The following is a 121,896-nucleotide window of genomic DNA, read 5'->3' as shown; positions in this document are numbered from 1 at the left end:
GTATAAAATACTACACGGTCTAGCTCCGTCCTATCTTGTCGATTGCATTGTACCATATGTCCCGGCAAGAAATCTGCGTTCAAAGAACTCCGGCTTATTAGTGATTCCCAGAGCCCAAAAAAAGTCTGCGGGCTATAGAGCGTTTTCTATTCGGGCTCCAGTACTATGGAATGCCCTCCCGGTAACAATTAGAGATGCTACCTCAGTAGAAGCATTTAAGTCCCATCTTAAAACTCATTTGTATACTCTAGCCTTTAAATAGCCCCCCTGTTAGACCAGTTGATCTGCCGTTTCTTTTCTTTTCTCCTCTGCTCCCCTTTTCCTTGAGGGGCGGGGGTGCACAGGTCCGGTGGCCATGGATGAAGTGCTGGCTGTCCAGAGTCGGGACCCGGGGTGGACCGCTCGCCTGTGCATCGGCAGGGAACATCTCTGCGCTGCTGACCCGTCTCCGCTCGGGATGGTGTCCTGCTGGCCCCACTATGGACTGGACTCTTACTATTATGTTGGATCCACTATGGACTGGACTCTCACAATATTATGTCAGACCCACTCGACATCCATTGCTTTCGGTCTCCCCTAGAGGGGGGGGGGGGGGTTACCCACATATGCGGTCCTCTCCAAGGTTTCTCATAGTCATTCACATCGACGTCCCACTGGGGTGAGTTTTTCCTTGCCCGTATGTGGGCTTTGTACCGAGGATGTCGTTGTGGCTTGTGCAGCCCTTTGAGACACTTGTGATTTAGGGCTATATAAATAAAGATTGATTGATTGATTGATATTATATATATATATAATATATTATGTATATTATATTATTTATTATTATTCTTGTCTATTGTGAGCGAACTGTGGTGCTGAATTTCCCCCAGGGATCAATAAAGTACTTTCTATTCTATTCTATTCTAAAAATGTGAATGACACAAATCAAGAGGTTTTGTACTTATGTGATGAAGCCAGTCGGCTCCTGCCGGTCAGGAAAAAAACTGTCTCGTTCACTTCAAAATAGCCTGGTTCACAAGCCGGATCGTTCAAGAACGACCCATGTCCACCTCGCAGGGATCCTCCAGCTTCTGCCACAAACTGTGGGCGTTTTTCCCTCTGAGCTTGACTCCAGAGGTTTTTTTTTTTTTCTCCTCCCCATTGGGTGTTGTCTTGCTTTTCCCGTTACTTTGTAGAGTCCCCTGAGACTTGCTAACTTTGATAACGCCGAATTCTAGTTGTTACTTTAGTTAAACGGCACAACGGTCACTTCATTGTGTGGACGCTTTACTTCTCAAAGCCACACAGGACTTGTTGATTTTCCACTGCCGTTAGCCGGCTAAGCTAATTGAGCTCCAGCGGCTAGCAAGACAGCGCCTCGATGCAGGCCATAAAGTGTGTGGTAGTGGGTGATGGGTAAGTTTCACTTTATTTTTTGCTTTCTTTACACGTCACTCAGACGGCCCAACTAACTGCGGTCGTTGATTAAGTACCAAGTTTTTTTTATTAGCGTGACCCAGTTGGCTAGCGGCTAACAAGCTGCCAACATGAACGACAGCTGTTGCTGAGCCATTTCTGAATCCATAATATATAGGTCAGGCGGTTTGATTCTCAAGTTAGACAACATTTCATGTAGTAGATACATAATGGTTGTTTTTTTATGTAATATATTATACAAAACTTAATTAATTATCTCTGCTGTTTGCAGTGATAATACAGTCGTGGTCAAAGGAACATAATGTCATGGCTGTCTTGAGTTTCCAATAATTTCTACAACTCTTTTATTTTTTTGTGATAGAGAGATTGGAGCACATACTTGTTGGTCACAAAAAAACATTCATGAAGTGTGGTTCCATCCATCCATCCATCCATCTTCTTCCGCTTATCCGAGGTCGGGTCGCGGGGGCAGCAGCCTAAGCAGGGAAGCCCAGACTTCCCTCTCCCCAGCCACTTCGTCCAGCTCCTCCCGGGGGATCCCGAGGCGTTCCCAGGCCAGCCGGGAGACATAGTCTTCCCAACGTGTCCTGGGTCTTCCCCGTGGCCTCCTACCGGTCGGACATGCCCTAAACACCTCCTTAGGGAGGCGCTCAGGTGGCATCCTGACCAGATGACCGAACCACCTCATCTGGCTCCTCTCGATGCGGAGGAGCAGCGGCTTTACTTTGAGCTCCCCCCGGATGACAGAGCTTCTCACCCTATCTCTAAGGGAGAGCCCCGCCACCCGGCGGAGGAAACTCATTTCGGCCGCTTGTACCCGTGATCTTGTCCTTTCGGTCATAACCCAAAGCTCATGACCATAGGTGAGGATGGGAACGTAGATCGACCGGTAAATTGAGAGCTTTGCCTTCCGGCTCAGCTCCTTCTTCACCACAACGGATCGATACAGCGTCCGCATTACTGAAGACGCCGCACCGATCCGCCTGTCGATCTCATGATCCACTCTTCCCTCACTCGTGAACAAGACTCCGAGGTACTTGAACTCCTCCACTTGGGGCAAGATCTCCTCCCCAACCCGGAGATGGCACTCCACCCTTTTCCGGGCGAGAACCATGGACTCGGACTTGGAGGTGCTGATTCTCATCCCAGTCGCTTCACACTCAGCTGCGAACCGATCCAGTGAGAGCTGAAGATCCTGGCCAGATGAAGCCATCAGGACCAAATCATCTGCAAAAAGCAGATGATTTGAAGTGTGGTTATTTAATGAATTTATTATGGGTCTACGGAAAATGTGACCAAATCTGCTGGGTCAAAAGTATACATACAGTTTTTTATGAGACTTTTATTAGTAGATTGCACAGTACAGTACATATTCCTTACATCCATCCATCCATTTTCTACCGTCCGTACGATTGACCACTAAATGGTAACACCCGAAGAAATTTTTCAACTTGTTTAAATCGGGGTCCACGTTAATCAATTCATTGTAGAATGTTAATATTTGGTTACATGTCGCTTGGCAAGTTTCACGGCAATAAGGCGCTTTTGGTAGCCATCCACAAGCTTCTGGCAAGCTTCTGGTTGACTTTTTGACCACTCCTCTTGACAAAATTGGTGCAGTTCAGCTAAATTTGTTGTTTTTCTTCAGCATTGTCCACATGTTCTCTTTGGGGTTTGAGTCAGGACTTTGGAAAGGCCATTCTAAAACCTTAATTTACCACGTTTGACGTGTGTTTGGGGTCATTGTCTTGTTGGAACACCCAACTGCGCCCAAGACCCAACCTCCGGGGTGATGATTTTAGGTTGTCATGAAGAATTTGGAGGTAATCCTCCTTTTTCATTGTCCCATTTACTCTCTGTAAAACACCAGTTTCATTAGCAGCAAAACAGGCCCAGAGCATAATACTACCACCACCATTCTTGACGATAGGAATCGTGTTCCTGGGATTAAAGGCCTCACCTTTACTCCTTCCAACATATTGCTGGATATTGTGGCCAAACAGCTCAATTTTTGTTTCATCTGACATCACATGGACAAAGATAAGACCTTCTGGAGGAAAGTTCTGTGGTCAGATGAAACGAAAATTTAGCTGTTTGGCCACAATACCCAGAAATATGTTTGGAGGAGAAAATGTGAGGCCTTTAATCCCAGGAACTCCATGCCTACCGTCAGAAAACCAACAAATTTAGCTCAACTGCACCAATTTTGTCAAGAGGAGTGGTCAAAAATTCAACCAGAAGCTTGTGGATGGCTACCAAAAGTGCCTTATTGCACTGAAACTTGCCAAGGGACATGTAACTAAATATTAACATTGCTGTATGTATACTTTTGACACAACAGATTTGGTCACATTTTCAGTAGATCCATAATAAATTCATAAAAGAGCCAAACTTCATGAATGTTTTTTGTGACAAACAAGTATGTGCTCCAATTACTCTATCAAGAGTTGTAGAAATGATTGGAAACTCAAGACAGCCATGACATTATGTCCTTCACAAGTGTATGTAAACTTTTGACCACAAGTGTAAGTACCTATACTGCCTGGCAACCTTATGAACATTAGACAAGCCTACTACTTACTATCTTTGCCGATTATGTTCTCAATCCAAGGGTCAAACTCTTATTGATACAAAATATGATAAGGGTGTAACGATTCGTTTTGACCACGGTTTGATCTGATTCAGAATTTGTGGTTGCGGATACAATTCAAGGACGATATTATTTGTTTTAGGATAGTACGATCCGAAACGATTCAGTGAGTTGCAATCGATTCAGTAACTTTTTAGCAAACAAGATCACCTAGTTGACTGTGAAATAACTACTGGATACTAGACCCTGCAGGTGAAGTTTCCTATATTCTTGTTATGCAAGTAAATAAAAACGAATGGCCAATGCATTCACATCATATTTGAATAAATTAACAAGAGGAATCCTTTTCTGCACATGTTTTTAACATTCAATCAAGTTTCAACAAAACTACCGTAACCACCATTTTAACAGGAGATTTACCTGCTAAATAAAGTTCCCCAAACCGGCCCTACAATCATCTGTACATGGATTTAATTCTTTAAGATGTAAATAAACTTATCAATCAATCAATCAGTCAATCAAGCGTCTTTTTTGGCTTAAAGTTGTGTTGTAGCTTTATATTATTTTGTTGTGTTGTTTGTCTTTGTTGTGGCTTTTGCAATCGTGCTGTAGCTGCAAGTTTACGTTTGTTATGATTTTTTTCGACCACCGTAGGCACACACACGTTTGCCACAGACGGGCAAACAGACTTAACGTTTAACGTCCTCATCATTTAAAGTGCTTAACTTCATATATTAAATCTGCTGTTCTTAAATCCAATGTTTTCCGTTTTCTAGTATCGATAAAATCGATCGACCCCCTTTTAAAATGATCTTTGATCGATACTTACCTTCCAGGAAGCAAACTTGCCGATTACAGATCGATATACTTGAAAATTATGAATAAAAATTGGACCTATTGATATCAAACAATCGTTACACCTAGTAGATAATACACGTACCCACAATATTTTAGCTACACATTTAAAATACTTGTCGGTTTGATGCAAAGCAGTTGTAGCCACAGCAAACCACACCCACAACAATGCAGATTAACAAAACAAAACCAACTATTTTATGTTAAGGATGTCTAATCTTTTTAAATTATTTAACATGGTCATTTGTGAAATTGTACAACAGTCTGGTCAATTATGGAGTTAAAATGTGCAAAATTGGAAGATAAATGAGCAAAATACCTCAAGGATTTGTTCACACTGCAGGTCAATTCCATTTTTTTTGCCCAAATGTGACCTGTATCGGATTCATTCAAGTCAATATAAACTGTGTTGTTTTTTTTTTCAATTCTGACCCAGGCTTCTTTTGTATATGAATGAATATAAATACATCAGCTATATGTCCAATGTGACTGCAGTCTGAACGATCGAGTGGCGTTCATTCAACCACATTCGTCATTAGAAAACGATAAGCGTCATAATCATTTGCCAAAATAGACGGTTGCAAAATAAATAGATGACTAATGAGCATAAAAAGGCAAAAATAATGTTTTCAGAACTCACGCGAATGTTTCACCACTCCTGTCTTTGACTGCTCGCCCACATGCTCCTCAGAGCAGACGGCAAAGCAAAATGTCTCACAAACTACAAAAGACCAAAATGCTTGCCCGCTTCCTTCTTAAACTTCTACGCGCAATAATTTGGATCAGAAAATGTTGACTTTGAATGCACAAAATATTTGAAATGGCCACAAATGCGCCAGGACTGAAGCCCACTAGAATTGAAGCCATGTTTACTTCTGTATACACTGCAGCAGGTTTGATGTCATAACATCATGTCTTAATGCAAATTAGATTTTTGACATTGCATTTTATTTGTCATGTGAACCACTACATAAAAAGATTGGATTTAACAAAAAATCCAAATTGGACACCCTACACTGCAGTGTGATTGTAGCCCGAGTGAACCTAATACTTATAGTTGGATTGTTGCCTTTCCCCGGCTTACAATCAAGCAACAACATGTGCATCCCTGTGGCAAAAATGATATTATTCCCAATATGTTCTGACTGCATTTATTATAGGCTGTTGTTTCTCTTATCAGGGCTGTGGGTAAAACATGCCTGCTTATCAGCTACACTACCAATGCCTTCCCTGGAGAGTACATCCCCACAGTGTAAGCAAAACACACTACATTTCATGAATTCATATAAATGTCAAAGGTTTTGCCTTAGTTCATTTAGTGACGTTCTTCCTTCAGCTTTGACAACTACTCTGCCAATGTGATGGTGGACGGGAAGCCTGTGAACCTCGGCCTATGGGATACAGCGGGACAGGAGGACTACGACCGACTCCGACCGCTCTCCTACCCACAGACAGTACGTATACCAGCAGCGCAATGTTGACGTGCCTTCAGCTCGCCACCAGCCCTCTTGAGTCATCCGCAAGCCAGACCAGTGTGTGCACACTCAGCAATGTGGAGCCTTGTATCCATAGTACCTATACACGGTCTGGAAGGCAGCTGAAGGGAGAGAATGCAGCTCTTGTTTGCTACCTTTTGTCTTCTCTACAAGTATGTCTCTGTCCAACAGAGAATGGGAGTCAGTCTTAAGTTAACACATCATTTCGCTAATATTGTGTGAACCTGGCAACGTTGCTAACAATGAGGTCTGTTTTGATAATTATGTTTGATCCGCACTCACTAGCCACAACATTAAGTACCCCTACTGGGCTGCACGATTCTTCGATTTTAAATCATAATCCGATTAACTGGTGGTGTTAAAAGACATGAATATCGCTTTTTTTGCTATATCATGTCTTGCACCTCCAAGCTCCAAAAGGTGGCTATAGATCTGTGGCAGATGCCATGTAACTCTGCTCCACAACACAAAGCATACACATCTGCTTTGCCAGAAAATATGATGCAGGTTCTGCGGTGCCAATTTTGCGACTGTCACGCATTAAAAGTGAAAGACAGGAATGGACTCGCCTTGTGCATTTATTCAGTAATCAAACACAAGCGGTCACAAAAAGCGAAGTATTCACCATGTAGGCTACGATCTGCCTCCACAAGCCCAAGGAGTATGCATACAACTGCCGTGCAGAGTTTGTTGCTTGTTTTAATAATTCTTTAATAACTCTTTGTTTACAACTCTGCAGGATACTCAATCATATTGCCGCTAGTACTGTTGTCTACACTTTCGGTTCTACTCTACCGCTAAGACTTCTGGATAATGTCTTTACTCTACAAGCATCAACACACAGAAAACCTCCAGAAGCAACCCAACCTGTATCACTTCCATAAATGCCAAGAACCTAAAGACTTCCCCCATTTGGCAAAACAGTGCCTTCCTGGTTAAATATTTGTGGAATTTGCGGATTGCAGCTTTTTTATGGATCCGCAGCACACTGTGGAAATAAACAAAAAACCCACCAAAAATGAGAAATTAGAGCAAAAGGCGTAATGTAATGAGAAAAAGCAGAAATGTTGATACAAACAATGAATAAAGACAGAAAGATTTGTCTTAAGATATACTGTATGTATAACATTTCTTAAGCCTTTTTATTGCCCATTTCAGTACAGATAACATAATTCAGATAGGTCTTTATTGTCATTGCACAAGTACAACGAAACTTTGATGTCTTTGATGTCTACACACACCACCTCTTTGTTGTCTTATGTAGTTTTTACCCAAAAAAATTAATTGTAATCGAAAATTAAATTTTCTGAGGAAAATAATCTATTTTATTTTGGGTCAAAATTGTGCTTCACAAATCTTAAGTGTTGTATTCTTTTTTTGGTAAAAAGATAATGCTCACTGTTGGAAAGGTATAATGTTCATCTCACAATATGTTTATTGTTCATACATGATGTCTCAAATAGCAATAGCAGTATTTTCCAGAGATTGCATAAGAATGCTGAGATATGCTAGTGCTGAGCTCTTGGAATAAATGTCATTAGATAATGCAGAATATCTTTTTTAAGTGTGACCAAAACTAAGATGACTAATAGTGTTGTTTTTCTCTTCTTTTTTTTTTACCCAAGGACGTCTTCCTGATTTGCTTCTCACTGGTCAGCCCCGCCTCTTTTGAAAATGTTCGTGCTAAGGTGAGAAAAGATTCATAATCATAATTTTCAGGTAATGTTGTATGTTTTGGTGACAAGGGGAATTACTGAGTACAAATAGCCATGCTTACACTACATATATTGCACTTTTTAGTATTAGAATTTATTAAACGCAGAATAACCCCGAAATTGACATAAATGTGACTGAAATACTGTCATTGTGAGGAAAAGGACATTTGTTTGGGGAAAATAATGTGTTAAGTACCGCTCATTCGTCCCCAAACACTCAACCGCCCCATCCAGAGCTAAACAATATCGAGACGGCCACTTGACAAAGCGACTATACCTTGGAGCTAAAGCTAACAAGAACAATCTATACACCCACAACACATTTCATCTGCTTGTGTTGTTGTGAACAACATCGTCGATGTAAGATAAATCTCCTAACAGGGCAGCAGACGCAACGTAAGAGTCTCTCTTTTTTTTGTTTGTTTTTTTTCAGTTTTTTTTGTTTTTAAACAGCCTCGAGTCATCTCTATATGTCAAGCTGAGAACAGCACAGCACACTTCCCCCCCCTTCACAATAACATCAATACATCCAATCTGACTGCGCTAACAAAATAAAAGTTTCAAAAAAGTACCTTAACCTTAATGCACTTATTGATATGTTCACACAATCATCATGCTTTGACCTAAAATATTGGTAAAAATTATCCAAAGATGTTTTGCACCAATAAATGTGATGATTTGCGCATTTAATAACATTTTATTAAATTAAATTTACGACACAAGAAGCACACACTCTTTGGTGGTAAAATAATTATTAAAGATAAAAAACTGAATTTTAAAAAACTAAATGGAAAAACAGAATTGTTTATTTGTTTATATTACCATTTATTGCTGTTATTATTATTATTTTTTTAGTTGTTGTTTATTCGTTACTAATTTATATCCGCTGTTCTTATACATTTTATTTAAAGTTGAATTTTGGTGGTGCAACAAATGCTCATATTTTCAAATCGATAAAAATTGTGTTGTTATTCGGGATTTCAATATCATTCAAAATAATCGGGATTATTATTTGTCACGTAATCGTCAGTCCTAATCGTCACACTTCATGTTACCATAACTAGCACATTCCAAATTGTACGACTCTGCCTTTTGACTTTAGAGGTTCCGCTGTTGTATCCGTTGACATTACGTGACTGCAATCTTCTCACGCTCTTTTTGTCTTTGTGTGTTCACTAGTGGTACCCTGAGGTGAGACATCACTGCCCCAACACCCCCATCATCCTGGTGGGCACCAAGCTGGACCTGAGAGACGACAAGGACACCATCGAGAAGCTGAAGGAGAAGAAACTCTCGCCCATCATCTACCCTCAGGGCTTGGCCATGGCAAAAGAAATAAGTCAGTGCTTAAATACAGCGTAACTCCCACAGTCAAATTACGTTTTTGTAACTTAAAAAGGCCTTATATACGTCTCTGTTGTGGTTTTAACTTATTTACACACTTGTATTACAGTTTTTTTTTATTACGGAATGTTCAAAAAAAGCACAAGTTGACTTGCCTTTTCACTTTCTTCTACTTTCATGCGTATTTTATTAGTTGTTATTATTAAAATGTTTATTTTTATTTGTATGAACTAAAATGTTTCTTAAATCGCCAATGCTTAAATTAAATGCTTTATTGCAGTGACAGGGCTTCACGGTGGCAGAGGGGTTAGTGCATCTGCCTCACAATACGAAGGTCCTGAGTAGTCTTGGGTTCAATCCCGGGCTCGGGATCTTTCTGTGTGGAGTTTGCATGTTCTCCCCGTGACTGCGTGGGTTCCCTCCGGGTACTCCGGCTTCCTCCCACCTCCAAAGACATGCACCTGGGGATAAGTTGATTGGCAACACTAAATTGGCCCTAGTGTGTGGATGTGAGTGTGAATGTTGTCTGTCTATCTGTGTTGGCCCTGCGATGAGGTGGCGACTTGTCCAGGGTGTACCCCGCCTTCCGCCCGATTGTAGCTGAGATAGGCTCCAGCGCCCCCCGCGACCCCAAAGGGAATAAGCGGTAGAAAATGGATGGATGGATTGCAGTGACACTTTGACACTGGAACAGACTAATTGCAAAATACATGTTTCTGATTTACAAATTAGTTTTTAGATTAGAAGGAACATGAACATTTTGATTAAAGATTGTGGTTGACTGAATATTCCACTCAACATTGTTTTATTCCCAGTATTTTACTGGGAAGTACTGGGCTTGCTTTATTTAAAAGATTAACATTAGTTATAACTGTTGCTTATCTTACTGAAAAATAAATATGTTACATGAACACATTTGTTAAAATGACAATTTAATGTGTGTATAATAATGTCCCTGACTCCTTTGTACTAACAATAATACAGGATATTGGATTGAAATGCAGAGACTCTTTTAAGCACCAGATTTTTTACATTTTGATTTCACTCACCAGGCGCGGTGAAGTATCTGGAGTGTTCAGCGTTGACGCAGCGTGGCCTTAAGACAGTGTTTGACGAAGCCATCCGGGCAGTCCTGTGCCCCCCGCCCGTCAAGAAGAGGAGGAGGAAGTGCAGAATTTTGTAAAGGCAAGACGAGCACAGCTGCAGTCCTAACTCGCACACTAAGATGAAAGCGTTTGTTGGCTGTCAGCTTTCCTCGTGGAAGCGAATCTTTGCTCATGTCAGTGCATTGATTAGATCAGAGGAGCTCCTTGTAAATTAATTTTTAGGTTCAACTGGAGCACTCAGGCAATTCTGGCTGAATTTCGGGTTTATGAAGTCAGGATTTTTACAAACAGTGATTTTATGAAGAAATTGCTGCTGCCTTCATGTCATCTTAACTCTATGAGAAGAGAATTGAGAATGTTTAATTGGGTTGTGGATCCCTTGACAGATGGTTAAAAAGGCACAAAGTGGTAAAAGCAACGTTTTAAAAAAAATAATAATTTCCTGTTTATTTTCAGTCATTCTCTGGATAACAGTGTTTGAAGGACTTTTTGTTTACCATCGAACGCTAAAATGTTTTATTTAGTTTTTACTTGCAGGCATACATACTGCTTACAATGTTATGAAAAACCGGCTTGGTGAAAAGCGTAGTTGAAGTTAAAATAAGTGTGTACACATAAGAGTTCAGTATTTCGACACTAATTTGCGAAGGTGCAGAAAATATGCTCTGCTTTTGTTTGGTTTTACTTTATTGCTTTCTTGTGTTTAACATTTCACTTTGAATTATTAGTCCTGTCATGACATTCAGATCCCACATATTGCTGTGTTTCATTCTGAGCCAGTGAGTGTCGTACAGTGTGACCGTCAGCTGTAACGGTTTTATTTTTAATTCAGCAATGATCAAATCTGGGCTCATTTTAACAGTGTTTTCAGTTCTGCTCACTTGTGCACACATGCTTTAATACGGTATGATTTGACATGTTTTATAAGTAAATAAAGACATCAAAAATGCAATCACATTATGATTGTTTGAGTAATTTGTTAGCCATGCAATGAATGATCTTTAAACAGGGTTGATTTCAAACTACTTGACTTGCTTTCCATTGGTCAAACACTAACTTGGCACTCACTGCATCTTGAAGACCCATTCCTAGGGGGGAGAAACAAACATTATGGAAAAACTTTTCACTTAATTGGACACATTTGAAATGCGTACCCAGAGATTTAAACACAGTCGTCTTTTCTCTGAGCGCAGGTTTTCTTCCATTGATGATTTCCCCAAGCTCTGCAAACACCTGAGCCTGATGAATAACAACAAAAATATGAGATCACTTTTTACCGGTATTAATACACTTAAGTGGGGCAGTGTTTTTCAACCACTAATTTGCCGTGGGAAATGCAATTTCACCTAATTAGACAAAAAAACATTTTTTGCAGACCAATGAATATCATCCGCAAATAATGTGCCGTTGTTGAATGTCTATGCTGTCTAGTTATTGGAAGAGTAACCATCCAATACTTTGCCATATCAGTTGGTGGCAGCATGCAGCTTGTTGCTTTGTAGGCCTACTTTGAGACAAGAGAATTAGTAATGCCTGGATGGTTATGGTTTAAATTCATATCAAACATTTGTGTCAGGTATATGACGAGAACGACTTTATATTTTCAATACAGCCTACTGAGTAAAAAATGTTTTAAATGTTCTGCTAGTAGTGTGCCTCTGGATTTTTTCAATGAAGAAAATGTGCCATACACTACTTGTGTAGTAAATTTCGCAGTGATGTCGATAATATTTTATGAAAGTTACAGTATGCAAACGGAGGGGCAAAACATGGGAGTTTCCTGGAGAAAACTGTAGGGTTACAAACAGCTCTGAGTATAATATAATGCAGGTCTACAACCACTAGCGGTGGGTCAAACGATACTGATGCATCGATGCCTTATAAAACACAAGGAGTGATACTGCGTCCCTTGATGTGTGTGTCACACAAATATGTGACCAATACAGCCGCTGTGTCATTTTGACTGCAAAGCTCCAAACTGTTTTTATCAGGAAGTGCTTTTTTTGGCTCACCTATCACCTTTCATACTAAATGAAGTCGGAGGAGTGGTGAACCGTGTTTGATATTAATTTTCATCTCATCACTTCAAAAGTAACAAAAGAAAACGGAAACATTCCGAAATGGGGGATCGTGTTGATCTTATAGCGCGAAATAAGGTTAACTTATTTTGCTTGTTTAACATTCCGCCCATTGATCAGAGCTGCATTTTTCATATCCTTTGCTGCTGAGCTATGTTTGAAAATAACAAAAACAATTACATTTGCTTACTATTAATGTTATTTGCAGGTTGAATGTTGTGACTATTTTATTGTAACATTATGAAACACTAAGACATTATCATTGCAGTGTCCATACAGCTAGTGATTGTGCCATACGAGGCGTCATTTACCTATCAAAATGAGCAATATGATAGTGTCATACATTGGTCCTTATACTGTATGTACATTAACGCTTTAATTTGGACGTTGGTGACTGACCCCAGAAAGGAGGATGTCACCAGACTCGGTCACGGCTCCCTCCCTGCTGTCAGCATAGACCACCGCCTCCGCCATCAGCACGTCATCCAGCTCCCTCCAGTTTGGGTGGCAAGCTCCCACCGCTGATGGGCGACAAGAAAATCTTAATGCCCTACATGAACTCAGTGAGTAATTAAAAGTTCCTCACCTGCCACATGAGCTCCTTGTTTGACCCAGCGTCCAAAGAGCACCGGCTCTGAACTTGTGGTTACCGTCACTATGACGTCGGCTCCCCTCACTGCCGTCTCTGCTGAGTCGCAAACGCTCACGGGTCCGGTGACTGAATTTCGAAACTTCTCCATCCCTTGTTTCCTGTGGCCCCACACTCGCACCTGGTTGTGGAGAGCGTTATAAACAAATGATAATAGCTGGGGTTTTGTTATTATGTTCCCGTTTGTGTTGTCTTCTATATTGAGGATTTAGCTGTTACACTGCACTCAAACATTAACAGCCCTTTATGGTAATATTTAACTTGGTGGTTAAAGATTATTTTAGATCTTACGTTTGAGTTTTTTGGCAAGTATACTGTGATTCTTCTTAGTACCTCTTTGAATGAAAACATCTCAGTGAACACATTATAATGACTCAGGGCCTGTTGGCCGGTTCCCAAGATGGCCATCACCTCCGCTTGGGGAGACATCAGCAACTGTTTGAACACACTTTCCAAAAGTTAGTGGCGGTCTGGAATGACAACGAAAAAGAAAGCGGAGCGTAAACCTTTGCAGAGATGGCGGACACAGCAGCCGTCCTCATGCACGTGATGACATTTCCTTCCATCACCTGCAGATTGATGTTCAAATAACTTGTCATGTATACATGTATATGTGTGTGTTTTTGTAGTGTAACATGAGTGTCACTCACAGCTTTCACGCTTCCAATCTCAGGGTCCAGCAGCACCACTGTGGCCTGAACTGTTGGTAATTCGGAGCCTTTCTCCCGGTTGTAGAAACACACAAACTTTGTGCACAGGACTCCATCATTTTCCATGTAAGAAGGCATTAATCCCAGGTAACTGTTTAAAGAAAAAAAATTCAAGTCATACAAGTATTTATCTTCCTGGCCTAAACACATTTTATAATTATTAGTACCATAGTGTATTTTTTTTTTTTTTAACTGTTATTTTTCACTTTGTAGCTATTCCTTGCTGTTTGTATCCAATCACATTTCAGGAATTTGTGTTGTAAACTAAATCTTTGTCGTTTCCAATTATTGGTGATTTACAGGGGTGGTTTTAACTTTTCGATTACTGTAAACCACGTCACGCTTTGTTAGTTGTCAAAGTTTAGCTAATAACGTTAGCTCGCATTAAATGCACTGTACAGTCTACCGTAACATGACTGCAAGTTGTTAGTTAATTACCAATGTAAATACCAATAATGGTGGGTTTTTTTTTTTGTAATTTTGAGCAAGTTGTTATACAAACAGAAAGTTGGCCATTTTGTTTAGAAATGTTTTATCAGAAACTTTCTTTACTTTAAAGGTCCCCCACTATGCAAAAAATATACTTTTTCCATTATGTTTTGACAGTCCTTAGAGTCTGTTTCTGACCACTGTGACCTCACTTATAAGAATTGAGGCACTCCGAATTCGGGAGATGGCGGGGGGGTTTGGTGGTAGCGGGGTGTGTATTTTGTAGCGTCCCGGAAGAGTTAGTGCTGGAAGGGGTTCTGGGTATTTGTTCTGTTGTGTTTGTTGTGTTACGGTGCGGATGTTCTCCCGAAATGTGTTTGTCATTCTTGTTTGGTGTGGGTTCACAGTGTGGCGCATATTTGTAACAGTGTTAAAGTTGTTTATACGGCCACCCTCAGTGTGACCTGTATGGCTGTTGATCAAGTATGCCTTGCATTCACGTGTGTGTGTGTGTGTGTGTGTGTGTGTGTGTGTGTGTGTGTGTGTGTGTGTGTGTGTGTGTGTGTGTGTGTGTGTGTGTGTGTGTGTGTGTGTGTGTGTAAGCTGCACATATTATGTGACTGGGCCGGCACACTGTATGGAAGAAAAGCGGACGTGACAGCAGGTTGTAGAGTACGCTAAAGGCAGTGACTTTAAGGCACGCCCCCAATTTTGTTGTCCGGGTGGAAATTCTGGAGAATGGTTGCCCTGGGAGATTTTCGGGAGGGGCACTGAAATTCGGTAGTCTCCCGGGAGGGTTGGCAAGTATGAGTATTAGCGGTGAATGCGGTGTTACAGCGGCGGTGCCGCTGTATAATACCGACGGGCCAGCTCTAATATTAATTTGATATTGCCTCAAGGGCCAAATGAAATTACACGGCGGGCCAAATTTGGCCCGCGGGCCAGAGTTTGACACCCATGCCATACTTGTAATGATATATTCCTCTTTTCTATTTCTATTCCCTCCTCTTATTACTCCTACACTCCTCTGGAATTTGTAATATTTCCTACCCTTTTTTCTTTTATTCCAATTATCCTGCCATTTTTTGACTATACTTTTCACTTTTCCATTAGTGTGATTAATTTCTATGTTTATTTCAGTTTTAATTGTTGTTTGCTTGCTTTACATACCTATCTGCTAGTTTGTTCCCATCAGCTCTGACGTGAGCAGGTACCCAGAGAAATGTTACCACATTTCCAGCTTTATGTATTCTAAAGATTTTCGGAACTATTTCATATATTAAATCCTGTCTTGTCTTTGAAGCTATATATTTTATGCTGACGCTGCGGTCCGAGCACACAACTTTAATTGCTTTATTTTCCTCTATCCAATTAACTGCCATGTAAATTGCTATTAATTCCCCTGTAAACAACAATGACTTGTCACAAATTATTTTATTAAAAACTATGTTTTTGTGGAATAACTACTTTATTTTTTAAAGCTTTAGATGCAGCTGTATATATTTTTGACATATTCTAAATTTTTTTACTCAATACATTTTTCAATCTGACAATGATTTAAACTTCTGTTCTTTAATAGTTGCATATTCACATCTGGGATGTCGTATGCCAGGAATTGGTATATTATCATCAATTTGATCTATTTTACATATATCTCCAATTATCCATCCAAAACTCTAAATCTTTTTTTCCGGCAATTTAGTAGTACTTGATGATATCCCGCCATCAACCCCTTCCATCTCAATCCAGTCACAAATCAGATAATGTCTTACCGCCAAAATATTCAAGTTGATACTCTCACGGATCATAGCAATGACACCGTCCTCTACGCATTATCGAAGAGCTACCCAAAATTCAGGCAAGACCCGCCTTACGGTGCTTCTGATTGGTTTTAATTGAGTGGTGACTTTTGTACTTGGTTAAAGGTGCCATATGTAATAATTGAAGGTCAAGTCATCATTAAATGGCTCTGATATGTCAAAAGGCATTAATAAATCATGTTCTTTTCGAATACCTTTATAACTGATAATGGTAGTTCAGCCGGGAAATGCTAATTTCGAAATTAGATTTACAGGCCCGAAATATTGTTATTGTTTTCATTTCGATGCCCCACCCTCTACCGTTTGACCAATTAGAAAGTCTGTGAGTGTGTCACATCCAGGTTGCCAGTTACGCACCGCCATCTTCGTCTGGCTACTGCCACTGGTAAAGTTACTAAACATGTCAGACCTTAGTAAATCTAAAAGGCGTTGTTACGATTCTCAACTTATTCATGACAAAGCCAGGAACAAAATGAGGATTTGTATCGGGGATGCCTTTGAAAGATGGAGATGATTGAGGACAGAGAACATTTTTTCATCTGACGCCAAACTTGCTAATTTCCTCCTTGATAGGTAAGTCAGGCATTTACGTTTTTTTATTACTTGTAATAAATGGAAATGGACATTTCGTATGTAAACTATATTGTATATATATATATATCTTGTCTAACAAAGCTAGTATGTTCGTACAACGAATGCTTAGCATGCTCGCCCAGTCAATGGCACATATGGGGTGGTATTTGCTAGGCACAATATTATGCATTACGTGTAATGATTTTCTACTTTGTGTATTGACATGGTAGTAGGCTATATGATTTATGCGTGACGTGGTTTTTGTGTAACGTGGGTTGGCTCACAGAATTGCACTTTGCACTGAAAGATGGTGATGTGCATACATGGTAGAGAATGCAGTGCGTCAGGTTGGATGCAACATGGAGTTATGCTGAACGAAATGTGGCGGTAATTTTACTGTTGGCCTTGGCTTGCCATCAAAGTAGGCCTGTGCGATATATAATATATTATTACATATTATTATTTATAATTATTTCGATGGTGGTCCGTGCTGTCAAACTAGACATTTTAGCAGGGTAATGCCAACAATCTGTCCCGACTCCCGACGAAAATATTGCTGCGTAACTTTACAAATACATTTGGCTAATCGACATCAGTAAAATGTGGCAGAATTACTTAGTAAACCATCTTGCAAGAAGCATAAACAAGAGAAACCTACAGCGTAGGACTCGTCAATTGCCATTTCAAGTTCCTTGGAGTATGATTCGGATTTGGCTGCGTATCTGGCAACCTCAGTCATGGAGAGTGGGAGGGGACTACTGAATTTTGACCGTGGTTGAAGTACCATTTCTGGCCACATTACTACATATGGTACCTTTTAAATTCTGACTCAAGAGACTGATAGATTGGTTAGCTTTGTCGGTCACGGCAGCCCGTGAGGACCAAAGTTCAATCATCATGGAAATAATCAATATAAAGTAGTGAATGGGGAAATATAAGCATGAGAAATAATCTAGTGTGGCGTGAAAAAAGGTTAAGTTGTGTGACTGTCACATTCAAAGCGTGAGGCTTGACAGCTCTGCATTTACTTTGTCAGAGACAGGGTGGACAAACACAACTCATTAGCCTTAAAGCTACAGACAATGTGGTCCCAACAAGGCTTATATGGGCTGTTTGGTTGTTTACTAACTTTACTACTAAATTTCTATATTCTGGCTTTGAGAACGTACAAACCCCGTTTCCATATGAGTTGGGAAATTGTGTTAGATGTAAATATAAACGGAATACAACGATTTGCAAATCATTTTCAACCCATATTCAGTTGAATATGCTACAAAGACAACATATTTGATGTTCAAACTGATAAACCTTTTTTTTTGTGCAAATAATCATTAACTTTAGAATTTGATGCCAGCAACACGTGACAAAGAAGTTGGGAAAGGTGGCAATAAATACTGATAAAGTTGAGGAATGCTCATCAAACACTTATTTGGAACATCCCACAGGTGAACAGGCAAATTGGGAACAGGTGGGTGCCATGATTGGGTATAAAAGTAGATTCCATGAAATGCTCAGTCTTTCACAAACAAGAATGGGACGAGGGTCACCACTTTGTCAACAAATGCGTGAGCAAATCGTTGAACAGTTTAAGAAAAACCTTTCTCAACCAGCTATTGCAAGGAATTTAGGGATTTCACCATCTACGGTCCGTAATATCATCAAAGGGTTCAGAGAATCTGGAGAAATCACTGCACGTAAGCAGCTAAGCCCGTGACCTTCGATCCCTCAGGCTGTACTGCATCAACAAGCGACATCAGTGTGTAAAGAATATCACCACATGGGCTCAGGAACACTTCAGAAACCCACTGTCAGTAACTACAGTTGGTCGCTACATCTGTAAGTACAAGTTAAAACTCTCCTATGCAAGGCGAAAACCGTTTAACAACAACACCCAGAAACGCTGTCGGCTTCGCTGGGCCTGAGCTCATCTAAGATGGACTGATACAAAGGGGAAAAGTGTTCTGTGGTCTAACGAGTCCACATTTCAAATTGTTTTTGGAAACTGTGGACGTCGTGTCCTCTGGACCAAAGAGGAAAAGAACCATCTGGATTGTTTTAGGCGCAAAGTTGAAAAGCCAGCATCTGTGATGGTATGGGGGTGTATTAGTGCCCAAGACATGGGTAACTTACACATCTGTGAAGGCGCCATTAATGCTGAAAGGTACATACAGGTTTTGGAGCAACATATGTTGCCATCCAAGCAACGTTACCATAAGCAGGGGCGTCCTGCTTATTTTAGCAAGACAATGCCAAGCCACGTGTTATATCAACGTGGCTTCATAGTAAAAGAGTGCGGGTACTAGACTGGCCTGCCTGTAGTCCAGACCTGTCTCCCATTGAAAATGTCTGGCGCATTATGAAGCCTAAAATACCACAACGGAGACCCCCGGACTGTTGAACAACTTAAGCTGTACATCAAGCAAGAATGGGAAAGAATTCCACCTGACAAGCTTAAAAAATGTGTCTCCTCAGTTCCCAAACATTTACTGAGTGTTGTTAAAAGGAAAGGCCATGTAACACAGTGGTGAACATGCCCTTTCCCAACTACTTTGGCACGTGTTGCAGCCATGAAATTCTAAGTTAATTATTATTTGCAAAAATAAAATAAAGTTTATGAGTTTGAACATCAAATATCTTGTCTTTGTAGTGCATTCAATTGAATATGGGTTGAAAAGGATTTGCAAATCATTGTATTCCGTTTATATTTACATCTAACACAATTTCCCAACTCATATGGAAACGGGGTTTGTAAATTATGGTCCGTGTAACACACACGCATTAGTTGTCTGATAATGACAGCGATTTGGCTTAGCTTATAATGTTACCCATCATTGAATGTATCGTAACACACTGTGACTGAAAATTGTTAGTTTTTTCTTTGCGACTGTTTTTGTGTATGGGCACGTGGTCCAGGTGTGCACCGAACAAATTCCTCGAACGTAACTACATACAAACGTACATAGACGTGCACACGCATCGGCTTTGGGTATTGCTAGCTGTTATTGAATGTATATTCTTTCAAAGCAACAACAACATTACTGCAAATTGTTTCTTGCTTCACTTGGACTGCTTTTGTATGTGTGCGCGCACTCCTTACGCGTGAGGGTGAGTGACTGCCATAAACTGAACACCAATCATGTTTTTCGGGCTGGTAAAATTTTTTTATTACATAACCTTAGGAATTGTGGAAAATATAGACAATTGTAAAACAACTGTGTTCTATTTAACCACTAATGGTAACATAAACCCAGGGCCGGCCCGTGGCATAGGCCGTATAGGCAAATGCTAAGGGCGCCGTCCATCAGGGGGCGCCACGCCAGTGCCACAAATGTTGGAGAAAAAAAAAAAGAAAAGTTGGTACTATTATTTCTAAATACAAAAAATAATCCCACGTTAATTAAAATGCAAAGTAAAGCCTATATAATAGAAATATTATTTGTTACAATATTACGCCCCTCCCCCCGCACGGTGCGCCCCCTCCCTTCCCGTATCATGACTCTTTTTGGACGTCACCACATCAAAAAATCAACACAAGATGTCAAAACGGCCAAAACTGTCAGGTGCCCAGGGAAGAAAAAAGAGAAAAGAAGAGGAGGAGAAACGAGAAAAAGACAGAGATAGCAGGTAGGTAACGTTAGCCTACATGAAATTATTTGTCTGTTACAGAATGTGATAGTAACCTGGCTTTTTAGCATTAAGCTAATGTTACATGATTCGGCAATTGCTAATCAATAAATAGCTAGTTCTGTTTTAACGTCGGGTTAATATTGTGGAGGGGGCTAAATTGTCATGGAAAATAATAATGTAACGTTAGGTAATTACAGTACTCCCACCTTACATTCCTCAGGGACATTTGTATTAGATCTTTTAAGCAGGTGTTTTTTGTTTACATTGTTATTGCCTTCTGGTTAGCTAATGTTTGCCCTGCAGGTAATAGTCACTTTTCCACCCCTTTATATATTAGGTATAGTTGTAAGCCTAGTTGTTAAAGTGCACATCATTAATGTTAATTAAGCAATATGTATGTAAAAAATATTGTATTTCATATATTCATTTTTTATTTTTTGCATTCATTTATTTATTCATATTTGTTTTATCTTGTTAACTATTCTGATTGTTAATTTGCTTTCTTTAAGTAAAAAAAAGGTCAAAGACAAAGCTATTCGGTTTCTTGTGAGTATATAAACTTCACTGCCGATGTGGGGGGGGCGCCACCTAAAATCTTGCCTAGGGCGCCAGATTGGTTAGGGCCGGGCCTGCATAAACCAGACAATGGTGTTTTTGTGTTATTTTTTGCTTTGAAAAATGTATCATTTGATAATTAAGTTGCAAACAATCCCTTTATTAAGACTTTTTAAACTGTCTCAATTTCAGCTCGAAGGCAAAATTTTGGGCAACCATTTGAAATGATTAAAAAATATAATATGGGACAATTGACAATTGAATGCTCCAATTTGCATGTATCCTGGTTAAAATGTTTCGACTATCCTCAGAATCCGCTATTTCAAAGAAAGAACGTTTCACATGATGCTACTATGAATAATCCATCTTGCCCTTTATTGTGTGCCAGAATTGCAGAACTCCGTTCTGCTACTCACACATCTTAATGGAGAATGAGTGGTGGCTTGCCAAGGCTTGTGATTTTCAGCACTTTGCTGATGACCATGATTTCCACGTTTTTTATAACACTGTTAAAACAATATAAGGTCCAACCAGAGGTTCCACAGTTCCTGTGAGGTCGGCTGATGACCAGACACTTATCAAAGACCATCAGCGGTGTCTTGGCTCACTGTTCTGAGGACCTTAGTGCGCTCTTGAACTGTGTCAATCCAGTCGACCCTGTGGCAATCAAGTGTCTCCCATGCCTCCCTCCATTTAAAGAAATAGACTCAGCCCCAAACTTTGACAAGACCACACAATCTATTAAAACCCTGAAAAACAATAAGGTGGCAGGACCTGACGGTATCCCTGGTGAGGTTTTTAAGCATGGTGGGTACCTGCTTCCTCGACAACTTCACCTTTTCATCTGCGACCTACGGAAAGCCGAACGTCTTCCCCAACACTGAAAGGACGCCAACATTGTAACCATGTTGGTGTAGTGGTGTGGGTGGCCGAGAGTCAGAGCCATATAAAGTTAAAATACCAATGATTGTCACCAGGGGCGCCGAAAAGGGGGGGTAAAGGAGACGGATTCTAGGGGCCCATGATGGAGGGGGGCCCAGAGAGGCCCCTAATGATGATGAAATTATAATACAGAAAAAATAATGACACTGTGTTGGGGGCCCTGTAAAGATTCTTTTCATGGGGCCTAAAATCCCTAGCGGCGCCCCTGATTGTCACACACAATTAAACTAGGTGTATGCATTTGAACCATCACCCTTGATATCCCCCTGGGAGGTGAGTGGAGCAGTGAGCAGCAGCGGTGGCCGCACCCGGGAATAATTTTTCGTGATTTAACTCTCAACCCTTGATGCTGAGTGCCAAGCAGGGAGGTAATGGGTCCCATTGTTATAGTCTTTGGTATGACTCGGCCGTGGTTTGAACTCACAACCTACCGATCTCAGGGCGGACACTCTAACCCAGGGGTCGGCAACACGCGGCTCTAGAGCCGCATGCGGCTCTTTAGCGCCGCCCTAGTGGCTCTCTGGAGCTTTTTCAAAAATGTATGAAAAATGGAAAAAGATGAGGGGAAAAAAATATATATTTTTTGTTTTAATATGGTTTCTGTAGGAGGACAAACATGACACAAACCTCCCTAATTGTTATAAAGCACATTGTTTATATTAAACATGCTTCACTGACTCAAGTATTTGGCGAGCGCCGTTTTGTCCTACTAATTTTGGCGGTTCTTGAACTCACCGTAGTTTGTTTACAACTTTACATGTATAACTTTCTCCGACTTTCGAGGACGTGTTTTATGGCACTTCTTTTTCTGTCTCATTTTGTCCACCAAACTTTTAGCGTTGTGCATGAATGCACAAAGGTGAGATTTGTTGATGTTATTGACTTGTGTGGAGTGCTAATCAGACATATTTGGTCACTGCAAGACTGCAACCTAATCGATGCTAACATGCTATTTAGGCTAGCTATATGTACATATTGCATCATTATGCCTAATTTGTAGCTATATTTGAGGTCATTTAGTTTCCTTTAAGTCATCTCAATTCAATGTATACCCAGGTAACACCTAATGTTAGCGTAACGTTACTGTATGGTTCTCGTTTGGTTATGCAAGATGAGAACATTCTAAGAACATTCTCAGAACATATCAAAACCTATGACACACAAAATATTTGCCTGCAATGGAAACAGCAACCGTTAGGCTTTTCAAAGTGTTTTTTTTCGCAAATTTACTTTATATACATTATGTAGTAACGTTTCCCTAACGTTCCGCGAACGTGTTGTGTTTTTCGAGTAATCTGACGCGCATGCGCGTAGAATCTTCCCTAAGACAAAGAAGGACTATATCTCATGACACACTATCTGTATGTAATATGGCTTTTAATTTGTTGCGGCTCCAGACAGATTTGTTTTTGTATTTTTGGTCCAATATGGCTCTTTCAACATTTTGGGTTGCCAACCCCTGCTCTAACCACTTTGAGGTTAAGGTTAGTGTAAACCAGTCCTCTTCAACATTTAAATGGCAGCAGTGACATTCCTGCCCCGGCCCAAATATCAACTAGAAGACGGTATTGCCTACGGATACCACCTAATTGACGGCAGCCTGATCAACCTGCGACGACTCCAAGCCGTAGCAGAGACCAGAACTGCAACGATATTGGATTTACAGTTTGCTGACGACAAAGCCATTCATCCGTCACACAGCCAAAGGACTGCAAAGGACACTTGACATAATCCCTGATACTTACGGAAGCACAGGGCTCGTCATCAATAGCAGGAAGACAGAGTTTCTTTTCCAGCAGTCCAGTCAGGATTACCAACCCACTCTTGCGCCTTTTAAGGTTGGAGAAGTTGAAATTCATCAGACTCACATCTTTGCTAACCTTGGCAAGTTGGCAGCATCCTGTCCTCCTATAACATCGATGACGAAGAGGACAACAGAATCTGACAGGCCATGAGTACAAACCCCGTTTCCATATGAGTTGGGAAATTGTGTTAGATGTAAATATAAACGGAATACAAGGATTTGCAAATCATTTTCAACCCATATTCAGTTCAGTTTGATGTTCAAACTGATAAACATTTTTTTTTTGTTGCAAATAATCATTAACTTTAGAATTTGATGCCAGCAACACGTGACAAAGAAGTTGGGAAAGGTGGCAATAAATACTGATAACGTTGAGGAATGCTCATCAAAACACTTATTTGGAACATCCAACAGGTGTGCAGGCTAATTTGGAACAAGTGGGTGCCATGATTGGGTATAAAAACAGCTTCCCAAAAAATGCTCAGTCTTTCACAAGAAAGGATGGGGCAAGGTTCACTCCTTTGTCCACAACTGCGAGCAAATAGTCAAACAGTTTAAGAACAACGTTTCTCAAAGTGCAATTGCAAGAAATTTAGGAATTTCAACATCTACGGTCCATAATATCATCAAAATGTTCAGAGAATCTGGAGAAATCACTCCACGTAAGCGGCCTGGCCGGAAACCAACATTGAATGACCGTGACCTTCGATCCCTCGGACGACACTGTATGAAAAACCGACATCAATCTCTAAAGGATATCACCACATGGGCTCAGGAATACTTCAGAAAACCACTGTCACTAAATACAGTTCGTCCATACATCTGTAATTGCAAGTTAAAGCTCTACTATGCAAAGCAAAAGCCATTTATCAACACCATCCAGAAACGCCGACGGCTTCTCTGGGCCCGAGATCATCTAAGATGGACTCATGCAAAGTGGAAAAGTGTTCTGTGGTCTGACGAGTCCACATTTCAAATTGTTTTTGGAAATATTCGACATCGTGTCATCCGGACCAAAGGAGAAGCGAACCATCCAGACTGTTATCGACGCAAAGTTCAAAAGCCAGCATCTGTGATGGTATGGGGGTGCATTAGTGCCCAAGGCATGGGTAACTTACACTTCTGTGAAGGCACCATTAATGCTGAAAGGTACATACAGGTTTTGTAAAAACATATGCTGCCATCTAAGTGCCGTCTTTTTCATGGACGCCCCTGCTTATTTCAGCAAGACAATGCCAAGCCACATTCAGCACGTGTTACAACAGCGTGGCTTCGTAAAAAAAGAGTGCGGGTACTTTCCTGGACCGCCTGCAGTCCAGACCTGTCTCCCATTGAAAATGTGTGGCGCATTATGAAGCGTAAAATACGACAGCGGAGACCCCGGACTGTTGAACGACTGAAGCTCTACATAAAACAAGAATGGGAAAGAATTCCACTTTCAAAGCTTCAACAATTACTTTCCTCAGTTCCCAATCGTTTATTGAGTGTTGTTAAAAGAAAAGGTGATGTAACAAAGTGGTGAACATGCCCTTTCCCAACTACTTTGGCACGTGTTGCAGCCATGAAATTCTAAGTTAATTATTATTTGTAAAAAAAAAAAAAAGTTTATGAGTTTGAACATCAAATATCTTGTCTTTGTAGTGCATTCAATTGAATATGGGTTGAAAAGGATTTGCAAATCATTGTATTCCGTTTATATTTACATCTAACACAATTTCCCAACTCATATGGAAACGGGGTTTGTACCTTTTAATCGTCTTTCAAGTCTGGTTTTCAGAAATCGAAACATTCCCATTCCCACCAAAGCTGCTGTCCACAAGGCTGTGTATATCTCTGCCCTCCTGTATGGCTGTGAGCACTGGACCTTATACAGGGCCCACATGAAGAGTCTTGAGGCCTTTCATATGGGATCACCTGAGCAGACTGCGTTCCACACGTCACCATACCACAGCGCACTGGCTGCATAAGTGTTGAAGCCCTGATCATCGAGTGTCAGCTCAGATGGGTCGGCCATGAATGCCGCTTGGAAGTAAACTGACTCCCCCGTACAATTGTCTATGGAGAACTTACTACCGGTCGCTGTAGTGTAGGAGGGCAAAAGAAACGTCTTAAAGATCACCTTAAAGCGACCCTCGAGAAGTGTGGGGAGGATCCTTCCAACTTGGAGCAACTTGCTAATGGCCGAGAGACTTTGAGGTCAACTTGTCACCGCGCTGTAGAAGACTTTGAGGCTTCCTGGGTGCAAGCCCTTGAGGAGCAGCGCTGAAGACTTAATAAGCTCATAAAGATCCTCTTTCTCCAAGCGAGGACATATTATACCCCACATGTGGGAGAAGGTGTGGCTCAGACTTCGGACTTAGCAGTCATCAAAGAAGTCAGTGCAGCCACCCGACCTGATCTTTCACTCGTCACTCATCTATTCACAACCCCGGCAACTAATCATCATTATGGGAGGCAAGACGAGCCTCAGTATTATTGCCTATATGGTTCTCAAACTTTTTTCACCAAGTACCACTTCAGAAAAACTTGGCTCTACATCTACAAGTACCACCATAGTGACCCACATTAAAATACAGTAGTGTAGTAGGCCAAAGTATTCATGAAAAACAAGGCAGAGGTCTTATTTAACCAGTATATTTAATATTTTTGGCCACTGTAACGTTACACACAGTTTGAACAGTAACACTGTGTTTGAATGTAGGCAAATAAAACCCTACTTATATAATGAATCAAATAAAATGAAGAGCACGTAAAAGTTAAATATCAAAATACAGTTTTAAGATTTAATGAAAATGTACTTCAAAGGTAAATAAAACTGTGCTGTACTTAAATGTAGTTGGTGGGAAAAAAATCAAAACAGGCTAAGAATGGCGGCAGTTTTTGACGTTTCTTAACTTCAGTGACGGATGTTGTGGTTTCCCATGGCCTCAGAGGCATCGTTGTTACGTGCAGATTTCTCCGGCAATGTTCGTCTTTGTTTACGTGAGTTTGGCGTGTTGACTGGCAGGGAGGCGTAAGCGGAGAATGTGTGTTGAGTGACAAGAATCAGACGTGTTTGTGTCTATGGCCTACAGTAGTCGGCTTGTAACGACTTCCATGATCAACTTTTGATAACAGCTCGAGTCATGTCGTTACAAGATTAAATTAAGTGATTCTTTGGCGTAGCACTAGATGGAGCCCATGTACTACTAGCAGTTCGCGTAACACAGTTTGAACATAACTGATAGTAACTACTCACTACTAGCCGGTGTTGGTAAGAAGGCCTTAGAGTATAACGGCGTTATTAACCACACATCAGCTGCCTGGAGAAAGAGAAGGGGCGGGGATGATGAGGCTGTTGTGAAAGCGCTGATGATGATTGGCTGGGTGGGTGGATCATGCCCTGCTTATGCTTTCTGACTGCATGCTCTGATTGACACAAAATAAGCACGCGATATTTGCGACGTGTCGGAGCCCGAGAGATTCAAAGGTAGCGTTCTCAAACTGCAAGTACCGGCACTACTTTTCGCTAATTGAAATTAAAGGCAAGAATGTTTATGTAACATGCACGCTATGTCCAGGAAAAAAGCGTTTATCCACGCCTGCCTCGAGCAACTTGACTGGCACCTCACATCAACACATGCCGACATGACACTTGTTGCTGCTGCTCATCCAACCCCAGGCTCAAATGCAGCCAAGTTTTTTTTTTTAAATCAGATTCATCCCATTTTGGAATTTGGATTAATCATTAATTATGATTACTCACTTGCAAAATTAGCTTAAGAAAAGACCCTAATATTTGTACACAAATGCAATTTTATTGTCAGAATGTCATGCAGAAACATTAAACTTTTTACTTAAATGCATGTCAAAACTTGTTGACAGTTTTATCTAAAGTTCTTTCAGGCTTTATTTTGTGTACAGGTGCAGAAATTGTTCCTTTGTGTCTTGATACCTACCGTATTGGGTTGTATGCTTTCAATATTTTACGAAATATTTATTTTTTATACATTTTTATTTCTATGCATATCATATGGCACAGTGCAATCAGTGCAGTTCCGGTAATATAAACATATTTGACATCAAAGATGTTATCGAACGTAAAAGTGTGTCAAATATCAAAATGAAAAATAATGTCACAATTACTAGTTACTCTTACAATGAGGTAGCTGAGTTACTAACTCAATTACTTTTTTGGGGAGAAGTAATTTGTAACTGTAACTAATTACAAAACCCAAAACCAGTGAAGTTGGCACGTTGTGTAAATGGTAAATAAAAACAGAATACAATGATTTGCTAATCCTTTTCAACCTATATTCAATTGAATAGACTTCAAAGACAAGATACTTAACGTTCCAACTGGAAAAGTTTGTTAGTTTTTGCAAATATTAGCTCATTTGGAATTTGATGCCTGCAACATGTTCCAAAAAACCTGGCACAAGTGGCAAAAAAGACTGAGAAAGTTGAGGAATGCTCATCAAACACTTATTTGGAACATCCCACAGGTGAACAGGTGTTGAAAAGCTGAAAGGTACATACAGGTTTTGGAGCAACATATGTTGCCATCCAAGCAACGTTATCATGGACGCCCCTGCTTATTTCAGCAAGACAATGCCAAGCCACGTGTTACAACAACGTGGCTTCGTAGTAAAAGAGTGCGGGTACTAGACTGGCCTGCCTGTAGTCCAGACCTGTCTCCCACTGAAAATGTGTGGTACATTATGAAGCGTCAAATACCACAACAGAGACCGCGGACTGTTGAACAACTTAAGCTGTACATCAAGCAAGAATGGGAAATAATTCCATCTGAAAAGCTTCAAAAATTGGTCTCGTCAGTTCCCAAACGTTTACTGAGTGTTGTTAAAAGGAAAGGTCATGTATGGTAACACAGTGGTAAAAATGCCCCTGTGCCAACTTTTTTGCAGCGTGTTGCTGCCATTAAATTCTAAGTTAATGATTATATTTGCAACAAAAAATTAAGTTTCTCAGTTCGAACATTACATATCTTGTCTTTGCTGTCTATTCAATTGAATATAAGTTGAAAAGGATTTGCAAATCATTGTATTGTTTTTGTTTACCATTTACACAACATGCCAACTTCACTGATTTGGGGTTTTGTATTTTTTCAAGGGAAGATGACCAACATTGCCACTGGCACCAGCTCAACAGAATTTGCATACATTGCATTGTTATTGTCAAATAGAGTTGTATACTATACTGTTGATGTTTTGAGCTCACACGATCATGCAGCCTACCCTTTAAATTTTTGCAGAGGCAGCGTGGTCCTCACAGGCTGGATTACTTCCGCAGGATCTCTTGTGGAAAATTTGGCCAAAGCTTCCTCCAGACGAGGGATCAGATCTCGGTATTGTAACACACGAGCAATCTGATTGTCCAGAATGAAAAGTGGTGGCTCGGCCATTGTTGGTGCTATACTTTTGTCGCTGTACTTGCACGGGAATGCTGGCTCTGAGGTCTGAGCAGAGTTGCGTTCAAGACAGAGTTGCAACGTGGGAATTTTTTTTTTTTACTATCGTACTTGAAGCCTGCCCGACGTTATCGTATTTTGAGGTAAATTATCGTTTTGAAGTTGCGCATGACCACCTAACAGTAAAACACTGATACATGCTGTGTATAGTATATATGCAGATTTACCTTTGCAGGACTGTTGAAAAAAACCTGCCACTGGCAGAGCAGCGCCCTCACCTGGCTGTAAAAAGTGAAGTGAATTATATTTATAAAGCGCTTTTACATAGTGAAACCCAATATCTAAGTTACATTTAAACCAGTGTGGTTGGCACTGGGAGCATGTGGGTAATGTGTCTTGCCCAAGGACACAACGGCAGTGACTAGGATGACTGAAGCAGGGATCGAACCTGGAACCCTCAAGTTGCTGGCACGGCCACTCTACCAACCGAGCTATATCGCCCCTGGCACATGCAACAACACACAATTATCCTGTTTTCGATTAGCCAAGTGTTAAATGGTAAAAGGGGTATACTTGTACAGCGCTTTTGTACTTTCAATGCACTTTGACACTATTTTCACATTCACACACTGATGGCCCTCATCACGACCCATCAGGAGCAAGGGTTAAGTGCCTAGGATGGCGGAAGACTTATATTACCCTAAAAATACAATTATGTCGAGTAACATTTGCATGAAAAAGTTGCAACCCTTAAGAGAAGCTTGTAAAAAAAAATCTAAATTCAGTAGAGCTCTTTTTATATTGGATTTGAAAGAAATTAATGTTTTCATTTAGTTTAAATGGTACAAAATCGGGCGACTTATTTTGTAATTTCTATATTTAATATCAAATAAAAACTCCACTGCTCATTGTATTCACCAGAAACAAATATAAAGTAAGGTAATTAGGATCTATAAAATGTTTTAATATATGTACGACAAGCGGTAGAAAACGGATAAAAAAAACCCATCTTAAGAATAAAACAAAATGTTTTATTATGAATGAGGCTATAGCATGACAAACACCTAAAGTAAGCAGTCCAACATAAAAACAAAAAAATATATTTTGTCATACACGCTTCATTAAGATGAGTACACAAATTGGATAATGGAATTTGTCTTCTGCTCAACCACTGTATCGACAATCACACCAGTAGTCTCTCAATGGACATTTGGACTGTCTGGATCTGGGGTCTGAGCTGGGACCCCTCTTTTATGGTGACTGAGGTAGCGATGACGGGACGGGACACCCCGCAAGCGCGTCCCAGCGCCTGCTTGGAGCGGACGAACACATATGGGACGTTCTTGTCCTCGCAGAGCAATGGGAGGTGAAGGATGATCTCCAGTGGTTCGGCGTCAGCAGCCATGACGATAAATTCCGATATACCTCTGTTCAGGGTCTTGGTGGCTGGGGAGAGAAGCAGAATATCATTAGTATGGAGTGTGTGTATACTTTTCATGAACATCAAATTATGCTAAAAAAGACATTTTGTAACCATTAAAAAATAATCAGCTGCTGAATATTTGATTGCAAAACCAATGACTTGTATATTTCATTGTTTACAGTTACCATAGTATCAACTACTAATAACTACCAGTGGTGTGCCGTCAGGGCGAGCAAGGCCTTCTCTGCTGGCCTAATAAAACCAGAAATCATGATCACAATTAAAGATAAAAGTAATGTTTTATTTCCTTTCCCTAAATATCTAAAAGTATTCATATTCTCTTCATGTTATATTATGCTCCTTCCAGCACTGTTGTTTTAAGGTTATAGAGTTTTTATCCAATCAGAATTCAGCTGGCTTATGTTGCCGTGCTGTTCGAAATCTGCCGGCGGCTTTCAAAATGAATAATGCAGGCGTGCACTGTAAGTGAACGGACACAAACATTTGACAGACAATAGCCAATCAGATCACGAGTTGTTGTCAGTAAGGCCTTCTAGATGGCCTAAGGAGGATATACAGTACCGTATTTTCCGCACCATAAGCCGCCCTGGGTTATAAGCCGCGCCTTCAATGAACGGCATATTTCAAAACTTTGTCCACCTATAAGCCGCCCCGTGTTATAAGCCGCATCTAACTGCGCTAAAGTCAAAAAAACAGTCAGATAGGTCAGTCAAACTTTAATAATATATTAAAAACCAGCGTTCTAACAACTCTGTTCACTCCCAAAATGTACGGTAATGTGCAAATGTGCAATCACAAACATAGTAAAATTCAAAATAGTGCAGAGCAATAGCAATGTCACAACACACAAAATAAACATAACGCTCACTTTCTGAAGTTATTCTTCATTCATAAATCCCTCGAATTCTTCTCCTTCGGTGTCCGAATTAAAAAGTTGGGCGAATACGGGATCCAAAATGGCCGGCTCCGTCTCGTCGAAGTCATCAGAGTCAATGTTGCTATTGTTGTCCAGCAGTTCCGTGAATCCTGCCTTTCGGAAAGTTTGGACCACAGTTGAGACCGATATATCCGCCCAGGCATTTACAATCCACTGGCAGATGTTGGCGTATGTCGTCCGGCGCTGTCTCCCTGTCTTAGTGGCGCAGGTCATCTTGTTGCTTCAATTCTCTTGCTGCTGCTCTATTTCCGTGTTCTACTGCGTGACTTATTGCCTTGAGTTTGAATTCTGCGTTGTACGCGTGTCTCTTAATAGGAGCCATTTTGTGGTCTTTACAGATGTAAACACACAAATGAAATGAAACGTAATATCTGTGCGCTTCTTCTTCTACGCGGGCGGGTGGTTGCTTACAGTAGAAGAAGAAGCGCTTCCTCTTCTATGGGGGCGGGTGCTTACCTTGGCGGTTGCTTACCGTAGAAGAAGAAGCGCTTCCTCTTCTACGGGGAAAAAAGATGGCGGCTGTTTACCGTAGTTGCGAGACCTAAACTTTATGAAAATGAATCTTAATATTAATCCATATATAAAGCGCACCGGGTTATAAGCCGCACTGTCAGCTTTTGAGTAAATTTGTGGTTTTTAGGTGCGGCTAATAGTGCGGAAAATACGGTATAGTGATGTTATGAGCTAGGTAACATAAGAACTCCATTACCCAGCATGCCACAGTAGTGAAGAGCATGCGCAGTAGCCCCGTTTAGGTTGTTGAATGTCGACATGCAGCGGGACGTTATTGATCAGCACGCTGTGGAGTAAACTTTAAGTCTATTAGTGCAGGACTAATAGACTAAAAACCTCCTTTGTCCCACACGCCATCAGACTGTACAACTCCTCTCTGGAGGTGAGGGGGGGTACGAGGATGACAGGGGATGCAACACAATAACAGTGCAATACTTTTTCATAACATGGTCACTACTGCCGAGTTTCTCTTGTTATATTCTTATTTTTACCGTTATATTCTTATTGTTGTTTTTTATTTGTGTTATTATTGTAAAAATTTTTTTTTATTTTATTACAATTTATACCCCCATTATTTACTTTTTAAATTTGATCTCAATTCTGTACACTGCTGCTGGAATTTTAATTTTCCTGAGGGAACTCTCCTGAAGGAATCAAAGTACTATCTATCTATCTATGTAAGAACCCAGCCAACACGCCTCGTCTGCATCTTTCATGATTAGACAAGACAACACATATTTGCAAGGCCATTTTCAAGAAGGATATTTAAAGAGAAACTACATCTTGTGAGACCATGTCAGCCAACCCCCCGGAAGCTACCTCAGCTGTCCCGGCGATGAAATGTGAGTTCATATATTTGATTTCTTTATTTTTTCCACGTTTAATGTTTTTAGCAATTTTTATTTTGACAGTACCACATAAGATATGTTTTAATTGCTGATGCGGGTTTATTGATTTTTAAATAGGCCAGAAAATAACCCCTTTTTGTACTATATTTCTGTATAGTATTTATCCAGCAATGGTCATGTGGTGACATAAATGATGGTATTTTGAGAGGTAATCATTGAAGTCGGACATCACTGAAGGCCTAGGTGGGAAACGCACGGCCTGCCACTGATAACTACAATAATGCACATGTGGAAGAGCAGGTCGCGTTCCAGCCAATTTAGAGCGTCCCATAAGAGCATGAATTTAGAACTAATAGATTAATGTACATTTGTAATAAGACTTTATTATCCTCACCTTCATTAGCCCCCTTCCTCAGCTGCTTGTAGTTGGAGGCTTGCTGCACCAAGTCGAGGATGGTTTTGGTCAGCGTGGCGTCGGCCAACGGATAGGCCTTTGGGTTTACTGGAGCTTCAGTCTGCACACAAACAACACTCCTAAGCAAAAACTATGAATCTAACACTATTCTGCATAATAATAATACAACTCTGAAATTAACGTTGAACATTCGAGTCCTTCTCGAACATTGTTAGCTAACAGTTAGCCGGTCGGCTAGCCAGTTTAGCTCATTTTACCTAAAACACTCACCATTGTGGATGGCAAAAGTCGTTTTAGTATTTTGTCCCTCTCGGCGAAATGCTTCACGGAGGACTATTTCCCTTCTTGTGGGTATAGAGGAGCAAAAAACGCTAAACAATTGTTAAAGTAGTATTCCGGATTCCGCAGTCGTTTTACAACGTGCTCACTACAACGTTTGCGTCGCGTGGGGAAAGCTGCGCAAGCGCACTTGCTATCATATGTGAACGGGAAATGGATCGACCTCTCTTTTCATTAGCTTTTTATTACACACTTTTTTTTAAGGTTGGCATTTTTATTTACTAAATAACAACATTTATACATGCGTTTAAATATACCTGAAAAATATTTGTAAAAACATTCCATTCTTGTCAATAGAGTGCGCATGCTCCAAATGGAAGCTTTATTTCAAGAGGGCGCGCTTTGCATGCTGGGTAGGGCACTCTGACACCGCCATATTGCTTTAGCGTCCTGGCTGAAGGAGAGTAAGGAGATGAAGGGGATTCGGGGACTCAGTCAATTATCGGTAAGGACCTATCCATTTAACCTCGAAGTTTAGCCGCTGCAGTTATTTACTTTGTCGCCGTCTATTTCATGTCGTCTGGGTTCTTGAGAAATGTTGAATAAATGTCCCCTGCACTCTGGGTAAGGGTCTGACACCTGAACTGTTCCAGGAATGTGCCTACTTGTTATTTGGGTATTACTCTATGTATTAATGCTCACTTAAGTCAGTATAATTTATTTATAATTTTTTACTGGCAAACCAAATGCATCCCAGGTATTGTAAAGTGACGTTACATAATCTCTGTAAATTGACTCTTAGCTCACTTCCTGTTTGTGTCTTCACTAAGCATAATCAATTACCATATTTGAATTATCTCAACAGTAAAAAAATAAATATAGTGGTATGGCACTGAAATAGTCCAGTGCATCATTTTGAGATCAGTGGTGTCCAATAGTAATGTGATTGTATTGTTAAGCTACTTGCTAGTATTTGTATTGATTGATTGACTGAGACTTTTATTAGTAGGTTGCACAGTGAAGTACATATTCCGTACAATTGACTACTAAATGGTCACACCCGAATAAGTTTTTCAACTTGTTTAAGTCGGGGTCCACTTAAATTGATTCATTGCTTTATGAGTATCTTATATCCCAAGTTGTATTATTCAATTTTTCCAGACAAGACTTTACGCGGCTCAGGCTGCCCGTAAGGTGGAGACCACCGGGGCTGCCGAACACGTAAAGTTTCAGCCACAAGATGTGCAGGTCAGTGGGTAGTTGACGTTGTGTTTCTTCTCCACAGAGGCGCTTCTATGGAGCTGCCAGAACAGGCCAATCTCTTGCAGAGCCCCTAGCTGGCCTCAAGCTCTGTCCAGAGTCTGCCAACTCTTTTCAGGATGTCCATGTATGTTGGGAATCGATGAGGAATGCTGCCTGATCGTGTGGAGCTGGCTGGGTCCACATTAGATAGTTTTACGTTTGATCATTAAGTTGCTGATTTGTTTACAGATATAATCATCTTATGTTGAGTGCATTATTTGCGTTTTGTATCTTAAGTGATGATAAAGTTTCCATTTTTGTTCCAATCCAGGTGACTAGGCTGCCCAGTGGACTGGTGATCGCTTCCCTGGAAAACTACTCACCCGCTTCCAAGATTGGCGTGTTTGTGAAGGCTGGCTGTCGTTATGAGACCCCTGAAAACCAAGGGGTCACCCACGTCCTTCGACTGGCCTCCAACCTGGTATGATGCTTCACCTTAATCAAATGTCTATGGCTTTTTAGAGAATTATTTGCATATTAATGATGTATTCACACTAGACAAACATACCTAAAGTATGGTATGTTTATCTAGTTTGAGTGCACTGAGTTATGCCATACTTTATTTCATATTGGTAAATGTTTTACTTTGTTCTAATTTTACGTGTCTGTGTCTGTGTGTTTGTGTTGAAGTATATAAATGACTATTCTGTTCAACTTGCATGTCACAAAATTAAATTTGTAACTCCACACACATGCAACATAGCAGCGCCATACAATGGTAGTAATGTGATTGATCCTCGTTGATTCCTGATGATGACAGACGCAATTCATTATGTAAATCAAATACAAAACCCCTACATGATCCAAAGGTCAAACTTACAGCATGCTTGCTCACCCGCATCTTTTTTTTATGTGCGTAATAAGGATGTGTCATTTTAATTGTTTCCTCCTGCGAGAATAAAAAACGCAACTTTGCACAAAATAGATCAAATAAAAACAGCAACCTTGCACAAAATAGATTAACAGAATGACTCTACATAAGACTAAAAATAGTCCATTTAAGTAAGAACATTTGCTGTAATACAGCAGAATAGAAGTGATAGGACTAACAGGCCATGGCGCAATTGCAGATCATTTCACTACTACTACTAGTTTAGTTTTTACATTGTGTAATGTCTTCACGAAAGCTGATTTCAATTACATTTCCAGACTACCAAAGGAGCTTCAGCTTTCAAGATATGCCGTGGCATTGAAGCAGTTGGAGGAAACCTGAGGTCGGTGATCTCCAGAAATGACTAACTAACTAACAAAGCATTGTCACTCGCTTTCTCAGTATTCTTACTTAGATATTTGTGCCTCTGCAGTGTGGTGTCATCCAGAGAGAATATGGTCTACACTGTCGACTGTCTGAGAGATGACATGTAAGTTTCTACCACCTCTGTGCTCACTACATACTTGTATGTATTTGTATCTATATATTAATGTACAAGACTGACTTTTGTTCTTATCTTTGCTCATCAGCGACACAGTGATGGAATATTTGATCAACGTGACAACAGCCCCAGAGTTCCGACCGTGGGAGGTGTCTGAGCTCACGCCCAGAGTGAAGACGGACAAAGCTCGGGCAGGACATAGTACTCAGATAGGTGGGGGGGTGTCCAGATTCTTACTAAAGTTTCTACACAAATGCAGTCATTAACATATTGCTTATGTTCATAAAAACGTAGCGTTATCTTTATTGTTTATTTTGAATTAGATCTGTTTAATTCATGCATTGCACTGACTGTCCATCATTGTTCCCCAGGTGTGGTTGAAAGTCTCCATGAAGCCGCATTCAAGAACGCTCTGTGCAACTCCCTGTACTGTCCTGACTACATGGTTGGCAACATCCAGTCGGATGATGTGCGTATTGAACATTTTATTTTTAAACAGTGATGGAGCCAAACGTATTTCAACAAATTTTTAATTTTTTAGCTGCACCAGTTTGTCCAGAATAATTTTACAAGCGCAAGAATGGCTCTTGTTGGTCTTGGTAAGGATGGTAGTCTTGTTCCTAGCCAGTGCTCTTTGATTGAGACAAACATAAAGCTGTAAATTATCTCCCTCTCTCTCTCCCCCTCTCCCTCCAGGTGTGGATCATACTGTTCTTAAGCAAGTAGGAGAGCAATTCCTTAACATCCGGAGCGGCGCCGGAACGTCAGGAGCCATAGCCCAGTATCGTGGAGGTAAGCAGGATGCTATAATTCCACCATAAATAGTGTTCATAACAACTCACAAAAGGGATTTAAAGCATGTTCATGACTGCTTGACCAGGTGAGGTCCGTATGCAGAGCTCTAGTAATTTGGTCCACTCGGCGGTGGTGAGTCAGGCGGCTGCGTCAGGCACCGGTGAGGCGGTGGCCTTCAGTGTTCTGCAGCACCTGCTGGGAGCAGGTCCCCATGTCAAGAGGGGCTCCAATACCACTGGCAAACTGGTGCAGGGCGTTGCCAAGGCAACTGCCGACCCCTTTGATGTGAGTAGTCCTGTTACACAAATAGATGGAAAATAATTCAGAATTCAACAAAACCAATCAAGCTTCTTTGCTTTACAGGTGAGTGCTTTCAATGTTAGCTACTCCGACTCTGCCTTGTTTGGCGTCTACACCATTGCCCAAGCAGGAGCTGCCGCCGATGTAAGTACATATCATTGCTGTAATACAGTTCTGTTTCAATGCACATCCAGCTGATTGTTACTGGATGTGAGAGCCGCTAAAGATTCTAAGACTTTTTGCGGGTCTATAGGCCATCAAGGCTGCTCTTGCCGAGGTGAAGGCAGTCGCTGATGGTGGAGTTACAGCTGCTGACCTCACTCAGGCCAAGTAAGTAACTCCTCATTTACAGCCACCGACATGTACAATATCATCAAATTTATATCCATGCTGAGCAGCTGCAATAATAACAACATTCTCTGATTATGCACTCTTTAGTCATACTATAACATTTACTATTTTAACATAACATTACTATTTTTAAACATCACAAAGTTAAACAATGTACATTTTCCCCTAATGTTGTGATTTTCCTGGTGCAGAACATCACTGAAGGCTGCCTTACTGATGTCTCTGGAGACTACCGAAGGTCTGCTGGAGGCCATGGGCACTCAGGCTCTGGCGAGCGGCTCATACCACTCGCCTGAAGAATTCTCCAAAAACATTGACAATGTCTCCCTGACTGACGTGGCCAACGTAAGATCCGTGTTTTCACATGTAGGGGTTCTCTTGGCATATTTGATTTAATCAAAATGCAAGAGAATCTTTTGATGTTCAAACAAACATTTAATCACATCTGATTTCTCAAAACCTTGATTACCCTTGCACAATCTATCCATCCATCTATTTTCTACCACTTGTCCCTCTCTGGGTCTAATTAGATCCAATACATTATATAATATAAATTAATCTTGATAATACTCAGTTTTGATTATATACATATGTTATACAGTATATGTTTGAAAAATGTATATAGATTAAAACAGTTTTATTTGGAACTTAATTGCAGCTTAATAGAGTGGTAACACCTTTTGGAAAAGTAAATTAATTTTTCAACTCCTCCACTAGGTGGCGGGGCTACATTCTAGCAGAGCAGTACCGTATTTTTCGGACTGTAAGTCGCAGTTCTTTTCATAGTTTGGCCGGGGGTGCGACTTATACTCAGGAGCGACTTATGTGTGAAATTATTAACACATTACCGTAAAATATAAAATAATATTATTTAGCTCATTCACGCAAGAGACTAGACGTATAAGATTTCATGGGATTTAGCGATTAGGAGTGACAGATTGTTTGGTAAACGTATAGCATGTTCTATATGTTATAGTTATTTGAATGACTCTTACCATAATATGTTACGTTAACATACCAGGCACGTTCTCAGTTGGTTATTTATGCGTCATATAACGTATACTTATTCAGCCTGTTGTTCACTATTCTTTATTTATTTTAAATTGCTTTTCAAATGTCTATTTTTGGTGTTGGGTTTTATCAAATAAATTTCTACAAAAAATGTGACTTATACTCCAGTGCGACTTATGTTTTTTTCCTTCTTTGTTATGAATTTTCGGCCGGTGCGACTTATACTCCGGGGCGACTTATAGTCCGAAAAATACGGTAATTGATTCATATATAGTAGTAATGAATTAATTAGATTCTAGAATATGGCAAGGACTATTATAAAATATATCTGTAAGCCAATACTTTGTACCCCACTGGTGCATGTCGTGGTCATTTACAAGCACACTTTAGCACTTTTAATATAGATTATTATAGTAATAGTATGTAGTAATGTACCACTGATATTTGAAGTACATTGTATGATGCAGGATGGAGTGGGTCCCATTAAACCGTGCACCTAATGAAGTATCCAGCTGTTGAACATGAAGATTACCTTATTAATTATGGTGTTAATGAATGAGTTATTCAAACTTTTCTTTCCAGGCTGCCAAGAAATTTGTGTCCGGCAAGAAGACCATGGCGTCCAGCGGCAACCTCATCAAAACACCTTTCATTGACGAGATTTAAAGCCTTCCTCTTGACGGCATAACATCATGTTTTCTCCACTGTAACAAAAAGTCACCATTTATCTGCTATGTGTATGAGAGATATTGTATCCATGCACTCTTTGTCACACAATTTAATGTATAGCTGATGTAAAATAATGAATAAAGTCTTATCTGCCTGGTCTGACTGCTTCATCGTCGTGCAACACGTTATTTGATTAACTTGTGTATTATTTGAAGTACTCTTATTATTCTAACGAGGTACTAACGTGTGTTCAGGGCAACTTCCGGTCGCTGTCCAACAAGATCGCGTGATACCTGACATGGCAGGGGCGGCGTTGACATGTGCTCTCGCGAGACTTGGCGGACGGTAAGAAAGCAAGCTTGCTAGATTTGAGTTTGTTTTCGCGAAGACATGACTTCGTCTTTTTGCTGAAAAATATACATTCTCGACGCTCGGCCGAATTTTAAACAGACACGAGAAAGGAAGTTGGTGTGATTGTGCAGTTTTTGTTGCCGTTTTTTCGTGTGTCTGGAGGATAGACCGTTTTGCTCCACGTCAAGTCGACTGCATGAATCCGTTGTCATTTTTGGGTGGTTATATCGGCTAGTAGGTCCACTTTGTCCCTAACCAGCGCCATCTAAACGACCGGCATGACGGTCTACCACGCCAGGGCGGTGATCCCCTCCTCCTCGGCCCGATTTTGGATCGAACACGCTGCGATTCAGAAAACACATTGGGACTTTTAAATGTCTCCTAGAGAAGTCCTCAGCACGGGCTGTGTCCACTGCCATGGATAAACTGACCGTCATATCAGGATGTCTTTTCCTCGCTGCACAAGTCTTCGCCATCGCCAGCATCGCGAACCCAGACTGGATCAGCACCGGAGAGTCCGCTGGTAAGTCTTCTTGCTGCAGAAGTTTACACTGCTTAAAAGTCTTCTTTCAAACCAAACAAGTACATGAAGTTCACATTTTTCAGGTTTTAGTATGTTTTTACGAAACGGTTTAACTGACGGGCTGAAGCAATTTGGTTAAACGCTACACACAAGCCATAGCATTAGGTACACCTTTCAATACATCTAAAGCGATAAAATGCATACAATGCACTTCAACATCTACAGGTGAACATGATTTAAACTTTTGAATGCCTTAACCGTTCAATGTTTCAGTACTTTTTGGACATCTTTCTGACGCCTAGGCATAGCTCAGAGGCCACTTTTCTAAATGGGAAGCTACATACAGTAAGTCTTTATTGATTATTTGTTAGTGTCCTTTTCTTATGAAGACGATTTTAAATATTTATTTGTAATTAACTCAGGGAAATTATTGGTCGCTTCATGAATCAGTGGGCTATAATAAAGAGTGGGGTATTCGTACGCCCCACTTTTTTATTTTTTATTTTGTTTTTCCAAAGCCAACACTTTGATAAAGAAGGTGAGAAACACTAATTTAAGAAAGAACGTGTAGCAAGGTGGTGTCCGTGTGCCTCTGCCATCTACGCCCGTCACTGTCTTTGTGAAAATAATCTTCAATGGAGTATAACTGGTGTTAAATGTTCATTTATCAATATTCTTAGGTAATCAACTTACCGACTTAAAGGGGAACTGCACTTGTTTTGGAATTTTGCCAATCATTCACAATCCGTATGTAAGACAAGAACACGCGTTTTTCTTATTTATGCATTCTAAGTTGAAAAATATGGCAAGTACAAGGTGGCGAACAATGCAGCTAAAGGGAGTACACTACTCCACCCATAAAGCCCTCTAAAAAACATCTAACAACCGCCAACAATACTTCATTTTACTCGTAACCTCAATATTAACCAACTATTAGCAATATTGTTATTATAAGCGCTAAACTATTTTCAGCCGCACTGTGATAACAGATTCATATTGACATACTGAGCCGGTGAGCTGCTGCATCGCCTCGGAGTTGGTGAGACCTAATTCTAGATTATAAATCATGGATACAGCGGATGTGATGTCCTATGCAGACCAGCAATTGGCAACACTGCTCCTACATTTTCTCTTCTTCTGTTCTTTTTGGAGCTTAAACTACCATATTGTCCGGACTTTTGAGTACACCGGCATCTACTTAATTTTAGAAGAAAAATATATTTTCCATATATTAGTCACACCGGACTATAAACCGCACTAATCTATGTTGTGAAATTAGTTATTTACACAGAAAGATTTTGTAAATGTTTATTTACGTATATTAATTGTTTCCAAACGGTGCCTGTCACACAGCAGTAAAACGGCTAATCAAACAAAACAGAAGTCATCATCATGGACCCGCTAGCTGCGGAAGCCAACTCTCCAATCAGCTAAACAAACTGATGTCCCTGGTGACGCTTTGGTAAATTTACGAAACTGGAGCAATACAAAAAGAATCCCATTGCAAGTTAGTAATACTAACACAGACACTCATAAACGTGCTAGCATAGTAGCTAATGCTAATGGCGCTAGCTTGATTACATTTCGATTGCATGAAAACACTCCTACAGACATCAAACATAGGGCGATTTAGTAAGTATGAATAGTTTTGGTTATGTTGAATACTTAAAAACGTTGCTTGGAATGATGAATGAAGAATCCGTATGAGTAGAAACGCTAGGGAATACTAGAAGACGGAACAGCACTTGTACCTCCGGTTTAAAGCACTAAACGGAAAGTAATACTGTAGACGTTCACCCCACATTACCTGCAACTATTTGTTGAATTCAAAACATGTCCAGTAACGACGACAAATCCATGAATTAACTGCTCCGTTGTATAAACCGCAGGGTTCAAAATGTAGGAAAAAAGTAGACTTAGACTTAGACAAACTTTAATGATCCACAAGGGGAATTGTTCAACGCAGTAGCTCAGTTACAATGATGGAAAGGACAATGCAGGTATAAATAGACTAATATAGTGATAAAAAAAATCTAACATATATATACATAATATGTGTACAGAATAATATATATATACAGATATATTATATTATGTAATGTCTATAACATATATACAATATATACCAATGACCATGTACAATATTACAGTATATGTGACAGCAGCAGCATAAAATAGAGAGTAGATCCAGCAGGAAATAGAAAATAGACATTATAAACATTCTAAACAAAGAGAAGTAGCTAACATGTCAGGTGTCAGGTAATAGGCAGATGTCATCTATTGCTGTATGGCGAGTGATTATACAGCTGGATGGAGTGTGGAATGAAGGAGTTCTTGAATCGCACAGTGCGGGAAGGAAGTTGAAGGAGCCTGTTGGAGTATGAGCTCCGCTGTCCCTTAATTGTCAGGTGGAGTGGGTGGGCAGGGTTGTCCATGATGGCGAGCAGTTTTTCCAGTGTCCTCCTGTCCCTCACTGACACAAACGCCTCCAACTGCGTGCCAATAGTTTGGCCGGCTTCCCGGATCAGTTTATCAATCCGGTTTGAGTCCCTTTTGCTGGTGCTGCTCCCCCAACCAACCACAGCAAAGTACAGTGCACTGGCCACAACAGACTGATACAATATCTCCAAAAGCTTGCTGCACACATTAAAGGACCTATGCTTCCTCAGGAAAAGGAGTCTGCTCATGCCCTTCTTGTAAACAGCTTTGCAGTTGTCCTTCCAGTCCAGTCTGCTGTTCAAGTGGACTCCCAGGTACTTGTACTGCTCCACTACTGCCACCTCCCGGCCCTGGATCTTGATGGGCTCCACCGGGGTCACTCTCTTCCTGAAGTCGATGACCAGCTCCTTGGTCTTGTCCACATTAAGGACCAGATGGTTCGCCTGAGACCACTCCAAGTAGCGGCTTATAGTCCGGAATTTACAGTAGTTGATCATCACTCCTGCTGGTTGCAGCCAAGTACTGCACTCCATATTCACCTCACTTGTAGTCAACACACAGGCTTGTTTTCCCCCCATACAGAACTTCTATTCATTTGTTCTTGGTCTCTACTCTCAGGTTAAGAAAGATGCTGATGAGAAAAAAGTGCAACAGCGCTCCGATAAACTCGAGATAATGGGCGGCAAACAAACTCAATTTAAAGCACATTCAAAAGAGATGACCCAGGGGAGCTGCTGAGGTTAAATGGAAATATTTATAGTGCTTTCTTGTAGCTCAGTAGTAATCAAGTGGGATATCTTTAATGTATAATTTATGCATAGCACACATAATCATGTGACATGTTGTATTTGTGGCATCATTTAACTGCAGAACCATTTGATCGGTTTGCGGGCAGAGTCATTATGTGCGCCATATAATAAACAGTAGTGTGAAATAAGTGCCTCTTAAAAAGCCCTTTGTCCCTGTTTAATTAGCTGGATGTGATTACGCGGGGGCAGGAAGTATTGTTTGTGGCTGAGGACTTTTAATGGGGCCTCCTGGGAGGAGGAGGCCTTTCACCTGGAGGATTAAACCCCTTGTGATTGTCGATGATGTCATTTACGTTGGCCACCAGCGCTTCATGGACACCCAGTCGTACCTTTTACGGAACAATACAATTGTGACGCAGATATTTAGTGAGCTTGAAAAAAATATTCCACAATAACACACCATTGAAATAAATGTAGATTTAAAAAATTCTTAGATATTTTTATATACATGCATACACACGTGTGTGTGTGTGTGTGTATGCATACTACACAGATCTCTTGTTGGATTTACTGCGTGAATAAAAATGTATTGCAAAGTTAATCATTAATGTGATGTGTAGTATTATACTGTATTTTATTCTACATATTAAAACAATATTTCTTGTTTTAGAGAAAAGCTGTCTCCCAGCCCAAATATATATATATTTTTTCTTGAATAGGCAGAGGCATATCTGGCCACACGTGAGAGATTTAAACTGCACATTAAGTGCTCTGCGCGCACTACAAACCGTGAGCTAGCAAACTAGCGGGCATGGCGTGGGAGACGCGTGGCCACTCTCCTTTATTTGAGTTTCACAGCCAATGTGTGTTGTGTGTGTGTGTGTGTGTGTGTGTGTCCGAGCAGGTTTAAAAGTCAATCATGGACACCAAGAAGGAATACAGAAAAGCAGCGCAGACACTGAATTGCTTGACAACCCCTGGAAAATATCAAGGAATCATATGATTTATAGGATGTTCATTCAGTTGTTTAATTTTATAGAGAGAAAGCAGGAAACAGACATGACATAACACTATCATTATTTCAAATGGCAATTTCTGCTTTGAGAATATTGAATGCATCATCATAATCCCCTCAGTTCCCCCCAAAAACGGATTAACTCGCTGGACTGTAAAGACAATATAACATACATCCATAAACGTGGATGCATATGCAAAAGTGCAATATATTTATCTGTACAGTAATCTATTTAGATCTGCACCTTATTTTGTAAATGCAAACACTGTGCACCTTATTGCTCTTTTATCCTGCGCTACAACGAGCTAATGCAACGAAATTGCGTTCTTATCTGTACTGTAAAGTTCAAATTTGACTGACAATAAAAGGAAGTCTAAGTCTATAAATCATGAAAATGAATTGTGGTAGTCGGTTATAGTTTCATTTTTAGATCAAGCAGAGTGACAAAATATTGGAATCAGTCAATTCTGAGGAAAAAATAGGGAATCATCCTGTTAATTTTAATCTCCAAAACTAACATCTGCTCCACATTATATCTGTTTATTTAGTCTGCAGTTAAAACGAGTGTTCGTACCTTTGAGAGCTGTTGCACCAGGTGGATCGACATGAATCATAGCTCCGAGGCAAGAGATGACAATTCACACAAAGGAAATTACAAACCTCCTTCAGGAAGGTAAATCATCAAGCAATGTTGCAAAAGATTTTGATTGTTCACAGTCAGCTGTGTCTAAAATCTGGACCAAGTACAAACAACATGGGAAGGTTGTAGAAGGCAAGCAAGACAGAAAGCTTCAAGCAATAAAAGCTAAAAAAAATTCACAGCAAAACAAATGGGTGGAAACAGGACTCACCATCTGTGACAGATCTTTAAAACAGGATTTAAATACAGCAAAGCTAAACAAAAGCCATCAGTAACATCTAAACAGGAACAAATACAGTTCTAATGTGTTAGGAAAAGCAATCGTGGACTGTGGATAACTGTAATCAGTGATGAATCTGCATTGGGCAAGGTGATCTTCTTCTTCCTTTGGATAAAGATGTTGATTAGAGGTGTAACCATTATACAGCTGGCCAACTGACTAAGCTCTCGTCCACAGCTGCCAGACCACAATCCTCATTAGGATGGCGGTATATGGGACAGGATGTTGTGATGTGGTCTGCAGTCTGCTGATGATGCTGCAACTTTTGTTTGGTGCTGTTCCAATGACATTTATAAAGACGACTGCCTGAAGAAAACATGTAAATGTACACAGTCATTGATTGGGCTGCATGTCAGATAATGGCACTGGAGAGAGGGCTGTCATTACCATCCATCCATACTTGCCAACCCTCCCGGATTTTCCAGGAGACTCCCGAAATTCAGCGCCTCTCCCGACAACCTCCCGGAACAAATTTTCTCCCGAAAATCTCCCGATTTTGAGCCGGAGCTGGAGGCCACGCTCCCTCCAGCTCCATGCGACCTGAGTGAGGACTATGGCGTCACATTAGTGCCAAAAATCCGAGCGCATAAAAACTGTTATCGCGCGCTGATTCTCCACTTCGTCCGCGCGCGCGACACCCTTTTGCGCGCGCGTGGTGCCTTTTTGCGCGCGCGCGGTGCCTTTCTGCGCGCTCTCTGTGTACTCCTGGCATCTCTCCTCGCGCTCTCATGTTTTTTTGTTGGAGGCCACGCCCCCTCCAGCTCCATGCAGACCTGAGTGAGGACGGCCTGTTTTCACGTCCGCTTTCCCACAATATAAACAGCGTGCCTGCCCAATCACGTTATAACTGTAGAATGATCGAGGGCGAGTTCTTGGTTTCTTATGTGGGTTTATTGTTAGGCAGTTTCATTAACGTCCTCCCAGCGCAGTAACAACACACAACAACAGCAGTCACATTTTCGTCTACCGTAAAGCAGTTCGTCTGCTGTAAACAGCAATGTTGTGACACTCTTAAACAGAACAATACTGCCATCTACTGTACATGCATATGTGACAATAACATCTAGGGCTTTTAGAGAGTGCAGTGCACAACTGCGCACACAACAAGGAGACGAAGCAGAAGAACGAGGAAGATACAGCCATGGCGATGCCGACGACGAGTAAGATGAAGAAATACGCTTGTAAGTTCCAAGCCGCAGCTGCGATTGGACCTGGATAGCCTCCGGGAAGAAGTAGTGGACTACGAAGTGCTTGGCAGTGAAGATCGTCCTCAGGAAGCAAAGATTGACCGGTTTTGGGCCATGCTAGGGAGAGATGGAACATTCCAGACTCTAGTGCATTTGATGAAAGCACTTTTGTGCGTGCCACACAGCAATGCATCATCAGAGAGGGTGTTCAGCATGGTTAGAAAAATAGTAACAGAGAATAGAACACGGATGGACAATTAAACCCTTAACTCAACAATGAGTAGATGAGTGTTGTGTGTGTGTATATGTGTAAATAAATGAACACTGAAATTCAAGTATTTCTTTTATTTATATATATTTATATATATACAGGTAAAAGCCAGTAAATTAGAATATTTTGAAAAACTTGATTTATTTCAGTAATTGCATTCAAAAGGTGTAACTTGTACATTATATTTATTCATTGCACACAGACTGATGCATTCAAATGTTTATTTCATTTAATTTTGATGATTTGAAGTGGCAACAAATGAAAATCCAAAATTCCGTGTGTCACAAAATTAGAATATTACTTAAAGCTAATACAAAAAAGGGATTTTTAGAAATGTTGGCCAACTGATAAGTATGAAAATGAAAAATATGAGCATGTACAATACTCAATACTTGGTTGGAGCTCCTTTTGCCTCAATTACTGCGTTAATGCGGCGTGGCATGGAGTCGATGAGTTTCTGGCACTGCTCAGGTGTTATGAGAGCCCAGGTTGCTCTGATAGTGGCCTTCAACTCTTCTGCGTTTTTGGGTCTGGCATTCTGCATCTTCCTTTTCACAATACCCCACAGATTTTCTATGGGGCTAAGGTCAGGGGAGTTGGCGGGCCAATTTAGAACAGAAATATCATGGTCCGTAAACCAGGCACGGGTAGATTTTGCGCTGTGTGCAGGCGCCAAGTCCTGTTGGAACTTGAAATCTCCATCTCCATAGAGCAGGTCAGTAGCAGGAAGCATGAAGTGCTCTAAAACTTGCTGGTAGACGGCTGCGTTGACCCTGGATCTCAGGAAACAGAGTGGACCGACACCAGCAGATGACATGGCACCCCAAACCATCACTGATGGTGGAAACTTTACACTAGACTTCAGGCAACGTGGATCCTGTGCCTCTCCTGTCTTCCTCCAGACTCTGGGACCTCGATTTCCAAAGGAAATGCAAAATTTGCATGGTTGGGTGATGGTTTGGGGTGCCATGTCATCTGCTGGTGTCGGTCCACTCTGTTTCCTGAGATCCAGGGTCAACGCAGCCGTCTACCAGCAAGTTTTAGAGCACTTCATGCTTCCTGCTGCTGACCTGCTCTATGGAGATGGACATTTCAAGTTCCAACAGGACTTGGCGCCTGCACACAGCGCAAAATCTACCCGTGCCTGGTTTACAGACCATGGTATTTCTGTTCTAAATTGGCCTGCCAACTCCCCTGACCTTAGCCCCATAGAAAATCTGTGGGGTATTGTGAAAAGGAAGATGCAGAATGCAGACCCAAAAACGCAGAAGAGTTGAAGGCCACTATCAGAGCAACCTGGGCTCTCATAACACCTGAGCAGTGCCAGAAACTCATCGACTCCATGCCACGCCGCATTAACGCAGTAATTGAGGCAAAAGGAGCTCCAACCAAGTGTTGAGTATTGTACATGCTCATATTTTTCATTTTCATACTTTTCAGTTGGCCAACATTTCTAAAAATCCCTTTTTTGTATTAGCCTTAAGTAATATTCTAATTTTGTGACACCCGGAATTTTGGATTTTCATTTGTTGCCACTTCAAATCATCAAAATTAAATGAAATAAACATTTGAATGCATCAGTCTGTGTGCAATGAATAAATATAATGTACAAGTTACACCTTTTGAATGCAATTACTGAAATAAATCAAGTTTTTCAAAATATTCTAATTTACTGGCTTTTACCTGTATATATGAAATACTTGACTTGGTGAATTTTAGCTGTAAATATACTCCTCCCCTCTTAACCACGCTCCCTCAGACTGGAGTGTGTGCTACATGCTTTTCTTGTCGTTTCGTAAAAATCTTGCACTCTTCCTCCCTTTTTAATTACCTCTCGAGGAACTTCGAGGAAACGTTTATCCTTTTCGCGATTTGAACGATTCGTACAGCCAAAAACGACACAACCATAGGGTATTGTTTCTTTGAGAAAGGCTAAATGGCACTTAGTACCCACTGAAAACAAAGCCAGCTTGACCACCACGCGTATTCATTGGGCGGGACATCTTTTTTTAAATTACTCAATCCTTTCAAAAAAAAAAAATAGGTCAATGATCAAACCCAAGTCAAAAGAATGTGAATCTTGTCTGATACCCCTAAACCAACAGCACCTCTTTACCCCTCTTCTATAAAAAGTCACATGCGTGGATGTGTTTGGTCACGTTCTTATTTGTCTATTGAAGACGACACTTCTTCTCTGTCCAGGCTCTCTGACTGTAGGTCTGGTCCGACAGTGCCAGACCATTCATGGGCGAGATCGGACCTGCATCCCCCCTCACATGCCCCCAGAGTGGGTCACCACGCTCTTCTTCATCATCCTGGGTGTCCTCTCGCTGACGGTCACCTGCTGTCTGCTGGTCCTGTCCCACTGGCGCCGCGATGTCATCCGATACGCCCGCTGGATCGCCTTTACCGGACGTAAGTGTCTTCCTCGCTCCTTCAATACATATCTCGGACGAACATATCATGAACAGGGCCTTCCCTCCTTATAGGCAAAACATTTGCTGTGCATAGGGCCCCTGTTTGCATGAATAAATGCATGTAAAATGTCATGTATTGAATGACAGGATGCGTCCTATGAAAATTTACTACAAATGTATTCCCAGCGCCTTCCTGCTCTGTCACTGATAAAAATATGATGACATATTTCTTCCATCCATCCATCCATTTTCTACCGCTTATTCCCTTCGGGGTCGCGGGGGCGCTGGAGCCTATCTCAGCTACAATCGGGCGGAAGGTGGGGTACACCCTGGACAAGTCGCCATCTCATCGCAGGGCCAACACAGATAGACAGACAACATTCACACTCACATTCAGACACATTTCTTCATACAGTCTTATTGTCTCTTGTGGCGCACAGTGTTAGTGCTGAGCTGGTAGCTTGACCAACAAAGATTAAATCCTGTTTGGGGTTATGCCAGAAACATGTGTAACTTTATGCTTTTAATATGTAAATTGGGTTATTCTTTGCACTAAAACCATTAACTATTGAACAGTTTTGTTGTTATTAATTTGTTTAAGTACAAAACATGCATGACCATACTTGCCAACCCTCCCGGATTTTCCGGGAGACTCCCGAAATTCAGCGCCTCTCCCGAAAACCTCCCGGGACAAATTTTCTCCCGAAAAACTCCCGAAATTCAGGCGGACCTGAGTGACGTGTTGACAACACACAACAACAGTGTCTACCGTAAAGCAGTTCGTCTGCCGTAAACAGCAATGTTGTGACACTTTTAAACAGGACAATACTGCCATCTACTGTACATGCATATGTGACCCATCCATAATGTGTCACATTTTTGTGTTGATTTATTTATTTTATTTTGTGGTTTGAATTCGTTTTTGGAGCTGTCATTACACATTTATCAGTATTCACATTGGTCAGTAGGGGGCAGTAGGGCGTTTCTTCCCAATTGAATGCTATCACCTGCAGACCGGAAGCGTCTCGTCATTCTGATGAGCGCGACCAGTCTGTGAACAATTGAAACGTCCTGTGTGCTTTTTCCTCCTGTATAACAGGTTAATTTTGGTGAATCAACTCACTGAATAATATCCATGTGATCTTTATAAGTTTAAGTACACATTCTGATGGTGGAGCCTAACTCTAAAGTGTTTGTGAGTTGTAGTTTGTAAATGAACACTGAAATTCAAGTATTTATTTTATATATATATATATATATATATATATATATATATATATATATATATATAGCTAGAATTCACTGAAAGTCAAGTATTTCTTATATATATATATATATCTTAACCACGCCCCCCGCCCCACCCCCCACCTCCCGAAATCGGAGGTCTCAAGGTTGGCAAGTATGTGCATGACCTATGTATAAAAAACGTCTGACATAAATAAAAAGTCTGAACATTTTTTGTATTGTGGGCAAGGGGCTTTCAAACTAGATTCAGCTGAGGGTCCCAATTTAGGCTGGCCCTCATCATGAATGTAGAAGTCAGTCTAGATTTTTTTTATACTGTTAAGGGTGTTATCAGTACAAGTGTGAGGCAGGCAGCTTGAGTAAAATAAAGAAAAACATTTTTCAGACCTGCTATGGTAATTTCACTTATGTCTAAAGGGGACCTATGATGATTATAATCTACATCTAATTGGATTATATGTATTGGATATCGTGATGGAGTCACTTACTGGAAACTTTGTTTCTTCTTTAGAATATTATTTTACAGGATGACGTTTTGTCACTGTTCATTATAGATTTAGTTTTGCTATATATTTGTTTTCATAAATTCCGAAAGAAGCATAGTATAAGCGTCTGTAGTCTATATTTTGTATAATTGTGTGTTTAAATGCTACAGGGCTAGGAGCCTAGAATATAAAAAGAGGCCTTTGCCGGCATTCAGGGAGTGTTGGGTTGGAGAGAGTGGTTGTTGGGCGCTAGAGAGAATCTGTTTGGCATTTTGTACACTACTACAAGGAAGGTAATAGACATTCAACATTACACAGTAAATGAAGTTCTGTTTATTTTTGTAAATACTTCTGGGTTTGTTTGGACACTTTCACAATTTTTGCGGTTTTCCACCAATTTTTTTCCCCACTGTTGGAGCGCAAGAATAAACAATCATTTTTAAAGGGGAACTGCACTTTTTTCCGAATTTTGCCTATTGTTCATAATCATTATGAAAGCATGACGAAGAATGTATATATTTTTTTTATTGCATTCCAACTCGTAAATAAAAGTCCACTTACAGCGGAGCCAACAAAGGTCCTCTATTCCGCCCATAAAACCCAATAAAAACCATCAAGCATATTTTCTTGTCATCCTGGCCAATTTTGGGTCCTAAATGGCTGTCAAGGTGTAGCAACTTGTTGGACTACCTACTCAGACTTATTCTGTCCAGGTGTGATGCATGAGTTATGATCTAGAATAAATTTACAGGGAGTGAGGAAGCAGCAGACCACTAGACCAGTGTTTTTCAACCACTGTGTGCCGTGGGAAATTATGTAATTTCACCCATTTGGGGTAAAAATATTTTTTGCAAACCAGTAGTTGTATTCCGCAAATAATGTACCGTTGTTGAGTGTTGGTGTTGTCTAGAGCTCGGCAGAGTCACCATGTTATACTCTTCCATATCAGTAGGTGGCAGCAAGTAGCTAATGTCGTAGATGTCGATGTCGGGAACATGGTTTGTCGTGATCACAATATGCAGACGACAGCTTAAACCACAAATAAACCAAAGGCGATTGCCACTAAAAAAAGGCATTGAAGCTTAGAGAAGGTTATGAAAAACGAAACTAAAACTGATCTGGCTGCAAAGTAAACAAAAACAAAATGCTGGACGACAGCAAAGACTTACAGCGTGTGGAGCGCAGACGGCGTCCACGAAGTACTTCCGAACATGACAATTACAATCAACAATGTCCCCACAAAGAGGGATAGCGTCCGCACAACTTGTTTGCTAAAACAAAGCAGGTGCGGGTAATAGCGCTCAAAGGAAGACATGAAACTGCTACAGGAAAATACCAACAAAAAGGAAAAGCCACCAAAATAGGAGCGCAAGACAAGAACTAAATCACTACACACAGGAAAACCCCAAAAACAGTACTTTGAGACAAGAGCTATAGTGACGCATGGTTGGTTATGGTTTCAATTCAGATCCAACAATTGCGAGAACAACTTTTTATTGTCAATATCGGCTGCATTTGTTTAATGTTTTCTGCTGGTGGTGTGCCTCCGGATCTTTTCAATGAAAAAAATGCGCCTTGGCTCAAAAAAGGTTGAAAAACACTGCACTAGACGATGTAAACATAGGGACACGCGGAAGTTATCACAGCGTCGCTATAAATAGTTTGTCTACGTTAGCGCTTAAAATAACAATATCACTATTACTTGGTTAATATTTAAATCACGTAATGTAAATGGAGTATTGTTGGCGTTTTTTTGATCCCTTAAATGAAAACTTCTCTCAGATCACATCTAAAAAAAATCAACGGCTACTTTTTCTTCTCTAGCTCAGAACATCCAGTCAAATCTAACCTCCTCCGACAGTTCTACACCTCCATTATCCAAATCATACTCACCTTCACAATAATTATTTGGTTCGGTAATTTGGATTAAACAATCACGCTAAAAACTACAGCGCATCATGGATAAATCCAGTCATATCACAGGTCAACCCTTCCCTTCATACACACACTGTATCATCACAGCATCACTCAAAGAGCCCCATAAGATCACCTCTGACCCCACACGTTCACTACACCTGTAGTTCACGCTTAAGCCCTCTGGTAGGCGCTACAGATCAATGCCAGCGAAGTCTACAAGGTTCACAAACAAAAACATGTCCATGAGGACACTCAATAGAACTTCAGACTAATTACGTTATACACCTGAATGCCTTTCTGTTGTTTTTGTGTGTTGTATATGTTTATTTGACTGTAACCGTGAGCTATCAAAGCTGTACCGATTGTGAATTCCACCAATTCTTTGCAAGGCCATTATTAAAGATTCTGGTTCTGGGCGAAATAAAGAGGCTTCCATTTTTATTTACAAGTTGGAATGCATTAATGATTGCGAACTATAGGCACAATTCCAAAAAAAGTGCTGTTCCTCTTTAAGCTGTCTGGCTGAGAGCTTGACTTATGTCTAAATAAGTACGCTCTGATGTCACAACGTAGCCAGACTGCAAAATAACACACAAAAAGCTCCAATAAATCAGAACCGCAGCTCCTTAGTGTTCATGCAGCCTCAGATTAAGCTGCTACCACCACCATGCTTGACATCTATTAGTTTAGTACAGTGTGGTAACGTCTTCATTTTTCCAATATCACCCTGCTCTAGTGGTCCTCTTCTGTATGGCCGCTCTCATTTTCCCGATCGGCTTCTACGTGAGTGAGGTGGGAGGACAGCCGTACAAGCTGCCCAACAATACCGGCGTGGGCTCCTCCTATGTGCTCTTTGTGCTGTCCATCTTTTTCACCATCGTGGGCCTGCTGTTCGCCGGGAAGGTGTGCTTACCCGGCTGACGTCTGCTGTCCTCGCTGGAACTCTTTTGTCATCCGGAAGCCGGGAGACGAGGCAAAAGAGGGGAGCAGGAGTCCCATCCGTCCATGTGTTTGGTCAGTGCACACACACACAAACTGGGATTTTTAAAGAAAGTGATGGAAATGCATGGAAGCGAAGACTTACAGCGGAGCCATGCTGGATTGTTAGTTATCTTAAGGAGGAATGACAGATAACCTTTCTCACCCTCTTAACTCAACCTAATTGCAAAGCCCAGATGGACGATGGAGGTCACGGCCTGACCGACAATACAATCTGTAACATAGTCCTTCAAAGAAATGTCACTTTCTTTTCATATTTATTCGCATTTTGTAATGAAAAGGGTCTAATATATTTCAACTGTCCACCCTAAAACGCCTGCTCTATTTATGTGCTTTAGTTGCTCATTTTAATACGCACTATGGTATTGATTGAACCCTTGTGCTTTAATCCTGCAGTCATCTTAAATTCAGAAACAACTGCTGTGTGTGTGTGTGTTGGTCGTATCTGCAACAATGGCACGTCTTCCTTTAGGGTTGCCATGGTAACGTCATCGAATGTGATACTAATATGATTTCCAAGCGAAAGATCCTGTGGCAGAAGGTTCACGCCAAGCATTGCTCCTTAAAGCCCCCAAAAATACTTTCATTAGGCTATTAGGCCATTTGTGGCTTGCAGCTTGTTTTTGTATGGCCCACAACACATTTCGACAAATACAAATAAACAAGAAAGCTACTTTATTTTTTATGATGATTGTTCTATTCTGTTTTAAGTATTGTTGTACATAAATGTACAATGCATATTCATTTTAATGTATTGTCTCTTTACAGAGCCTTTGGTTTGAAGCTGATATGTTTACAATTCCTGTTTGTTGCTAATCCAACTGTTCACATGCACTGTCCCGTCAAAACAAAATACATAACAATAAGGCATAACAATAAGGAGAAAGGTTGAACAATTATTACAGTTAACACCAATATTATGGAGTCATACCTCGGTTATTGCTAACCTAATTGGTTCCGGACACGATACCGATTAACTAATTTCTGCAAAATAGAAATCAGTATATTTAAATCAAACATTTTCATAGTTAGAGCATAAGAAAAAACATGTGAACTTCTAAAACAAATTTTCAACATTATGAGAGCCCTCTAGACACCTTTTACGCTTTTAATCCATTACAGTATCGCTGTCTGAGCCAATTAGTGACCATTGTACTGAACAGCGTGCTCTGAGTAGTTTAGTCTCCATTATTGGCCAATACTATGTAGTTTTGCGATTTTTTTGTTTTGTTTATTTAGACATTGTTATGCTTTAAAAGGTGTAATTTAGGCCAAATATGTTGTAGAATATTCTTTAAAAAATCTATGATTTGATGCCGCAATATTCAAAGATCGAGGGACGACTGTACATGTAAAGCTGAGGCATTAGTGCAGGTTGTCCAAAATGTGGACCAGACGGCCATTTGCAGCCCGCAGCTTTTTTATTGGCCTGCGGCACATTCTAAAAATACTATTTAAAAAGAAAAAAAGAAAGAAAAAAAAAAGAAAGTAGAATAAAAGTATATATTGCATATTTTATGGTTTTGACATAAAAATCTGAGTTTTGACAAAAAGGACATTAAAAAAAACTTTATATGGACAGACCTGGGGTTGGTCTAGAGCAGGGGTCGGCAACCCAAAATGTTGAAAGGGCCATATTGGACCAAAAATACAAAAAAGTAATCTGTCTGGCGCCGCAAAAAAATTAAAGACTTGTAAGTGTTATTATGAAGGCAACACATGATGTAAGTGTCTATATTAGCTTAATTAGCCTACTATCAAAATGACTGTGTCACAGGCTTACACAAATCTTCGTTGACAGAAATGTTGAAATGTAATATTTATTCTACACATTTTCCCAGAGGGTGAGAGAACTCCTGGAAATTACTGTCTTAGAATGGCCAAAGGTATAGATGTGTGTGCCCAAGTTAAAGGAAACGGCAGGCTGTATTCTTCCTTGCAAGCTGGGTAACGTTTGCTGTAGTCCGGAACAACATGGCACACAAACAACTATCAGAAATGCAGCAAATATTATATTACATACAGATAATATGTCATGAGACATGGAAAAATAAACTAAATACACAGAGGACATAAGTCAAGGAAATTAAAGGAACTCAAATATACCTACAAACGAGGCATAATGATGCAATATGTACATAAATAGCATGTTAGCATCGATTAGCTGGCAGTCATGTAGTGACCAAATATGCCTGATTAGCACTCCAACAAGTCAATGACATCAACAAAGCTCACCTTTGTGCATTCACGCACAGTGTAAAACGTTTGGTGGACAAAATGAGACAAAGAAGAAGTGGCATAAAACACGTCTTTCTGTGGCAGCGTCGGAGAAAGTTATACATGTAAACAAACTGTTGAGTCACAGTCCACACAACGGTGAGTTCAAGGACCGTTGAAATTAGTAGGACAAAACGGTGCTCACCAAATACTCTCATCAGTGAAGCATAAACACAAACATATGAAACAGTGGGCTTTCTAACAATTAGGAAGATTTGTGTCGTGTTTGTCCTCCTACAGAAACAATATTACAACAAAAAACAACATTTTCACCCCATTTTTTTTTCCATTTCCATACATTTTTGAAAAAACTCCGTGGAGCCACCAGGGCGCCGCTAAAGAGCCGCACGTGGCTCTAGAGCCGCGGGTTGCTGACCCCCGGTCTAGAGAGATTTAAGTATTGAATACAATTTTTTCTTTATATATGAGTTAATTTGAACATTTTAATGACTGAGACCTTTCTGGCTCCCCGGGACCAAACTTAAAGGGAGCCCTAAATGTTAAAAACATTTATATATTGTAATGGTTTTGAAAAATTTGGACACCCCTGCACTTTTTTTCCCTAAAAGATATATAATGTCTTAGCATATTCACATGAGATTGCTTTAGCTTATTTTAAAAAAATCCTTTCTAAATAACAAAATGGCCCCCTAATACTTTATTTTTTTTTTACTACAATGTCCCTTGTAGAGAATGATTGGACACCCTTAGCATATTTTTACCCGCATTGCATTGGTTCTAACAGGTTAAAAAATAGTGAATATAAAAGTTACTCCCACATCCTTTATGTTTCCTTATAAGTGGACCTCAGGGCTAGAAAATTGGACATAATATTCTGGACTGAAGCGAGTACACGTGGAGGCAGGATTTATCTTCATCTGCTTGTTTATTTGCTTTCCTGTGCTTTGTTTGTGCACACGTGAAAGGAAGGACGTGTCCCTGCTTTGTTTGCATTTGTTACACCGATTATGACAACATACAAAGTGAGGCAAAAGACAAGTCTGCTGTTGCAATGTGGAATTAAGATGCACGAGAGCAAAGTACACTACATGTTTCTTTTCAACACATGTACGTGTTTGTTGGTCCACAAAGAAAATTCTACGAATACAGGCAGGCATATGTTAGGAGTGTAAAAAAAAAAAAATCGATTTTCAAATTAATTGCGATTCTTAATCAATAAAAAAAATCGATTTAATACATATATATATATATATTTTTTTCTCAATCTGTCCGACCCAGCCACTCAGTAAAAATCATATTGTTGATGTAGATGTATTTGCTGTACAGATTTACTTTAGAAAAGAGAATTGTGTGATACTTCTCTTTATGCCTTATTTGTATTTGACTTTATTAAATGTTTTGTAAGCATTTTATTTTTTTTTTAAAACAAAACCAGTTTTCTTTTAAGTCAAATTGATCAGAAGTGTTATCTATTTTATGGAGAAATGTAGTAATCAAAAACCTGGCATCCAATGTTATTAAAAAGTATTGATTTTGAATCGAGATCAATTCTGAATTAAATCGTTTCCCCCAAGAACCAAATCGAATCGTGTGGTGCAAAGATTCATAGCCCTATTATATATACATGATACAATTTTGCAAAAAGGCTAAAAACTAACACTGCTATGTATACTGTCTTTTGACCTATTTCAAGAAAAAGTTTATTAATATCATTATTTAATTTCTTCTTTACAATGCTTTTATGACCGAAAGGACAAGATCACGGATACAAGCGGCCGAAATGAGTTTCCTCCGCCGGGTGGCGGGGCTCTCCCTTAGAGATAGGGTGAGAAGCTCTTCTGCCATCCGGGGGGAGCTAAAAGTAAAGCCGCTGCTCCTCCACATCGAGAGGAACCAGATGAGGTGGTTTGGGCATCTGGTCAGGATGCCACCCGAACGCCTCCCTAGGGAGGTGTTTAGGGCACGTCCGACCGGTAGGAGGCCACGGGGAAGACTCAGGACACGTTGGGTAGACTATGTCTCCCGGCTGGCCTGGGAACGCCTCAGGATCCCCCGGGAAGAGCTGGACGAAGTGGCTGGGGAGAGGAAAGTCTGGGCTTCCCTGCTTAGGCTGCTGCCCCCGCGACCCGACCTCGTATAAGTGGAAGAAGATGGATGGACAATGCTTTTTGCTGCATTATTTTGTTTAACTTGATTTCTATGTGCCACAGGCCAATATAAACAGCACCCCTAGTGTAAGCCAACTGTCACTACACACAAATTGCCACAACATCGAAAGGGAAAAGTGATAAAAAATGGATGGATGGATGTACCCCCAACTGCTTCCTGTACAGCTGTTATTTTTACTGACAAACACACCACAAAATGGCACGGTTATTGGCGCCACCGACACATTTGTTCTATTCTTTCAGCACCAATTCACAACAAAGCTTATCTCAAGAGCTACATCTAAAGTTATTCATATATAACAGTGTTTACAGAAAATATAGTAAGGTTATGATCAATGAAGTTATGGCTGAAAAATCCCTAAATTGTTCACCAAATTAAAAGGTTAGTACAAGAACGACAAAACTCATTCACATTTTTTATTACGTGCAACAAAGATGCTAAAACCATGTTATATGCTAAACTATCTGAACAAAACATCCACAATGTAGCTTTTCGTTATAGGTGATAAAGCAAATGTGTGTAATTTCAAACATATATTACTGATAATTGCATTATTTTAGGTTGAGAGCATTCCGAGGGCAATAAAAATTAGCTGCGGAATGAAACCATCCATTTTGGTGAACATCTGGACAAATACTTTTATGTGCTAGACTTATTTATTGAAAAATGTGCATTTATAAAATAATGCATCAAATCACTTGGCTATAACTACTGAAGATGATTACTAAGCAAAGTATAGCTAACACAAAACAAATGCTGTACATATTTACATACACACCCAATGTCTATTTGCCCATTTTCATCTTGAGAATTTCCGCTTTCACCAATCTTGCAGCCACCTCAAACCTGTCGACGGCCTCGTTACAGTTTTTGCTCTGCATTTGGAGGAAATGAGTGCATCAGACGCCATCACATGTCATGTAAATATTGCTAGGGGATGGAGCAAAACAACATACGATGAGGCGCTTGTGCCTCGCCTGGTGGAGCTTCAAGAACTCGTTCAAAGACAGCTCCTCTACTTTCTTCTTCAGGGTCAAGAAGTGACACGAGGGTGAATGCGATTTGTGCTCTTTCCTGTCAACCAAATAGGGAAAACCATCAGCAAGTGCACATCGGTGCCTTGTATTGGAGGAAAAGTATTAAAACGAGGTATATAATTTTGTTTTTTTAAACACAGAGCAGACTGAATGCAACACATTTACGTCTTAAAACAGCTGTAAACTGCAGTCGGACAGATTTTGTGTGGAATAATCCAATATCTCCCATGAAACAAAGCACTAATCCTAATTTAAAATTGTGAAATATTAATCTTACTGTGGGTCATCGTCCGGCTCCCAGCCCTCCAACTCCTTGAGGCAGAAGAAACACATGGCAGTATCTGGGCTGTTGTCGACGGGCGTGTAAATGAAGCCAGCCTTTGCCATCTGAAAAACATTAACAATTAACATCATTTTGAGCTGTTTTTTCACATTTAGACTTAGACAAACTTTTTTGATCCACAAGGGAAATTGTTCCACACAGTAGCTCAGTTACAAAGGATGGAAAGTAGACTATAGGTATAAAGTAGACTAAAAATGTACCATAGTAGCAATATAAAATATAACCTATGTAATATTTACATATTGTATATACTATATACCGTATTTTTCGGAGTATAAATCGCTCCGGAGTATAAGTCGCACCAGCCGAAAATGCATAATAAAGAAGGAAAACAACATATATAAGTCGCACTGGAGTATAAGTCGCATTTTTGGGGGAAATTTATTTGATAAAACCCAACAGCAAGAATAGACATTTGAAAGGCAATTTAAAATAAATAAAGAATAGTGAACAACGGGCTGAATACGTTATATGACGCATAAATAACCAACTGAGAACGTGCCTGTTATGTTAACGTCACATATTATGGTAAGAGTCATTCAAATAACTATAACATATAGAACATGCTATACGTTTACCAAACAATCTGTCACTCCTAATCGCTAAATTCCATGAAATCTAATACGTCTAGTATCTTACGTGAATGAGCTAATTATTTGATATTTTACGGTAATGTGTTAATAATTTCACACATAAGTCGCTCCTGAGTATAAGTCGCACCCCCGGCCAAACTATGAAAAAAACTGCGACTTATAGTCCGAAAAATACGGTACTGATATATTAATTATATTATTTGTATGATTATATTTTTATATAATATACAACAAATCCCAATTACCATGTACAATATTACAGTCTATGTAACAGCTGCAGCAAAAAAAAGGGCAGCATAAAATAATAGCCTCAATAAATGGAATGTTGTTTTCACAAAACGAAAGTCAAGGCACCTAAATGATCTTTGAGCGGGGGCCATCTTGATACATTTTGGTCATTAAAGATGCAAAAACCAATTCAACGTACATTCGTATATATGCTAAGCTATTTGAAAAACACAGCTTTTGTGACATAAGAGACGAAGCAAATAGTGTTATATCTAATATGAGGCCTCGAAATGAACTGTTTTAGGTCAAGGCAAGTGTTGCCTTAAGGAGGGCTCATATTTTAGGGCACCAAGGCAAGTTAGAAGGGCACCAAGGCAAACATTATTTTCTTTCAAGGCAGCGGCTCCAAAGTATGCATGCTTACATACACAGTTTTTTAAATTCATTATTAATATAAACTTGTCAGCTTTTTGTCATTTAATGATGCCTTTATCTCCATTTTTACCTTTTGATAGAGGGAAGTATTTTTTTATTATCTATTTTTTAAGTTATGTACATCAAATCAAATCAAATCAACTTTATTTATAGAGCACATTTAAAATTTACCACAGGGGTAGCCAAAGTGCTGTACAATGAGCAGGTTAAAAGATAAAACGAGTACCGAGCAAACACAACACAACACAAACAGAACACGATAAAAAATAAATAATTAAAATAGAATTAATAAAAACATAAAAACAGGATCACAGCAGGTGTATTATGGGGCGCCATTGCAGGATGGATATCACTCAGTGTTAAAAGCCATGGAATAAAAGTATGTTTTTAAGAGAGATTTAAAAACAGGAAGAGAGGAGGCTTGTCTAACACTCAGGGGTAGGTCGTTCCAGAGCTTGGGAGCAGCAACGGCGAAAGCTCTGTCACCTCTAAGCTTCAGCCTTGTGTCAGGGACCGTCAACAGCAGCTGATCGGCTGATCTTAAGGATCGGGTGGGGCAGTAAGGCTGAAGGAGGTCGGAGAGATAGGTTGGCGCGAGGTTGTTTAGACATTTAAAAACAAATAAAAGGAGTTTAAAATGTATTCGGTAACGCACAGGGAGCCAGTGAAGGGACGCTAAAATAGGGGTGATGTGCTCACGTCTGCGGGTCTGTGTTAGCAGACGAGCAGCAGAGTTCTGCACGAGCTGCAGGCGGGCGAGGGAGGCCTGGCTAATGCCTACATACAGGGCATTACAATAATCAAGACGAGTCGAGATAAAAGCGTGGATTAATTTCTCAAGATCATGTCTTGATAGAAGCGGTTTCACTTTCGCTATTTGGCGTAATTGATAAAAGCTTTTTTGAACGACGCTGCTGATTTGTTTTTCGAATTTAAAATCTGAGTCAAACTTTACCCCCAGGTTTGTGACAGAGTCGCTGAGATACGGGGTCAGAGTGCCGAGGTCAACGTTGGGGGAGGGAGAGCGACTTGGACCGAACAACATAACTTCTGTTTTATCTTCATTTAGGCTCAGGAAGTTAGCTGAAAGTAGATGTACATGTAGATGCTGTATCGGGACAGATCCATTTAGAGTTTGAGCAGAAATATGTCGTATAGGAATTAAATAAACACGATACAACATTAACAAAATGATGTGTCAAATGTTTTTTTAAAGTAATACCTTTGTGACATGAAAAAAAAAACATGCCGTTTACTTTTTGATATCAAAATAAAACACAAAGCAGTTTGGCTAATGAAGATAAAGTCTAATAAACAAGATGTGTTCTTCTCTAACGCCCCCCTTGTGGTTTAGTACAACCGTTTGGCCAACAACAACAAAAACCAGGAGTGACAGCATGTTTCCTCACCTCATTAACTCTGTCACAGCAGCTGATGGACGCTGTATTGTCAAAATGAAAGCAACATCATATAGTTTTTCTCCTTCACTGTATACTTTTAATGTGGGGACAAGTATCTCCAATATTGTCCACACCTGTCTCCATCTAAACACAGCAGTGCGCTCTTAAACACATGGCGGGAAGCGAGGGAAAATGACGGTAGCGTCCCGGAAGAGTTGGTGCTGCAAGGAATTCTGGTAATGTGTTATGTTGTGTTACGGTGCAAATATTCTCCCGAAATGTGTTTGTCATTGTTGTTTAGGGTGGTCTCACTATACGGCACAGACAGTGTTGGCGTTTACACAGCCACACTTAGTGTGACATGTAGGTCTGTTGATTATGTATACTCCGAGGGGATACCACCATTGTTAGAACACCATTTTTAACAAGCCAAACAACAATAGCGCGTATGTGTCTGACTTCGTGTTGCCTAAAATGCATCAATAAATTTAGGATTTTCGGTATTTTATAAAGGAGATGGTCCGCTAATTATCATTATGCAGTTGACCAGGAAATCCCTTGACAAGTAAAAAGTCAAGGGCGGTCATCTTGCCGCAAATTCGATCCCTGTAATATGCCTCATTGATAATTAATCATTTACATTTTTAGAACATGTTGAGGGGCCTATATAATTTCGCTGCAGGTCAAAAAAAGGCCCCTGTGCCACACTTTGTACACACCTGCTTTAATTCAAAACGCAAAAATATCTGCTTTGTTGTAGTTAACTCATCTCGAGTTAAACACTTGCTTCAACAACACTACTTTGCAACAAAGTGATGCTCTAAACAAAAAGCTGCTACATGTGTCGTGTAATTTTATCTACAGTGTTTACAATTAAAAACGGCCTTATTTTCAATTTGGACTCAAAACTCACGTTTTCCGGTGTGCAAGCGCAGTCTTCGTCAAAAGGCCACCCTTCAAAAGTTTTTAACCTATTCTCCCAAAGGTACATCTTAAATGTGTCGCCTTCGTTTAAAAGCTTCATTTGGGGTTGATTTAAAAGCCGGATAAAAGTTGTAAAAATGGCAAAAAAAACCCCAAGCAAAGCGATTTCAAATAGCTGACAGTTTTCTTGAAAATGTTTTGATTGGATAGTTTTCTTCTTCATGGTTGAGCCACACAAGTGCTTGTGCGGCCTACGCCATCTTGTGGTTGTCTTGCCCAACTGTTGAAGAAAAAAAAAAATCAAAATACTGTATTCTAATAACTAACATTTGATGCAATAAATCAAACTAGAATTCATTGGTACTCAGTTTATTTTATATAGTGATAAACAATATAAATAATTGTATGATGGAAACTCCTAAAGAACGCCACTTCCGCTTCGTAGTCTCGCAACACAAGTGCTTGTGCTGCATACGCCATCGAGTGCTTGATTTGCGTAATCATCATACTATAGTTTAACAGTTAAGTATTTTTAAACAATAAATCAAACTAAAATTCAATATTACGCACTTTCTTTAATCTACTAAGTGTCACGGTATGGGTCGTAATGATCAGACGGTTTATACAAGCATCATGTTTATTCCGACAAGTGTAGCATAGCATTCAATGTGTCACAACAACAAGCGTAACATCCGGTCGGGGACATCCTGTATGCGATATCAAAATAAAGGCATAACAGACAACACCACACTAAGAGACAAAATAAAGACTTGATAGACGGAAATAGACGCAACTACCGCTAAACTGCTATTGGTCAGAATTTCAGGCGCGGGAAACTGTGGTCGTTTCTCTTCCGGTGTAAACAAACATGGAAGGAAGGTGTGTGGTGGAGACGCTGGCAGAGTTTGGTTATTTATCACAGTCGTGTATTCTGAAAGTGGGGTCCTCACTGCGGAATATTGTGTTTCTCAGTACCGGAGACGACGAAGTGTATGTCTTTAACTCCCAGGACAGAAATCTGACGGCGAGTATTAGATTATTTGTTAAATTGTTAGTTATTATGAATTGAATATCCATTCACAAAGGGTTAAAGGTGGAACTCTCCCACAGTTGTTGTGATTAACTGTCTCGAATTGATTGATTTATTTTTGCATTTTACAGGCAATTGTCCACTTTCCGGCTCCTGTAAGTGACTTGACTGTGGATGATGACAAGCAGATCCTCTATGTGGCCTGCTGGAAGGGAGTGTATGGTGTCTCTTTATCACCTTTGCTGTGCAGGTTAGAACTTTTTTTTTTTATAAATTATATAACATTCATGCTACAGCCTATCTCAAAATACATCCATAGATCATAACATTAGATAATACACAATTGTTGAATTGACTGGAGGCATTTCCTCTTCATCCTAAGCAGGGGTTGGCAACCCAAAATGTTGAAAGAGCCATATTGGACCAAAAAATATGTTTAAAAATAAGTTTTATAAAGAAGACAACGCATGATGTGTCTATATTAGCTATATCAATCAATCAATCAATCTTTATTTATATAGCCCTAAATCACAAGTGTCTCAAAGGGCTGCACAAGCCACAACGACATCCTCGGTACAAAGCCCACATACGGGCAAGGAAAAACTCACCCCAGTGGGACGTCGATGTGAATGACTATGAGAAACCTTGGAGAGGACCGCATATGTGGGTAACCCCCCCCCCCTCTAGGGGAGACCGAAAGCAATGGATGTCGAGTGGGTCTGACATAATATTGTGAGAGTCCAGTCCATAGTGGATCCAACATAATAGTAAGAGTCCAGTCCATAGTGGGGCCAGCAGGACACCATCCCGAGCGGAGACGGGTCAGCAGCGCAGAGATGTTCCCAGCCGATGCACAGGCGAGCGGTCCACCCCGGGTCCCGACTCTGGACAGCCAGCACTTCATCCATGGCCACCGGACCTGTGCCCCCCTCCCTCAAGGAAAAGGGGAGCAGAGGAGAAAAGAAAAGAAACGGCAGATCAACTGGTCTAACAGGGGGGCTATTTAAAGGCTAGAGTATACAAATGAGTTTTAAGACGGGACTTAAATGCTTCTACTGAGGTAGCATCTCTAATTGTTACCGGGAGAGCATTCCATAGTACTGGAGCCCGAATAGAAAACGCTCTATAGCCCGCAGACTTTTTTTGGGCTCTGGGAATCACTAATAAGCCGGAGTTCTTTGAACGCAGATTTCTTGCCGGGACATATGGTACAATGCAATCGACAAGATAGGACGGAGCTAGACCGTGTAGTATTTTATACGTAAGTAGTAAAACCTTAAAGTCACATCTTAAGTGCACAGGAAGCCAGTGCAGGTGAGCCAGTATAGGCGTAATATGATCAAACTTTCTTGTTCTTGTCAAAAGTCTAGCAGCCGCATTTTGTACCAACTGTAATTTTTTAATTCTAGACATAGGGAGACCCGAAAATAATACGTTACAGTAGTCGAGACGAGACGTAACGAACGCATGAATAATGATCTCAGCGTCGCTAGTGGATAAAATAGAACGAATTTTAGCGATATTACGGAGATGAAAGAAGGCCGTTTTAGTAACACTCTTAATGTGTGATTCAAACGAGAGGGTTGGGTCGAAGATAATACCCAGATTCTTTACTGATTCGCCTTGTGTAATTGTTTGGTTGTCAAATGTTAAGGTGGTATTATTAAATAAATGTCGGTGTTTAGCAGGACCGATAATCAGCATTTCCGTTTTCTTGGCGTTGAGTTGCAAGAAGTTAGCGGACATCCATTGTTTAATTTCATTAGCTTACTATTAAAGGCTGACGCAAATCTTTGTTGACAGAAATGTTGTTTTTAAATTTTTATTCAACACATTTTTGCAGCATTGGAAATCATTAGTAAAATAGAGGCTTCTCACATAATGAGATACACTCTGGAAATTACTGGCTCAGAATGGCCAAATGTTTAGATGTGTGTGTCCAGGTTAAAAGAAACGACAGGCTGTCTTCTTCTAATGGATTTATTACAATCTTTGCGAGCTGGGTAACATTTGCTGTGGTCTGGAACAACATGGCACACAAACAACACAGAAATGCAGCCAATATTACATACAGATAACGTGTCATGAGACATGCAAATATAAATTAAATACACAGAGGACATAAGTAAAGGAAATTAAGTGAGCTCAAATATACCTAAAAATGAGGCATAGTGATGTACATACAGCTAGCCCATTTAGCATGTTAGCACCGATTAGCTTGCAGTCATGGATTGACCAAATATGCCTGATAAGCACTCCAACAAATCAATAAAATCAACAAAGCTCACCTTTGTGTATTCACGCACAGCATAAAACGTTTGGTGGACTAAATGAGACAAAGAAGGAGTGGCATAAAACACGTTTTTCTGTGGCATCATCGGAGAAAGTTGTTCATGTAAACAAACTACGATGAATTCAAGGATCGCTGAAATTAGTTGGACAAAACAGTGCTTGCCAAATACTCTCATCAGTGAAGCATGTATACTGTAAACAGTGGGATTTCTAACAATTAGGAAGGTTTGTGTCATTATTGTCTTTGTTTTTTTCTATTTTCACACATCTCTGAAAGAGGTCCAAGGAGCCACTAGGGCGGCGCTAAAGAGCCACGGGTTGCTGATCCCTGTCCTATAGGCTTCTTAAGTTTAGGTAACGCATGGCACATAGTAGGGAAGTTTCTTTAGGCACAGTCAGAAGTTCATTTGCATCTTAAAAAAGAAGAGACAGAGATGTCAAAATTCTAAATAGAGAGGATTGATGGTTTAAAAGAGAAGGTTTGCGTCACCACTTGTCTGTTTACAACAAAATCCTGGCATTCCTCCCCTTAATGATTTCTTGAGATGTCATTAATTAGTTGTTTTCCCACAAACTATTGGTATGCAGGACTAAGCCCGGACAGATAACAAATTTTGCTTGACAATATTGTCTCACAAATTATTGTTGATCAACAATATTATAGTCAGCATTATTTTGTTATTTATTTTATGCCACTAACGAGTGGTTTGGCCACAAACTATTGGTATGCAGGACTAGGCTTGGGCCCATCACAAACTTTGGTAGACAATGCATTGTCTTACTAATTATTGCTGATAAACTATGTATTATTGTCTGCATTATTATAAAACCAAATTAAGCACTACCATAATCATAATATAAAATAATAATATTTCAAGTAAGCTTTTCAAACGCAATACAATTTTATTCCTTAGTAGTAATTTTTTTTACCGTTGTATTTGTATGTCAATAACTTTTAGAATTGGATCTATTATTGTCATTCAAGCATTAGTATCAGAGATGTACCGAAACAAAATTACGTTGCAATTTCCAACCACAATAAAATAACATGGATAAAAACACCATACACCAAAATAAATAGAATTCATTTTTGTCCTCTAAATTCTACCCACAGTCCCCCATTATGACAAATGAATATTTTTTTTTAGAGCCTTTTGAAATGTATCAAAAATAAAGACTAAGAAATCGCATGTACGTAAGTATTCACAGCCTTTGCTTAATACTTTGTTGATGCACCTTTGGCAGCAATTACAGCCTCAAGTCTTTTTTAATATGATGTTACAAGCTTGGCATACCTAAATTTGGGCAGTTTCACCCATTTCTATTTGCCCATTCCTCTCTGCAGCACCTCTCAAGCTCCATCAGGTTGAATGGGAGGTGTTGGTGAGCAGCCATTTTCAGATCTCTCCAAAGATGTTCAATCAGATTCAAGTCTGGTCTTTGGCTGGGCCACTGAAGGATATTTATAGAGTTGTCCTGAAGCCATTCATTTGAGATCTTAGCTCTGTGCTTAGGGTCCTTCTCCTGCTGAAAGATGATTTCAAGATTTCAAGAGCACTCAGATGCAGGTTTTCATCCAGGATGTCTCTGTACATTGCTGCATGCATCTTTATCTCTATCCTGACTAGTCTCCCAGGTCCTGCCCCTGAAAAATATCCCACATCAGGATGCTGCCACCACAATGCTTCACTGTAGGGATGGTATTGGCATTCACGCCAAAGAGTTCAATCTTTGTCTCATCAGACCACAGAATGTTGTTTCTCATGGTCTGACAGTCTTTCAGATGCATTTTGGAAAACATTTAACGAAGAAATGGCTTCCGTCTGGCCACTGCGACATACAGGCCTGTTTGGTGGATTGCTGCGGAGATGGTTGTCATTCTAGAAAGTTGTTGTCTCTCCAGATTGGAATACTGTAGCTCTGACAGAGTGACCATCGGGTACTTGGTCACCTCCCTAAGGCCCTTCTTCCCTGATCGCTCAGTTTACAGGGCCGGCCAGCACTAGGAAGAGTCCTGGTGGTTCCAAACTTCTTCCATTTATGGATGATTGAGGCCACTGTGCTTATTGGGACCTTCAAGGCAGCAGATTTTTTTCTGCACCCTTCCTTGGATTTGTGCCTCGAGACAATCCTGTCTCAGAGGTCTACAGACAATTCATTCGACTTCATTCTTAGTTTGTGCTCTGCCGTGCACTGTTAAGTGTGGGACCTTACATACAGACAGGTGTGTACCTTTCCAAATCATGTCCAACCAACTGATCTTACCACAGGTGGACTCCAATTAAGGTGTAGCAACATCTCAAGGATGATCAGTTGAAAAAGTATGCACCAACCTGAGCTTACTTTCGAGCTTAATGGCAAAGGCTGTGAATACTTATGTACACTTTCAAAAATTTCAAAATAAACTTTTTTACAATATCATTATGGGGTATTGTGTGTTGAATTTTGATCACAAAAATCTAATATTTCCATATTTGATCAACATAACAAAATGTGGAAAATGTTAAACACTGTGAATGCTTTCCAGATGGACTGTATATTAGGCGAACTCCCAGCCCCAAAATTTAAAACTGAAGAAACCTTTTGCATACACATATAAATCCATGTGTTTTACTCATTTACAAATGTCTATACCTTTTTAATTTTGTGCTTTGTTAACGTCTATTTTTTTAAGTTGATAATGACATATCCTTCCCTCCCTTAGGGTTCAAAGCTCTGAAGCGTCCTCATGTCCATCTCATGTTAAAGTATCTGGTGAGCATTTTGTTATCAGGGAGGAAGGAGTATCAGCCCTACTTTTGGTCAACTCTGCGCTCTTGAACGTTACCCGCAAAGACCCATCCTGGCTGTTGACACTGTACAAAATAGCAGAGGAGTCAATATTCAGCAGCTATGAAATGTTTGCATCATTCAAAATTCCTGTGGTATCTAACACGGTACCTCACAGCACAGAAGAGTGCAGACGCCCATTGTTGCTTTGTGTCCACTCTGCTAACACCGCTGCACCATCAAGTGGTCTGTCGAGCGGTCACGTCTACCTTGAAGTGGTCCTCTTTAAACTCCTATTCGGGATCGACGCAGCCCTCACCAAGTCTCCGGTTATCTTTTGTGGTCTGCCTGATGGCCGCCTGTGTTTCGTACCTCAGCGAGTCCCTGGATGTCAGCTCAGAGTCCTGCACAGCCTGGAGCAGCTGGTTGTGTTTGTCGGGGCGTCTGCAGGATGTCTGGTGGCGGTGGGGGAGCAAGGCAGAGTGGTGCTGATCACATCCCAGCAAGGACGACCAGAAGAAGGAGGCTTTAGAGCTGCTTTTACTCAAGTGTGTGTCCCTGGGCCTGTGGTGTGTGCCTGCCTGGATGGACAGTCCCTTTACTACAGCACTGGGTCCGACCTGCTGGTGCTGGATCTACCACTGAGATCCACTGAAGGATCAAAGCCAGTCAAAGGGGAGGCGAAATCCAGTAATAAGCAAGCTGGTGCCTTTCAGAACCCCACCAGTTTAAATGTGTGTCGGGTCAGCACCTTGGTGCAACATGCAAGCGACAATGCAGGTAAAATAACTCCATCTATATTACTATTTGTTTCTAACTAGTAGTAATTACTGTATTTTTTGAAGTATAAGTCGCTCCGGAGTATAAGTCGCACCGGCCGAAAATGCATAATAAAGAAGGAAAAAAAACATATAAGTCGCACCGGAGAATAAGTCGCATTTTTTGGGGAATTTTTTTTGATAAAACCCAACACCAAGAATAGACATTTGAAAGGCAATTTAAAATAAATAAAGAATAGTGAACAGCGCCCCCCGCGACCCCAAAGGGAATAAGCGGTAAAAAATGGATGGATGGAACAACAGGCTGAATAAGTGTACGTTATATGAGGCATAAATAACCAACTGAGAACGTGCCTGGTATGTTAACGTAACATATTATGGTAAGAGTCATTCAAATAACTATAACATATAGAACATGCTACACGTTTACCAAACAATCTGTCACTCCTGATCGCTAAATCCCATGAAATCGTATACGTCTAGTCTCTTACGTGAATGAGCTAAATAATATTATTTGATATTTCACGGTAATGTGTTAATAATTTCACACATAAGTCGCTCCTGAGTATAAGTCGCACCCCCGGCCAAACTATGAAAAAAACTGCGACTTATAGTCCGAAAAATACGGTAGGTGTAAGGCAATGTTGAATATCTATTTTAAGTATATATATGTTTGTGTATCTGTCTTAACTGAGGAACCTGTCCTTCACCCACTAGACAAAGCTCAGCTGCTGGGGCTGTCGTTTAGGGGACAGCTCCAGAGGATTAGTTTACCTGTGAGGGGACAGGACGCAGCATCGTCCAATCTTCCCTCAATACATGTTGGCCGCAGCATCAGAGATGTCCTGGCGGCTATAGGAGACATTTATGAAAGGTATGTCTGCTCTGCTGTGCTGTTTTACATCCAAGCAGGTAAGGTGTACTCAGACAATAAGGTCAAAGTTCACGACCAATGAGATAAAAACTCAGTTCAAAGCAAGCCCTATTGACCCATACCACATACTAAAGCCATTGATAGAAGTTGACTGCTAAATACTTTACAGTATTATCCTCCAACAGCCCCAAGTGTGTTACCAAGTATGGTGGACACTATAGTAACTTGCAAGGTGCTTAACCTTTTTACAGTTTTATTCAATAAAAAGTATTAAAGTTTACTAGTAATAAGTAGAAATGTACATCTGAATCACTTAAATAATGGGTGGTCCAAAGTGCGGCTCCGTGCTCATCTTTTTTTGGCCTATTGTAAAAATAAGACTAAACAAAAAAATAGAGCAAAAGGCCACAATGTTAAGAGAAAAAGCTGAAATATTAAAATAAAGAATATATATCCTTTGATTTTATGTATGCAACCCTTGGGGGGAAAAGTTTGGACAGCTCTGTCTTAATTAGGGGTGACCCAATCCGACATTAATATTGGTCCGATATCAGCAAACAGTATCAAATAATATTAACTTGCATCTAAAATTTCCGATATACTGTACAGATACAAGAAGTCCTGCAGTGTGTTTACTTGTGCACATCTGGACAGCCAGTTAACATCTAACAGTGTTCCAATTGGCACATAAGGTTGGTATTTTATTTTATTTTAGTGAAGTCATTTACAAAACATGGTAGGCTTTAGGCTACTAGGGGCTAGCAGCTACACAACAGCTAAGCACACCATAGCAAACAAGCTAGACATACATAATAAGTGTCCTTAATTGAACAATATTGCAGTCTAAAAACACCACATTTGTGAATATAAATAAGTATCAAATAATTATAGTTGCTAATTAATAACAGATACAAAGTCTCCAAGGCAGAATCCTATTAGAAAGTATCCAGTAACAATCGTGTCTGCATCATTACTTTGTCATTAGCTTAATTTAATGAATTATTGTGGCCACTACATGTCGCTAAAAACAAATTAACACTTGACTTAAAAAAATGTCTGTCATAAGCTTAGTGTTTTAATACCTACAATTGTTCTCTGAGTAATTTCACTTGATCAAACCTTTTCTAACATTCCACACTACAAAATAATAAAACCATGTACTATGATTCGTGCTGAATGGCCGATACTCAAGGCTCCAATATCCGTATTGTATCTGAAGTGAAACAATTATATTGGAACAGCCCTAGTCATATTCAATGATTGGAAATTAAATGTGTGAAGTTATTGTTGTTAAATGAGGTTTTGAAGCAATTGAGTGTACTACTTGTCTGCCACCAGCAGAGGTGCTGTTTTCAATTTAAACCCTGATTATATTTGATTAGATAATATTCCATCCATCTTCTTCCGCTTATCCGAGGTCGGGTCGCGGGGGCAGCAGCCTAAGTAGGGAAGCCCAGACTTCCCTCTCCCCAGCCACTTCGTAATTGTTTCATTTGAAAACCATCATATTTAAAAGCAAACCTGTACAAATGGTGTCATTGACTAAATAATAACAGACCTTCACTCTTTTACTTTTAGATCATCTGTGTTAAAAGCTGCAATCAAATCTAAGAACCAAACCATGCTGCAACTGAATCAGGTGCTCAACATCAGCTTCTTATTGAACGGCGGAGCAGATTGCCAGGAGAAACCCATTCGTTGTCACGCCACCACAAGTTGGAGCACGATGCTTCAGAAAGACTCCCTGAACTTGAAGTGCATCCTAGAGAATGGAAGTTGTTATGATCTTGAGCAAGGATGGACTCTAAACATCACTGTGTCGCCTTTGTGTCGCTCCCAAGGAGGCGAAGGCTGCTCCTCCCATTTTTCATTCCCATTTCATAATCTCCCCCCGAGGGGGAAAGTGGACTTTTCCCTGCCGTTAGCTTCTGCAGGAGAGTCCTCTTACCCCATAACGCTTTTTTGCTCGCTCACCTTCCCCTTCTCGGTTCTCCTCAGAGAAGAAGCAGTCTCAGGCCTGCCTGATGGCGGTCTTATCAGTTTGCCGTTGAACACGTTGACTGTGGATTGGTTGCACGCCCTGCAGGTGAAGAGTCCTGCAGACGCTGCGTCTCAACATTGCAACATTGACACCATTCAAGCTTTTCTGAAATCACGCCTCAGTGGAGAAGGAGGAGGGGATGCGGGCAACGTGCAGCACTCAGCAAGCATCAAGGTGTCATCAGAGTTACTAAGGGACACGTTGATGCTGAGACCACCCTCAAATGTGGGCTTGTCCCTGCTGCAATGGCTCCTGTGTGAACGTCACAAAGGGGTAAAGGTGCAAGGAGACAAGGTGGTCCTCAACAACTCGGTGGTCTGTGCTCGAGCCCCAAATGGACATATCATAAAGCTGACAGCAAAAGAGGTAAATGCTATTATTTTGTTATCAAAGTGACAGTGTCTGTAATGGCTCTCTTACACAGGAGAGCGCGGGGACGGAGGAGGAGTCTCTGGCAATTGTAGAGGTTAAAGTTGAGAGCTCCTCCATGGCAGCTGTGTGTGGAATGCATCATGCCGTCCTGCACAGAATACAGGTACAAACACACTTCTGTTGTATGCTAATAACGCATTTCCAAACATGCCTATGTGGCTTCTTTTTAATACTGTAAAGGTATGGAAATACGTTTTAGACCCTTTTTTGTTTTTAAATACTATCATAACATGTAAGGTAAGTATGGACACCATATTTACTCAAATATATTTTTCCGAGGTTGAGCGATTTTTTAAAACTCAGCCAGAAGAGGGCGACAAATGACTTCTACCCAGTCTGAGCTTTTCTTCCCGTCACTCACACATTGTCTTATGTTTTGGTCAGTACACAAATGAACACTAACTAATTTCATATGGACCAAAGAACCACTTTTTGAGGTACTGCGCATTAGGGTTGCGTGACATAGACAACATAAGATGTAAATAATATTAATTTGGCATACGATAGAGCTTTTAATACTATCGTTATATTGTATGTTGATGACACATTCTAGTGGTGTTTTGCAAATTTGACAGCGACAAGCGAACAAAGGTGTGGACTGTAGCCTCCTCGCTGGCAAACTAGCAGCTAATGTCCATCCAGTAAATCACTAATCTTCGCATCCTTGGCGGCAAAAAAAACTGTTTCTTACAAGTAAGATTATCACTTGAGGACGAGAGAACAAGGAATAGCTAAACATGCTACACTACATACCTTAGGAGGATAAAGAAAATAATATCCAACCGCTGAACTCAAGCTCTTAAATGTAAACGAGGGTGGATGAATCAATACAAATATTGACAGTAACGATACCAAGTATACTCTAGTATCAGTACATGATCAATAATACAGTGATTAGATTGATATTTTATATTATCACAAAGTCTTTTTCTGGTCGTTTTTGGTATTGTTTACAACTAAGTCCCTGGACACAGAAGGACTTTAAAGGGGACCTATTATGCAAAACCAACTTTTCTTACCTATTGGTACCTGTTTTTTGTGTATTTAGTATCTGCATAAGTCCCAAAAAATGTAAATTAAACAATCCTCGTTTGGTTCATTGCTTTATCATGAATAAGTTGAGAATCGTAACGATGCCTTTTTGATTTACTGAGGTCTACTATGTTTAGTAACTTTACCAGTGGCAGTAGCTAGACGAAGGTGGTGGTGCATAACTGGCAACCTGGATGTGACACACTCACTGACTTTCTAATTGGTCAAATGGTGGAGAGTGGGGCATCGAAATGAAAACAATAACAAGATTTCGGGGCTGTAAATCTAATTTTGAAATGAGCATATCCCGCCTGAACTACCGTTATCTGTTTTAAAGGTATTGAAAAATAACATTATTTATTAATGCCTTTTAACATATCAGGGCCATTTAATGATGACTTGACATTAAATTAATACACCTTTAAATCAGAGCCAATAATAAGAAATATTTTAAATATGTAATTTATATTGTTACACTGCCTTGCTGGGTTTGTGTCTGATTAAATGTAATCATTCAATGTTAATGAAAAATGTAAGTCACAGTATCAGCATTTAGTTTGGCCGATAAAACCCCTGTATCTGCTTGGTACTGCATCAATACCCACATTTGTAGTATTACCCAAAAGCAGTGTAAAGTATCTAATCAACAAAAGAATAAGTACTTATTACATTTTAACAGAAGTGTAGATTTATCTTTGATTGATTATAAAAGCAACAAAGTGGATGGAATAATTAAAGTAGTTGAGTTAATGTTATAATTGGAAAAAAGTTATGAAAAAGATGTAACCTTTATTTTATGTTTATGTTGCTAAAACATGAGATTTAATGACAGGCTGTTTCTTTAAGAGGCCGCTTCTCTTGAGCACCTCAGGTGCAGATACTCTTGTTGACTAGTTAGTTGGGAACCATGCCGTAGTGTTTTGCTTTGCACAAAAACTTATTTAGATTACCTCTGTTTGGAAGATACAGTTCAGTAAAATAAGTTTAATTTTCTTTGCATCAGAGTCCTGTGGAAGTTTTTGCAGTTCACGTCGCACACACGTGTAAACCAAGGCACCTTTTAATCTCATCCTCCACAAACATGTTACAGCAGAGAGTAACCAGCTATTGACAATAAATTAGTAAGTAGATTAATAATAGTTTTGAGAAAATAATACAACCGTAAATGAAGCAATAAGTTACTGCATGAGTTGGCAGCCAAACTAGGAGAGTTTGTAACCCTTTTTGAAATGGTTCTATTATCATTTACATACCGAATAATACTGTATATCATGATATACTGTATATCATTTTCGTAGGAGGCTGCTTATTTATTGCAATATACCTTTTAGTCCTTGTCGCCCAGCCTTACTACTGTACACCCACACTATAGCTTGAATTTACATGACGTCACCCCTACGGCTCATTAAATATGCATGGTGGTGGTCAAGCTAGCGTCTGTTCTCAATGGGTACTAGACCCCATTTAGCCTTTCTCGAACAAAAATGCCGTACGCTTGCGTTGTTTTTGGCTTTACGAGCCATTCAAATGACAAAAAGAATAACACTTTCTTCAGACTTTCTTGAGAGGTAATCAAGAAGGGCATAAGAGTGCAAGATTTTACAAAATACAACGAGAAAAGTGGCACGCACTCCAGTCCAAGGGAGCAGTGTCGAAGAACGCACACGTTTGCAGTGATCACTTTGTTAAAGGTTTGTTTGTTATACTTTGACAGTATTTCCCATTTAAGTTTTTCGTAAAGCACCAATCGGCAAGTCTAAATAAAAGAAAGCTAATGTGAGCAAAACCTAAAAGTTAAGTTTTTACCAAAGGCACCAATCATAAATGAAGCTTTTAGCACATACACAACGTTGAGATCTAGAGGTATATTTTGATAAAGACGGGGAAAAACATGTGTACTCATAAACAGCGCGTGCAACAAACGACTGTAGATGCGAAGTTAAATCATGAAATGCAACCTTACTCGAACAAAAACAATGCATATTTATCCGGGGGAGTCTTGATACAAATTTGCTTGACCCAGCCACACACAAAGAAGTTGTAGGCCTCCATGCTTTTCTAGTTTTTCATCTGTTTTGTCGTGAAGAATGACTTCGAGAGCACAAGATAGTTTGATATGTCTGGGAACGCCACGGATGGATTATCCTTGATATACCTCGAAAAATCTTTTTTTTAATTAAGTATAGATCTATTCCATTTCATAGTTATATTTTTTTGCTCTTATCTGCTTTTTGTAGGAAGATCTAGGCCCCTTGCGTACTAAGATAGTTCTGTACAACAGCCATCTTGGTTCGGTTGACCACCACTGTTTTTCACTTCCTGGAAGAAGTCGCATGATGTAACGCAAGCATCCATCCATCCATCCATTTTCTTCCGCTTATCCGAGGTCGGGTCGCAGGGGCAGCAGCCTAATTAGACCAATCATGCTGACTGTTGATTATAATTTAAAGTTAGTCAATAGTAATATATTCATAGTAGTCAATAAAGTAACCAAAATATTACAAACACCATCTACTTCCACTGCATACTACAATTACATTAATAAACATATTTCCTAGCAAATATTTCTGGGATTAAACACTGCTTGTGCTTTGACGCAGAGTTTGTTGCAGAGAGCCCCTGAAAAGTCTTCCACTGTCCAGATGCAGAGTTTGTGCGTGAGACAAGCACTACTGCGGGCTGAGGTAAGACTTGCACTGATACAATATCTCATATTAGTGAGTGCACTGCTCTCAACCATTATTTTTTTTAACAGTATATCTTCTCAAGCAACAATGTTATAGATATGAAACTTGGATATACTTAAGAGCAGTCAGTGTTCATCTTGTGTGCCATTCATATTTATGATCCACTGAAAATGATTTAACAAGAAGCATTTGTGGCTTTCTAAATGTAATTTATTGTTTTGTTTATGTCAGACACTGTTGCAGCAGGTCCAGCAAAGTCGAATCTCGAGCAGCTTCAGTGGGGGCGTGTCCACAGCCCAGGTGACATCATCTCTTCTCAGTGCTTATCAAGAACTCAGAGACAATCCTCTATTTATTATTTAATATCCATGCAAGCACAGCTAACTTTTACATGTACAAGAATGTGAGGCATGACTTTTCGTGCGACGTGAAAAGAACACTTCGTCTTCATTATGTCATCCATTATTTTTCATTTTATGTTGACTTTGTACACAAAGTATGTATACAGAATCTTATAAGTGAAAGTATTTTCATTAAAATTAAGCAAAAATATAAACAAAGTTATATTTATACTACAGCTGTCAAAATCACTGTGTTAATGTAGATTAATTATGCATTAGTATACAAATAACATTTTTAACACAATTATGTATATTAAAAATGAATAATAATCAAAATTAATCCGCAGCAACCCTGTGATTCTTGTACATTGTTTTTTTTACAAAACTACACTATATTTCACCATAATTTAAAAGCACGTAATACATATTTGTTGTTTGTAAAAGCTGTTATTAAGTAAACAAAGGACCCGCACGAGTATTTTAAGTGAGATTTTCTTTTTTATTTTGCATTTGTCCAATAGAGGGCAGCAGATTACTTTAAAATCCATGTCCCTGGCCTGACAATTCAGCAACCCCACTGGGATTATCTGTAATTTTCTCTAAATCTAACACAATATTCAACAATTTATTAAGCAACAACAACATGTTGGATAGTTTTGTAAGTTTTTATGAACAATTTTCTTTCTCTTTTCATCCCACCCAAAACATATTTACTTTTACATCCATTGGTTCATTTTACAGAATTTGGATGGAATACTAGAAGAACAGTAAAAAAAACATGACATTTATTGCAATCTGCAATGACCTCTTAATGCTAGACCTCATGCAGCTAATGTTGATTGTGGTAGAACATACAGGATTTTACACAAAGTACATTGCACACATTAAAAGAGAAAAGCAGACCATTTTTGCTCTTACCTGAATTAAGATTATTGTACTTAAATTATCACAGAACACTGTTAATTCATAATACTGATGAAAGTAGTCAAACCGGGATTCCCAACCACTGTGCCGCGGCACACCTAATTATCCAAATTAACTGAATTGCTCTGAAAATGATTTTCTATTGATCATAAAAACATTGTCTTTGTTCATCTATTGATGATAACGATGTGCATCATTAATGTGCAGAACAATTCAATTATATTTGGTGGTGTGCCGTGAGATTTTTAAAATGTAAAACACTTGCTAAACTACAGCTCGTGGATTGAACTTTACCCGCAGAATGTGTCCGCACAATTGGAACAAACAAAACTGATACCAGTCTTATGATAAATGAAGAAAATAATAAATGAGAGTAAGCAAAATGAGCTGCTATGTTTGTATTCCAAACATGTAGTGGACATATTCCAGTCTATTAGTTTGTCTATGCAGTCGGTAGAAACATGATCTCATCAGCTAATAAACTCCCTGTACTACACTAATGAGTGACCACGTCTAAAAGGTGACAATGTCTTTCTCAAATGACACTATTACTTGCCTTGAATGGCAGGTATTTTACCAAAGCACCACTTTGTTCACTACAAGAAGAAAGGTAAGGAGAAATATAATAATCTCTGCCTTAAATAGGACAAGCATTTGAATAACAATCAAATTCATTGCAGTAAAAGCTTCCTTCATTGCTGATCTTCCACCTCAAAGTTTGCGATAGGGATAGAGAGCATCTCCATGACAGCAGCAAGGTCCCAGGTATGTTTTGTTGTTGTTGTTGTTGCATTAATACTCCCACAAAGCTGAGCTGCTCAGGTTAAGTCCGTCCGCTTTAAGCGTGCCTCCCTGGTCTCCACGCAGATATTGTCCGTTCTTGCCACGGATGGCGAGACGGCCTCGTTCCAGGAGCTCCAGACTGAAATCCTCTGGGACTTCACCATCAGAACACACCAGCCCGGTACTGTTGACGTACCAGAAGCGACCTGTCACACCTGTGGGGTAAACGCACCCAGTGACACATTGTACAAATGACCCTAAACTTCACTTACACACATTTTGTACATGCATGTATTTTAGCTGGACAGTTATGATATTATATAACTTTTGCATGTAAATGCAGATGCAAAATTATTTTATTGGATCTTATATTTTGTGCGTATGTAGTAATATGCAGCTAGTTGACCATGTATGCAACTTATTCCACTCCAACCAGCCGTGGAAGGAGGAGGGGCATTTTCTGTTGCTGTTCCCACAAAATTATAAACATAGAATAGCATGGAAAATGAAGCATTATTTTTGCCTTTACTGTACTGAACCGCTTTTCCACAAAAAAGCAGCAAAGTGGAAGAATAAACATAGTTCTGACTCGTGTTTCCCCTGCTGGGTGTGTTTGCGGCATAGCAATCCATTCAACTAAGACTAGGAACAGAGTAGCTTTTATTGAGAAAAATCAATGATTTGTTATCTTTGGAGGACAAACATGACACTTAATTAAAATGATTCCTTAGCATTTTACTAAATTTGATCAGTTATGTCAGGGGTGCTCAAACATTTTCCTCTGAAGCGCCATTTCAATATTTAGAATTTAGTTTAAAAATGTTTTAAACCGCTCCAATATGCTAAGAAGTTATTTATATTTAAAGAAAGAAAAAGCCTTCATGTCAGCTTTGTTTTGTTAGCATCAACTTTTTATTTTTATTTGTGCGTAATTGTGTATCTGAAGAATGTGTTAACATGCCAAAATGACCCCTTGGCCTCGGAGCTATTGGTAAAATAAAATGGTCAATTCATTGTTTAAAAAAAATATTAATATAATAAAATTAAAAAAAAAAAGTATATCAAATACTGTGCATCCGGAAAGTATTCACAGCGCTGAAATTTTTCCCACATTTTCTTATGTTACAGCCTTATGCCAAAATGGAATGTATTCATTTACGTCCTCAACATTTTACATGCAATACCCCATAATGACATTGTGTAAACGTTTTTGTTTTTTTAAATATTAAAAACTAAGAAATCACATGTACATAAGTATTCACACCATTTGCCATTAAGCTCAAAAGTGAGCTCAGGGGCATCCTGTTTCAAATGATAATCTTTGAGATGTTCTTTCATTTAGTTGAAGTCCACCTGTGATACATTCCGTTAGTTGGATATGATGTGGAAAGGCACACACCTGTCTATATGTAAGGTGACGTCCCACACTTAACAGTGCATGGCAGAGCACAAACCAATGGTGAAGTCAAAAGAATTGTCTGTAGACCTCTGAGACAGGATTGTCTCGAGGCGCAAATCTGGGGAAGGGTACAGAAAAATATCTGCTGCCTCTAAAGTCCCAATGAGCACAGTGGCCTCCATCATTCGTAAATAGAAGAAGTTTGGAACCACCAGGACTCTTCCAAGAGTGGCCGTCTAAACTGAGCGATCGGGGGAGAAGGGCCCTCGTCAGGGAGGTGACCAAGAACCCGATGGTCACTCTGTCAGAGCTATAGCATTCCTCTGTGGAGAGAGGAGAATCAGGCCTGTGTGTTAAAGTGGCCAAACGGAAGCCATTCCATTGTAAAAGTTTTCTAAAATGCACCTGAAAGACTGTCAGACCATGAGAAACAACATTCTCTGGTCTGATGAGACAAAGATTGAACTCGTTGGCGTGAATTCCAGGCGTCCCTACAGTGAAACATGGTGTGGCAGCATCATACTGTGGGGATGTTTTTTAGCAACAGGGAGACTATTCATGATAAAGAGAAAGACGAATGCAGCAACGTACAGAGACATCCTGGATAAAAACCGCTCCTATCAAAAGGAATGGTTTTAGGACTCTGTAAATGTCCTTGAATGCCTAGCCAGAGCCAAGACTTGAATCCGATTGAACATCTCTGTAGAGATCTGAAAATGGCTGCGCACCGACATAAATACATAAATTGACCAAAATATTATTATGGCCATCCCAGCGGTCGACCAATCAACAGGCTACAGTTTGTGTAGCTCCACCATTTAGGTACTGTAGCATAGCTGGAAGTACCCAAATACAGGGTACTGAAACGGAATTTCCGCGGGGCATATAAAAGCATTAAAAGTCATAACATGGATTTACCAAAATCAAGGCCTTAAATGGCATTAAAACGCATTAAATACAATGTCCAGAGGCATTAAAACATATTTATACAATTGTAGGACTGGGCCAGTAGTCAGTAAGTCGATCAATCGAATGGTAAATGAAAATGAACTCAATAACTTTGCCGTTATTGATACATTGCTACATCTGTCTGTGTGGTTTTTTTCTGTCTGCGACTTTCAAACTGGATACAAAAGGTCTTGTAAGGACGGTTGGAGAATGTAAAAAGCGCTGCCTCCATTCGGCAAAAAAACAATTATTTTTAGATGATGCTACATATGTACAAAATAAACCACATGATGTTAGTACGTCAGTCAAGGAAAATTATCAAATTACATAAATAACATACTGTAATTTGATTTTGATATAATTTTTTTTATCATGATAGATTGAAAATTAACACCAATGACTTGACTGATGAACATTATCACATCATTTATTCAGAAAATTTAAATAACGACCATTAAAGATAGAATGCTATTAACCGCAGCATGTAAGTGTAAAAAAAACCTAACGACATTACGATTTGTACATTTTCAGAATGTGCTTGTTCTATTTTTAAACAAAGAAAACAATCTGAAGGTGTCTTTATTTTTAAGTTATCGTGCCGTGATTTTACCCGTTCGGCCCACTTGGGAGTAGATTTTTTCCCATGTGGCCCCCGATCTAAAATTATTTTGACACCCCTGCACTAGATAGTAACAGTTAAACTATTCAATGTTATAATTGTCAAATGCTTAAAATGTTGTCAATACAGACAGTTGTAAGCATTTGACTACCGGTATATACTATATATTAACTATCTGCAATAGGACATGGCATTACATTATTTTTAAGTGGCATTAAAAAGAAGCGTGAAATTAGATTCGCTTATACCTGTAGAAACACTGAAATGTGATACTGTAATTTGCACAATGTAAACACAAGCATTTGCATAACATACACTTTTAGCAATAAATGTTTACTTTTACACAGTTAAGCATTTTTGCTAGTTCGGAAGAGCGGTGAAAGCAGACTGCATGTTTTGGAGCTTGATTTATTTGTGTCCTTAAAAATGAAGCATTAAACAGTATCCATCCTGTTTTAGAGGGTGTGTGGTGTGCTGACCTTTAATATGGTAGGCACCATTGCTGAATTGCAAGCTGAAAATGTCATAAACAGATCTGCTGGCATCCAAAGTGTTGGAGTTCTTGTGGTGGCAGATGAAACCATTCTCCCCTCTCAGGATCAACATGGGCCGGTTGATCAGTTTCACACTGAGCTGTTCATCCTCACCTGACAAAAGATGTCAGCATCTTTTATAAAGACAAATACATTTGAGGCAAGGGAAATAAAGTGACAAACTATCTCACCTATGGAGTCACTGACAGCTAATAACTGTCCATTCTTTTTGGTGCAAATGTATTTTCCATTGTTGGCCTTTATCGCCATCTTGTGACCAAGCCACTCCATTGCAAACATTGTGTTTGCTGAACTGCATTTAGAAATAAAATGTAAAAGACTAGATGTTACGTATAATCTTGTAAAATATAACCAGAACAGAATAATGCCTCAACATAGAAAGGCACGGCTGAATGAAGACATGTGAGGTTGACATTTAAGATAATGACCAGCCTGGACCAGGAGGAATGAGACCATGATCACTCACACTTCTGTAGCCGTAGTCTGGATGCCTCCGTGGGCCACCAGGCTCCAGTAGTTCCCTTGGCTGGTGCGAAATATGCACTCCCTGCTTTCCTTGTCCATTTCCATTTGAAACATCTCCATGTCTGTCTCATTTTCCTGGTTGGCAGAGAGGCTCACTCCTAAGACAGGAAGAGTCCATCCTCATTGACACTTTTTGATACAAGCTGCTACATAATGAGATCCAACTCAACAGTTCTGCCTTGACAAAGCCGCTCATTTTCATTACCATCTGCTAAGAGGTTCTGTTTTCAGTACTCATAATTATCCATTCCATCGCAACCTTGTGAAGGATGGGAGCAAAGGCCAAGGAAGAACCACTTCATTTTTGTAAACGCTGCAGGATATTTTTGAAACTTTCTTTAATTTACCAATGAATAATGCATGAATTGAACTTTAGATGTATACAGGAAGTAGTTATCAAGGTGATTCAAATTATGATCCAATTGTCCTTTAACAGTAGGGTTATTGTTAGAAAAGTTGCTTATGTTTTGTACCTCTCATATGTCATGTTCCTTATGACAAGTAGACATACGTTTCCTTGTTTTCTTTTTCAGCGCTCTTAATTTGTTAGTCCAATTTCCTGTAGGCTGCGCGCCACTTGACCCTTGTCTTAGAGCGCTTGTTACGCACCTGTTCCTGATTGTCACGCAGGAGGCTCACCTGTCTGATTGCTTTCAGGAGGGTTCTGTCTGTTGACCAGCCTGTTTTGGACTTTGTGACTTGTACTTTAATGAGCCAGACTGCTGCACTTAATAGCCAGTGCCAACCTTCCCTGACTTAAATAAAGCACTATTGACTGTGATTGCTGCCATGTCGCCGCTTCCTGAGGTAATGCTACAGCAGTCCATACAAAAATGTGACACTCATGCATGTTAAATGGGGTGGGCAAAATATTTAAAACACTTTCAAATAAGTAAACTGCAACCACAATAATAAACACATTCTTAGCATTATTTTCTCTACAAAAGGTAGAATTTACATTATAACTTATGAGAAATATAAAATAGTTCTTTATTACATACACAAATGAATGTAAGAAAACTAATCACATTAATGATTGAGATCTGGGGTGTCAAAATCGTTTCACTAAGGGGCCACATTGCATTTATGGCTGCTCCCAGAGGGCGACTTGTAACACTGGATAATGTATTAATAGAAATGAATAGAGATTCACCTCATACTATATAGTTGCCTATGCATGAGATTTATATATATAATTATAAATGCACTGTCACAAGAAATCTTTAGATTTTGCTGTAAAAAAATGGCAGCCTAATTACCACAATTGTATCTGAAAAATTACAGTGGTTTTCAAAGCCATATCACTGTAAATGGATATTGTTTTTTTACTGTAAAATGTATTGTCATTTCTACAGTGTACAATTTGATGGATAACTTGCTTTGAAATAATAATTGAGGCCGATATTTATTATTTTTATTTCAATTTTGAAAAGTTTGAAGTGTATGAGTAGTATCATATTTGTTGCATTATTAGATAATATTAAAGTTGAAAATATATACAATTACATGCAATAATTTTGTTATTCTGTTAAAATGGAAATAATACATTTAGTAAGAAAAGATAAAGTACTTTATTGAGGCATACTATTTCATTGCTTTTGTGGGCCACATTAAATTATGTTTTTTAATGCTGCCCTTTTTTTTGCTGCAGCTGTTACATATACTGTAATATTGTACATGGTAATTGGGATTTGTTATATTTTGTATATATTACATAAAAAATAATATATCAGTATATATCATATACTGTATATATAATATGTAAATATTACATATGTGTTATATTTTATATTACTACGATGGTACATTTTTAGTCTACTTTATACCTTTTGTTTTCGCCCTCTTTTTGTGCCCTTGTGTGCATTATCCTTTCCATCCTTTGTAACTGAGCTACTGTGTGGAACAATTTCTCTTGTGGATCAATAAAGTTTGTCTAATATCTAAGATCAGGACCCCTGGCATTGAGTTTGGACACCTGTGAATTAGATTATAGTTAGTGCTGTCGAATTTACAGTTTTTAATTAATGGATGGATACATAGTCATAGGGTTGATAAAGATGAATTTTGATTCTCACAATTATTAATTTTTATTCTGCATTAATCATGTTTCATTTTGCACAAGTAAAGAGAGTAAGAGGCTCAAGGGAAGGGAATGTATCTGCACTTAACATGTTTGTTAAACACCTTTAACATTCATTTTACCTAAAATCTGTCTGTTTTTGGAAATAAACATCCACAATATAGTGGACCTTTTACTCCTTTTTTGTTATTTTTGTATTTTAAGGTGGAATTGCTATTGTGAAAAGAAAACTCCATCCTGCATAATACTTTGTTGGCTCGAACTTCCTATGGAGAAGGCTAACATGCTGTTTAGGGTCATCCATGTTTGCTTGTTTGCATCTGCAGCCTGTCACTACCGGATCAACTGCTCTTTTGTGCATGCGTGAGGCTGACACTACTTAGACAAACTGCCCGAAATGCGTTGCCAGAGACTTTAGGGATTTTGAGTAAATTTGCCCTGCAGATGGGTTAACGTTTTTAATCCAAATTGGTGATTTCAAGCGACTAAAAAAATTACCAATTAAGTAATTATGATCTGTAACTAATCTCTTTTTCTCATCTCATGTAAAAATGCAGAGAAAAGCCCTCAACTTGAGGTGTTTTCATTTAAATGCATTACATTATTTTAAAAAAACAAAAAAGTGGCTTCATCCATCCATCCATTTTCTACCGCTTGTACACCTTAGACAAGTCTCTACCTCATCACAGGGCCAACACAGATAGACCGACAACCATTCATACTCACATTCACACACTAGGGTCAACTTAGTGTTGCCAATCAGCCTATCCCCAGGTGCATGTCTTTGGAGGTGGGGGGGAGCCCGAGTACCCGCAGGGAACCCACGCAGTCACGGGTAGGACATGCAATCTCTGCACAGAAAGACCCAGAGCCTTGGAATTGAACCCATGACCTTCACGGTGTGAGGCACGAGAACTAACCACCGCGTCACCGTGCCTAAAAAGTGGCTTTATAAAGTAATTTGTTTCCAGCATAGTCTTTTTTTATTTAGTACAATAACACATCAGGTCTATATACTGTAAAGTGTTGAAGTTATGATCCATCAAAAAAGTAGGAACCATTTTCTGAGCAATAAGTATTAAATGTTGACTTGTTGCTTTTCCTCCTCTTCAGATAATAAAGAATAAATAAACAGACCCATCAATCACTGTGCTAGCATGTTACTAATAGTGGTTTGAAGATATTTAACAAATATCTATATTTGTCACAATTAAATGTTAAACTTTGTAAAAACAAATCAGGGAGGAAATATTGGCTTTGATTGGTTTTCCTGACTCTTAATCACACATGTCTCGTACATTAATGTGCAACCGTATTAATTTTTTTAAACCTTATTTAAAGTAACTTATTTATTGACACACTTTGGTTTCATTTCGTCCACTGGCACACATGCAAGCGTGCGACTAAAACAACTCTCTCTTCCATGTAAGTGTGCTCTGATTTTAATTATAATTTACATTGTACATGTAATATATCACTATATTGATGCACACGTGTTATAATAATATAAAGTTAGTTTAACGTGGGACAAAACACCTGGAAGTGATGCCATTTTTCCATAACTTAATAGATGGATGAGAGCTACGTAAAAAAAAAAAAAAAAAGTTACGCTACAAACAAGACAACATTCAAACTTATACAAACCTTAAACACTATTATGATACATCTTTAAGATTATTATGAATATTTTACACTTTTTGTTGGAAACAATTCATCCTATCCCCACTATTTAAAGCTGCTAACATCAGTTTCCTGACAGAGAGAGGCATTCAGAGACAGTAAAATTAGAGCAGTGGTTGGGATCTGAACCGAGGATGTCGTTGTGGCTTGTGCAGCCCTTTGAGACACTTGTGATTTAGGGATAAATAAATAAACATTCATTGATTGATTGATTGGTTCCCAAACCTAAAAATTTTTTTGTCTGCCTGAGTACCACCATAATGACCAACAATAAAATACAGTAGCGTAGTAGGCCTAAGTATTCATTAAAAACAAGGCCGAGGTTTATTCAACAAGTATATTTAATATTTTTGGCCACTGTAACATTACACACAGTTTGAACAGTAACACTGTTTGAATATAGAACAATAAAACACTACTTTACTCAAGTGATTCTTTGGCGTGCCACTAGATGGATCTCGTGTACCATTAGTGGTACTCGTGTCACAGTTTGAAAATCACTGCATTAAAGATTAAAAATTACATTAACACGATAAAAAAAACATAACGCTCTAAACAATGACTGTAATAAATTAATCTGCATAAAAGTGTTAATTGTGACAGCTCTACTTTTAATAGAATTGAAAATGAACATGTTTTTTTTACTTCAATGCTATATCTGAATGTGTAGTGAATGGTGCTATTGTAATCGACTTGTCACATGACCAGCAGACAGATTGCCTATAAACCCTCTATTAGATGCAGTACAGAATATCCCCAATGAATTTTCTTAATCCCTTAACAACGGCCTTCTTATCTCTCATCTTTCTGGTCATCCTTCTCTAATAATCTCCTCCTCTTCACCCTTGACCCCCCACCTACAACCTCCCCCCTCCCACCTCCAGAGCCTGCCTGTCTGCCCTCTTTCACAGCTGGGTTGGGATATAATCAGCTTTCGAGTACTACCCTTCAACCCCCTCAATAAAAGAATAAAGCCAAAAAAACGCCCCCAAAAAACAGGAAGACGGCAGGATTTATGGGTCCACACTTAGCAGGATGTACAGATAATTGCCAACGCCACTCAAGCCTCGAGCTGGCAATGATCAAATGTAGGCTGCAAAAATGAAAGTGCATTTACAATAATATGTAGAACAGTATGTAGAGTGCTTTTTTCTGCAGCCTGAAATGTGAAATTAATGATAAATTCATTGCTTGTATTCAGAATAGTTTTTGATTAATAGGAACAAGAAAAACTACAAATATTGTGCATAATGCCCTGGATTAGTACAGTTTAAAATGTGCATGTAGTTTGTTTTAAAATCAAAACATGCAGAAGATTTGGAAGCAAATTTTTGTACGATTTTAAAGCAAGATCAACAATATGTTTTGCCAACAGTACAGGTAAAGACTGGAATAATGATAATAATGCTCTTACGGGTTCCAGTGTGTGAATGATTAAAGACACTCATGCAAAAAGTAACTCCAAAAATTGACTCCTATTTGACACCGATTTGGCATTATTGCTGTGGATGAATTACAGTACAACCCCTGGAAAGAATTACGGAATCACTAGACTTGGAGGATGTTCATTTAGTTGTTTAATTTTGTAGAAAATAAGCAGATAAGACATGACACAAAGCTATCGTTGATTCAAATGTCAACTTTCTGGCTTAAAGAAACACTTGGGGAACGGCGTGGCGCGGTTGGGAGAGTGGCCGTGCCAGCAACCTGAGGGTTCCTGGTTCAATCCCCACCTTCTACCAACCTCGTCACGTCCATTGTGTCCTTGAGCAAGACACTTCACCCTTGCTCCTGGTGGGTCGTGGTTAGGGCCTTGCATGGCAGCTCCCGCCATCAGTGTGTGAATGTGTGTGTGTGAATGGGTGAATGTGGAAATAGTCTCAAAGCGCTTTGAGTACCTTGAAGGTAGAAAAGCGCGATACAAGTATAACCCATTTACTAAAATAAATCAAGGAAATAAATTGTGTTAGTAACAGTTTAATTTTTAGATCAAGCAGAGTGAAAAATCATATTCGGAGAACATTTTGGAATCATCGTGTACATTTACACCAGCTCATCAGTTAGCAGTTAAAAAGGAGTGTTCACACCATGTGGATTGACATGGCTCCAACACGAGAGATGTCAATTGAAACAAAGGAAATCATCAAACCTCTTGAAGAAGGTAAATCATCAAGCAATGTTGCAAAATATGTTGATTATTCTCTGCCAGCTGAACTGTGTCTAAAATTTGGACCAAGTACAAACAACATGGGAAGATTGTAAAAGGCAAGCACACCAAGACCAAAGAAACCATCAAAAGCATCAAGACAGAAAACTTTGAGCAATATGGCTTGAAAGTAGAAAATGGACAGGAAAACAAATGAACAAATGGGCAAAAACAGGACTCACCGTCTATGACTGAACTGTAACAAACCGCCTAAAAGAAATGGGATTTTAATAGAGAAATTTAAAACGAAAGCCTTCTTTAACAACTAAACATAAAACCAAGGTGCCAATGGGCAATTGTGGACTGTAAATGACAGGACAAAAGTCACATTTAGTGATGAATCGTGAATCTGCATTGGGCAAGGTGAGGACTCTGGAATTTTTGTTCGGTGCTGTTCCAGTGACATTTATAAAGACTGAAGAAAACTTACAAATGTCCACAGTCATTGATTATATGGGGCTGCATGTCAGGTAATGGCACTGGGGAAGAGGGCTGTCATTATATCTTTAATAAATGCACAATCGACATTTTGGATACTTGTTTTTCTATCAATCAAAAAGATGTTTGGGGAGGATGACATCATTTTTCAAGATAATAATGCATCTTGCTATAGAGTAAAAACGGCAAAAACGTTTATTGAAAAAAAAAACAAGGTCAATGTCATGGCCTGCAAATAGTCCGGATTTCAATCCAATTGAACGTCTATGGTGAAAATGGTCTGTGACAAGACTCCAACCTGCAAAGCTGATCTGAGCAATCAGAGAAAGTTGGAGCAAGATTGATTAAAAGTACTGTTTACTACTTGCTAAGTCCATGCCTTAGCGACTGGAAGCTGTTATAAAAGTCAGAGGTGGTGCAAAAACGTACAGTAATAGTGGTGTTGTAATGTTTTTTTGTTTGTTTTTCGTGATTCCATATTTTTCTACTCAATAATTGAATGATTCCGTAATTTTGATTCACTCTGCTTGACTGTTACTGACTACCACAATTTATTTATTTATTTATTTTAGTGTTTCTTAAGCCAGAAAGTTGCCATTTGAAATGGCTTTACTATTCTCCAAGTCTGATCAAGCGTTTTTTGCCAGTGGTTGTACAGTCCTATGAGGGATCTACACCTTCCAGCCACAATATTAGGCACACTTGCACAATATTGGTATAGAGAATTATGAATTATGGCGGTGGCTACTTGAACCTTCCAAATAGCCAGCCAACAATAATAGTAAAAAATGATTACCTGCTTTATTGTTAATGTTGACATAAATACTGTATATTAACCATTGTCCAACTTTAAGATTGACTACACATGCTTACTTAGGATCCCAAAGGGATCTGCTCATAAAAGTGTCATAAATCAGCAATCAATTAACTTGTTTGGTTTTACAAACCCCAAAACAAGTGAAGTTGGCACGTTGTGTAAATTCTAAATAAAAACAGAAGACAATTATTTGCTAATCCTTTTCAACCTATATTCAATTGAATAGACTGAAAAGACAAGATACTTAACGTTCGAATTGGAAAACTTTGTTATTTTTTGCAAATATTAGCTCATTTGGAATTTGATGAAAGCTGGCATAAGTGGCAAAAAAGACTGAGAAAGTTAAGGAATGCTCATCAAACTCTTATTTGGAAAATCCCACAGGTGAACAGGTTAATTGGGAACAGGTGGGTGCCATGGTTGGGTATAAAAGCAGCTTCCATGAAATGCTCAGTCATTCGCAAACAAGGATGGGGCGAGGGTCACCACTTTTTGAACAAATGCGTGAGCAAATTGTCCAACAGTTTAAGAACAACATTTCTCAACGAGCTATTGCAAGGAATTTAGGGATTTCGCCATCTAAGGTCTGTAATATCATCAAAAGGTTCAGGGAATCTGGAGAAATCACTGCACGTAACATTGAATGCCCGTGACCTTGGATCCCTCAGGCGGTACTGCATCAAAAAGTGACATCAGTGTGTAAAGGATATCACCACATGGGCTCAGGAACACTTCAGAAAACCACTGTCAGTAACTACGGTTTTGCACTACATCTGTGCAAGTTAAAACTCTACTATGCAAAGCCAAAGCCATTTATGAACAACACCCAGAAACGCCGCCGGCTTCGCTGGGCCCGAGCTCATCCAAGATGGACTGATGCAAAGTGGAAAAGTGTTCTGTGGTCTGACGAGTCCACATTTCAAATTGTTTTTGGAAACTGTGGGCGTCATATCCTCCGGAACAAAGAGGGAAAAACCATCCGGATTGTTATAGGCACAAAGTTCAAAAGCCAGCATCTGTGATGGTATGGGGCTATATTAGTGCCCAAGGCATGGGTAACTTAACATATTTGTGAAGGCACCATTAATGCTGAAAGGTTTTGGAGCGACATATGTTGCCATCCGAGCAACGTTATCATCGCCCCTGCTTATTTAAAAAGAGCTCAGCAGCGCATGCACTTTTTGCGTTGGATGAAAAGAGCACAGCTCCCTCCCCCCATCCTCACCACATTCTACAGAGACACTATAGAGAGCCTACTGACCAACTGCATCTCTGTCTGGACTGGAGCCTGCAGTGCCTCAGACTGGAAGTCTCTGTAGAGAGTGGTGAGGACAGCGGAAAAGATCATCAGGACTCCTCTTCCTCCTATCCAGGAAATCGCAAAAAGCCGCTGCCTGACCAGGGCTCAGAAAATCTATAGAGACTCCTCCCACCCCCACCAAGGACTGTTTTCACTGCTGGACTCCAGAAAGAGGTTCTGCAGCCTCTGTAGCAGAACCTCCAGGTTCTGTAACAGCTTCTTCCCTCAGGCTATAAGACTCTTGAAGCATCAAAATAATCCCCTTAATCCCCCCCCAAAACTGATTAATTCGCTGGAATATGAAGACAATATAACATACATCCATAAATGTGGATGCATATGCAAAATTGCAATATATTTATCTGTACAGTAATCTATTTATTTATATCTGCACCTTATTGCTCTTTTACCCTGCACTACAACGAGCAAATGCAACAAAATTTTGTTCTTATCTGTACTGTAAAGTTCAAATTTAATGACAATAAAATGAAGTCTAAGTCTAATTCCAAGTCTTATTTCAGCAAGACAATGCCAAGCCATGTGTTACAACAGGATGGCTTCATAGTAAAAGAGTGCGGACACTAAACTGGCCTGCCTGTAGTCGAGACCTGTCTCCCATTGAAAATGTGTGGCGCATTAATGATTAGTTGCAAAAAAAAAAAAAATTCTTAGTTTGAACATTAAATATTTTTTTGTCTTTGCAGTGTATTTAATTGAATAAAAGTTGAAAAGGATTTGCAAATCATTGTATTCTGTTTTTATTTATAAATTACACAACATGTCAACTTCACTGTTTTTATTTTTTTACTTTCAGCACTTCAAATCTTCAAAACTTTAGCTCTATCTATTGATACAAAGTTTTTAATCATCATTTTTTAATGTTATATGGCCTTTTTTGTAAAAAAAATAACTTTTTTTTGATTGTGGGAAAAATTCTAAAAATAAGTTGCAGAGTGTAATATTGGAGGTTGGGTAATTACAGCCTTAAATAGGTCAATAAATCATGATAAATTTGATTCAGATGCAGTAGACACAACTTTTTTTTTTACAGCGCCTACTTAGCAGCATAAAAGAAAGCAGTCAAGACTTTGTTGAGTTTATTGAGTTCACGCATGTCTTTTATATACTGTATATCTGCCATGTTATATATAAGAACATTTTCATTGCATTTCAGTGGTTTAATGGCAGTTTAATTCATTAATACGCTCTTCAAAGCTCTGAGAATGGTGTTCATACTTTTCTGGCGCCGTTTGGTATTTAAGAGGCACACTTACACCTAAAAATGTTTTCTTGTTTTTCAGTTGGCAAGAATGACGTGGTTTTCATAGAAAAAGCATAGCAATATACCAGGACTGCAGTCTATTACAAATAGTAATTATAATGGGAGTCAATGAGAACATAATGCTGCGATGGCGGAAGAAGGCTGCAGCAGAAAAGGGTCCCCAGTCGTCTTGGACTCCATGCCACTGGACCCTGACCCGATTCTGTCAAGGATCGTGTGGTGACTGTCTGTGCACCAGTCTCCCCACGTTAAACAAAGTCACGCACAGGCATCCTCCATAAAGGGATACACCCCTACCAGGAGGATCGTCATACTCTGTTCGAGTGACCGCCGATGAATAGTTCTTAAGAGAAAATGTGTGTACTTTGTTGATATCCTATTCTAACAGTATTGCAATCAAAAACACAATATAATTTAATTTAAGAAAACGTGAACAACTCCCTGGCGAAATTTTCAGACCGCTAAACCTTCAAAATGTAATACTGTTTTGGGCCCCAGGGGGTGCACAAGGGTTAAAAAAAAAGAAGTAATATATAGCACTCACAGTCTAGTTTAGGTATGCAATGATGTGTGCATCTTTATAATAATCCAATGAACATAATTATACTACCTCTTCGCCTGCTTTGTTATTTCAGCAGATTATATTTGTTGATTTTTCAATCGAAAAGAGAAAGCATGGTGCCACGTGACAAAGATGTCATGGTCACTGAGCTACCCGGACACCCGAATGCACATCTTATTAACTTGTGATAAAGCAGGCATCAGGGGGTCTCACACAAGCGTGACTCGTCGTTGATTTTAATAAGTGCGTTTGAAACAGACATGGCGGCCCCTTTACTGCTCAGCCGTGCCGAGAGGTACTCCTCATATGTACAGTCTTTTCCATCCTGAGTCAATGTCATGCTTTCTCTACCTATTCCACGTGTCCATTTCACACTAATTCAACCCAGAAATGATCCTCCGTCAGGGCTCAGCTGGACATCACAGTCGCTATCGCGCAAGATGGGACGGGAGGAGGAAATGGAGAAGAACAGAGAAAGAGATTGGATACGGTGAAATCTAAGGAACCAATCTGAGGATATCAATACCGCCGCGGATGACCATCACAAGGCCCAGCCAAGCATGCAGAAGAAGGCCTTGTCATCACAGCCACAATCCTGGTTAAAGCATGTAAGTACAGTACCCATCATTCTTACACACATGCACACGCATGCACGCACACACTCAGGAAAGATCTTTGCATGATGTTACCTCAGACCCAGCTCCACTTTCTGGTGTTGTCCTTCCTGCAGTCTGAAAGTGGAGCAGGCCCAACTAATCCATCAGCCATGGATGGCTCTGGCATCCATTATTAATGGCTAGCTGATGCCACTATTTCCCTGCCCCCCTTTTTTATTTTCCCAATCTGGCTGCTTTTTCTGTACCTTTTTATGTCACTCCTTTAATTTTTTTTTTTCTTTTTCTTTTGAGGCCTGCATGCGTTTTGTTCAGTTTGTGAATTAGAAGAAACTTTCCTCTCTGTCACTTTAAGGACAGCATAGTAAAGAAACCGCTGAGATGCACCAGAATGGACTAGAAGCTTGGACGTCATCAGTAATTGCATACAAGCTCATTGATGATGTTGCCAAGGGGAATATATCACAACATATCATAGCAATCCACATATACTAAATACACTGATTGGCTCATTGGCACGTTTATTCTCATGAGATGATATTTTTTCAGAAAACGTCCGCCATAAGAAAATGAATAACAAGATCTACCGCTTTGATTACCGCACCCGTTTAGTCCATTAGCCACAATGAGTAAGGGATCACAAAGTGAGCTCAGGTGACTGTGGGTTTTAAAGTCCTCTGAGGACCCCCCCACCCCCACCCACCTCCCCTTCCAACAACACATGTCTACTCCCTTCTCCACTTTCAATTTCACCTCCAGCTCCTATCATCGTCATGTCAAGCCCAGAGATAAATGGCAGGACGGTACACTGGGCTGCCGCACCCCGGCTAACTCGGCAGTTAATTGTGCGGAAAAGGGAACAAATAAGCCACAATGCTGCATATTTACTGCATGCTGTACTTATTAATATTGTCATGCTAGAAAGCTATTTAACTGTGAACAATATACTTGCTACAATGTTAGGTGGACCAGTACAATCTGATAAGAAATAGAATACCTTGTTTTTTTATTAAATAATTGTTCCATGAAAATCATACGTAATTCCAATTAATCTGCTCCAGACACCCAAAAATACTAACATCAATAACATTCATATGGAATAATTATGGCTTTACATGCAGACAATAATGAGAAATACAGACAAGTGAAATGGATTAACATTCAACATCACTTTATTGAACTGAGGGGGGGATGTTCTTTCTCACATTCAGTAGTTTTTCACCTTTATCTGAGTGCTGCCAATCACAATTTTTTTTGGCCCCGTGGTGGCTTATTTTGTAGCAAGAAAGCATTGCGACTGAGTCACTAACTTGTGTGATTCTTTGTCTGGGCATCTGATTCAAACAGAGTAGTTTATTATAGGGCTGAGCGATTAATTGCATTTGCAATTTACCGGAAATATTGATGTAATAAAATGCGGTTACTAACGCAAGGCTGTGGTTTGACTGGTCATGTGAGCAGCGAGCGAGTGAGCGAAGCAGGCAGGGAGGGAAGTTTGTGCTGCAATGATTTGTATCGGGAAATACACATGTTTGTAATAAAGGCGGTCCTTAAACGCGCCATAGTTATGATACAAAAGTGAAACTTGTACATAACTTTCTCCTCTGCTGCCACAGATAGATTTATTATATATATATATATATATAAATGTATAAATGTGTATATATATATATATATATATATGTGTATGTGTGTGTGTGTGTGTGTGTGTATATATATATATATATATATATATATATATATATATATATTTATATATATATATATATATATATATATATATATATATATATATATATATATTTATATATATATATATATATATATATATATATATATATATATATATATATATATATATATATATATATGTATGTGTGGGGGAAAAAATCACAAGACTATTTCATCTCTACAGGCCTGTTTCATGAGGGGGGTACCCTCAATCGTCAGGAGATTTTAATGGGAGCATTCGCATACCATGGTTTATATAGGGCACAGAGTGGGTGGGTACAGGCTGGCCTAGGGGCATGGTGATTGGTTCATGTGTTACCTAGGAGGTGTTTCCGTCTATGGTGGCATGTTGTTACAATTTCGCTGCGCTTGTTGAGGGATGACAGGTCTGGACGGTAGATAATAAACAGTTTCTCTTTCAAGCATAGGTTGCATCTTTTATTACCACTATTGTAAGGTGTGCTGGATGCAAGAATTTGCCGTGTTATTGAATATTCAACATTATTGTCTTTGAGGTCCCAAAGAAATAATGTTGAATATTCAACATTATTGTCTTTGAGGTCCCAAAGAAATAATGTTGAATATTCAACATTATTGTCTTTGAGGTCCCAAAGACCTCAAAGACAATAATGTTGAATATTCAATAACATGGCAAATTCTTGCATCCAGCACACCTTACAATAGTGGTAATAAAAGATGCAACCTATGCTTGAAAGAGAAACTGTTTATTATCTACCGTCCAGACCTGTCATCCCTCAACAAGCGCAGCGAAATTGTAACAACATGCCGCCATAGACGGAAACACCTCCTAGGTAACACATGAACCAATCACCACGCCCCTAGGCCAGCCTGTACCCACCCACTCTGTGCCCTATATAAACCATGGTATGCGAATGCTCCCATTAAAATCTCCTGACGATTGAGGGTACCCCCCTCATGAAACAGGCCTGTAGAGATGAAATAGTCTTGTGATTTTTTTTCCCCACACATACATATATTGCGCTCTACTACGGTATCGAGCACTATTTTTTGGATAACCTTATTAAGACATATATATATATATATATATATATATATATATATATATATAGAGAGAGAGAGATGGGCGGTATAGCTCGTTTGGTAGAGCGGCCGTGCCAGCAACTTGAGGGTTCCAGCTTCAATCCCCGCTTCCGCCATCCCAGTCACTGCCGTTGTGTCCTTGGGCAAGACACTTTACCCACCTGCTCCCAGTGCCACCCACACTGGTTTAAATGTAACTTAGATATTGGGTTTCACTATGTAAAGCGCTTTGAGTCACTAGAGAAAAGCGCTATATAAATATAATTCACTTCACATATATATATATATATATATATATATATATATATATATATATATATATATATATATATATATATATATGTGTGTTTTCTTCTATCACCTCTCCTTGTTCCAAAATGCTGGTGCTGTGTGTGAATGCTTAAAGGTGAGCTTTGATGACGTTATGACATCTGTCTCGAGTGATATGTTTGAAGCTAGGTTTGCTGCTATCCAGGTGGAACGAACCTATTCATATATTTTTGAGGGATGGTGTACTGTAGGTATGGTCTTAGACCTTCTTAATTGGATGCAATCAATCTTTTTATGGAACTTTCACAGCTATATCAATTTTACATTAAAGTTTAGGACATATAAATGGCAACAAAAAAATTTTCACTAACCCTTACACTTCAATGCCGCTGCTGATGAGTAAAGACAATATTACGGCATGTTTGATACACATGGGTTTCACACTGATAGCTGAGTAGTACAACCATTATTTTAAAGTGCAACTGCCATCTTAGGAGGTTGCCTACAGCCACAGCTGGCACTAGACACCGGTGTTTGTTTGCTTTAGCGACTATATGAAACCCGAAGGGTAATTTAATTGAATTTGATCATTTACTGTATGTCAAATCCCATTGTTTCCTATGGGAACATACTTGAGCCTTAGCTTTTTTGAGGTGCTGCGTGCTGGCATAAATTTCTATCCAATAACATACAATATTGAATTATTTTCCTACATTTGTCTACCACCTTGCTTGATTTTCTGCAGCGTAGCAATGGAGGCAGCGGTCAGTAGGTTAGGTTAGATTAGGTGACTCAAGAGGGGAAGAAGCTTTTTTGGCGAGGGGAAGCTTATGTTTCTGAAAGCACACTCTCTCTTTACCTTCCAGGAACAGGGGAACGACTCTATCAATAATTCAGCACACTTCACCTCCCCGCTCACCACAACGGGATGCTATGTTAGTGTGTGTGTGGGGGCGACGATTGTGATGCTGAAAGAAAAACAAGCAGAAGAAAGACAAGAGGAAAATGTAGCATAGCTGTGATGCAAGTATGGAAATGCACAATTAATGTGCAGAGAGCTGCTTCATGCTCTCTGGGGGATTTCAGTCCTTCCCTTCAACCAATCAATTGAATGCGCTCCCAGTCATTTGGTTTCTGTGTGCAGCTCCCACTGCTAACCAGGAACAATGAGCAGAGCCAGATTGTGTTTCAGCAAGCCTGGATGGTGTAACACGACCCTGCAGACAAGAATCTGCAGCCAGTGGCTATGCATGCTGACAATATGCTAATCCATCACCAATCAGACAAGCACACGCCTTTCAACCATCAGCGACGGAACACTTAGAAACCACTTGTAGCGCACTTCTCGTTCATTGTAAAACGAACCTCACAATTGCAAACTTCTGTATTGTTTTTTTTCTTCTTTTTGCTCGGATCAAAGAATTGCGGGGCTGTTTTTTGGACAAGGGTGAACTTTGAAGCCCATGTGGAGCAGCTGTAATCCATCAGCATTTCTCTGCTCTGCCATGTCCGCGTGCTGATCAAATAACCCACTTCAACTGCCCAGCGACCAAAGACCATAGCATAAATACATAATGCAATATCAACACAATTCTGCTGCACGCAATATATGTTACAAGCAGCTGTTTCGGTAAGCCCGGCAGGGGGAAAGCAAAGAGTGTTAACAGCATTAGCCAGCAAAGCATGGACAGCGAGAGAAAACGACATTTATGATTGATTATGTGGTAAAAGGCTAAGAAAACAAAGTTGGCCTTTGATAATACTCATTCCAATTCTGTAAAACTGGCTGACTTTCATTTATATACAGATTTCAATTAAGGGAAATGTGAAATAATACCTCACTTTTTGTATATAAACATATCATACAAACAGATGACGAAAGAAACGGATACTTTTAAATTGAACATCACTCATACCTTTTAGTGAAGACTTTTGTTAGTGATGATGGCATTTTGTGGTTCTACTCAATTTGAAAAAAACAGTCTTAGTCACAATTCTTTGTTTGTGCAATTGATTCCACGGAATGTTACGTTCAGCAATGTTTGGTCATACGATAACCAAGACAGGTATACAAAATCGGGGCAGACCTTCAGTAAAGATCTGTGTCAAAAACCGTGTTCTACAAAAAGTGGTTCATACAGAAAGTGAGGTACTACTGTGTTAAGTCCTCTGATGGGCCAAAACAATGGGCTCAGGGTCTTTCTGTGTGGAGTTTTCGTGTTCTCCCCATGACTGCGTGGACTCCCTCTGGGTACTACGGCTTGCTCCCACCTCCAAAGGTATGCACCTGGGTATAGGTTTATTGGCAACACTAAATTGGCCCTAGTGTGTAAATGTGAGTGTGAATGTTGTCTGGCTATCTGTGTTGGCCCTGCGATGAGGTGGCGACTTGTCCAGGGTGTACCCTGACTTCCGCCCGAATGCAGCTGAGATAGGCTCCGGGACCCCCCGCCACCCCGAAAGGGACAAGCGGTAGGAAATGGATGGATGGATGGTTGTTTTTAGAATTACATGCTAGGTCACATTACAGTAGAACCTTGATTCACATGCTTAATTGGTTCTTGAACAGGGCTTGTAAATAGAAACGTTTGTATATTAATGCAACTTTCTCCATAAGAAACAAACAACAAAGGAACACAAAGTAGCATAGTAGCTAAGAGCAGCACTGTGTTCTTTTTATTGAATGAGAACCAGAGGTCGATCAGCCCGCCCACAATTACTGTGCTGCCAGGCACAAAATGGCTGCGGTGCGGCACACACAACCGGTGGATGATACGTTTGAATAAAAATATGACCGTGGTTTGTAAATCTAAAATGTATACAATGAGAGGTTCGTAAATCAAGGTTACGCAGTATAGGCCCTTGTGAGCCTTATATGATACACAGGCTGTAGATTGCACACGCCTGGTTTATAGTGGGATGTTATTATGCAAAACCATACGTGCAAATATGTATTATGTATGTATGTAAAGGGGGATTTTCTATCCAACTCTTTTATGGTGTCATGCTCTGCTTTAGAATGTCACAGTAAATATTCCCACAATAGACCACAGACCCCTGTGACGGCAGAACTCATGCAGCCCAAGACCGTGCTTGACTGTAGGCAATCCACAAAGGTCTTGGTTCTCACTTGTGTTGCCAGATATTTCGACAACAATGGCTGTGTGCTGAGTCTTTCTCAGTGGGTAGGTAATGTATACTACAAACCCTGTTTCCATATGAGTTGGGGAATTGTGTTAGATGTAAATATTAACGGAATACAATGATTTGCAAATCATTTTCAACCCATATTCAATTGAATGCACTACAAAAACAAGATATTTGATGTTCAAACTCATAAACTTTATTTTTTTTTTGCAAATAATAATTAACTTAGAATTTCATGGCTGCAACACGTGCCAAAGTAGTTGGGAAAGGGCATGTTCACCACTGTGTTACATGGCCTTTCCTTTTAACAACACTCAGTAAACATTTGGGAACTGAGGAGACACATTTTTTGAATTCTTTCCCATTCTTGCTTGATGTACAGCTTAAGTTGTTCAACAGTCCGGGGGTCTCCATTGTGGTATTTTAGGCTTCATAATGCGCCACACATTTTCAATGGGAGACAGGTCTGGACTACAGGCAGGCCAGTCTAGTAACCGCACTCTTTTACTATAAAGCCACGTTGATGTAACACGTGGCTTGGCATTGTCTTGCTGAAATAAGCAGGGGCGTCCATGGTAACGTTGCTTGGATGGCAACACATGTTGCTCCAAAACCTGTATGTACCTTTCAGCATTAATGGCGCCTTCACAGATGTGTAAGTTACCCATGTCTTGGGCACTAATACACCCCCATACCATCACAGATGCTAGCTTTTCAACTTTGCGCCTATAACAATCCGGATGGTTCTTTTCCTCTTTGGTCCGGAGGACACAACGTCCACAGTTTCCAAAAACAATTTGAAATGTGGACTCATCAGACCACAGAACACTTTTCCACTTTGTATCAGTTCATCTTAGATAAGCTCAGGCCCAGCGAAGCGGACGGCGTTTCTGGGTGTTGTTGATAAACGGTTTTCGCCTTGCATAGGAGAGTTTTAACTTGCACTTACAGATGTAGCGACCAACTGTAGTTACTGACAGTGGGTTTCTGAAGTGTTCCTGAGCCCATGTGGTGATATCCTTTACACACTGATGTCACTTGTTGATGCAGTACAGCCTGAGTGATCGAAGGTCACAAGCTAAGCTGCTTACGTGCAGTGATTTCTCCAGATTCTCTGAACCCTTTGATGATATTACGGACCGTAGATGGTGAAATCCCTAAATTCCTTGCAATTGCTGGTTGAGAGAGGTTTTTCTTAAACAGTTCAACAATTTGCTCACGCATTTGTTGACAAAGTGGTGACCCTCGCCCCATCCTTGTTTGTGAATGACTGAGCATTTCATGGAATCTACTTTTATACCCAATCATGGCACCCACCTGTTCCCAATTTGCCTGTTCACCTGTGGATGTTCCAAATAAGTGTTTGATGAGCATTCCTCAACTTTATCAGTATTTATTGCCACCTTTCCCAACTTCTTTGTCACGTGTTGCTGGCATCAAATTCTAAAGTTAATGATTATTTGCAAAAAAAAAAATGTTTATCAGTTTGAACATCAAATATGTTGTCTTTGTAGCATATTCAACTGAATATGGGTTGGAAATGATTTGCAAATCATTGTATTCCATTTATATTTACATCTAACACAATTTCCCAACTCATATGGAAATGGGGTTTGTAATATACAAGCTGTAAATCCCTGTTTCATGGTTGCTGAAATGTGAGAGATTTACTTTATTATTATGACAGCTTAGTTTTCTGTATACTGTGGGTCGGTGCATCATGTGACCACTATTGCACGGGGAAAAAAATCATTTGTGCACGGAATCAATCCATCTTATGCTGTATTTTCCTACCTTGCCTCATGGAAACATACTTCCCATTGGCTGCCATCAGAACCACCTGTGGGTGGCTTTCCTCTAGGTCGAACAGTTCGTCCTTTCCCGGCTTGGAGCATCGTCCTGACCTCAAGGTTCCTGAAGGGCCCATGGGAGACAAATACTTGCCTTCACAGTCTTTAAAAGCCAACTTGCCACACTTGAGCTCCAGTGTGTACGCCGTGGATCGACTGCTCTGCTCCACGAGCTTCCCATCATTGCTGAGGAAGCGGCTGTCGCAGGTCTTAAGGCAGTACTTCCCATTCAGGTAGACAAGGGTCAGGAGTGCTGCCACACCCCAGGGAATATTCCTATCCACTGCGATCTCGCCATCTTCCACCGAAAGATGAGCGTAGCGCTTGCGGGCCACAGACAGGAGGTTGGCCTGTGGGTGTAGAGCAAGGTGCACCGCCCAGAGCTCGTTGTCAGTGATGACCTGTGCAAAGCAGGACAGGAAGTCCCGGGAGCCGCCAAAGAAACGAAGGTGCTGCTCGGATTGCAGTGCCCAGCGGCCGTCCGACTGCGCCACGATAAGGAAGCGGCCATCTGAGTTACGGCCGTCTGCTTCGCAGGTGACCTTGCCGTCCTTGTCAGAGGCAAGGTAGCGTCTTAGGTGGCTACGCAGGTAGACCACCTGCGTGTCCTGGGAGTCCTGCTCTAGAGTCCAGATCTGCTTCTTCTTCATGCTGAGAGCTGATGCATTGACCTGAGAGACAACAAATAAGTTGTGTAGTCCTATACATGCTCATAATTGTGAACGTGTTGTTTGCATGTCGTACCTTGAAGCCAAAAGTCTCAGCAGTGAGGTATCGTCCATCATGGTTGATCAGACCAAACTGAAGCTTTAAAGGCCGATTCCCATTGGAAGGCATCTTTATCTAGGGAGAAAAAATACAAATAGATGGAATACAAGCGGCCCACAGACTACAGTCCAGTCAATCCTATTAAGGTTCGTACAGTAATGAAAAACCTGGACAAGTCATGGAATTTTAGAATGCAATTTTCAAGGCCCTGAAAATGTACGGTGGCCCAGGGGTTAGTGCGTGTGCCTCACAATACAGAGGTCCTGGGTTCGATCCTGGGCTTGAGATCTTTCTGTGTGGAGTTTGCATGTTCTCCCCGTGACTGCGTGGACTCCCTCCAGGTACTCCGGCTTCCTCTCACCTCCAAAGACATGCACCTGGGGATAGGTTGATTGGCAACACTAAATTGGCCCTAGTGTGTGAATGTGAGTGTGAATGTTGTCTGTCTATCTGTGTTGGCCCTGCGATGAGGTGACGACTTGTCCAGGGTGTACCCCGCCTTCCGCCCGAATGCAGCTGAGATAGGCTCCAGCAAGCAACCCCCGCGTCCCCGAAAGGGACAAGCGGTAGAAAATGGATGGGATGGATGGATGAAAATGTTATGGAAAATATATTTCAGAAATATCAGGAAAGTCATGGAAATATACCTAAAGTTTCATGAATCTAAAAAGAAAATCGATGTGTCGTAATGAAATGTAACTTCGCTATAAACTTGCCATGATATTTTGCTGGTGTGAAAAATGTATTTAGAATCGTATGTCTGAGCATGCAGCATGAACTCACCTACTAACTGCAGGCACGCCTACTAGCTAATTACTTCTGCTAGCGAAGTGACGATGCTGAAAAAATGTCAGCAAAGAGCAGCTTCTATAACATGTTTTTTTAGGGATAAATACAAACTGTGGCTGGTAAAAGACACTGAGCCAAGACGTGCAGAGTAGAAACAGTGCTGTTAAACATTTGACATTTTGAATTTGGGCGAAGCAGCGCTCCCTAGCCACTTGAAGGGGGAAAAAAACAAAACTGTAGCCACAGTTGCTAGCAGAGCAATACCCATAGGCAAGTTTATGACAACAGTTTCCACAGCAACAATGCAGACAATTTTGGACATTTCTGCAAAACACAAAGTCCTCAAAGCCGAGTTACAGTGGGCACTAAAATGCCTGAATTCATACGACTCATTCAAGTCAAGAGGAGCAAGCCGCCTTTCCGCTGCCATGTTCCCAAACAGACAGATTGTAGCAAACTGTAACTGTGGTGAGAACACGTGTCTATGTCTGTGCATTTGGAGTTGCTCTGCACTTACTGTCATTTCTGTCCCAACAGATGTAGTGCTGTTTGACTAGAGCATAAACCACCATTTGTTCACCAAATCGATTTATTTGCGAGGCTGTGAGCCTGTAACTCGGTGGCAGAAGTGTTCAAACTAATTAAGGCCATGCCTGTTTTTAAATGTTTTAAACTGAGTTAACAAACTTAACTTCAAAATGTTTTAAATTGCTTTTGTTATCTCAGCTCATTTTATTCGTCACTTTGATAATCAGGTGATTGTATGCAGAATGCTAGTACCAGCAACTCGTACTGTGGCTTGCATAGATAAACACAAATTAAAAGGTAGATTTCTGTTTAGGGGGGCATATCTTTTAATCCAATATAGTAATGCTGCCTGAGGCTGACCTAATCATTGGCCACGATACTGAACAGCATGGTTTGGCCTCCTGTAGTGACCAATACTAGTGTGGTATTTATATTCTTAGTTCATTTAGCCATTTCTGTGCTTGACAATTCTTAATGTAGAGAAAAAATGTTTTAGAATATTCTTAAAGAAATACAATGGAAAACAAAACAAAAAAAACCAAAAGGCGCGATTTGGTAAAGCCGCAATATTTAAAGCGCCATGTGGTGAGAGACGATGGGATTGGTGAGGTCCAATGCCTCTGATGTTGGACAAGAGGGTCTGGTCTGGCCCTCATAGACTATGTTAAAGAACATTCCCCCTCAAAACTGTTCACATAAAGATTGACGCAAAGAATTGTCCATAATTTCGGTGACGTACGATTGTCGATTATTGGCATGGAGGGTTATCTCTTACATTAGCTTTTGTGTAGGTTTTTTCTACATTCAAGTTCAGCTTTTTGACCCAAGGAAAACCACAGTCAGCCTTGAATGTTGCTTATTCCAATTAACACATTTGCCGCAAAATAATTCAGTCCATGGTGGAGAAAGAAATAAAGTAGCCCTTTCTGTATTAGTGGTACATTTGGTGCAGTTAATTGCAGCGCTGACAAGGAAGGTTCTCTAGATTTGACAAAATTACCAATGATTCACGCTGTTGCGGCAGAATTAGCAGTTAATTTAGATTTATTCCTTTCTTTGGAGCACTTTGCTAAATCAACAGGAGCACCAAAAAGAGTGGAGGTGATGTCATGGGGAGTGATGAAATGCAAACGTCTCCAAGACAGGAAATCAATTCATTAAGGTACAGCGCATAAAGCACTCCAGAGACCGCAAAATTCCTTCCCCCACCCATGGCTTCATTATACAGTTTTCCAGCTACGCCGTCCTAATTTACTTACTGTGGTTTTGTGGCTTCCTCTCTAGCAGTTTCTGCAGCTCCCCCAGATTTAAGAGGCTTCTTCCACCAAGTGACCTGTTGTAATTCCTGCCTTCTTTTCTCCGTTCGGCTGCTCTTCCCTCCCAGCCTTGTCTAATCAGGTTAGGAACAGCAACCTTGATCTCTCCTCAGTCTTAAGCTTGCTGTCCGTCTCTCCTTGACTATTTTTTTTCTTTAGGCTGCCCTCCCTCTGCCGCCTGTTGAACGCCCAGCCTCGATCTCCCGTTGAGGGCTCAATCGCTGTAGGTATCCCAAGAAACGACTTCCCAGCATTGGTCTCTCATTCTGCTCCTTTTCTGGCCTTGAGGTTTCTCAGCGCCTTAACACCTTGTGCCTCCTTGAAGTCCTGAGGTTTGATCAGTGAAGAAGAACATCCTCACTCCTTCCCCTGAACATAAGGCAACCATTGCAACCTATGGCAACAAAAGGATGCTTGCCTTTTGTTATCTTAAGTCTCCCTTTCACCTTTTCTACCTTTCTCCATGCTGGCATGTGTGTGATCTTGCCTTTCAATGGGTTTTTTTTCTGAACTCTGCTCTTTGAAACAATACATATACTGTACACACACACACACACACACACACACACACACACACACACACACACACACACACACACACACACACACACACACATTCACACTATACAGAGGCTGAGAGTAACAAGAGCAACCCCTGTGCCTACGGGATAGTTGAGCTCCTCTTACCTGCCAACACTGAGGGTTTGGTTACACACCTTCTCTGATTGCACGCTCTCTGGGCTTGCTCTAAAAGGGCCGAGAGAGGCAGACTTTTGTGTGTGTAGGCGTGCGTGTGTGCGGGTAATCAGCCTCGCCAATCAGCCGATTATAAGACGTCTTTACAGGGTAAACAGACGTGTCTGTTCCTGAATCGGTCTAATCCTTAACCCAATCATCTCAACCTGGCTAATCTAGCATAGTGCCCCGCTCATCTTTACAGCTACACACACTGTACATTAATCCAAAATCTAATAAATATGTTTTATGCAGGAACTTGCACACACGGACATGATAAATGGTGCCATGGTGTTTTAAAAACCCTGAAGCAGAGAACATTTATCATCGTTATTATTACTATAGTAGTACTGTGCAGGTGCAGATGTTTCCCGTATTTGCAAATTTGTTGATCAAAGGCTGAGCAGAAATCTGAAATAAGGCTGCTGTGAGTGCCTCTCGTCTAGTGTGCAGCCAAGTGTGTACTCTCGGATTGTGCAGTACTTCATGAAGTTGGATTGATCAGTACCAAATTCTGCACTTTTATAGGCTCTAACCGAATTCTGTCGGTACCATTAGGTATTGATTCACATAAAATCAAACGGTGCTATATTTCAATACCTTTGTCGCATGTGACGTCACGTCCGGTTGCAGACTCAAACACTTGGCAGGCAAACAAGCACTCAAGCAGCACCCGGAGCGGACTGCCTCTTGGTAATGTTATTTTTAGTACCATCAGAGCAGGTATGTCTGATAGAAAACGTTTGAATGCTCTTTTTTAAATGCTCTAGCTCAATGTTAATTTACTTCAGATTTGCCATACGCACGCTAACATTAGCGATTTTACAAAGAGATGTCATCACCTCCAAATTAGGTAATGAAAACTACAACTAAGATGCACATTACAATCAAACAGCTGGTGTGTAATAAGTACAATACCTGCAGTAGAAACGTTTTTAGGATGCAACAAAAGACTAGATGATTCAACTTAATGGCAAAGACCAGGCAACACACCGTAGCCTATACACTACTGTCATCTAATGTCTTGGAATTGCAACTGCATTCAAAGTTCATTATATAATACTTGCAAATGAGATTCAGAATTGTAAGAAATTGTAATAAAACAACTGGACATCACAGTTATTATCCGCTTACAGTTAAATTTAAAAAAAAAGTTTTTATTAGTAAACCAATTAACATTAACACATGAACACACACAGAAGTACCGAAAATTGGTACCGTTGAGGACTGGTATTGATTTCTATTTACCGGGATTTAAAAGCGTATTGATTCAAATGTAAACGGTACACATTTGTGATCCTGCGTGTCTGCTTCTCTTTGTCTGCATGTCGCCAATATGTTTGCAGAAACATTCCACACTGACTTTCTACAGCCTGTGTAATGTATTTATTGCAAGTGTGACATCACTATTTTGTCTAATTGGACAATGAAATCCAGAGAAATGTCTTACAGCGCGGTGCCAGTACTCTGGTTCACCATTCAGGGGCGTTGGTGAGCTGGCAAGTGGTTGTCGCTGCCGTCCTTTTATGGCAAGGTAAAGGACAGTGCCAGCGTTTATTTTTTTTTATCAAACCTCATTGAAATACACAAAAATAGCGTCAGCATCAATTGTGTCTGCTAAAGTGGGCGACAAGTCAAGTGCAATATAGTGGTTTCTCTATTTTTAGGCCCTGCCGAATGACTGAATTAATAAATCAGACCACCCAGATGGAAGATAATATACCCAAGCTAACAGAAGGTAAACTTTTACAATAATTGGCGCATGTACTTAAACTGGAAAGGTAAAACCACAAATGTTTTTTCTAGGGATGCACAATATCTTTTTTTCCCAAGCCGATACCAATAACTTACTGTTTCTCAAAACCAACAGCCAATAAGTTTTTTTTTTTTTTATGTACATCTGACTGTAGTTTGTGCATTCCGTGAGCTAAGAAAGAGTCTGGCGTGTCTACATGCAAGAGGATCTCCTGCTGGCCTCGCTATGGACTGAACTCCCACATTATTAACTGTATCCACTCGGCATCCATTGCACCGGTCGCCAAGGGGGGCATCCCCACATCTGCGGTCCCTTCCAAGATTTCTCGCTGTTCCCATTGGGTTGAGTTTTTCTTGCCCTGATGTGGGATCTGAGCCGAGGATGTCGTCGTGGCTTGTGCAGCCCTTTGAGACATTTGTGATTAAGGGCTATAGAAGTAAACTTTGATTGATTGATTGACTTTGACTCAAAGGTGGATTTGACTAACTGTACCTGTAGATTTGACATCCCTTCTATGCGAGAGCTAACATCACTTCCATAAATTAGTAATGAATCTTAAGTCCATCTATAAGTGTGTGCAACGTGGCGATCATGTCGTGTTTTGCTAGCAAACATGCATCTGAAATATAGCGGCGCCTCAGAAGTACAATATGTAGCTCTAAGTGGTCTGCTGGCTGATGGGGTCCAGTGTCATCAGTGATGGTGAGGTGCGGGGTCTTCTGCATCGCTGATATTACAGTGGGGAAGTGTATCACTGATTCGGCTGTATTGTCTTATCTCTCGGCTGTTTGCAGTAGCGTGTTGCTGCTGGATGAATGAATGCCGTTTTTACGGGTGCTTTTCTGTCGTGTCTTGCCGTCCATGATTGACAGCTAAGGCTGTTTGGACATACATACTGGCTGTGGAACTCGAATGAAGCAGAGGATGTGTGTCTCCACCTCTGTGCTCACCTTGAGTGGGCGAGTTGCCCCACTGACACCAAGGCTAGCTTTGTCCAGTATGAGGAAATTGCAGATTTCTCTGGCCCTAGGGTCCTCTCTAGCGGGCTTTTTGATTTTCCTGGACGCAACAGGGGTAAGAATGGCCAATGGCTTTTCTTTGCGACTGGCTTTGGGCAGCTTCTTTGCTGGTGCAGGCGTCTAAATGGGCTTTCGAGGCATGAATGCTGGCAGCGTTTCGAGGTGGCTGGTGAGGTTTGATGTGTCGAAGGCAATGTTTTTTTTCCTTCCTCGCGGACTGTGGAATAAAGCAGTCCCACGCAACCGATGCCATGTTTGTTTATACTGTGAGCTCAAGTGAGTTTAGGGGCAGTTTAGAACCTTCTACGAAGTAGGCGCGCTTGATTTGTTAACCGTAACGCATGTACAGCACAATATGAATAATCTCACCTGATTGGAGTGTTGAAAAAAATCGTTTTCAGAGTTATTTTTCAATGCTACTGGATTATCGACGTGACGTCATAGTTCCTAATATTGGCCTGGTAATTATCGGGCACCCATAATTATTTAATTTGATAAAAATATTTTTTAAATAATACTAAGGACTATTAAATCTTTTTCACTGAAAGTGAATTATCTTCTTTTTCTCTTTTGTTCTCTTATTGATCAACCTTTATTAGCATTGATTAGACATGAATGTAAGGTTAAAAAAAACAACTCCAAAGTAGTCAGTTGCTTACCAGCCATGAATAACGGATGTATATCGTTATCGTTACGATACCCTTATCAATATTCCTTATTGATAACGGCATTTATCGTTACCCATATCAGTACTACGTAATTTATAGAAATAATGATGTGAAAAAATACCTTTTAATTAGCATTTATATTAGCACAAGAGGTTGAACACTCCCAACATTATGTACTGCATTTGTCTTTTTAAGTCTTAAATAAGTCAACTATGTGTGCAGTGCAAGGTGAAATACAGTTATGTCATCTTCTTGTAAAGACCACACAGATCCATCACATACATAATATTGATATTATTTATGTATGTGATATGATACATAAATCATATTTATGTATGGCATGCATGTGCAGAGCACAGACCTTTTACATCATTGGTCCCCAACCTTTTTAAGCCCAAACTCCTTAGTCTTAGCCAAAAAGCAAAGCAATATCAACCTCTGTGTCAACTATGTTTTATATGCGTGTGTCCGTAATATCATCAAAAGGTTCAGAAAAAATCTGGAGAAATCACTGCACGTAAGCGGCAAGGCCGAAAACCAACATTGAATGCCTGTGACCTTCGATCCCTCAGGCGGTACTGCATTAAAAACCGACATCAGTGTGTAAAGGATATCACCACATGGGCTAAGGAACACTTCAGAAAACCACTGTCAGCAACTTCAGTTCGTAGCTACATCTGTAAGTGCAAGTTAAAACTCTACTATGCAAAGCCAAGGCCATTTATCATTAACACCCAGAAACGCAGCCGGCTTCGCTGGGCCCGAGCTCATCTAAGATGTTCTGATGCAAAGTGTAAAAGTGTTCTGTGGTCGGACGAGTCCACATTTCAAATTGTTTTGGGAAATTGTGGATGTCGTGTCCTACGGACCAAAGAGGAAAAGAACCACCCGGATTGATATAGGCGCAAAGTTCAAAAGCCAGCATCTGTGATGGTATGTGGGTGTATTAGTGCCCAAGACATGGGTAATTTACACATCTGTGAAGGCACCATTAATGCTGAAAGGTACATACAGGTTTTGGAGCAACATATGTTGCCATCCAAGCAACGTTATCATGGACGCACGCCCCTGCTTATTTCAGCAAGACAATGCCAAGCCATGTGTTACAACAGCGCCGCTTCATAGTAAAAGAGTGTGGGTACTAGACTGGCCTGCCTGTATTCCAGACCTGTCTCCCATTGAAAATGTGTGGCGCAATATGAAGCCTAAAATACCACAATGGAGACCCCCGGACTGTTGAACAACTTAAGCTGTACATCAAGCAAGAGTGGGAAAGAATTCCACCTGAAAAGCTTCAAAAATTGGTCTCCTCAGTTCCCAAACGTTTACCGAGTGTTGTTAAAAGGAAAGGCCATGTAACACAGTGGTAAAAATGCCGCTGTGCCAACTTTTTTGCAATGTGTTGCTGCCATTAAATTGTATTATGTTAATGATTACTTGCAAAAAAAAAATGTGTTTCTCAGTTCGAACATTAAATATCTTGTCTTTGCAGTCTATTCAATTGAATATAAGTTGAAAAGATTTGCAAATCAATTTATTCTGTTTTTTATTTACGATTTACACAAAGTGCCAACTTCACTGGTTTTGGGTTTTGTATATATGTATGTGTGTGTGTGTATATATATGTATGTGTGTGTATATGTATGTATGTATGTATATATGTATGTATATACTGTATGTACAGTATGTGTGTATATATGTATGTATATGGATATACAGTATGGTGTGTATATGTTTATGTATGTATATATGTGTATGAATGTGTGTATATATGTGTACCGGTATGTATGTATGTATGTATATATATATATATATATATATATATATATATATATATATATATATATATATATATATACAGGCAGCACGGTGGAAGAGGGGTTAGTGCATCTGCCTCACAATACGAAGGTCCTGAGTAGTCTTGGGTTCAATCCCGGGCTCGGGATCTTTCTGTGTGGAGTTTGCATGTCCTCCCCGTGACTGCGTGGGTTCCCTCCGGGTACTCCGGCTTCCTCCCACTTCCAAAGACATGCACCTGGGGATAAGTTGATTGGCAACACTAAATTGGCCCTAGTGTGTGAATGTGAGTGTGAATGTTGTCTGTCTATCTGTGTTGGCCCTGCGATGAGGTGGCGACTTGTCCAGGGTGTACCCCGCCTTCCGCCCGATTGTAGCTGATAGGCTCCAGCGCCCCCCGCGATCCCAAAGGGAATAAGCGGTAGAAAATGGATGAATGGATGGGTATATATATATATATATATATATATATATATATATATATATATATATATATATATGTATGTGTGGGGGAAAAAATCACAAGACTATTTCATCTCTACAGGCCTGTTTCATGAGGGGGGTACCCTCAATCGTCAGGAGATTTTAATGGGAGCATTCGCATACCATGGTTTATATAGGGCACAGAGTGGGTGGGTACAGGCTGGCCTAGGGGCGTGGTGATTGGTTCATGTGTTACCTAGGAGGTGTTTCCGTCTATGGCGGCATGTTGTTACAATTTCGCTGCGTTTGTTGAGGGATGACAGGTCTGGACGGTAGATAAACAGTTTCTCTTTCAAGCATAGGTTGCATCTTTTATTACCACTATTGTAAGGTGTGCTGGATGCAAGAATTTGCCATGTTATTGAATATTCAACATTATTGTCTTTGAGGTCCCAAATGTGTTTGCCGAGTTCTGTGGTATTTCGCAGGTTTTTGTTCCTGAAAGAAGCCTTGTGGTTGTTCCATCTGGTTTTGAATTCACCCTCGGTTAATCCTACATATGTGTCGGATGTGTTAATGTCCTTGCGTATTACCTTAGATTGGTAGACAACTGATGTTTGTAAGCATCCCCCGTTGAGGGGGCAATCAGGTTTCTTTCGGCAGTTACATGGTTTGTTGGTTTTGGAGTCGTTCTGACTGGGGGTCGACGGCTCATTTGCAATTGTTTTGTTGTGGTTTGAGATGATTTGTCGTATATTGTTCATGCAGCTGTAGCTCAATTTGATGTTGTTCTTGTTGAATACTTTTCTTAGGTTGTTGTCTTTGGGAAAGTGTTTGTCAATCAGGTTGAGGAATTTGTGTCCAATGTTCGTTGAGACGTTTTTGCTGTATGGGGGGTTGTACCAGATGATGCCGTTTCGTTTTCTGTTCTTTTTTGGCTGGTTTCCTGGCGTGGGTTCATAGGTGAGGGTGAAATTGTATCCGCTTTCATCAAGGGCTTTTTGGTACGGGGGGGTTGCTTGGTCAAATTCAGCTTTGCTAGATGACAGCATCGATAGCCTTTTATTGATTCCGGTAGGTATTCTTTTCGTGGTGGTGGGTGGATGGTTGCTGTCATGGTGCACGTATTGGAGTGTTGTGTTGGGTTTCGTGAATGGTTGGTAGCTGTTATTTCTCAGGTTGAAAGTGACGTCAAGAAAGTTGACGGTTTGCTTGTTGGCTTCAATCGTGATCCGTAGGCCGTTCTCTTTGAAAATTTGGCATATGCGCTTCTTGGTATTCTCGCTGCTCCTTGGCGAGGCGCGACACACTGCCAGTCCGTCATCACGGTAAATACCAAGGTTCAGATTGAGGCTAGCGAGCTGGGAGAGGAGGAAACTCCCAACGAGTTCACACGTTTCTGCTCCGTCAAAACTTCCCATAGTGACGTCAAATGTTGCATTGTTCTTTTTTTGCCATGGTGTACTGTTGTGGATGAGAATGGAGTTTTTTGCGTATGTATATATATATATATATGTGTGTGTGTGTGTGTGTGTGTATATATTATAACAAAGGCATAGTGTCTTCAAATCAAATGCAAACATCACCTTATAGCAAACCATTCATCAGATAAATTATTTTTCAGCAAATAAAGTGTTATTGTGTACAATTTGCTATAATTTTATGGGTTACAGCGAAGTCCATCAAGACTGGCTTGTTTTCAAGATGACAAATGTGCTGCTCTGTAGTAACGTTATCTGCATGGCAACAGCAATGATGAAGAAACACTTTTGCACGCATTGGATTCTCGAAATGTGCGCTTTCACAAATGCACATAAAGAAAAGCCAAAGCGTGTGTGTGGTTGTGTCAAAAACACTGCTCACAAATCAAAACAAGCCATGTAGTGTTATTGTCATCAGCAGCGTTATTGTCATTACTATCACTATATCACTTCCAGTGTAATTCTTCCTCATATGTGTTCTATCTCACGCACCATTAGTTCAGGCCCCGTGGCCCACTGGGGGCCGCGTCATCGTCTGCTGATGTGCCAGCGAGCCCACTGCTGTCAGCACACCGACGCCTGTCGATAGCCAGCCAGATGTTTTTTTTGTTTTTTCTTTCTCTCCACTGCCTTTTATTGTGCGGGGCGGCCGTGCCAGGTTCACCGTGGCAACCGTGTGATGGTGCTTTAGAGGCCATTATGTCGGCCCTCTGATGACACTCAAATAGCTATCATTACACCTCCAAGGAGACACCGAGCCGGGAGAAGGAGGAGAGCAGGAAAGAGAGGAGCAGGAATAGGCAGAAAGAAGTGATGGGAAGGGAGGAAAGGTGAACTGTGGAATGATGGCATGAAATTGCACAGGAAGAAGGGATGAGAGATGGGGGGGGGGGGGATTCAAAATGACCGTTTCAGAGTTAACAGCCTAAAGCTTTTTTCTCCCCTATTAACTTCTATTCTGCCATTACTTGGGACTGCGGGACACTGGCTTGCACCCCACAGTGTCCTGTTATGCTACAGGCACTTCTTACACACACCCACACCCACACACCCACTGGCTCTCCCTATTCTTTGCTCCTGCCTTCAGTTTGAAAGGAAAAATTGTGGACTGAACGACAGACGTGTGCTTTGTTCTTTTTTTTTTTGAGGACAGAGGTCACTGTTGTTGGATCCAAGAGAGAGATTCTCTGTTGTGGTTCACCCCAAAGGTGGTTAATGAAGGAATTCCATACCAAACACATCTAATAATACAATAGTAATATATAGCATTTACAGGTAAAACTGAACAAATAGTATATCATGTAGAAGTCAATTCAACTTTAAATGTAAAACTAATTGGTTATATAAACTAATTACATTCAAAGTGAGATATGTCAAGCCTTTATTCTTTTTTTTTTTTTTTTTTTTTTACAATATTGATGATCATGGCTTACGGTTTTTGAAACGCCCACATTTTCTAAGATTTTCAAGTCAAGGTTTTCTTAAACTGTATGCCATAATCATCAAAAGAAGGCTTGACATATATTGAGTTGAATGTTATGAGCCTATGTCATATTAGTTTCACTTTGTAAATCTAATTGCTGAAATAAAAAAAAACTTGGCACGATATTAAAATGTTTTTTCGTATCACCTGTATTACACTAATTGTCAACTAACACACAGCAAAATGCAGGCAGATTTTTCTTTAAATATGTGTAAGTTATTCGCATATCTACATTGGTTTGTTTACAAAATGTAAACTATCAGTCACTTATGCATTTTTTTAGGAGGCCCTCAGTGGAAATATTTTAGACACCCTTGCAATAATGACTATAGGACAAAGTCAATGATTGATTGATTGATTGATTGATTGAAACTTTTCTTAATAGATTGCACAGTGAAGTACATATTCCGTACAATTGACCACTAAATGGTAACACCCGAATAAGTTTTTCAACTTGTTTGAGTCGGGGTCCACTTAAATCTCCTTTAAATTGGAAGCATATGCGACTTGTCCAGGGTGTACCCCTCCTTCCGCCCGATTGTAGCTGAGATAGGCTCCAGCGCCCCCCGTGACCCCGAAGGGAATAAGCGGTAGAAAATGGATGGATGGATATAACATCTAATTGATTAACAATCAGGACCAAAATAGGTCTATGCATCTAAAACAAAAAAAAATGGCACATGTAATTTCCAGAGCCACCGCTAAGTGGCGATGTCAGCCTTGTATTAAAACAGTGATGTGCTTAGTTCTCCAACAACACAAAAGGGGAAATACGATTGATGCTTGTTTCCTTACTGTTGCTGACGGAAATAACATGTTTAATGCTTTATTTTTAGCTGCAGAAATGATCAAATCTAAATCAGTACAATTAAAAACAAGTCTGCCGTAGTTTACATGTTTGTCTAACCCATGTATACATATACGTGGATATGAGTTTATCCCTCACTGCTTAACTTGCATTTCTCATATGCTTTTAATCTCACTGCTTCTCTTGCATACTAATTTGATCACCAGTGCGGTTTGTGTTTAAACTGCATGCTCTTCTTATTTTAAATATTTCCAAAACCAGCCTAGGTTTTTAACAAAAACAAATTGCCTCTGGTTGGATCATTCATTAATTCACATTTGGCTGTTACAGCAGCGCAAGCTTGTGTTTTATCGTCGGTTCTGTCTTGGGTGGCAGGAAAGAGTTAATATCAACGGGCTAAACGTGATGAGTGAGAAGACTATGACCAACAGCCAGCCAATCAGCGCTAAGATTAACACCTCGCTCGGCTGCGATTGGTCCCAAGCTTTATATTGTCCTTTGGAAAATCAGTCCCCACGTGGGGTCAGACCCCATGTCGCAGCTTTCATTGGCTACGAGCACAAACTCAAAAGCTAGTTCGCCACCTGATTGGCTCTCTTTCCACACACACACACCGCCCCTCCCTACCTTGTTTTCGATCCTCAAGGAAGGGAACGATCCCTCTCGGGCTCACTCGTCTCCTCCGCCGTGGTGGCTGCACATTTATCAGGAAATATGTCCAGCATGTCACAGCGAGACTCTTTACGTCGACAAAGTACGAAAAACAACAATACTGCTTGATATTTAACACGAAGACGACGTGTCCGAGTACCGGAGCTGGTTCGGCTATTCCTCTTTCTTCGTCGACGACGCCAATGTTTCGTTGTATCGGTCGGTTCTCTTTTCTCACACACACACTAGTTTTCCATTCATGTCCTTGCTTTATTCATAACCTTACTTTAAACCATCAGCCTTCACCTTAACCAATATAACATTGTTCTTCCTCACTTAAGACTATGGACTATGAAATATTTGAATGACCGTGTGACAGAATGGCATACACACAGTGGCACAGCCAACCTTTAATGAGCTAAATATATTAGGGAGGATTAACGTAACCCAATTGGACTTTATAGCTACTACATTCATGCATTCATGAGTCAACTTTTCACCCATGTCTCCATCCATCATGCATCGTCCGTCATGCTTTCAGCTATATCCATCTAGCCCTTTAATCCACTCACTCATTCACTCACTCACTCGCCAGCCCCACCCGTGGATGTTTTACCCTTCTGTCCCTCCATTTAACGATACATAATGATCAATGCATTCATGTAACAACACAATCATCAATTACAACACCATCCCGAAACACATCATCCACACTTTCATCCATTCATTCGTTCATTAATACATATACTGTAACTTTAAATCCATCCATTTCTCCATTGTTTGATTTATACATGCATGCATTATACATCCATACCATTTTTGATCATTTGTTGATTCATTGATTCAGGACAGCACGGTGGAAGAGGGGTTAGTGCGTCTGCCTCACAATACGAAGGACCTGAGTTGTCTTGTTTGGAGTTTGCATGTTCTCCCCGTGACTGCGTGGGTTCCCTCCGGGTACTCCGGCTTCCTCCCACCTCCATTGACATGCACCTGGGGATAGGTTGATTGGCAACACTAAATTGGCCCTAGTGTGTGAATGTGAGTGTGAATGTTGTCTGTCTATCTGTGTTGGCCCTGCGATGAGGTGGCGACTTGTCCAGGGTGTACCCCGCCTTCTGCCTGATTGTAGCTGAGATAGGCTCCCGCGACCCCAAAGGGGAATAAGCGGTAGAAAATGGATGGATGGATGGATCAATCCATCCATTCTGTTGGTCATCATCTATATTAATCCATCCTTCCACTCAATTATTGAGCTATACATCAAGCCATTGATTCATGCATGTAACCAAGTATTAATGGACTTATTCATTTATTTGTTATCTGTTAATCCAGTCATAGCTCCAGTGCCCCCCGCGACCCCGAAAGAGACAACCGGTAGAAAATGGATGGATGTATTTGTTCAGCCAGCCTGTTAATCATATATTTATACATTATTCCATTTAAGTATACAGCCGTTAATACTTTCAACTAAACGTCCATCTCTTATCGATTTATTCACTTGGCAATCCTGTTAATAAACTATATATCCATTCGCCCATCAATTCAGTTATTTGACTATTTTGGCTATTCGTCCATTTAATTATAAAACTTAAATTCCATCTATGCATACATTAATTAATTTATTACTTTCATTCAATCATTTAACTACACATCTATCCACTCACACTTTCATTAAAATAACAATGTATCCATTCACTCAGTGATTCACTAAATTGTTTAATTGTATGTATTCATTATTTGGGGTATTTATCCACACATCCATCCACTCATTATTTTCATTCAAATAGCCATTTATTTATACAGTACATCCAGTCATTTGTTCATCCATCCATTGGATTATTTAAATTTGTGTGTGTTACCCTTAAAGCATTATTTAATTACCTTATTCATCATTTTAACCCCACTACTGTACACTTGCCGATGACAGCGTTATAGAATAGTCTTTTAAAAAATATATTTTCAATAATCTATTGAGATTGTCCTCTATGGAACTAAAGACTTTTATTTTTTTTATTATTATTAATCAATCCAACAAAACAATACACAACAATACCATAATAATGCAATCCAATTCCAAAACCAAACCCGACCCAGCAACATTCATGAATAGCAATAAACAGAGCTAATGAGACTTGACCTTTGACCCATGGCTGTTCTCTCCAGCATTTAGTAGATTTATGTAGACAAAGTAAGAAAAGGGATGTTTTTGGGTTACTTGAAAAAAATATATATTTTAGAGAAGTGTTTGTATTAGATGTGTTCTAATCATGGTTTTATGACACCGATTCCGATAATCCTTGAGTGACATCGGCTAATACCGATCGCATGTCCAACCATCCATTTTCTAAACCCCTTACCCTCATCAGGGTTGCTGGTAAGCTTGATCCTATCCCAGCTGACTTAGGGCGAGAAGCGGGGTACACACTGGTCGCCAGCCAATCGCACTGATCACATGTATTAACTGTAAATTGTACATAATGAGTAATGATGGGTAAATGGCGTGAGTATGTGGCACACCCACTGGCTGTACTGACACTGCACGGATGCTGTCTTATTCTTTCTTAGTGGTCATCAACCATCTGCTGTTTTTCTTCTTTTTAAACGACTGGCTCTGCAGAAAAGAATATGAAACATGCAACTCTAATGACGTGACTTTGGAAGCACTACAGTAGCTTCATCAGTCAACTTTGTTACAACCTGGCCTCAAAACTTGCAGCGAGGTAAATGTCGCTTGATATATGATCGAAAGCTCTTACTGCAGAGTTGATTATGCAGATGCGGCTTGGAGGAACGCCTTCTCTGACTGCTTGACGACAAGCAGGCTAGACTCTGACTCCAATTCTATCTGTTCATGTTAATCATTCTACATTATTATTGCCTGTACTTACGTTTGATAGTTTTCATAATTAATGGACTTGCCATGTTGAAAAAAACGTTCTACAACCTTCAGAATATCCTACTAAAAAATAGGTGAATATAAGATAGCTGATTGTTTGTTTCCTGAATGCTTCAATAGAGCTGCAATGTCCAGTCAGTTGTCTTCAGGAGCGACATCAGTCATCCGTTTCTCGCCTCATCCGCCGCCAGGTCTGTGCTGCGGATTTGGTGACCGTCTGATCCGGCGTCAGCAGGCACGGCGTTCCGCGCTGTGACTTTTTGCAGGTTGGTGGAAAAGGGATGGATGCCCTCCTATGTGTCCTGGGCGATTGTTGTTGTGGCGATGGCGGCCATAGCATTGGTTTCCAGGGAGATCGGTGGCCGCTTGTCTTGACCCGTCCCCCTCGTGCTGCTGTCACCGGCGTTATTGATGCACGGCGCTGCTTGGTATTGTCAGAGTGCAGGAGGGAGGGCGATGAGGATAACGGTTAATGAGTTCAGGAGGAACACGGACTCTCCCTGCTTACCCCCAGCCCCATCCCAATACTTCTTCATTTCTCATGGGGGTCTTGTGTGAGTGTGCATTAAGAATGGGGGTCTCTCGTGATCCATCACCACCAAATGCACTTTGCGAACACAAAAGCGCTCACACACCTAGACGCTGCTTGCTGTTTTTATGCAGAGTGCTTGCAAAACATTCTGCTGGTACAGTAAACACACACACACACAGTACAAATGCTGCCTGAAGCTACAAGCCAATTAATAATCACCCAACTTTCAATGGACAGACCCAAATATACTGTTAGAAGGGAGAGAAGAAGAAAGATCAGTTACAGGAATATTCCATACAAAAAAATCCTTGCCGCAGTAAAAATAATTTGCCTTGTTGGGGCCTGTGTGATGTTCCATTAACACATTCTTCATTGCTTAAACTTTCACATGCAAGCCTGTCTTGTTCTCTTCCAGAATACCAAACTTGAGCTCAGCAAAGGATTACTCATTGGACCAAGGGAGGATTTTTTAAAATTTTTATTTAAACTAAACCAACCTGATTGTAATGACTAGTTTGCTAGTAAACCAGTGACTGGATTTTGTGCCTAATCTTGCCACAAAGAAAATATATTTTTTACTGTCTCTTTCTTCTGAGAATAATTATTGTTTTACAAATAATGATAATGCATAAATTATTATTGAAGACTCTTTTTGGCAAAGACGGCGACGGGCTGAAAGGGAGAGCCACACGGATGCCACCTTCATATTTTGCTACGAGTTCTTTTTGAATTCAATAGTGTTTCTTACCTTCTTTACCAAAAGTAATTGCACTTTTTGTGGCCCCATAGTGGCTTATTTTGTAGTCGCACTTAATAAAAAAAAGACTGAGTCTCCAACGCAGGTGATTCTTTGGGCACTCATATTTGCGACATGTTAACACGGGCAAGCGTACTAGCTTGCTCAGCGCAATAAGACAGTATACGAAAACCGAATCCTACGCCGCAAAAAAGAGTTGGCAAAATATAAAATAAAAAGACTGGATTTTAGGAAAAATTACTAACTTGCTGCATGGACAAATCATTTTACTTGATAAGACATCCTAAATTAGGATTTGTATATCCAGAAATTAGAAGGATTTTTAAGATACAAATAAGTATTTTATTCTGATTTTATTGAACTTGTAACTCTTAAATTAAGCATCCTCGAGATGTTGCAGAATCTTTAAACAAGATTTTCTATGTTGGGGTACACCAAAATATCTTCTTTGAATAGTTCCATCCATCCATCCATTTTCTACCGCTTGTCCCTTTTTGTGGTCGCGGGGGGTGTTGGAGTCTATCTCAGCAGCATTCGGGCGGAAGGCGGGGTACACTCTGGACAAGTCGCCACCTCATCGCAGGGCCAACACAGATAGACAGACAACATTCACACTCACATTCACACACTAGGGCCAATTTAGTGTTGCCAATCAACCTATCCCCAGGTGGGAGGAAGCCGCAGTACCCGGAGGGAACCCACGCAGTCACAGGGAGAACATGCAAACTCCACACAGAAAGTTCCCGAGCCCGGGATTGAACCCAGGACTGCTCAGGACCTTCGTATTGTAGTTATTTTCTAAATTTTAAAATTGAGTAGAAAAAATTGTTGTTAATATAAGAATTCAGATTAGTCAATGACTAAAAATTAGGGATTAATCGAATTAATCACACTCTTGAATTGTGAATGATTATGATTAATCACAGGTTATTACTTGTTTACAAAGTTCAAATTTACCTTAGAAAATACCCCAATATTCGGACACAAATGCAATTGTATTGTCAGAGTGTCATCCAGGAACGTTCTTAAATGTTTTACTTACTGAAAGTCATTGACTACGCTTACACTGCAGGCCAAAGTGGCCCAAATCAGATTTTTTTGGGATCTGATTTTTTTTCCCCTGACTGTTTACACTGCAAGTAAAATGTGATTTTTATCAGACTCCAGTGTAAACTCGCAC

General features: G+C 40.1%; 8 protein-coding genes across 10 annotated transcripts; 4 read left to right on the top strand and 4 right to left on the bottom strand.

The window, feature by feature from the left end:
• Window positions 1-1,041: 1,041 nt before the first annotated feature.
• Window positions 1,042-11,474, top strand: rac1a (Rac family small GTPase 1a). Its single transcript, XM_061967469.2, has 6 exons — window positions 1,042-1,395; window positions 6,042-6,113; window positions 6,198-6,315; window positions 7,983-8,045; window positions 9,252-9,411; window positions 10,469-11,474. The coding sequence occupies exons 1-6, from the start codon at window positions 1,361-1,363 to the stop codon at window positions 10,597-10,599; spliced, it is 579 nt and encodes a 192-aa protein (XP_061823453.1). The 5' UTR covers window positions 1,042-1,360; the 3' UTR covers window positions 10,600-11,474.
• On the bottom strand, window positions 10,951-29,197 carry crym (crystallin, mu). Its single transcript, XM_061967468.2, has 8 exons — window positions 28,944-29,197; window positions 13,900-14,050; window positions 13,756-13,818; window positions 13,583-13,684; window positions 13,187-13,370; window positions 13,000-13,121; window positions 11,677-11,761; window positions 10,951-11,610 (listed from the first exon to the last, which is right to left on the bottom strand). Exons 1-8 carry the CDS (start codon window positions 29,108-29,110, stop codon window positions 11,540-11,542), a joined length of 945 nt encoding a protein of 314 aa, XP_061823452.1. The 5' UTR covers window positions 29,111-29,197; the 3' UTR covers window positions 10,951-11,539.
• Window positions 29,198-30,126: 929 nt separating this feature from the next.
• Window positions 30,127-33,740, bottom strand: LOC133610820 (NHP2-like protein 1). The gene is made up of 3 exons (XM_061967470.2): window positions 33,544-33,740; window positions 33,253-33,373; window positions 30,127-30,562 (listed from the first exon to the last, which is right to left on the bottom strand). Exons 1-3 carry the CDS (start codon window positions 33,544-33,546, stop codon window positions 30,300-30,302), a joined length of 387 nt encoding a protein of 128 aa, XP_061823454.1. The 5' UTR covers window positions 33,547-33,740; the 3' UTR covers window positions 30,127-30,299.
• Window positions 33,741-33,967: 227 nt separating this feature from the next.
• uqcrc2b (ubiquinol-cytochrome c reductase core protein 2b) lies at window positions 33,968-39,523 on the top strand. Of its 2 annotated transcripts, none has more exons than XM_061966188.1 (14): window positions 33,968-34,057; window positions 34,714-34,800; window positions 35,126-35,275; window positions 36,004-36,068; window positions 36,159-36,215; window positions 36,316-36,440; window positions 36,599-36,696; window positions 36,769-36,826; window positions 36,924-37,019; window positions 37,108-37,307; window positions 37,386-37,466; window positions 37,576-37,652; window positions 37,865-38,018; window positions 39,267-39,523. In XM_061966188.1, the coding sequence occupies exons 1-14, from the start codon at window positions 34,025-34,027 to the stop codon at window positions 39,348-39,350; spliced, it is 1,365 nt and encodes a 454-aa protein (XP_061822172.1). In that variant the 5' UTR covers window positions 33,968-34,024; the 3' UTR covers window positions 39,351-39,523. The 2 variants fall into 2 exon arrangements, with proteins under 2 accessions (XP_061822172.1, XP_061822171.1); XM_061966187.1 differs by lacking the exon at window positions 34,714-34,800 and adding an exon at window positions 34,838-34,939 and having other exon boundaries at window positions 33,969-34,057.
• A 147-nt stretch (window positions 39,524-39,670) lies between these two features.
• LOC133610821 (uncharacterized protein C16orf52 homolog B-like) lies at window positions 39,671-57,524 on the top strand. The gene is made up of 3 exons (XM_061967472.1): window positions 39,671-40,227; window positions 49,011-49,223; window positions 53,609-57,524. Exons 1-3 carry the CDS (start codon window positions 40,122-40,124, stop codon window positions 53,791-53,793), a joined length of 504 nt encoding a protein of 167 aa, XP_061823456.1. The 5' UTR covers window positions 39,671-40,121; the 3' UTR covers window positions 53,794-57,524.
• Window positions 57,525-58,567: 1,043 nt separating this feature from the next.
• birc5a (baculoviral IAP repeat containing 5a) lies at window positions 58,568-63,450 on the bottom strand. Its single transcript, XM_061967473.2, has 4 exons — window positions 63,228-63,450; window positions 59,593-59,702; window positions 59,235-59,352; window positions 58,568-59,153 (listed from the first exon to the last, which is right to left on the bottom strand). Exons 1-4 carry the CDS (start codon window positions 63,336-63,338, stop codon window positions 59,064-59,066), a joined length of 429 nt encoding a protein of 142 aa, XP_061823457.1. The 5' UTR covers window positions 63,339-63,450; the 3' UTR covers window positions 58,568-59,063.
• Window positions 63,451-64,051: 601 nt separating this feature from the next.
• On the top strand, window positions 64,052-77,922 carry faap100 (FA core complex associated protein 100). 2 transcript variants are annotated; one of them, XM_061967475.1, is made up of 9 exons: window positions 64,052-64,117; window positions 64,211-64,262; window positions 64,400-64,518; window positions 69,265-70,109; window positions 70,826-70,982; window positions 72,561-73,389; window positions 73,448-73,558; window positions 77,088-77,171; window positions 77,406-77,922. In XM_061967475.1, the coding sequence occupies exons 1-9, from the start codon at window positions 64,107-64,109 to the stop codon at window positions 77,535-77,537; spliced, it is 2,340 nt and encodes a 779-aa protein (XP_061823459.1). In that variant the 5' UTR covers window positions 64,052-64,106; the 3' UTR covers window positions 77,538-77,922. The 2 variants fall into 2 exon arrangements, with proteins under 2 accessions (XP_061823459.1, XP_061823458.1); XM_061967474.1 differs by having other exon boundaries at window positions 64,075-64,262.
• A 1,200-nt stretch (window positions 77,923-79,122) lies between these two features.
• On the bottom strand, window positions 79,123-105,792 carry fscn2b (fascin actin-bundling protein 2b, retinal). Its single transcript, XM_061967476.1, has 7 exons — window positions 105,651-105,792; window positions 103,051-103,149; window positions 102,251-102,977; window positions 83,209-83,365; window positions 82,913-83,034; window positions 82,668-82,835; window positions 79,123-79,437 (listed from the first exon to the last, which is right to left on the bottom strand). Exons 2-7 carry the CDS (start codon window positions 103,141-103,143, stop codon window positions 79,232-79,234), a joined length of 1,473 nt encoding a protein of 490 aa, XP_061823460.1. The 5' UTR covers window positions 103,144-103,149; window positions 105,651-105,792; the 3' UTR covers window positions 79,123-79,231.
• Between the last annotated feature and the right edge of the window lie 16,104 nt (window positions 105,793-121,896).

This window comes from Nerophis lumbriciformis, linkage group LG11, assembly GCF_033978685.3.
Source record: "Nerophis lumbriciformis linkage group LG11, RoL_Nlum_v2.1, whole genome shotgun sequence".
Taxonomy (NCBI): domain Eukaryota; kingdom Metazoa; phylum Chordata; class Actinopteri; order Syngnathiformes; family Syngnathidae; genus Nerophis; species Nerophis lumbriciformis.
The sequence above is the reverse complement of the archived record's forward strand: the minus strand, read 5'-3'. Positions and strand labels throughout refer to the sequence as shown.

What these genes read in the sequence shown, in the direction of transcription:
- rac1a (XM_061967469.2), top strand. Translation starts at nt 1,361, where the DNA reads ATGCAGGCCATAAAGTGTGTGGTAGTGGGTGATGG. An exon ending in CGCTCTCCTACCCACAGACA is followed by an intron (nt 6,316 to 7,982) that starts GTACGTATACCA and finishes TTTTTACCCAAG; the next exon opens with GACGTCTTCCTGATTTGCTT. An exon ending in TTGAAAATGTTCGTGCTAAG is followed by an intron (nt 8,046 to 9,251) that starts GTGAGAAAAGAT and finishes TGTGTTCACTAG; the next exon opens with TGGTACCCTGAGGTGAGACA.
- crym (XM_061967468.2), bottom strand. Translation starts at nt 29,110, where the DNA reads ATGGCCGAGCCACCACTTTTCATTCTGGACAATCAGATTGCTCGTGTG. An exon ending in CCTCTGCAAAAATTTAAAGG is followed by an intron (nt 14,051 to 28,943) that starts GTAGGCTGCATG and finishes TTCTTTAAACAG; the next exon opens with TTACCTGGGATTAATGCCTT. An exon ending in ACAAGGAGCTCATGTGGCAG is followed by an intron (nt 13,122 to 13,186) that starts GTGAGGAACTTT and finishes GTCGCCCATCAG; the next exon opens with CGGTGGGAGCTTGCCACCCA.
- LOC133610820 (XM_061967470.2), bottom strand. An exon ending in GAGGAAGGGGGCTAATGAAG is followed by an intron (nt 30,563 to 33,252) that starts GTGAGGATAATA and finishes TTCTCTCCCCAG; the next exon opens with CCACCAAGACCCTGAACAGA.
- uqcrc2b (XM_061966187.1), top strand. Translation starts at nt 34,025, where the DNA reads ATGAAGGGGATTCGGGGACTCAGTCAATTATCG. An exon ending in GCAGTTGGAGGAAACCTGAG is followed by an intron (nt 36,069 to 36,158) that starts GTCGGTGATCTC and finishes GTGCCTCTGCAG; the next exon opens with TGTGGTGTCATCCAGAGAGA. An exon ending in CATAGCCCAGTATCGTGGAG is followed by an intron (nt 37,020 to 37,107) that starts GTAAGCAGGATG and finishes CTGCTTGACCAG; the next exon opens with GTGAGGTCCGTATGCAGAGC.
- LOC133610821 (XM_061967472.1), top strand. Translation starts at nt 40,122, where the DNA reads ATGGATAAACTGACCGTCATATCAGGATGTCTTTTCCTCGCTGCACAA. An exon ending in CAGCACCGGAGAGTCCGCTG is followed by an intron (nt 40,228 to 49,010) that starts GTAAGTCTTCTT and finishes TTCTCTGTCCAG; the next exon opens with GCTCTCTGACTGTAGGTCTG. An exon ending in CTGGATCGCCTTTACCGGAC is followed by an intron (nt 49,224 to 53,608) that starts GTAAGTGTCTTC and finishes ACCCTGCTCTAG; the next exon opens with TGGTCCTCTTCTGTATGGCC.
- birc5a (XM_061967473.2), bottom strand. Translation starts at nt 63,338, where the DNA reads ATGAAGCTTTTAAACGAAGGCGACACATTTAAGATGTACCTTTGGGAG. An exon ending in GCGCTTGCACACCGGAAAAC is followed by an intron (nt 59,703 to 63,227) that starts GTGAGTTTTGAG and finishes AATGTTTTTCAG; the next exon opens with ATGGCAAAGGCTGGCTTCAT. An exon ending in GAGCCGGACGATGACCCACA is followed by an intron (nt 59,353 to 59,592) that starts GTAAGATTAATA and finishes TTTGGTTGACAG; the next exon opens with GAAAGAGCACAAATCGCATT.
- faap100 (XM_061967474.1), top strand. Translation starts at nt 64,107, where the DNA reads ATGGAAGGAAGGTGTGTGGTGGAGACGCTGGCAGAGTTTGGTTATTTA. An exon ending in ATAGGAGACATTTATGAAAG is followed by an intron (nt 70,983 to 72,560) that starts GTATGTCTGCTC and finishes TTTTACTTTTAG; the next exon opens with ATCATCTGTGTTAAAAGCTG. An exon ending in TAAAGCTGACAGCAAAAGAG is followed by an intron (nt 73,390 to 73,447) that starts GTAAATGCTATT and finishes TCTCTTACACAG; the next exon opens with GAGAGCGCGGGGACGGAGGA.
- fscn2b (XM_061967476.1), bottom strand. Translation starts at nt 103,143, where the DNA reads ATGCCTTCCAATGGGAATCGGCCTTTAAAGCTTCAGTTTGGTCTGATC. An exon ending in CTGAGACTTTTGGCTTCAAG is followed by an intron (nt 102,978 to 103,050) that starts GTACGACATGCA and finishes GTTGTCTCTCAG; the next exon opens with GTCAATGCATCAGCTCTCAG. An exon ending in TGGTGCCTACCATATTAAAG is followed by an intron (nt 79,438 to 82,667) that starts GTCAGCACACCA and finishes TTTACCCCACAG; the next exon opens with GTGTGACAGGTCGCTTCTGG.